At 50.9% G+C, this 121,896-nt stretch overlaps 1 protein-coding gene across 1 annotated transcript; it reads left to right on the plus strand.

The window, feature by feature from the left end:
* The first annotated feature begins 5,401 nt into the window (after positions 1–5,401).
* LOC144941963 (carbohydrate sulfotransferase 8-like) lies at positions 5,402–117,277 on the plus strand. Its single transcript, XM_078868524.1, has 5 exons — positions 5,402–5,564; positions 61,179–61,478; positions 95,758–95,795; positions 111,837–112,592; positions 114,415–117,277. The coding sequence occupies exons 2-5, from the start codon at positions 61,349–61,351 to the stop codon at positions 115,078–115,080; spliced, it is 1,590 nt and encodes a 529-aa protein (XP_078724650.1). The 5' UTR covers positions 5,402–5,564; positions 61,179–61,348; the 3' UTR covers positions 115,081–117,277.
* Positions 117,278–121,896: the final 4,619 nt, after the last annotated feature.

Raw genomic sequence — 121,896 nt, forward strand, 5'->3', positions numbered from 1 at the left:
CCCCCCCCCTCAACATCACCATCGGTCATGATCAATCCACTGCTCTCCAAGCACTCGTCATCTGCCACGACCTTGCGATGTAATGATTCACCTAGAATCGAGCCCACGTGCTGATTCCATCGCTCCATCTCCACGGCGGACGGAGTAGTCTGGAACGCGTTACATTGCTTGCCTCTATAATACAGGGTTTTGTTTTGTTTGGGTTAGATCGCGTAAATATAAATGTGTCGTTAAACCCGCCACCGCCCGACACAGCCAATTAGTAACCTCTGTAAATCCCGGCATCCTCTCGGCTCCGTGTACCGTACTAAGGTGCAGCCCCTGCAATGGCTCACCCTCGGCGCTGCTGGTGGAAGGGCGTTCGCTCGAGGTATCTCGAGACAGCCACGACACGGGGTGGTTCTTTCCCGCTTGTTGCGTGCCATGCTCATCCAGAGCTGGCCACAGATCTTGGACAAGGTGGGAGAGAACCCACAATTCATCCCCAACTTCGTCTGCACGCGACCTAAGCGTGTGGCTGGACCCAGTTACGCTGATGGGGTGCAGAGAGGCCAGTGGGGTGCGTGGTGGGGGTGGTGGTAAGTGAAGGAAACTCGCGCCTGGAGATCGAATCAAATCGAATCAGCGACTTCTGTGTGTACGTCGTTATGTGGGTGCTGGGTTGCATGGCCGGAGGGCATAGACAAATACACACTCTACAAAGACAAAGATCCCCCGTGCAGCAGTAACAGACTGTCGGGGCAAGCGCTTTTAGCGAGCACATATGAAGGCCGGCGCGGTGAACGAGGGGGTGATGTGGTCAGCACCACGCCCAGCCGTCTTTGTCTCTCCAGTGGCGATATTCACACACCGTACCAAGTACTCATTTGAGGCTGAGTCGAGCTAGGGGATTCCCAGAACCGGTTCAGCAAATTGACTCTGGTGTTGGTGGCCGTGAGCGGGAATCGAACTCGAGTCGCCGGGTTCGTAGTCCAGCGCGCTGAACCACCGCACTACCTACCAATGTACTGCACACATACAAACACACAACACACAACACATCGCACACGTAATTCTCAACACACACATATTATTTGAGTTTCACATCATGTTCGGGGCGCACATTATTAGCGAGCGCGCGATTGTGTGTCGCCTGTCCCCTTCCCGCTGCGCTTCCGTGCACAGGCGACGCTGGCCTTGCCCTGTTGCTGTAAAGAGCAGGGAGGGAGGGAGAGAGAGGAGAGAGGAGGGAGGAGGGGAGGGGATGGATGGAGGTAGCAGGAGCAGGGCGAGCAGGGCAGAGGCAAGGCAGCAACGCAGCGCTAATTGAGATTGATCGACTGCAGTGCCGCTGACGGGAGCCTCCTTGGCCCTGGTGGTTGTCTGAAGGGAACAGAGAGAGAGAGGGGAGAACGCAGGAACGCGCGCAACATTTGTCAATAACGCTGCTCCTAAAGGAACAGCCCCCACCATCACCACCACCATCCCCGCCGCCGCCGCCACCGCCAATCTATACACTGTATATATAAGGCGACGTTTCGCACGATGACCTTTTTTTTTACAGCGAATAATGTGTTTCGGGGTTGTTGGTTGCTGGTGGCGATTACGCGGGTGCACCTAGCCTGGTACAAGCGCCGTGGTGACGTCACCGCCACATAGTGGGGCACTCGGCTGTTAACCCGGCGACCCGGGTTCGATTCCCGCTCACGGCCAACACCAGCGACGATTATCTGAACTGATCCTGTGCCTCCCCGTAGGTCGGCTCGGCATCAAATGAATACCTGGCACGGTGTGTGGTAAACATGGCGACTAGGGGAGACAAAGGCGGCCGGGCGTGGTGCTGGCCACCAGCCCTCTCGTGTGCCGTGCCGGCTTTCATGGGTGCTCGCCAACAGCACTTGCCGCTCCAGTCCGTGCAGGCTACACGGACGTATACGAATGTGCACGTGCACAGCCCTTTTATCGATCCACTGCTGGATGGAGGGCCAGGCGCCTCCCGACTCGGTGTCGGTCATGGGGCTCGTCTGATCGTAGTTCATCATGCGCGTTGGCGCGGGCTGTTGGCGGTCGGGGAGGTTTAGACGTGTGGGGAGCATAGGAGTACAGTACAGCAACGGATGTCGCCCACCGCCAGCGTATTGTGCATGGCGGTCACCCATCCGAACACGGCGCAGGCTCAGGCCTGCTTAGCTTGGCGAGAGCTGACGAGATCGAGCGCGCCGCGAGATATTCGCTCACGCACCGACGCGCGGTCTGCAGATCGATGGATAGGGCGACATGAACACAGACGGCGTGCGTAAACAACCGGGCATTGCACATAAAGACAGATGGAGAAATGCAACCCCACACGCGGGATACATGCTTTACACCAGGTATGTCAAGGTCAAGGGGTCATCACGACCAGCGCTGGTGATGCCACGACTCATCACAGTCGCCTTTCTAACCCCTGCTGGGTCGCCAAGTGCCCACTCGTGTACGCATGGAGATCATGCGCACACGGTCATCGTCCTCTTTCACTTGTGCACACGTACGGCGCTCTGTTTCTCCACTGCTGGATGAGGGCCTCCCACGCCGTGCTAGATCGTGGGGGTTGGGGGGGAGTTATTTCATCATAGCTCACTCCACACTGCTTAGTGCGGGTGAATGGCGATGGGAAGCGAACGGACGTGGGAGCTTAGACGTACAGTACAACAATGGATTGCCCCTGCGTTTGCAATAGTTGTATCCTGCAAGCGCATTCAATGGCAAATCGGTTTACCAAACTGCGCACGGTAAGGACGGTTCATTGCGGAGAGACGCGCGCCAAGTCTCAATGCATTTTGCCCAGAGGGTCCAAGCGGCTACATTGGAATATTTGGCCGATTTTATTGATGAGTGCTGAGCTACACGTGGAGGTAAACCGGAGTGACGATCAGAACCGGAGTCTTTATTGATACTGCAGGAGGAATCCGATGAGCTATGAAGCTCTTTTATTCACGGCTGTCCAGTAGGCAGCAAAGTTACAACAGCAAACAATACAACAACAACGATAGAGAACGTGTAGGCAAATACACTAACCATAAATTAAATACAATAAAGTAATTACTGTACGTACATATTGTATGAGTACGTACATTCCCGCCGATGTTTTTATTTTTAAAACACCGACCACGTGCCTCTCAGCAGTGCCACCTGTTGACCACACCCCGAGGGCAGGCGCCTACAGCACCTGGCAAGCAGTGGCGACGGTCACCCGCCCCCCAGGTACTAACCAGGCTCAACCACCCTTACAGCCTCGGAGCTCTCACAATATCGGGCATATTGAGTGTGATATGGCCGTTGGCAATTGCTACAGCACTATCCTCAAAGGGTGCATACATGCATGGGTAACAAGTGCAGCGTATAAATCATTACTACTGTGAGCTGTCTTGGTAGATTATGGGTAATACATTGTGAATAAAGAGACGCAGTTATGTTTAACCACCAAATGTAACATTAAACAACGTTGAGGTCCATCTGGCGCGAACGTTTTCCAGTCGCATTTTGTTCAAGCAGTAAATCCTGGACGCGGTTTCGAGTTTTCTGGCCGAGTCATCATTTTTGAAAAATTCATTCACGTAATTATTCATAATAATGTTCAACCTGTCAATCCATTGCTGGATGAATGCCTCGACACTCCTTAATGATCATGGAGATATCGATTTTTTTTTGCCATTTTTTACCGCGCTGGTAAGCGAGGATTTGGTGAACCGTGTCAGAAACCACGAGCAATTGATTTTAGCCGTGGCCAGGAATCGAACTTCCAAACGCCCGGTTCGCAGCACAGTACACGGCTCTGGGAGAGCCATCGAATTAGAGACGGCCGCCACATCGCGCGCTTTCAGATGCACTGCTGCGGCCGTCTGGAACGCTCTTCCTTCCATTCTTAGGAAGCCACTGGCAGCTGTGCACTTTTAAATCTAGGCTTAAAACGCATTCCTTAAGAACTTATTATTGTGTTTAGTTTGATGTCCTTTCCCCGCGCCTCCCATTAGCAACGGTTGCCTATGAAAGCAATGCAACATACATATCACGACTTGGTATTCGCACGAATGAGCGTTAACGCAAACTGGTCACGGCTCAGTAAAATGCAAATGCAGGAAATTGCTTGCAAAAATCAACTGACGGAGGGAGTGTGAGAGCCTGAGAGAGAGAGAGAGAGCGTACGAGTTAGATTTACTGCAGAAAACAAATTGGATAAGGACTCATTATGTGCATGCGGTAGAGCATTCTGGGTAATTAAATGCATTAATAAATATACCTCCATTATTGTAAATCTACTCAGCAGCAGCGGTAGCATTCAATCGCGGATCCGGATTGGAAATTTTTTATTGTGTTCTATTTTTTTGTCATCTGGGCCCCGTCATTTAGAGGGAGTGCTCTCACCAACAATAACCGGTAACGAGCAACATGGAAGACGCCTTAACTGTTGATGAGACACGGGAGGTTAAAACTGACTTTAAAAAAAAACACGCAAATGATGGTTAACCTCAGTCCATCTGCTGAGATGTGGCGCAGTTATTAGCGCACTGGCGTGCTGATAGAACCCACCAGGGGGTTGGGAACCAACATAACAAGAACAGAGATTTTTTTTGGAATTTGTTAAATATATATATACATTTCCAGAGCCGCATTGCACGATAGTCCTCAATAAACACCGACACGAAGCAGTCCTTAATGTGCCGCAGGTTGCCAAGCCCTGGACTGGACCATCTGAGTTCGATTCTCAACATCAGCGGTGATTTCTGCCCAGGTCGTGTGCGATACCTTCACCAACTCGCCCAGCCCAGCGTGGTGATGCAGTGTGGTGAACCAGAACAAAAAGACGTTACCCACACGGCGTGGAGGAGACCATCATCCAGGAGTGAATTGACAAAAGGGCAACCAATCAATAGACCGATAGAGTGAAATTAGAATTTACATTTGGGTGTCGAGATAGGTAGCGGAAGCCAATTCATTTGTTGCCAGAAAACCAGATCCCAGAAACATGTAGCCAGGGCTGTTAGGCCGAGCTGATGAGACAATATCCACCTGGAGGTGCATCGCAGGACACGGCAGAGTGTAGGATAACGCGAGTGATGCGTGGGTTGTGCGAGGAGAGAGGGAGGGAGAGGGCGGGAGAGGGATAGGGAAGGGGATAGAACAGAGGGAGGGAGTAAGGGAGGGAGGGAGAGATATGGGGGAGGATGTGGGATGTAGGGAGGGAGAGAGGATGTGGGATGGAGGGAGGGAGGGAGCAGGCTGGCTGGGAGTGGATATAAAAGAGCAGAACGATTTCTCCGTGGGATATAGGACGGAGTAAGTGGAGCGGTAGGGAGGGAGTGTGTGTGCATGTGTCTGTGTGTTGTCTGTGTGTGTGCGCGCGCAAGGAGAGAGCGAGAGAGTGAGAGGAGAGAGAGAGAGAGAGAGAAAAAAGTGGAGGGGAGGGGAGAGAGATGAGAGAGGGAGGGAGGTGGGGGCGGTGAGGGTGGTTGTGGTGGTTAAGCTGCGAGCCACTCCGCTGCGCAGTGCCTCTTCCTCGCAGCCGTCGCAGCGTCGCGCACCGCTTCTCCTGCGCTCCGCCCAAGGTGAGCGCGCTCGAGGGAGAGCACGCCGGGCGTTCGCGTCGGATCCATCAGCTGCCGCGTCTGGGCAATAGCGGCGCAACCGCGGCCGTGGTTACCTCGTCTTGCAAAGTGATACGCGTTCAGTGTTGCAAACATCATAATCGTCATTATCACCACCACCACCACCACCCTCGCCGTCGACGCACCCGTCACCATCGCCACCATCATCATCATCATAACAACACAGCTGACTTGATCATATCGCCCACTGGGGTTTGGCAAGCGCGTGTTGTGATTTGTGGGGAGCGGTGGGCGCATCGGTTAGCGCGCTGCGCTGCGCCACCCGGTCACGCGAGTTCGATTCCAGCTCACGGACAACGCCAGCGACGATTGTCCGAACCGATCTCAGCCTCAAGTGAGTGGCTGCTGTGGGGTGTAAACATCCGTTGCGCCGTGCCGGGCTTCGTCGGTTCTCGCCAACAGCACTTGCCCTAGAAAGTGTGCCAAGGCTTTGCGGGGGATATTTGTCTGCGTATTAATTGTTGTACTCGCCGACACCCCGAGGGAGGGGGCTCGCAACGGTGACGCGAGCGTGAACTCCGCACGCGATATTTTTCATTCGCGAGCAACTCCGATTGAATTAGGATTTACCGTATTCCGATTAATGACATCGATCGAAATCGCTCCCCCGTCCCTCCCTCTCTCCCTCGCTGGCGCACGCATCTCCGTCGGGCGGGCACACGGGCGAAAAACCGAAGCCCTCGGAAACTCTCTCGATCCAAAGATCGCGCCTCTCCCTCGCCCGTCCCCTCTCGTGTCGATGTCAGTGCGAGAAAAAGAAGCCGAGAAAGCCGCCACGCATCAGCCCGCAATCACCAGGCGGGACCTTCCACGTGTTTGCTCCCAGAAGCGCTGTAGCTATTTCCTCGAGAAAGTCACACACCTCGAGAGAGAGAGCGCCGCCTGCAACTGCATAACCGTGCAATCTTTGCGCGCGTGGCCAATCCGATATAAATTAAATCAGCCCGCATTATTAATCTCACTGTATAATATAATTGGGATTTGTTTTTTTTTTAATCCTCGTTTGACACTCAGTTGGCCTAGCGGTCTTGTCGACTGATGTTACTCGGCGGAATTGGGCTCAGCAAGCGAACTCACTCCGGGGCGGTTTCGATCGGCCGAGTCTCATCGGCAGTGGCAGGCGTATTCAACAAACACTCGTAGGGTTACCGAGTGTTGGTGGTGAGGGCACTACCTCGAGTCTAGACGATGGGTACTGCCAGCGCAAACGCAATCCCGAATACACTGAAACAAGTGGGCCGGTCTGGGGCGTGGGTCGATTTATTATTACACAGAATGATCCTCAATAGCGCAACACGCATAGCCCGATCGTCAATTCGTTGCTGTATGCGGGTTTACCCCCTCGGCGTGTCGGTTATAAGATTCCGCTCACCATACTTTACCGCGCTGGTCAGTGCGGCTTGATTTTAAATTTCTTGATCGAAAATCGAACTGAGGTCGTCGAATTCGTGACAGCGATGTGCTAACCACTCCGCCACCGCTCCATCGCGCCGCATAATGAGCCTGATTTAATTCGGATAACCTGGCGCTAATGGTTATGTGTTAATCTTAATCACGAATGCCCAGGGGAGGTGGTGTGGGAGTCTGATTTGTTTCTGGGTACGTGATGTTATCTCCCTCGCCTGGTATACAGGAGGTCGTGGGTTCGATCCCGATCCTGACGCCTGTAAATTTGGAGTTTGCAAATTCTCCCCGCGGTCGCGTGGATTTTTATCCCGGTCATCCGGTTTTTACCTCCACATTTAGAATCGTGTCTTTAGAGTATTTGGCTGCTGCTTTGAATCCCCACGTAATACAAGCCACTTCGTTGAGCTATCATTTGTAATATCCAGGTCCGCTTCTGAAAAAGAGCTATATAGCTCAGTGGGCCTTACCTGGTAAAATAAAAAATAGTAAAATAAAAAAAACAATGCGATGGCAAATCGGTTCCTGTGAACCGCGATCATATCAACTCTCCGTCCAAACAAGGCCTAGCCGAGTCTCAATACTTTTTGTCGGCTAGGCTCCTGCATTGGGGAGGTGTTTGGCCAATTCCATTCGAGATGAGAGTTTTTGGTTTCACGGAGGAGAGGGGAGCCTGCGTAGCTCAACGGGGTTAGAACCTCAGAGGTTCCATGTGGTGGGCGTGGGTTTAAGGCCCTGTTTGTCTGTATAGATGCCTTCCGCGTGCTCAGGTTTCTTCCCATAGCTAATTTTTTTCGTCTACATATATAAACATTTACCTCATTGTAATTGGTATTGGTCAAATATCCCAATAAATTCGTGAATTGGGATTATACTTTTAGCTTCGCCTCCCGACTGCAAAAACTTAGTAGGAGTATTTGGCTGCTATAAATGTCCACGTGATAAGCCATTTCGTTGAGCTATCGTTAATGGCCAGGTCGCTTCTGAAAATTAGCTGCATAGCTCAGTGGACCTGACCTGGTAAAAAAAAAGTATAGTTTAGTTTAGAAATAAGAGTTTAGATTCAGTGAGGCTTTCCTGGGTGAAACAAGTGTAGTAGCAATAATACGGAGGTGGGGGAATCTAACCACGCAGTGTACGAGGGGATGACACCGCTATCTCCTCCTGACCACACCTCGACGCCCGACGTCTAAAACATCTGGCAAGACCTGGTGGCCAGCCATCCCGGAGGATCGAAAACTAATCAGGCGCAGAAATTGGTGGCACTGCTCTCTGAATCCGGTCACCCGAGTCTGAATCTTGGCCAATAATCTGACCGACGCGAAGAAATATGGTCCAGCATAGTCCAGCTGGGTCCAGTATGGTCCAGGATGGTCCAGTATGATCAAGCCATCACGAACACGGTGTACGGAGGTTTCGCTACCAATGTGTCGGTTAAAGGCTGTTGATTTACGTTTTATTAGAAAGGCGTTTGTCGTGTCTGTTCTGTAAAAGCACCATGCCTGATATAAATGTGCCTGCCTGCTTGCAATATCGTCGTCGTGGACATCAACATTGCCCGCATATCGTTCATTGATCGGGGCTTAATTTATGCCGGAGCTGCCCGTGGAACATTGCCCCCACTCCCACCCCGTTCAGTAATTTGGAAGTCAGTAGCTGGGGCGGGGGGTGGGGTCCTGAAAGTGTTCCATGGGAAATGAAACCCTGGTTGTGATTATATATTATTATGTTATATGTGCAGTTATCAAATAACCCACGTGTGCATTCGCCTCCCAACTATACCCAGCATCCACCCTTGCTATAAATCCAGATTTGATAAGGTCACGCGGTAACACGTGCACAGAGTTGAAGGAAGAAGAAGAATGGCCGTTTAATTTACGAATGCATGGCGCATAAATTGAAGTCTATTTTTTTTTATCACTTTGACTTCTAGGGATGAGGCGTCATTAATAGCGCATGATCAAAGGAATGCGGCGCTTTTGTGAAGTAAGAAAATAAACTATCCCGCAACAAACTTCACTTTAAATTGAGACTCGGACCGGCATTCTCCAGATTATACCTTCACTATCCCCCCCTACCCGATTTGTATAACTTTATTGACATTTAATGAGTACCATTTTGTGAGGATGTCAACAACACTATGGAAGATACTCTCCCCCGGCATGTGAATGTGGAATTTCCACTTCTGGCTTTTGGCCGTAAACAAGATATGAGCCACCAACTCAATGGTCCATCCGATCAAAATACCACTCTTTTCTTTTACGAATGTTGAACACCGGGCACAACACGTCCCGGGTGCCCCTTACTTATCCGGATGGGGCTTATAACACGGAGAATGCGGTAATCCCTCGTACGCGGCGCTTTAAAAATGTGATGAAGTGGGAGAGGACCCACGTGGAATGTTGGTGCAATTGATGTCACTTGAACGCCTCGCAACAGCAGGTATCATCGCTGCTGCTGCTACTGCTCGTGGCGAGAATTTCACCAACCAGAATATACACGGTGCATTAATATAAATGGAACAGTTGCTGCTTCAGCGATCTCCTACAATAAATAACAAGTGAAATAAAAAAAAGAGATATATTGTAGAATATATAATTATATATGTAAAAAAATAAAACGGGAATGTCTTTTGTATAAGAGAGCAAAGAGTATCGACGTTTCCAGCGGAACGTGGATTTATTTTTGGACCAAAATTGCCGCAAGGCACTTTGCTACTGGATATAAATAAGCATTGCCTTTATTTATAGCCGGTATGAAGGTAGAACAGAGGGTCCGAGAGGGACGAGCATCGCGTCAATTCGCAAGAGCGAGAAGACGGATTGGTAGCGGTCAGCGATGAACCGTGGGGATGGCGATGGCACGGGGAGGAGGCCGTCGTCTAGCAGTGAAGAGGCAATGGCTGCTGCTGCTGCTGCTGCTGATGATGATGATTGTTGTTTACCAGGTAGCGTACATTTACAGAAGCGGCCCGGCCACAAATGATGTATGTGCGTATGTTGAACTTGTTTCGCGCCGTACGTAGCCAACAGTGCTCATCGGATGTGCGGCGGACGGACAGCACACTAAACACGTGATCGCTCAACGAGGTGGCGAATCGTCGCGTGGAAATGTATCGCAGCCAGATGCTCTAAACGCCTCATTCTTAATGTGGAGGGAAGAACAGGAGGGGACCCCGAGAAAAATCCACGCGACCACGGGGAGAGAGAGAGAACCCGCAGACTCCACATAGTCAACAGGCGTCGGAGTCGGCATCGAACCCACGACCTCCTGCATACCAGGCGAGGCAGACAACGTCGCGCTGGTGATGATGCTGCGTTCACCTAGTCCAGGGGTCGGCAACCTACGGCTCCGGAGCCGCATGCGGCTCTTTACGGGCTGCTTCTTGACGATATGTACGTATGTACAGTATGTACTCAGATGCATTGCGGCTCTTGAAATACTGAATGTTGTACCGAATTGGAAAGAAATGGCTCTTCTTGTTATTTTGGTTGCCGACCCCTGACCTAGTCGACTTGTAACGCGTGCAAACAGCGGTGGGGCGGCATTCGGGGTGTATGATCAGGGCAGGAGACTTCATACGTTGTACGAACACGTCGTGGAGTTTGCATATAAAATATAATTCACGGAAATAAATGCCCCCTGTAGACTTGGTATGCTGTTGGGGGCAAGCGCTGTTAGCGAGCACCTATTATGGGTGCACGAAAGGTGCGGAGTGGCTGGGCATCGCGCTCGACGGCAGCTCTCCCCGGTGCTGACGTTAAGGTGCTCAGTTAAGGCTGAGTCGACGTAGGGGGGAGACAGGGACGCGGGGGCTCTTTCAGCGCTAAATCACTGTCTCCGAGCGCTCCCCCACAAATAGGTAACACTCATTCATACAGAACAGACACGCGTCACGTAATGGATCACTAACGACACACTCACACACATCCCGACGAGGTTATTACCAGAGGATTACAGTACTTTCAAGGGGCGCTAAATTCTTAATTTATCCGGGGCGCCAGCCAGCGATGTGCCGCCCCACGCCAGATCTGCCTGCATGGGGAGAGCGGGCGACTGTGGGGTTGGGTTGCTTCTTTGTCACAACAAAGACAAAGATCCACCGTATAGCACGAACAGACTGTTGGGGCAAGTGCTGTTAGCGAGCACCTATGAAGGCCGGAACGGTACACGAGGGGGTGGGTGGCCAGCAACACGCCCGACCGCCTTTGTCTCCCCAGTGGCGATGTTTACACATCGCACCAGGTACTCATTTGAGGCTGAGTCGACCTAGCGGAGGCCCAGTCCCGGTTCAGATAATCGTCACCGGTGTTGGCCGTGAGCGGGAACCGATCCCGGGTCGCCGGGTTCGTAGCGCAGAGTGGCGCTAACCGCTACGCCACCGCTCCCCTACAACGCGACTACTTCTATGTCACTCGCACACACGCACACAACAACAACAACCGCCATTCGCCACTATGTGTCGGTGACGTCACCACGACGCTTGTGCCAGGCTGTGTGCACATTGAAGCCACGCGAAGTGTCGAACGCCCGCTGGCAGGAGGTCACGGGGCAGACCCAGATGCCACAGGTCGACTGATTGAGACGAGTGGCTGATGAACCACCTGTGCCCCCTACTGTACCAACTTGCTGTGCTTTAGCCACCCGGCGCTTCGCTCGTTGTTGTGAGTGTCGCTCCTCCGCCATCCGTTGTTGTTGGAGGGCGACTGCCTCCAACTGCCCAGTAGCGTCCTTCACGAGCCTCCTCCACAGAGGCCGATCTTGACACCGCTGCTACCAGTCATCGGCAAGTCCACTCAGCTCCACGTCCTCTTGTACCACATCACTCCATCTCTTCTGTAGCCCGTGCCGCGCCCGTTTAGCCCCCTCGATCCGGCCGAACAAAAGCTGTTTAGGCATGCGGTGACTGGGCATGTGGGCTACATGACCCATCCAACGCAGCCTTGCACACGCACACACGCACACGCACACACGCACACACAGACACCTGTCCGCCCACACCGACGCCGCATCGCCTGTCGCTGCACGGCACGGTCGCGTTCATTGGAACGGTCGGACATTCGCTCGGCCGGAATAGCCCTGGGCGCGACAATTCGACGCGGTTGCAGCGCCGAGGATGCACCCACGGCTCTCATATGATGCGCGGCCGTGGTGCGGTGCGGGCGACGGACGCGTGATAATTAAACTAAATAAAAATAAAAAATTATTACATTTTACCAGGATGAGGCCCCACTGAGTTATGTAGCTTTTTTTCAGAAAGCGACCTGGCTGTGACATAACTCAACGAAGTGGCTTATCATAACGGGGACATTCACGGCAGTTGCCGAATGCTCTTAACGCGTGACGTCGATTCTAAATGTGGAGGGGAAAACCGGAGGACCGGAAGAAAAATCCACGCGACTACGGGAAGAGAGAGACAGAGAGAGAGAGAAACACGCAGACTCTAAATAGACAGCAGCAGGCTTCAGGGTCGGGATCGAACCTACGACTTCCTGCATACCAGGCGAGGGAGTTAACATCTCCTAGCCACGCCGGTGAGCGGTGGGAGGCGAGGGGAGGGGATTCCTGCGCCGGTTCGCTTCGCCTGTCACTCATCACGCCGATGTTAATCCATCGTCGGGGACTCAAACTCAGGTGGGCGGGTACCCAGATCAGCGTGTTCGCCACATAACAACAAGCGTCGAGTTCTGAGCCCCTTCCACGTTGTGCCTTCGAATTGCATCAGCGTCGCACGTGGTTTCCAGACTGTGCATTATTTATCAGACGAAGGAGGTTCTGCCTCCGAGAGCCAGAACAAAGCGTTCCTTGTGTTGTCATTGTTTCACTTTCGCCAACAACACCCCGTCCCCCACCCCATATTACTTTCATTATTTATTATTATTCTTAGATTTTTTTTCGGTAACGTCACCTAGGTAAAACATTTAAATTAATAAAAGTAAAATAAAAATAAAATAAAAATCACGACGTTTCGGAGGCAACACAAGCTTCCGTCTTCAGGTGGAACTGTCACAGCACGATAGCTACAGCTGTGACAGTTCCACCTGAAGACGGAAGCTTGTGTTGCCTCCGAAACGTCGTGATTTTTATTTTATTTTACTTTTATTAATTTAAATGTTTTACCTACGTGAATTTACCGAAACAAACCTAAGAATATGAATGCTTGCAGTCACGAAAGCTTCAAATCTAGAATTATTTATTATTGTTTACTGTCTAGGACACGTTCGCAACTTTTATTATCTGAGCCATTGCCGCGCGATTGTGCTGCGTGGCCACCACGGCGGGAGAGGCTTCAGCGTAGTTGCAAACACTACCTCGAGTGCAGCATGAGCACCTCCATATCATCGCGGTTGGCTACGTACGATGCGAAAGAAGTTCAACAGCATTGTGTACCCTTTTGAAATCCTTTATATTAAGTTCACTTGCGCGCTTGCTTGCTTGCTTACGACCGTGCAAATCTTTCGGTCGTTTTTTAACCCACTTCCCGTGATCCAATCGAGCTGACATTTTCCACACAGACTCGTTGTGCGTGACAATTACTTTTCGTGAAAATTTTTTCCTAAATTTTACACTTTTTAGGACAAAAATATTATATTTAATTACCAATTGCTTAATGGTTGCATGCAATCATCTGACCCATAGGTGGCAGCCATCTCTAGCCAGAGGACGAGAGGACTCTAGCCGCCACGCATATAAAGGATTTATAGTGAAAAACTTTGTTTTTACGGGTTAATTTTTTTTATTTTTCTCCAATGCACGCAACCGTGCACGGCATGGTCAGAAGCGGAATTAGGATTTGTACCGGTGGTATCCGGTGAGCTATAAATCCACTTTTTTTTCTGGTCACAGATGTCCGTGACAATCTGTTTAGCGCGCGACGATCGCCCATCTAAGCACGCGCGAGGCTCAAAACAATCCAGCTTTAGCTTCCGAGATCGGACGAGATCCAGGCTGCATTTCGCGTGGGGGGAGGATGGGGTGAGGAGAGATTCTCCCCGCGAGTTTCGATGTCTCGGCTGGTGGGTATTTGGATCGGTGATCGATCCCGGACGGGCACGTCAATTGCTGTGACCTGCTCCCCCGTCGGCTTCAAAACCTCAGCCAGCCCTCCCCGCATGGCGATTTTGTAAAAGCCAATTTCCGTGCGGGTTTTTTTTATTTCTTTGTTTTCAAACTCGGCGCAATTCAGTGCCAGGGGATGGCTGCTTGGGGGTTGGGGGCACAGTTCTACTTGAAGCAACCTGCCGAGGAGATAGCCAGAGAGTTTTCTCAGACCCACAACTCAGGCTTAAATAGACAGACTTCATCCAATGTCACGGAGCGGGGCACAGCCTCGTAGTGTGGTGGGGGGAGGGAGCGTGTGGGGGGGAGGGTGGCGAGGCGGGGGGGGGGTGAGCTCTCCACCTCCCCCATCTAAATTCCTCTGTTCCATTAAACAATGGGTGTTAGGGCCCATTCTCATAGCACGGTTGGCTACGTACGGTGTGAAAGAAGTTCACCATGGGCTCGTCCTGCTTTATCATCAAATAATATGTAAAACTTTGGCTGGCTGGCTGGACGGATGGTCGCATCCGAAAGACACGTGCGCGGTTGCTGGTGTTTGTTTAAAATTCGGTTAACATTGACTCTGACGTGCTCCCACCACCCTCTCGCCCCCTCCCCCCCCCCGATTCCTTACTTGTCCCTCTTTAAACAAGTCCTCGCTGCCGGGTTGCACCAGCAGCGGGCAAAGTGTGGGCAGGGGGAGGGGAGATCGTGCGCTGGCATACGTAGACACAACGCAGACGGCATGATGTATCGATAACAAATATATCACAAGCGCGGTGTCACTCCGCGAAATCCGCGAAGTGAGCGTTACGTATAAAATGCATTTTGAACAGCGCTGCGTAGTGTATAATGCATGTGACGTGCACCGTGTATATGATGTATATTAGACGCATTAGAATACCCTGTGAATGGATCTCACGAGTGATACTTATTCAAATGTATAATGCGCATTTCATCCTAGGATCGCAATGCCGCAAAATGCATGACAAGCAGGAAACCAAAACAGAACCGGGGGGGGGGGGGGGTGGGGAAGCGACCAAACTTGAGAGGGAAGGCCACTTTAAAGAGATGGGTTTTCAAAGCAGACTTAGATATATCTACCGACTCCGATCGCCTGATTCCAAGTGGCGAGGCGTTCCATAGCTTTTGGGTAGGCCACGCTAACCACGCTTGCCCGGTCACCAACAAAAAGCGGGGACCGCGCTGCACTGACAATGCTCGGAAAAAGATCGTCTCGAGACGTGACGCCGAGAGCACAATTCGGTTATACATTTGGGCAATATAATCAATAAAAATAAAATAATAATAAATGAAAAAAAAATCAATTTATTATTCTTTTATTTTTATTTTTTTACCTACGTGACTTTACCGAAAAAAACCTAAGAGTATGAATCCTTGCAGTCACGAAAGCTTCAAATCTAGAATCAATAAAATCAACCAAAAGTCCTAGAATGCAGTGCGTCTAGCAGCCCGTGTAATGTTTTCATTAAATGCGATAGAACATGGTGGTGACGCATATATAAATATTCATTTTCCCGTGCCATTTCGGGCACATTATTTCAAACGATTTTAAGCACCGAGTATCAGTAGCCCAGGGCAAATCTGCCATCGTCCAATTGGTCGAACGGGAGTGGAGATATGTCTGACGGAAACACACGCGGGTGAGTTTGTTGGCTGCTTTGAACGCAAACTTTCTGAGATCCTGAAAAAAAAATCACTGCACGATCGCTCGTTGCAAAGCGACAGGAAAAAAAAATTCGGAAACCCCCCAACTCCACGTGCTCTGGGCGTACTCGTGAGCTGGAGTTGCCGGCCGTGGGAGCCAAACCCGCGTGAGTTGACATCCAGTGATTCTCCCCGTGGTCTCACGATCCTCTGGTGTTTCTTTCCACATTGAGACTGAACATGCGTTTGGAGTAATTGGCTGCTATTCAGAATGAGAATGTTTACTTATACTGTGGGCGGGGGGGAATTCGATGAGCTGTAAAGCTCTTAGTCACAGATGATAAGCCACTTCGTTGAGCTATCATCTGTGGTCACGTCGATATTTATCTCAGTGGGACTCACCTGATTAAAGAAAACAGTTCATAGTTGAGTTTTGATAGTTTATAATGGCGAGTGAGATCTGCACCGGTCTTGGGGCCTCTCATCCCACTTCAGCCAGGCAAGCCCTACCGGTTCGCACGGATTGCTACGGACGGTGCGAAAAAAGTTGAACATACATACAATCTTACGTGCGTACCAACCCGCAATGCGTGACCTGCTGAGGCATGGACGAACAACCTCCCGGGCAAGACGGATAGGTGATGGGGCGGACCTCGTCCACCAGTGGGGACGTGGGATGGTGGGGGGAGGGGCGGGGTGGGGAGAGGTTGAGGTGGTGGGAGGGTGTCTTTGCTGCTGACCCTGATCTAATCATTGCTTGACGATGCGTAGCACTTAATCGTTGCCACTATGTTGGCAATGGCTCCAAATTGGTCGACATGGAACGCTTGGCCAGTGGAGCAAGTCATTGCAGCGATCTATTTTTGATTGACTTTATCAGATAGCTCACGCGGCACAATTCACACCGGGTATAGGTTTAGATGCTACGCATTAAACGTACAGAAATATAAATGACAAATACTGTATATGGCCCTTTGTCTATCCGCTGCTGGACGACGGCCTCTCCATGCCGTGTTAGTAGTGGAGGTTGTTTGACCATACTTCACCACGCTGGTCCGTACGGTTTATTGAAGGAAGAGCAGCCGAGGGCTGGTACATATATCACTCTGGCGATGTAAGGCTGTGGTCACGAATACAACTCATTAGAGATTACGATTAATCTTTTTTACGCGAGTTCCACGGTTTATTATGTCTATAATACGGTTCGCCAGTTCTGTGAAATATATATATGTGTCCAGGCCTCTGAGACTCTTTAATAGATTTTGAGAAGTTGATATATATGATAATTAGATTAGAGAATGGTTTGATGGAACTTTGAGAATTGCAAACTAGTCATTTATAATTTATCGCAGCTGTTTGTTCCTCCACTTCTGTAGTGTAAATTATACCCTATAAACGATGTGAATAAAAACAAACTAATTGCACTGAAAACTCTTTCATTGTGGTATATTGTATTGACACGAGCACACTTGAAAGCCCTCTTTAAAGTGAGACTAGGTCCTAATTGAGATTGCATTAATATTGAACAATAATTTAGAGTTTTTGTTGTCAATCCACTACTGGGGATTTTTTTTACCATACTTCACCACGCCAGTTCAGTGCAGCTTTGTGTACGGAAAGGGCCCATCGGACTGTATCAGCGACATCGCTCGCCCACTGATGTCACGGCCCTGGCTGGGAGTCGAGTCCGCACGGCGAAGTGCGCTAACCGCTGCACCACCACTCCACCACCTTCGAGAGAGGCCGAGTGCAGAGTTCCACCTGTGCACGATTGTCATCTACCCCGTCACCTGTGCGAGTGGCAGGTGAAGGGAGGCGAAATTGTACGAAGCTTCTTTCGTCTCACGGTGGCTGGGTACATGATTCGATGATTGATGATAGTTTTGTTCGGTGTTGCTTGGCCGCTTCGGTTTGTCTGCTGGGTGAATGGTTTATTAGCTCATGGAGGTGTAACAATTCCGCCCTCTACCCCCGGCAATCCAATGCATTGTCACGATTCACGGTCGCGATTCTATCCAATATTTAGGCGAGAAGGGCGGGGGGGGGGGTTAGTTAAATCACTGCGATGATCGTAGCTGCCTCGAGAGGATTGAAAGGTTACCGAGACCCCGTGTCTTATACCATGCAGCCAACCTCTCGATTACACACACATCACGGATACTTCACAACACATGCAAGTAATTCCAAACGTTGTTGCTTCCGCAAGTAATCACTGCACTTTGGCGACGTTTTCTGCGGCCACTTGACCACCGAGTCACCAATCCGTCGACGAGTGGAGAACGACTCAAAATGAAACCAGCCCCCATATTTATAACACACACACACACACGATATAATACTATATACCAGAGGTGGGACAAAGTCATTGTTATGCAAGTCCAAGTCGAGTCGCAAGTCATCAAATTCATGACTCGAGTCTGACTCGAGTCCAAGTCACATGACTCGAGTCCACATCTCATAGGTGGGACAAAGTCATTGTTATGCAAGTCCAAGTCGAGTCGCAAGTCATCAAATTCATGACTCGAGTCTGACTCGAGTCCAAGTCACATGACTCGAGTCCACACCTCTGCTATATACACATATTGTCGCAAGCACGGTTTGTCTCGGATGATCCGCCCACGGAAAATGAGCCGTTTATACGACTCGAAAGATATTGAGTTTCATTCCACGGGTTGGATCCAGAAGCGACGCAAATTGCTAAATCGTTATGCATCTATAGCAGCCCCGCTAGCACAGCCGACGCCTGCTGCCATGGTGGCTGCTGCTCCCTGCCACACGCTCCCTGCCACACGTGGCTCCACTACGCGAGCTGCAGATGTCACGCCAAGCCGACGGCGCAACGTTTCGCGTTGGGGTTTGTTCTCTCTCTCTCTGTCTCCCTCTGAGCTTCTTACCGATGGCAATGCAACTCTCGTATCCGTCACGTTACATCGCGAGAGCTGTGGTCTTGTTAAAAGTTCAAGTCAATTTACTGCCCGCCTTTCGTCGCTCGTACTGCACTCGGTCAATTGCCTTTTTTATGAAGGGCCACTTCCTCTCATTAACCTCTCATCGCCCCCTCCCCCCCGCCCCGGCCATAAATGCGGCATTCTCGACCGCTCCAGACCACTTCGTTTAAAAAGGGCGATTGCTATTCTCGCGTCCGCTGCACTGAAGAGGTGGCCATGGTGCTCAGGCGGGTGGGGCACATCTTGGGCTGGCACAGCGAGATCCAGACGAAGCAGTCGGCAACGTGGCGAGTTCCACGGGTCAGTTGTCCGTGATTAAGCCGAGCGCTCAGGTTGCGAGATCATCGGTGTGTTGTCCTTCCCCCGCACCTCCGATTAGCAAAGTTTGCTACGTACGGTGCAAAAGAAGTTCAACGTACGTACGTACATGGCCACAGAGCCGGCCAGCAATGGCTTAAATCGGAGATCCACACGCTCACACAGAGAGAGGGCCATCGATATAGATAGACCAATACAGACACTCATAGATTTACGTGGAGATGCATAAACTCGCGCAGAGACCCATAGATGTATACCGCGTGAGTTGTGATTAAACTGGCTTCGCAGGTGTCGTGAGATGATGGGGCGAACACAGCCGCCAATGACTGCGTACAAAGAAACCCCATCACGTTCCATTTGAGTTTTCAGTGAAATTGGCTTATTCCAGCTCTTAGAATGAAAACATGCTGGGTTTGATTGGCATATGATGATTTTTTTTAGCGTGTATATACAAATACAGTTGGGCCCACCTGATATGGATAAAGACGTCTGCCGATTTGATGTCAGAATTAGTTCTATGGGATCATATTCTAGAAGCATTCTTTGCCACAGGGTGATGCACCGCAGTCGTCGGATTCTGAATGAGAATTTCTTCATCTTACGACCCTGTAATACAATTGGGGGAAAAGGGGAAAAAAGACTTGTCATATGTAACTGTCCACCAAATGCAGGCGGTCAGGATCTGTGTAGTGACTTATGATACAGATTTGTCCGTATGTACCTATGACATTTGAGCCAATGCTAACGTTTAAAAATATATATTGGGATTTACACAGCGGCTAAACGTACGGTGCGAAAGAAGTTCAACATACATACGTCTCTGTTACTGGTAGGAACCACCTGGTTCCACCAGCCCACAGGGGATTATTTTGTCCGTCCGTCGTGCATCAAAAAATAGGAGGAGTGGGGCTGGGTGAAGAGGGGAGGGTGGGGAGAGGCTGGGTGGGGAGGGTAGGGAGGGGCTGGGTGGGGAGGGTGGAGCTGGGTGGGAGGTGGGAGGGGTGGGGCTGGGTGGGGAGGGGCTGGTCACCCCGTGGTGCCCTTATAAAACTCAACGTTTAACCTACTCACGCCGGCTTGTGCCCACCCTCACAGTCGGGCATATTTGCGGAATACACCACGCCGCCGTTGACCCTGGCCATTGACCGAGCAAGCCAACGTTACTACCAGCTCCCTCCGCAGGAATGTGTTTAACAATCACTGGGCGCGTGCAGCGTGGAGCGATTTAATTTGCATTTGAATGGGGGAGGAGTAAATTGGTGAACGCGGAAAGACGGAGCGTGCTGGTGTTGGTGGGGCGGTGGTTACGAGGACCGGGGTGGTTGGGGGATCCTGGGCGAAGTGCTGTTGTTTTATTTCCAAAGAGAATTCCTCCACGCACAATAACGTTCATTCCACCTGGCAGAACGCGGCCGTGTGCCTGTGTTCCAGCATTGCAGATTAGTATTATTATGAGTTTATATAAAAAAAAATATCACGGTGGCTGAACACATGGCCCAAGCGCCTAAAATCTCCGAGCGGCCAACAACAAACGGCGCTTTTTATAAAAGTTACAATTGATGAAGAGGTAAATACGTTTCTCGAATTGCGCTAAGGTCATTTATGATAAGAACAAGGCGATAAAGAAATGATGATGATAGTGCTCGGAGATGAAACTTATAAAGTGGAGCCGTGCGAGGGAACAAGCAGAGTGAGAAGTGTTGTGACCAGCGGTGCGGTGAGTGAGCGAGCGAGCTGGTGAGCGGGTGAGTGAGCTGGTGAGCGGGTGAGTGAGCTGGTGAGCGTGTGGGTGAGTGGTTGGAATGATAAGTGTTGTGACCTGCGGTGCGGTGTGGTGAGTGAGCGGGTGAGTGAGCGGGTGAGTGAGTTGGTGAGCGTGTGGGTGAGTGGTTAGAATGATAAGTGTTGTAGCTTGCAGTGCGGTGAGCTGGCAAGCGGATGAGTGTGTGGATGTGTGGGTGAGTCGGTGAGTGTGTGCGTGAGTTGGTGAGCGTGTGGGTGAGTTGGTGAGTGAGTTGGTGAGTGTGTACGTGAGTTGGTGAGTGTGTGGGTGAGTTGGCGAGTGTGCGTGAGTGGTGGGGTTAGTGGGTGTTTTGCGTCCTTGCGACCTGCAGCGTGGTGGTTTGAACGAAGTGTGGATGAGACGAAGCAGTCGGTGTAGTAGAGTCCGAGTCAGCAACGTGGGAGATGAATCGACGTGTCAAGTTCACGGTCACAGTGACCATGGTAGTAGCGATAGCGGAGTGATACGAAGGCGACTGACCAGGTGCCTGTCCACAACGTAGGCCGATGGGATATTGCCAACCGCAATCAGACTGCTCTGTGTTCAAGTTTGAGTCGTAAACTCGGATGCGTTAGCTCGGTAGTAATACTGCTACTAATAATCATGAGCCGTGATCGATCCACTGCTGGATAAAGGTCTGCCCAAGGTCACCGCTCACGATACTGCAACGAAAACAATCCATCTCGCTCCTACACGTGAGCTCATTTCGTTACTCCGTCTCCACGCCGTGACTAACTCTCGTGCGTGTTCATCCCCTCCCCCACCCCCCACTTTATTACCAAACCCTCCCCGAGACCTGAGATTCAAATTCAGGAGTCCGCTGAAAAATTGGGACGTTGGGCCAATTCCATTCACGAGCGTTTGGATTCGTGTGGGAATGAAACCGGAGGCGCCCAGAGAAATCGCACACGCAAGAGGGGGGGGGGGGTCAAAGCGAGAGCACCGCCCACACACGGATTCAGTCTTTTTTTTAGTTTCCCTGCCTGCCCCCCGTCTCTTATCAGCGTCGCAGTCCAAGCACGCAGCACTTGGCGTGTGTGCTGTGTATGCAGGAGGTCGTGGTTTCGATCCCGACCCTGACGCCTGCTGCTGTATATTTGGAGTTTGTGCGTCTCTCTCTCTCTCCCCGTGGTCGCGTGGATTTTTCTCCGGGTCCGGTTTTCCCCCCTCCACGTTTAGAAGCAACGTCGTTCGTTTACAGTGTTCGGCTGATATGAATGTCCACGCAATGAGCCATTTCGTGGCCAGGTGGCTTCTGAAACACATTCCTGCGGAGGGAGCTGGTAGGAACGTTGGGTTGCTCGGTCAATGGCCAGGGTCACCGGCGGCGTGGTGTATTCCGCAAATATGGCCGACTGTGAGGGCGGGCACAAACCGGCGTGAGTAGGTTAAACGTTGAGTTTTATAAGGGCACCACGGGGTGATCAGCCCCTCCCCACCCAGCCCCACCCCTCCCACCCCCCACCCAGCCCCTCCCTACCCTCCCCACCCAGCCCCTCCCCACCCTCCCCTCTCCACCCAGCCCGACCCCTCCCATTTTTGGATGCACGACGGACGGACACAATAATCCCATGTGGGCTGGTGGAACCAGGTGGTTCCTACCAGTAAAAGTGCTATGTAGCTCAACGTGTTTCGTGGTTGGTATCAGCGGATGAGTTGACTACCGAACCTGGATTCACTCGACCCGCCGTGCTTCGGGAGAGGCGACACAATGAGGGCTGCGCCAAATCAACGTCGATTGTCCAATGTTGAACAGGTCCTCGGCACAGGAATGTGGAATTTTAATCACTGACTTAAGAAGCCTAGTCCACACATCAATCTGGCGCATGCCGCGGTACTGGACGTGAGAAAGATGATTATTCGATGGATGAACGAACGAACGAGCGCGTCCTGTCCGTGGTCGTGCGTACAGAGCGAGGCACGGAGTTAAAACGCACCACGTGTAGCCTGCAGTGCACGAGCCACTGTTTAATTATTTAGCTTAGCCAGATTGGAAATTGACCAGGAGTCGCTGTGACACACCCACATGGGAGGGGTGGGTGTATGTGAGGGGGGGATGGAGGGATAGGGGGGTGGATGGATGGGAGAGAGGGTTGGTGGATGGATGGGAGGGAGGGAGGGTTGGTGGATGGATGTGTGGGTGGGTAAGAGAGAGAGTGAGAGGGTGGAGGAGGCGGCGAGGAGGAGGGGGCGAGGGGGTGGCGGCGAGTGGAAGGGGGGGGAGGCGAGGAGGAGGGGGCGAGGGGTGGCGGCGAGGGGAAGGGGGGGGCGAGGGGGGGCGAAGGGGAGGGGGGGCGAGGGGGTGGCGGCGAGTGGAAGGGGGGGCGAGGGGGAGGGGGAGGCGAGGAGGAGGGGGCGAGGGGGTGGCGGCGAGGGGAAGGGGGGGGGCGAGGGGGGGCGAGGGGGAGGGCGGGCGAGGGGGGGGAGGCCGCATGTTCTCGTTCTTGCTGCTGTTATTCATTGAGCACTTTCTGGTACATCACGGGACCTTCTTTGCCAAATACGAGAATAGGGTTTTCCCATTTTTTATGGCAACAAAACAGGTGCTAAGATGTTAAAATACCAAACTGAACCCTTTTACGAGGAATCGTGTCTGCATTAACCAGCCTAAAAATACGAGGCTCAAGAGAAAGGTGTCTCTGGTGTGGACCAATCAGTTTCAAAGCCAATGCATATATCATCAGAGTATGTGTTTTGCTTGCATTCTGACCACAAGCATGGGGGTTAATGCCATAGGTGGGACAAAGTCATTGTTATGCAAGTCCAAGTCGAGTCGCAAGTCATCAAATTCATGACTCGAGTCTGACTCGAGTCCAAGTCACATGACTCGAGTCCACATCTCATAGGTGGGACAAAGTCATTGTTATGCAAGTCCAAGTCGAGTCGCAAGTCATCAAATTCATGACTCGAGTCTGACTCGAGTCCAAGTCACATGACTCGAGTCCACATCTCATAGGTGGGACAAAGTCATTGTTATGCAAGTCCAAGTCGATTCGCAAGTCATCAAATTCATGACTCGAGTCTGACTCGAGTCCAAGTCACATGACTCGAGTCCACACCTCTGGTTAATGCACACATGATTTCTTGTACAAGGTTTCAGTTTGGTGTTCTAACATCTTAACACATGTTTTGCTGCCAGAAAAAAAAGGGGAAAACTTATTCTCACACTTTCTGTTGTCTTTAATTTAAACTTTTTCGTAAGCCTGCACCTGCTGACAATTGTACATGCAAAGGTGAAATGAAAGCGGTCTCGTGCAAGTATAAGCTCAGTGACTAAGCAGCCCTTTTTCTGATGTCAAAAAAAGTCAACGCATGCGTCGATAACGCTGTGGCCCAAAAAGGAAAAATATAGCAGGCGACGTTTCGGGCAATGGCTCTTTCTCAGCCGGATAACTTCCATTTCAATGCGGTTTCACTTGTGATTGAACAACCACCCCGCACGAGCCACGTCAATACAAGTCGCAGATGCACACCACAAGCGAGAATTCAGCTGCCAATAATAATACATTTCATAAGAAGAAGAACCAGGAGGGCATCGAACAAATCCCGGCGCTAATGGGTGTTTTTGTAAAGTCTCAGCGAGGGAAAAGTTTCCGCCGTCTGCTCCGTAAATGTATTCGCATGAACCCAGCTGGACGTTTCATTCTTACCAGATCGCTCTCTCTATTGCAGCAGCAGCAGCAGCTGCGTGCTCCGGTCGAGTTGTGGTGGCATCACTGGCTTCGGCCGTGATGACGGCACCATGATCGTGATCTCGAAGGTTAGAAATTCTGCCGAGGTGGCAGGTGACGAGCAGCCAATAGCCACAGCGAGAGGTGTCCCGGGCGGTGGGAATACCTCGCGGGTCGTCCACCCAGACAGGACCCGGCTAAAATGAAAGCCTCGTTGTAATGTGATGTGACGTCCCTGCCATAACTGCATGGGGAGGGGGGGGGTAAGAGACAGAATAACATCATATATAGAAAGTCGCTAAGTACATAGGCAGCGATGTTGATTAAGGGGCTACTTTGTCTTGCCGTTAAATGAGGTGCGCCGATTGATTTGGCATTACGCCGGCACCAGGATCGTTCACGAGTCCCGACCCCGGTGACCCCCCCCACCCGCAGCACGCGGGGGGGGGGGGGGGCTCTGCGGTTACATCCGGGGTCATCCGCGCCGACTTTTCAATTTCCCGCAAAGCGAGAGAGGTCCCGGGCACGAATCTGTAATGACACGGGCGGCACGTGTGTGTGTGTGCACACGTGTGTATGTGTGTGTGGGGAGCGGTAGTGTAGCGGTTAGCGCGCTGCGCTATGAACCTGGCGACACGAGTTCGATTCCCGCTCACGGCCAACACCAGTGACGATTAGCTGAACCGGTCCCGGCCTCCCCTAGGTCGACTCAGCCTCAAATGAGTACCTGGTGCGGTGTGTAAACATTGCTATTAGGGAGACAAAGGCGGTCGGGCGTGGTGCTGGCCACCCACCCCTTCGTGTACCGTTCCGGCCTTCATAGGTGCTCGCTAACAGCACTTGCCCCTACAGTCTGTTAAGGCTATACGGGGGATCTTTATCTTGGTATTTGTATGTGTGTGTGCACGCGCGTGTTTGTGTTTGTGTGTGTGTGCGCAAGTGTGTGAGCGTGCACGCGTGTGTGTGCGCAAGCATTGGGTCGCCCGGACTGTGCGTGCGTGTGTGTGCGTGTGTGTGTGTGTGCGCGCGTGTGTGTGCGCGTGTGTGTGCGCGTGTGTGTGCGCGTGTGTGTGCGCGTGTGTGTGCGCGTGTGTGTGCGCGTGTGTGTGCGCGTGTGTGTGCGCGTGTGTGTGCGCGTGTGTGTGCGCGTGTGTGTGCGCGTGTGTGTGCGCGCGTGTGTGCGCGCGTGTGTGCGCGCGTGTGTGTGTGCGTGTGTGTGTGCGTGTGTGTGTGCGTGTGTGTGTGCGTGTGTGTGTGCGTGTGCGTGTGCGTGTGCGTGTGCGTGTGTGCGTGCGTGTGTGCGTGCGTGCGTGCGTGCGTGTGTGTGTGCGTGTGTGTGTGCGTGTGTGTGTGCGTGTGTGTGTGCGTGTGTGTGTGCGTGTGTGTGTGTGTGTGTGTGGGCGCTACAAACCCGGCGAGCCGAGTTCGATTCCCGCTCACGGCCAACACCAGTGACGATTATCTGCATCGGTTCTGGGCCTCCCCTAGGTTGGCTCGGTCATAAATGAGTATCTGGTGTGGTGTGTCAACATCGGCACAGGAGAGACACCCAGATAGGTCAGCGTGGTGCTCGCCATACCACCTCCCCGTACACCGTTCCGACTTGCGAACAGGACTGGTTCAACAGTCTGTCAAGGGATCATTGTCATTGTGCACTTTGCATATGTGCGTACACGTGTGTGTGACGTGTCTGTACACATCACTCTGTGTGTGCTCGTTGCTGACGATGTGGGTGGGTGCATATGGAGCCTATTCAAACTCACGAGATTTTAGTCTGCGCTACTTGTTGGGAATGTCATCATCGCTCGTAGCTAGTCGGTGGTTGGCAATTCCCCTCCCCTCTCCTGCTGATGCCGAGTGGGACACGGGCGAGGTTCGGGACTGTGGCTCACGCAGCTGCGATGGCTGTGGGCGAGGGCTTTTGTCCCAGTCCAGACCTCCAAAAATAAAACCCAACTTCACCGAGGAGGAGGTGTTCCAGTCAGCCCGAGAGAAAGCGTTGCGGCCCATTCTCTCCGTCCGCTAAGTATCCCACGCCTGAGGATGGGGAGGCTGACTTGCAGCCTGCGCTCGGAGTTTCTCGGGCAGCCCTTTGTCGCTCAGAGGACGAGTGGTGGTCGCAAATTATTTGAGGACCTCAGCGTTTCTGGCAATCGCAAATCACTCCTTAATTCCAATTCCATCAAAAATGTAATTTGCCGCGTGACTCCTATTACCGTCCTTACAGGGAAGAATGGAGGTCCGATCTCTGATCCCCCCCCCCTCTCAAGATCAGCTTCTGTAGAATTGCTGAGAAATTCCGTGAGGAGGTGGATGTGGCGGTGGGTAGGCGAGGGTGGTAACCCCAAACAACATCACAGAGTTGAGCCTACGAGGGTTGCAGAGCCTCCAAAGGATTTGAAGAAGTAGCCCCGCCTCCTGCGAGTGGCTGGCTGAGGTGCCCTTCTGTTAACGAGATGGATGCGGATCATATGGGTGGCTTCACCCACCCCCCGCCCCCCCCCCCCCCCCCGTTAGTGTTCATTTAAAAAAGTGATGTCAGAAGTAGTTATGTAATATCTGGCTAAGAGGGCCGTTCCTCTAATTCTCAAACGCACGCGGTGATGCATCGTTCCGCACGGACACGTTATACTTCGTCTAACAACAATGACACCTGTAGCGCAACTGGCATGAAGTGGTTGTAAAACAAAACTAAATGTGTAAAACAACGGGACACGAATAGCCCAGCGGAAGCGTGATGCGAGTATTGTTTGATAATAGGGTTTTTACCCTTTTTTCTGGCAACAAAACAGGTGTTAAGATGTTAAAACAGCAAACTGAAACCTTTTACAAGGAATCGTGTCTGCATTAACCACAATGCTTGTGGTCAGAATTCAAACCAAAAACATAGTCTGATAAATTTCGATTTAAAGCTTTCGTGACTGCAGGGATTCATCTTCTTGGTTCTTTCGGTAAAGTCACGTAGAATGGAAACAATAAAAATAATAAAATAAATCGTCGTGAGCATTATTTTTATTTTATTATTTTTATTGTTTCCATTCTACGTGACTTTACCGAAAGAACCAAGAAGATAGTCTGATAATATATGCATTGTCCTTGAAACTGATTGGTCCGCACCAGAGACAGCTTTCTTTTGAGCCTCGTCTCAAACGGTGTTAGACCAGACAGAGGTCACAACGCGTCTGTCGCGGCGTGTGGAGGTGAGCGGGGCAGGCGCTGATCACGTGGTGGGGTCGGAGGGGGTCACTCGCGACTTGGGCCGCTTCGGCGACAATCATCACCCCCGTGACGGAAACCTGCCACCCGGGGGAGGGGGGCGGGGTTCACGTTGTTCACAAACATGCATTGAGATCGTTTAGATCGTTATCATTGCTAAGATTAAAAGTATTACAATTATTTAGATCATTTAGATTATTTTGCTGCTATGAATGTCCACGTGGACGATGAGCCACCTCGTTGAGCTGTCATTTGTGGCCAGGTCGCTTCTGAAAAACAGCTGGATAGCTCAGTGGGCCTTACCCGGTAAAATGAACATTCTGTAGTTTTATTTGTATATTTTATTAGTCGTTTGTTTATTTGTTTGTACTTTGAACTCCTATCGTGTTTGTTTTGTATTGCTTGTCGCTGCAACGTTCTGACCCCGTGCCCTTACTGGACATCTGTTATTAAAGAGCTTCACAGCTCATCGGATTCCTCCTCCAGCACAAATAAATATTTTGACGCTGGTGGCCAGCATCCGTCACCAAGCCCAGGCCTCCAGTCTCTCCGTCCTGCCCGCCCTCCCTCGACAGAAGGACGCCACCACGCCTCGGATCCGTCGCTTGCCCTCCCACTAACGAGCCTTTGCCCCCACCCCCCCAAACACCCCCCCCCCCCACGTTGTAATCGTGTGACGCTGTAAATAAAGGAAAGCAATCTGCGATGAGAATCTTCATCAGCTCCTCGTAAACAGCGCGAGCCCGCGACGAGCAACGCGTCGTCGTCACGCACGCGGCATCTGGGACTGTCGGTATCTTGTTCCCCGTTTTTATTGGGAGCAAAACTACAAAAAAATATGCATCTATATATAATTCATGAGAACCTCCCCGAGCGGCGAGGAAAAAAAAATAATCGGTCAACGCCAGAAAGGAATGGAATTTTCGAATTTACTGTATAATAGTGGAGCGAGCGGGCGGGCGGGGGGGCAGAGGCTTAATAATGGTATGCAAATCCTCATGAATGTACATCATGCTGTTGCTTAGGGACACGGTTGTCGGCTAAATCCATCGCTGCGTACTCTCTAATGAGGCCACGCGGTGCAGGGGTCAGGGCCGCTGGTTAGACGGTAACAATTGAATTCCCCTCTCTCGCTCCCTATAGCCACCTTATTGTACTTAACTGTTAAATGATATACAATTACGCCGGCCTCTGAAATCAAGCTTTTGCCCAGGTGCACCTGCAAACGGTCAGCCATTCCAAGCCGTGCTATGTAAGGCGTATGCGAGATGCGATCTTTGGCGGAGAGAGCTGCCCGGTGGTTGTCGTTGTGGTCCTGTGGTGTCTCTCTGCTGACGTGTTGGAGTGGTGAGTCGCACAGGGCTACGGACCCGGCGAGGCTGAGTTCGATTCCCGGGCCACGGCTGGCATCAGTGGCAAGCGAGAGCTGAACCGGTCTTGACCCCCACCCCTCCCGACCCCAAGCACCTCACCAAAACCCCCACCGCTCCGCGTGGTGTTCGGTATGACCGTGACCAAGTCCGTCCGTAGCGGGGTGGTGGTTGTGGGGCCCCCACCGTGCCCCTCCCCCCGATGCCTTCTTCACACTTAACCAGAAGTCTTACACCTGACGAGCTGATAAAGACCCCCGGGCATGGCGTGGGCTTGTTGCAAGCGTGCTGTGACGGTTCAACCTGAAGACGGAAGCTTGTGTTGCCTCCGAAACGTCGTGATTTTATTTTATTTTTTGTTTACTTTTATTAATTTTAATTTTAATGTTTTACCTACGTGACTTTACCGAAAAAACCTAAGAAGAGGAGTGAGTGAGTTACATTTGACGCGCCGTGGTGTCGAAGCGATGGGGCCCCGGGCGGTCGGCCCGCTTCGCCCCGTTTGCCTCGAGGGGACGTCTCTGCTCGCGACCGACACGCCACGAGGAGGCCCTTCGTCCGGAAGCGGCTTGACGACGAGCGATCTGCGGCATTCGTGTTGTGACGTGAACGTAATCGCTCGTACGGACCGCGTGCCGCTTTGAAGAGGGAGCTCGCAAGTCGGCCCGTGACAACGTTAACGCGATGAACGGCGCCGTTATGAGTGCCGTTTGTTTGTATTTCACGAAATTCACATCGTTTGTGGGCTATCATTACACTCCAGAGAATGCAATAATAACAAAACGAGAAAATATGAACGGTTGCCCTTTGGCCGATGCTGAGAGCTGTTGGCGTCTTTCTCTCTCTCTCTCTCTGCGCGTTCTCCCGGCCTCTGTCTCTCTGTCTCTCCCACTTTCTCTTGCTATAATTTACACCCATCTTGCTTCGCTCTTCGTTTTCATTTCTCTCTCTCTGTTGTATGTCTTCTCATGCACCATCCTTCCCCCCGCATGTATCCATGCCCCCCCCCAAGCACTCCAACCCATTTCCCCCTAGCCCCCCCCCCTCCCCTTCATCCCATGTAGCCCAACGAGCAACCAAACCCCCGCCTCTCCCCCCTCTCTCTCTCTCGTTCGCCATTTCCATCGTGACGCTGTGATGAATGGTACAGCTGCGGAGCGAGATGTGATTGATATTCAGTCGGCCCCCCACCCTCCACCCTCCACCATCGCCCCCCGCCCTCCCCCCACCGCGATTCTTTCTCAAGGATGCGCAGTTGATTTAGTGAAGGCTCTCTGAAATGGTAGAAATATCGCCGTGTAGGCATCAATAAAAATTGTGCTGGAGGGTTGGGGGGTTGGCGTTACGATGGGGGAGGTACGGATGTAATAAAAAAAAAGCGAACCAAGAAAATTATTGCCCAAATTAATACCGGGGTCTCCATGTGAATGGCTAATAATAATGATGATGATTTAAATAACGTACTTATTTTATTGTGACATCATTTGCTTAGTCCAGGGGTCGACAACCTGCGGCTCTTTAAGGGCCACCGTAGCGCATTCACGCTGCATTGCGGCTCTTGGAATATTGTGATTTAATATTTACCGAATTTAAAAATAATGGCTTTTCATGTTATTTTCGGTTGCCAATCTCTGCCTTAGTCAATGCACTCTTGGACGAAGGTCACCCCGTATCGTGTCGGTGATCTCGTGGTTAGTTTGACCATACTTCCATCAACCATTTGAGACCCGACCGAGAATCAGACTCAGAACCCCCCACCCCACTCCGCCTCTCCCCACCGCACTTAGTAAGAGTATTAGTATTACTGTTGCTACTCCCGTCACACTTACTCAAGTGTCGACTAATGTCGAGTGTTAGGGATTTTTTGCAAATAATGAATTCAACTCGCCGCTGCTCAGACGCTTGGCCTCAAGGACGCCCGAAGGCTCGAGGCGAGACCCACAGCGGACTGCGGGCGCGCGCGGTGGGGCGGTGCCGTTGTGCGGGAGGAGGGGGAGCGGTGGTGCAGCGGTTAGCGCTACGCTCCGCTATGAACATGGCGACCCTGGTTCGATTCCCGTTCACGGCCAACGGCAAGTGACGATGATCTGAATCGATCCTGGGCCTCCCCTAGGTGGACTCAGCCGCGAATGAGTACCTGGTGCGATGTGTAAACATCGCCACCGGGGAGACAAAGGCGGTCGGGCGTGATGCTGGCCACCCACCCCCTCGTGTGCCTTGACCTTCGTAGGTGCTCGCTACCAGCACTTGTCCCTACAGTCTGTGAAGGCTATACGGGGGATCTTTGTCCCCCGTATCTCAGCAAATCCCAACGCCATCCCCTTTGTTACCCCCACCCACTCCCCTGCCACCACCCCTCATCCTCACCCCCCACTCCCAACCAGTGACAACAGGTTGCACAGCCAGTTAGCGACAGACACGACGATCATCAACCTATGATGCGTGTCGACAGCGTCTTTACGGCTCAAAATTACCCCTTCAACGTATTCATTCATTTGCAAATTTATTTATTTTGGTGGCCACACGGTTCAGGCTAACGCAAGATGATTCCCTATATTGCTCCCATTCATCTTGCGCGCCGTGTCTCCGATGTGGGCTTATGATGTGAACAAAACTGCCGCTCTCTTCTCTGTGCGATGTGCTTAATTTGTGGTTCGATGATTTACCTTTAAACAGAAATCTGGCCATGTCTCGCAACCCCAGAGAGGGCATCTCACACCCCCAGGGGGTGCGTGCACCCCAGGTTAAGAACCACTGCTCCAGTAGCCGCTGCGTTCGCCAAAAATGTTAAAGAATAGAATCGATGCTTGAATCCAATTGCAACATCGAATATCAGAAATGCATTCAATTGCTGTGGGCGTTTGAGTCTTTCCAACTACTGCTCAACTATCTTTCTCACGAGGGCCCAAGTAGGGAATTATATGGCCCATCGCACATTTTGCTGCCTCGGTTGAATTTATTTTGTGTTATATCGTCTGGGTTATAAACGTGTTCTCTGTCTTAATTTGTCTTTGTGTCGTACGCTCGTCTTTCCGAGCCAGGCGATTGTCCGGTCGTTTCATTGGCAGCGTGGAGAGAGAGGGCCCAGAGCTCACCATGGAGTTCGTCCAGGCGGCAGATGCTGATACCTGATGCACAAGTGGAAAAATTAAAATAAACTCTCCAGGGGCAGTGTGCGGCTGTGGGTCATCCAGAAACAGACACCGTACAACGTGTGACGACGCAATGCCCGATTCCACAAATACGAATGAGACATCACAGCGATGCGCTCCGCTATTCCTGACGCAGTTACCTGGCTTGACAACCTGATCGCGTAATTTTATCGGTCGTTCTGCGTCTACGTCAGCCGCACGAAAGAAAACGAACGGGGGCACTCGTCGGCAACGTTCGATGATTCGCTACGTCACTGAGCACATCCACAGAGTTGGTTTCGGCCACGTTGCCTCCAGGTGTAGAGGAAGCTCAGCTCCACGGAGACTCTGGCAGGTACGGATGCCTGTCAAGCACTCTCCCCCATGATTAAAACTGCCGTGGCAGCTCGAACCCAAGGTGTCTTGATGATGAGAGCCCTTTAAAAATTATGTTGCCATAACGACCATGCCGCATTGCCTGCCAATAGGTGAACAAAACAACGTGGAGTGTTTGCTTCCATATTTTGTGGCTCATTCAGGCGTTCTCAGGAGAGATGCACGGGTTGATTGAGAAGAGGAGAGGGGGGGGGGGCAGGCACGGGTGATGGGGGGGTGAAGAAGGGAGTGTGTCGTGCTGTTGTGAGGTTGAACAGCCCCATTCCTGAGCATCTCAGAGCCGCGGCAACAGCGAGGCACGTGGTGTGCCCTTTAATTAACGTTCGCGAAAGAAAAAAAGGAACAACCGAAGACATGGTGACGCATTATTAACCGCTGGTAATGGACTTGCTTAGGGTCAGCGCGAGCTCCGCTTTATATATATATAAACTTTTCTTCCCAATTTGAAATGCACATCGACCGACCAGCGCAATTGTAAACTGCGGGCTCGCCGCGGCTGCGGCTGAGCGATCCGTGCGCCGCTGCCGCCGCTGAGCGTTAATGAGGAGCCGCGCTCTTCCCATTACGACCAAAGCGGTCATTGATGATAGCGTTGAAGGAACAAAAAATAAATCGTAACAATAGTCTTGCAGCGAAGGAGCGTTCACAAAACAAAATCGTCTGCTTCTCCGTCAGTCCTCCACCGCTTCCCGAAGAGTCGATGCGTTGTCGGCATTCACGATTGCCAATTGATTATTTAAACGTAAAAAAAACTAAATCTGTTGTCGATGTAGCGGCCTCTAGTGCGCTGCAGGGAGGTTCGTGTGAACCCGTTAGATACATCGTGCACGAGTCGAGAACGCGTTGATTGCCAGGCGCGCAATTGGTTCGCGATTAATTCGATGCATCAACGCCGCGTCGATTACAAGATCGAATTCGCTGCCTTCGTGGTCCTTGCTTCACTCGCAGCTGCTGTGTCTCTCTCCTCGCTTCTCGCTCTACGCCCCTCTACGCACTCCCCGCTCCAGCAATCGAGGCCTTCTTTCGAACATCTCAGTCAACCCTCGCACAATGGGCAGGTCTCCTTTGCTGTCACCATAGCCTCAAACTAACTCCCCCCTCCCCGCACTCCCCAGCCGTCCGTGCTGTCGACTCCCGTGCCATTGTGTCAGTCACGGCTCAAGCCTGCCCGGTTTCTTTCTTCCTCTGTACGTGACTGGCTGTCTCCCTCCCTCTCTCTCAAATAAATTTGCCCACCGCTTCTCCCGCAGCATGTTCAGATTCTGTCACATTTTAGATGCTGTATAAATACGCCGCGCTGCTTGTTACAGCCCCGATTCGGCAAACCCTGCTTGTACCACCCGCACTGGGCATGCATTTGACAGCTGGGATATATGCAGCTGGCAGGAGGAGGAGAAGGGAGAAGTGGGTACCGACTGTAATGTGCTCTGGCATTCACCAGTTGGTGGCGAGGGGGGCGGGAGGGGAAGAGTTGGGGGGGGGGGGGCAGGTGGTGGTGGAGGGCTGGGGGTGGGGGAAGTTTCCCGGTACTGTCAGTGCGGAGAATGATTTTTCTGCAATGTTGATGCCAATGATGATGTCACTAAAAGCCACTGGATGTGCATACTGGCCACATACGCACGGCAGCTGAATGGAAGCTCGAGGAGCAGGTGGTATCCTTCGTCACGGTCAATGTGGGGACTCCCCGTGGAATAGCGAGGGGAGGGGGGGTCATTTATCCCTGATCTGAACCTCAGCGCCAGCAACTCCCCATCCACCACTGCCATCGTGCTGTCAGCTGTGTTGGTCACGCGCAGCGCCGTCTGTGTGTGTGTGGGAGTCGGGTCGTTACGAGAGTGGGAGTCGGTGCGTGACTAGCAGCCACAGCCATCGCGAGGGATGTACTGGATGTGGGAATATTTTGCTGGTTGTTGACTCAGACAGACCGCGGATGAAATAAAATGCACGTGTTGTTGTTGTTGTTATTGTTTTTTTTGCCGTTTTCCTCCCGTCTCCAATTTTACTCCAAGTAAAAATCGACGTCGCTTCGTGAGATGGAGAATCCGTTCGGAAAGCTCACGGAGCATCAAGGAATAAGTCAGGAGACGCGAATATCGCAGAACAACTTGTGGGTTTTCTTCAAGTAACCTCTTACATACGCCAGGGGCAGTACATTTTTCCTACCTACCCATTCATCACACGCCAGTCAAACTGATATTTAAAATCGTCACAGCTGTTATTTAGCCAAGTTAATTGAACGCTCAAACACGAAGGGATGGTGTCAGTGTGCAGCTTTGCTGGCAATTAAAATCGGCAGCGTGTCATTAATTGAAGACATTTCGATTTGAAATTCTGCAGCCAGCAGTGCCAGAACACATCTCCAGAGGATGACACGAAACAAATAAATACACTTCGTGAATTCACTCTGATAGACCACTTCATCCACAAGAGGCGCAGCACAAAGCCGGATTAACCCATTAACTAATGCAGTTCATTGCGGTGTTCCGACTTACGAACCCTTCGACTTACGAATGGACCACAGGGACGATTTATTTACGTAAGTCGAGGACTGCACGCACATTTTTAGGCCCTCATATTTTGTAGGTCCTCCTTTAAGGCCCTCCCCAGATAAAGCTAGGGATTTTTAAAAAAACATTATTTTAGTGACTGATTTGTGTTTGATCAATATACCTTGTGCCGAATAAATTTGTTGATTTTACATCGGTAAATGCATATGGCTGATGACTGTATTGCATTTCTTTGCAATAGCTAATACAGTAACCTACTTTGCCCGTTCCCTCCTATTAGCCTTCGGTCTCTCATAACCTGAATACGGTCCCGAGGGCACATCTGTTAAATGTCCCTGCAAAGACTGATCATCACATATTAATTAAACAAACAAATACAACGTTTTGCTTTGAAGCTTTCGTGACTGCAGGAATCCATACTCTTTGGTTCTTTCAGGTAAAGTCACGTAGGTAGAAAATAATAATATATCGGGATATCATATTTTTTTCTACCTACGTGACTTTACCGAAACCAAAGAGTATAAATACAATGTTTATTTCTCAGAGCTGTAAAACGCCAATTTAAGTAAAAAACATAACAAATTGAATGTGCTGTGTTTGCAGTCAATGGTGAACGCGCTGGGTCCATCAACTCGCTTTTCGCGAACAATACGACGATTCATAAAAAACAAAATTGGCTCGGATCTCGTGAGTACAATGGCCCAATGTTCGTCGTGCACCCTAGCTCCACCCGACTCAGCCAGATAGACAAAGTTGTCACGTGATGAACGCACGTGCCAGGGCACGATTGCTTTGGCGCAGCAGTTTTGCCGAACAGCTGATCCACGGTTAGCAAATTGGGTGTCGCCGTTTCGCTGGCAGTTTTACGACGGGCATCGATTATTCGTTGCGGCCGCTTGACATTTACCTTTCTCAGTCGGCGTTAGCCGCTGAGGTCGTGACGGGTTTCTTTTCTCATTCCTTTTGCTTCCCCCCCACCCCTGCCTTGTACCTTTCCCGTTCCGTTGTAATGTGCACTGATTCAATATTTTATTGAGGGCGAAATTATTGTCGCATACAGCAGAGATTGGTTGATTCACTCAATACATGGGAATGTTTGTTTACGTGACAACTCCTTTTTTAATTCAACTAAACTAAAATTGTATTTTACCGGGTAAGGCCCACTGAGCTATAAATGTATTTTTCAGAAGCGACCTGGCCACAAATTATAGATCAACCAAAGTGGCTTCTCATCACATGGGAATTTATAGCAGCCTAACACTCGAAGTGCATGTTTCTAAACTTAGAGGGAAGAAACTGGAGGACCCGGAGAAAAACAACGCGACCACGGGGAGAGCATGCAAACTCCAAATATACAGCAAGCGTCAGGGTCTGGATCGAACCCATGACCTCCTGCATACCAGTGTCCCGTGTCTCGTAGATGAGGGTGTACGACACACATCGGCGTTTAACTCACACGGCGATTTGAACAAATATCAATACAGAATCTCTAACAAAACCTGGTTTCATCATACGGGTCTCGGTGGTCCGTAACAAAAAAGGACCCTGGCTGCTGATCCAGCTAACAGCTGATTTAAATCTGAACGTTGTCTCTGAAAGTTTGGAGATTAACCGTGGCTCATGAGCCACTCAACATCCTGATTTAATTTAAATCTGAACATTGTCTCTGGAAGTGTAGAGGTTCACTGTGTTCTTTCACTGACTGCTAGCGAGCACGGAGAGGAGACGTTATTCATGTTGTGCGAAAACAACCTCGCAATCTCAAAGCGACAAAAGGTTCCGCAATGTCAGAGAGTGTGCAGCCTAATTAAGTTCCCATTGATTTTGTTTAAAAATAATAATTTAAAAAGTGCAGAAACGCAAACTAGATCAATCAGTCGTATAAATATTGGCCGGGTGTGTTGGCGCACACCAGTTATCGAGCAGAGTTTATGGGGGGGGGGATTGGTGGATCATGGAGTGATGGAGACGTGAAGTGTTTAATACATACATCCCCTTCAAAACAGTGCAGTAAGATGTATCACTATCTAAATACTCTGCGTGTATACAAATACAAAGATCCACCATGCACCTAGGTTCAGGCAAACAGAACTCGCTCCAACAGTCTATGAAGGCCATATAGGGGATCGGCGTCACTGGTGGTCCTATAGCGAGCTGTGGTGGTATTAGTGGTGGTGATATGGGGACGCATTGGTGGTGGTATTGCTCTGCAGCGGTGGTGGTAGTGGTGTTGCGATGGGGACACGGTGGTGATGGTGACATGAGCGGTGGTGCTATGGGGACACGGTGGTGGTGGTAGTGGTGGTGACAGGAGTGGTGGTGCTATGGGCACGTGGTGGTGCTATGGGGACACGGTGGTGGTGGTAGTGGTGGTAGTGGTGGTGACAGGAGTGGTAGTGCTATGGGGACACGGTGGTGGTGGTGGTTGTGGTGGTGACAGGAGTGGTGGTGCTATGGGGACACGGTGGTGGTGGTGGTTGTGGTGGTGACAGGAGTGGTGGTGCTATGGGCACGTGGTGGTGCTATGGGGACACGGTGGTGGTGGTGGTAGTGGTGGTAGTGGTGGTGACAGGAGTGGTAGTGCTATGGGGACACGGTGGTGGTGGTGGTAGTGGCGGTGACAGGAGTGGTGGTGCTATGGGGACACGGTGGTGGTGGCGGTAGTGGTGGGGCTATGGGGACGCGGTGTTGGTGCTTTGGGGACATGGCAGTGGTTTTGGTGGTGATAGTAGTCATGGTGCTATGGGAATGTGGTGTGATGGTGGTGGTAGTAGTCATGGTGCTATGGGAATGTGGTGTGGTGGTGGTGGTCAGTGGAGGAAAAGTGAAGCTCGCGTTTTATCCTCACAATGAGTGAGTGTCGCTCACGGAAAATCCTGGGATTTACCAGATAAATGAGGTTCAAGCACGTGGTGGGGGTTGGGGGGTGGGTGGAGGGGGCGACTGTGTGGGGGAATCTGGTGGTGGTGGTGATGGGGTGTATGGGACCACATTGTGCTGAGCTGGCCCGGCCGTGGGGGCCAGGTGATGCTTGATTGTGGCCGGGCTGCCTGCCTAATGGAAGCTAGGAGAGGTCTCTGGAGCATTCATTAAAATTCTCCGTTTTTATTCTAACTCCCATCTCAGTCTGCTGCCCACACTCACTCACCCCCCGCCGCCCCCACCACCTCCTCCTCGAACACTGCTCGCTCTCCACCGCTTGTCTTCTCATTTTATCGTTTTTCTTTCCCTGCCCCCCAGCTGCAACCCCCCACCCCAGCTGCCCCCCCCCCCATTTCGTCTCCGGCTTGCTGATGTTCCGCAGTGCCAATTGGACCAATAGCGAAGTTGAGGCAGAGAGGTTTAATTGTCTCGTGGAATATTTTAGAAGGGCTCGAAAATCTTTTTAACGCCCCTAAAAAAAATAGATATTCTAGACAGCTCTGGCTGAGACGAAGCACTGCGTACAGACGCTACTTATATATATATATTTATATACTTGCGTTTAAAAAGAGCACACCTCTTTACATGATTAATTCCACGACACGTGATACGCAATCCAGGCAAGATCTTGGTGGATCGTACCGCGATGGGGAAAGACGTCATCAGCACCACCACCACCGCCACCACCACCACCACCACCCCCATCACCACCACCACCACCCCCATCACCACCACCACCACCCCCATCACCATCACCACCACCCCCATCACCACCCCCACCACCACCCCCATCACCACCCCCATCACCACCACCACCACCCCCATCACCATCACCACCACCCCCATCACCACCCCCATCACCACCACCACCACTCCCCATCACCGTGCGGGATATGGCCATGAGATGGTTCCGGTCAGTGGCGGTACAGCAAGTAGGCTGTACACCTACCCGCGTGGAGTTTGGCTGCCTCACCCCCCCCCCCCCCCCCCCCCGTTGCGTAGGGGTTTTCTCGGGGCACTCCGGATTTGCCACCGCGGGCTAAACAAGTGGGGAGGATAGCAATGACTAGCACGTGACGCGTGCTAGCCGTGCTACCGCTCGCGAGCAGCAGGTTGTCAGGATGGGTTATTCTCGCCCCCTTACAGATTTGAGCACCGAGGGTGGCAACGCCACGACTCCCAACATCGGAGCCTTGCACGCGCGTGATGTGACCGGAGAATTGCATTTGCAATGCTCTCAGCCTTGTCTAAGATCTCTCAGGTCACAAGAGCTGAACGTATGACTGCACGTACTCTTAGTTCTTTCGGTAAAGTCACGTAGGTAAAAAATGAAATTAAAATTTATAAAAAATAAAAATCACGACGTTTCGGAGGCAACACAAGTCTCCGTCATCAAGTGATGCTGCCTCACTTGATGCAGCAAATCTGGCTGTGACGGTCCCACCTGATGACGGAGACTTGTGTTGCCTCCGAAACGTCGTGATTTTTATTTTTTTTATTTTTTATAAATTTTAATTTCATTTTTTACCTACGTGACCTTACCGAAAGAACTAAGAGTATGAATCCTTGCAGTCACGAAAGCTTCAAATCTAGAATTATGACTGCACGGTATTCTTGTTTAGTTGAGCAAGCACCTCAACTCGATACAGTCACATTTGCGAGTGTGATTTGTAACTTTGATCATTGCCCATGTATCGATAGTTCAATGTCAATGTGCGATTTTATTGAGGGACTGTGCTCTCTCGGTGTCGTCTGGGACTATTCTGCCGTTGTTTTTGTTGCCTTGCCCCAAATCTTTAATTCATGATCTAATTAGTTATCGTGACTTGCTTACCGTTTCCTTTTATTTTGCACTCCTATCGTTTTTTTTCAAACTCATAATACATTTATTGATTGCCGTTGTAAATTACGGACCCGCCCACACTGGATATCTGTGGGGAAAAAAATAAATGAACAGCTCCTAGCAGTAGTCTAAATAAAGATCATGATTCTGAACTGGCGGAAGAGACTGTGACACGTGTGCCCGTGCATCGTGAGCTGCACCCCGATCCGCTCGTTGCGATTGGTAATTGCTGCTTCCTGACGGCATGCGTGTTCACTCTTTCTCGGGATGTTCCTCATCATTAACATAATATCTCTCTTTTTGGAGGGGGGGGGGACACTCAAGGATACGCATCAAGACCGCACGCGTGAGCCTTGCCAGTCAGCGAGGCCGTGCCGGGTAAATAATAAAAATGAGATTTAATGTATATTGCATCATCAATATTTAAGCAGCAGTTATATGGCCTCTGTCTTCACTCAGAAAGGGAGAGAGGAGGAGATAGCATCCAGCCTTGTAAAGCGCTTTATTTATTTAAGTTATCAGCGCTTATTTATTTATCTGCTTCCGGGTACGTACCATAAAAAAATAAAAATGCCAATTATAGACTCAGGAAAGCCTCGCTGAATGTCAAGCAATTTTTTGTTGTTTCAGGAGGCACCTGCATTTGCGACGATTGGCCAATTGCACCAACGAGCCTTTGGCATTTTGTTTGAAGCTGGAGTACCCGGAGAAACGCCACCAAACATACGAGGGCATGATCAAAAATCATTATCATCGTGATGATAATCGCTCCAGTCAGATGGATTCAATCCACAGGTAGACCCGACAAGTCTAATGTATTTGTCGACTGGAGCCATCGCTGTACGGACACGTTCTGGCAACCTTTGTGGCCTCATCCCTTACCACACCCAACGCCCTCGTGGCTGTCCAGCCAAGCGCTGGCCAAGGCCCTTCCCCGCTTAGCTTCTGGGATCGTGGCGGGGGGGGGGGGTCGTGGTTTGATAGGTGAATTAGATTCACTGCACCCCGATGCACATCAACGGACGAGTGACGACATTTATTGAGTTCATGCACGGGGGGGAGGGGAGGGGCTTGTGGCTGTGTCCGTGGCGGTGCCCGCACTGCCCCATCAACCTGAGTTCGACTCCCCTGGTCACGGCTCAAACTCAGCGGTGGTACGACATCTCGTTCCATCTTCGTCGCCCGTCTTCGTCCAACAGTGGCTTGACGAAGGGCGGTCAATTATTTTCGCTGAATGGGAGCATCCACTGCAAAGTAAAACAAGGAAATAACAACAACAGCAGCAGCAACAACAACAACAACTGTCGAGATATTCATCATGCGTTGTTTTTGTTGTTGTTGGAACCACCACATTTGGTGGAAGCTGCAAATCCGATGCCAGAGTCGGTCCAGAGCGAGGAGTTTCAGAGGAGCCTCATTCGCCCCCCCCCAGGGCTATCGCGCACCCTTTCTTTTGTGTAAAACGCGCAACAGAGGCGTCACTCCACCGCACGTCTATCGCCTCGTGGGAGAGAGCGAGCGCGCCCGCGGTTGCGTGGACTAACAACCCCGCGCGAGTAGGGACGCACTTTGCGCTGGCGTCAGACACAGCGGTCGAGTGTGCAGCATTGAGCCATTTTGCCGGGGAATGCAACGTGGCAGGCACGTGATCCGCCTCGCCACGAGACTGGGATCGCGCGCGCCCCTCCGCTCGCTGTCTCTCTCTCTCTCCTTTTTTACGATCAGTGGAAACAAGAAGATGCTCGGTGTATTCGGCACTTTGCTTCGTTCATCATTTCGTATTTTTTTTTTATAACTTTGCTTTATGTAAACCCCCACCTCTCGCTCACTCTCTCGCTCGCTCTCTCTCTCCCTCTCTCTATTTTTTTTTAAGTTTTATTTTTTCAACTACAGAAAAGGAGTTTCCATTTAAAATGAACAAAAACATATTGGTCAGTGTTTAGGAGAAATGCCTCAATTCGGAAAAGAATGTAAGCAAAACCACGGATAAGGCACAGAGTATACATATTTATCTCCGCTCTCTCTCTTTTTATTATGTTTTACGATCAGAGGAAACAAGACGATGCTCGGTATAGTAGGCACTTTGCTTCGTTCATCATTTCGTTTCATTGTTTTTTTTTCAATGCTTTGCTTTATGTGCCCCCCCCCTTTTTCAAATGAAAGATTTCACAAAAGATTTCACGCTCTGCTCTCCTCCTTCTAACCCATTCCCTCTCCCTCCTCTTTCTACCCCCCCCCCTCTCTACTCTATGTCTATGTCCCCCCTGTTTTCTATGTAATGTTTGTAATAGTTTTTTTTACTTCGACAAGTGCTGCATCTACACCCAGCCTCTCTCTCTCACTCGTGCGCGACTGTCGTGGTGGGCGTCGCTGTGTCGGGCGGCTGATTTTTAACACTTCTCTGATCCTTTTGAAACACCCCACGAGAAATATTCGGGGATACAAATGACACCTCGCAATCCGAAGAGGAGGTTGCAGCAAGCAGTTCAGGGCAGTATCCCACATTCTCTCTGTGTGTGTGTGCAAGCGTGCTGTTCTGCACTGGTTGATGGAGCACCATTAATTATGGAGCACCACTGCACTATAAAACCATCGTATTCATATTTTTTCCAACTTATTCCAGCTCTGATCAACAACGGTGTGAAGTGTCTGTGAGTAGTGGGAGTGCAGTGGTTAGCAGGCTGCGCTAGGAACCCGGCGACGCGGGTTCAAATCCCGCTCGCGTCTAACAACAGTGGCGAATGTTTGAAACCGGTCCTGGGCCTCCCCTAGATCGGCTCAGCCTTAAACGAGTGCGGACAAACGTGACTGGGCGTGGTGTTGGCCAGCCACCACGTCTTCATGTGCCGTTCCGGCCTTCACAAGTGATAGCGGCACTTGCCCTAGCAGTCTCTTGAAGGCTACACGGGGAATTTTTTTAATTTGTCTTTGTATTGAATCAGGGGGTCACAGCACGGAATTGACACCGGTCAGATCCTGGGTTTGAATTCTCAACAGTCGCTCGAAAATTGAACGGTGTTCTCAAGTGCAGTGGCGTTGACTGCACACGATCTGATCAACAACGACTGCGCGATAGAACCATCCTATCAGTACCCCCCCCCCTCCCCCAACTTATTCCAGCTCTAATCAACAAACACTGCACAATAGCCGCTCTGGCGTATGGCAAGTCTGTGCAAATCACGCGTCCGAGTTTAAGCCTGCGAGCCGTGCGATAGCTTAGAGAGTTAGCCGCGACGAAGACCGCTCAGTCCGCCGTAGAGCGGGCGTTCGGTGCAGCTATTCGCGAAAGGGTTCCATTGTCTGTTCTAGATTTGAAGCTTTCGTGACTGCAAGGATTCATATTCTTAGGTGTTTTCGGTAAAGTCACGTAGATACAAAATAAAAATGTAAACTTAATAAAAGTTAAATAAAAATAAAATAAAAATCACGACGTTTCGGAGGCAACGCAAGCTTCCGTCTTCAGGTGGAACCGCCACAGCACGATTTCTGTATCAAGTGAGAGAAATTCCAAGAAAACAGTCCTTGTATATATACTGGTTGAGGGTGGGAGGAGCCAAGGTGGGCCCTGAATATTATTTTTGTGAGGTTCGGTGCGGCTGAAGCACGCTGCCAGGAATGAGCCTTTGTTGTGTAGACTATGTGCGGATGATGTAAAGGTGCGTGTAAATGGAACTTGTCTGGTTCGCGTGGCCGTAGTCACCCTTTAACCATCCACTTGTGGAGGAGCTGTTGCCCGGCGACCAGTTGCTGTTCTGCAGTGGTTGATGGAGCACCACTGCAAAATAGAACCATCGTATTCACATTTTTCCCAATTTATTCCATCTCTTATCAACAACCAATGAGCAATAGAACCCAATAGAATCATCGTGTTAATATTTTTCCCAATTTATTCCATCTCTGATCAGCAACCACTGCACAATAGAACCATCGTATTAATATTCCCCCCCCCCCCAACTTATTCCATCTCACTCTCTGTAGGCCACGACACGGTGACAGCGCCCCCACCGTGAAGTTCTCTGACACAAAGGGACGACTGCACTTACCAGCCGTGAAAGTCCCGAATATTAAAAAGAAAAAAAATATCATATCGTGACGCGATGCCTATAGTACAATCGGGTAGGTAATGGTGGAAATTAAATAAATAAGGCTAAAGATTATGCAAATGATGTACATTTGACCCATGCCTCCCTTAAGAAAGAGTATTGTACCATCATTATCATTATCCCCCTCTTCTTGGTTCTTTCGGTAAAGTCACGTAGAAGGGAAATAATAAAATAATAAAAATAAAACTTTATAAAATTCAATTTTCACGACATTTCGGCCACAACGCAAGCAGCCATCCTCAGGTGAAGAACAGGTCTGCGTTGTGGCCGAAACGTCGTGAGAATTGTATTTTATTTATGTTTTATTTGTATTATTTTATTATTTCCCTTCTACGTGACTTTACCGAAAGAACCAAGAAGATTAATCCCTGCAGTCACGAAAGCTTTAAATCGATATTGATATCCCCTTGTCAGCAAATTGGTGGAGATAGCCTCCCCCATCCTGTGTCAGTCACGGGGTTTTTTTCTGACCATACTTCACCACGCTGGTCAGTGCAGGTTGCCTAAGGTTGTCCGCCCGGGATCGACCAGTTCAGATAAAATTCTCCACCGATTTTACGATAAAACGATAATTATTTACCAGGTAAGGCTCACTGAGCTATATCGCTCTTTTACTGGTAGGAACCTCCTGGTTACACCAGCCCACAGGGGATTATTCTGTCCGTCCGTCGTGCAGGGAGGGGCCGGGTGGGGAGGGAGGGGCTGGGTGGGGAGGGGAGGGTGGGGAGGGAGGGGCTGGGTGGGGAGGGGAGGGTGGGGAGGGGCTGGGTGGGGAGGGTGGGGAGGGGCTGGGTGGGGAGGGGCTGGGTGTGGAGGGTGGGGCTACTCACACAGGCTTGTGCCCGCCCTCACAGTCGGGCATATTTGCGGAATACACCACGCCGCCGTTGACCTTGGCCATTAACCGAGCAACCCAACGTTACTACCAGCTCCCTCAGCAGGACAATGTATTAATAAGCCACCTGGCGATCACACATGATAGCTCAACGAAGTGGCTTATCACGTGGAAATTTAGAACAGCCAACTACTCTAGGTTTGAAGGAAAAATCGGAGGACCCGGAGAAAAATCCACGCAACCACGTGAAGAACATTCAAACTCCAGATATGCAGGCGTCAGGATTGGGATCAATCCCACGACCTCCTGCATGCCAGGCGAGTTAGATAACTTCTCGCCACCGTGGCACCATCTAGCCGTGGCCGGGAATCAAACTCAGCTCGTGAGGTTCATAGTGGAGCACGAGAACCACTGCGCCACCCCACCTGTGTCACCCCTCTTGTGTCACCCCTCCTGTGTCACCCCTCCTGTGTCACCCCACCTGTGTCACCGCTGTCGCCGCTCCCCCCACTACTTCCTTCCGAATGAGTCGCTGTTAATGAGCTTGCATTAACCCGTTCGCTTGTGGTAAAAACAAAAACAAAATCTTTGTACTGAGCCACTCCCCAACCTGCCACCAAACAGTTGCTCGCGAATGCCAGCGGTCTATTGGTACCCACACAGCGAAATGCTTTGTTGATCTCTGTGCGCGTTGCGCCCCCCCCCCGCCGCAAGCTGTCACCGCTCACAGCTGGGATGCAGTAGCCGCCGCGGGGATGGAGCTGTGAACGCAAAACTGCAAGACGGCTGAAATAACAATAATAATAACCTTCCCTCATTTGCAAAACAAAAATTAATGAATTTGAAGCTGGCATGGCAGGGGCGACGAGAACACACTGCACCCAACGGACGCAAAAAAAAAATTTTCAGAAGAGTCTCCAAAGCCCCCCATCCCACCACCGCGTGGTCCGTCTCCGAGAGGGGTGACAGACGCCTGCGGCACGGGCCAAATGCCACCGCGTTCAGAAGGGACCGTGGTCGCAGGTCAAAGCGTTCCAAAGTGAAACAGCCGCGCTAATGTCTCGTTGTGCATTGGAGAAGTTGCCACGCAAACTGCAGGGGGGGGGGGGTGTCCAAGCATCGAAGCAGCGCGGCAGGGAAGCTTCGGTTGAATCGCTTGGGCTCGCACGCTGGAGATGAAACCAGGTGAACCAGGAATGAATGCCCGATGCTCTCGGCCAGGTGAGCCACGATCAGCTGAGCTTAGGTTGCTCCTCTTGCGTTCCCTGTGGAGCGTAAGCCCATGTCATGTTGCAAACATGATTGCAACAACAACATTTTGCAAATAAATCAAATTAATCGTCAAGCTGCTGTGGTTTTATGGATGGCATACTGCATTCGCAAGCGAGACGTCTCCGGTTCGATTATATTTACGCGATCTCACCCAAAAAAACCTGTATTATGGATAAGATGCTCTTGTTCATGGGCTGGCAGACAACATCAAAGCATTCCACAATTACAGATTTAACTAAAATAAATAAACCAAATGACAGCAATAATGTTGTTCAACATTTAAATTCCATTACAAGGATTAAATGAGGACAGAGAGATGGCGGAATGGAGATGCCAAGAGACGAGATTGGGTGGTTCCAAACACTTTGGGGCAGCAGCTAAATGAAACGCTTTTGATCCGAATTGCGTGCGAAATGTGGAATGTTCGGAATTACCGCACCTATCGGCACGCGCGTGCGACTGTGATTGGCCAGTGGCAGCTGTCTCCCCCAGCGGCAAGGCCCGGGAGTAAAGATGCACAGGCGCAGCCCTGCAATTGCTTGCTCACGCCACTGCTCGCGGAAGGGGGCGTCCACTGATCTACGCTGAGCGAACGGGTCGACAGGGGTGGGGCTTAGCCAGGCGTTATCCCACCACACGCGACCCGCTGATCCATGATAATAGTATCCATGATAATGCGAGCGAGCGGACAGTTGCAGGGTCATTTGATAAACTTGCTCCATTCATTCAACTCCCTCGCTGGGAGACTGAACTGAGACTCAAGCGTGCTGCTAAACATCACAACACGCGTAAGATGACAAACAAGACAACATACAAAAGTCCCCCGTATAGCCTTGGCAGGCTCATGGAGAAAGTGCTGTGAGCGAGCTGCCTATGAAGGCCGGCACGGCACTCGAGGTGGGGGAGGGGGGTTCGTGAGCACTACGCCCGGTTGCTTCCGTCTCATTAGCGAGGATGTTTTTGCGCATCGCACCAGCTACTCATTTGAGTATTTGCCCTAACAGCCTATTAAAGCTCGGATGGGGGATATTTGTCTTTGAGTGGGGAACAGCACCCGGCTACCCGAGTTCAATTCCTTCATCACCGTCAACACCAGCGACGATTGTCTGAGCCGGTCCCGGGCCTCCCCTAGGTCGACTCAACCTGGAGTGTGGTAAACGTCGCAACTGGGGAAACAAAGGCGGTTGGGCGTGGTGCTGGCCACCTACCACCTCCTGGTGTTCCGCGCCGGTCTTCATCCGTGCTCGCTAACAGCACCTGCCCCAAAAGTCTGTTACAACTATATGGGGGATCTTTGTCTTTTTGGGGAGAAGTGCGCGCAGTGGTTCGCGTCCTGCACTCGAGTTCAATTCCCGCTCGGGATAAAATAATCGGCAAGTGGTATTTGAAGTTGTCCTGGGCTACCCCCAGGGTTGACTCAGCCTTAAATGAGCATCTGATGTAATGGGGCAGACGTTAGCATTGACGGGACAAAAGCCGAGCTGGGCCCTGGTAGCCCCAAGCGCATCATCTCCATGCCTCTAGCAAACGGCCTTAATAATACATATTTATAAACAAGTGCAGCTTGACAATATTATCTCTGTGCACACACACACTCACAATGCTTGCAGCTCGGGCATTTGTATATTTTCAGTCGAATTCCCCCCCCCCCCATTCATCGCTGTCCAAATAGAATCTCTGCCACCTAATAAAGGGACGCGCAAAGGGAGACGCTGGAAGACGTTTACTCAAACCAATAATTTGCGTGGACCATGAAACACTGGAATCCCACGACGTTGCTTTCGCAAATGTGGGGCCATTGCTTCGCCTGGTTAACGGCGGTCGTGCGAGAAGTATGAGCCAATTACGGAATCGGTTCATGTCCCATTCCCGAAATGTCCTGCCAAACTCTACCTTTGACTGAGAGAGACGAAGTGACGTCGCTGGGCCAATCGCCTCCACGAAGCGACGCTTCGTTCTCTTTGGCAGATCGCAATGAGAATATTTATCTTATTGCTGGAGAAATGCGATGAGCTACAAAGCTTAAAATCACGAATGTCCAGTCGGATGAGGTTGAGAAAGTTACAGTAAAAAATAATGCAAAGCAAAAGATCGGAGTGCAAATTATAGCCAAGATAAACAAATCAATCCTGATTTGAAGCTTTCGTGACTGCAGGAATCCATACTCTTTGGTTCTTTCGGTAAAGTCACGTTGGTAGAAAAAATAAAACAAAATTAAAGTAGTTATTTAATAATTATTTAATAAATTTATATTTTTTTTCGTTTAATTTTTCTATCTACGTGACTTTACCGAAAGATCCAAAGAGTATGCACACAAATCACTGAAAAATATATGCAAATAAACTAAGCTATTACTTTTTTCTTACTTGGCAAGGCCCACTAATATGAGAACCGTCGCTATTGTGTGTGTACAGACAACAATAACTCCCCCCCCCTGCCACCACTAGTGATTCAATGATTTGTTTTTCTTCTGGATCGTGATGAGATATTTTTTTTAAAACACTTTTGTTGTACGCCGCGGCCTCTCGCGGCTGCAGGGCCTCGCGCCAACCCATGTGCTGCACTGTAAAGCAGACGCGGAAGATTCTTGCAAACGTGCGTCGCATCGCGAGCTCGAAGAATCGGCACTGGTCGACACATCTGTCCACCCGCAGTTTGTTAACAGGCAGAGTGCTCGCCACAAATGAACCACAACGTAGAACTTCACGCCACCTCCACTGATCCCGTCAAGAACGTCACGCCAACTCCGCTCATGGTCGCAGCGGCGGATTTTGTGGCTCGCTCATCGCAAACAAAGACGGCGGTCACCGCATCGGATGCGCTTATGAGGCCGTCTGGAACGCTCTCCCCCTTCCGATGTTCGGAAGCCGCTGAGGTTATGCACTTTTAAATCATCCGGATTGAAAGCTCATTTCTTTAAAACCGCACTTTGTGTTTAGCTCGTTGTACTTCCCCCCGCACCTCCGATTGGCACGGTTGGCGAGGTACGGTGCGAAAGAAGTCCAGCACATAACCACACCGTGCATACATACAAACACACAATGACAAATTAGTTGAGCATGGTCGCAAGAACCTTGCGTTGCGATGTCGCACATGTCGCGTCTCGTTGCGTGCCATGCAACGCGACGCGTGTCGGAGCACGATCCGTTTGTCAATCCTATGCGGAATTCCTCCACGCCGTGTCAGTCACGTAGGGGGGGGGGGGGTGTTTGACCATACTTCACCGCGCTGGTCAAGGTGGGTTGGTGAGTGGGGGGGGGGGCGAATACCGGTACAGATATTACTCGCTACTGATGTTAGCCGTGGCCGGTAATCAAAGTCATCGTGCTAAGAATTGCACCGTTCACACAACAACGCACTTAATATACCTACTATTATTATTACTACATGTTTTAATCATCGGATGCGGGTATCGCGAGATGAAGAATCGATATCACTTGATGCATCGATGCACGGTTACCGCTCGCTCACTCCTTTATCGCGACGCGACGTGATACGCACGGACGTGTGTGTGTGCACGTGTGTGTGTGCGTGTTTGTGTGCACGTGTGTGTGTGTGTGCACGTGTGTGTGTATGTGCACGTGTGTGTGTGTGTGCACGTGTGTGTGTGCGTGTTTGTGTGCACGTGTGTGTGTGTGTGTTTGTGTGCACGTGTGTGTGTGTGTGCACGTGTGTGTGTGTGCGTGTTTGTGTGCACGTGTGTGTGTTTGTGTGCACGTGTGTGTGTGTGCGCGTGTGTGTGTGCACGTGTGTGTGTGCGCGTGTGTGTGTGCACGTGTGTGTGTGCACGTGTGTGTGTGTGCACGTGTGTGTGTGTGCGCGCACATGCGCAGCCGCGTGCCCACAAAAGCCGGCCACGTGCATGTAGGGACATGCAGAAAGGTCCCCCTCTGGGCGATGACTCGCATCTCAATTAAGGCAAGCAGCGTAACATCTCATCGTCTCAGAGGCATTCGCGTGCGGGTATGAACCGTGCAGGAACGTGAGCAGTAGCAGCAGCAGCGTCAGCCAGCCCACGTGTCTGCTCTGTCTCCACACCGCCGCCACCACCACCGCCATTGCCTCCTTAACATCACTACCGCCACAAAATAAGACAAAGATCCCCTAGTTGCCTTAACAGACTGTTGGGGCAAGTGCTGTTAGCGAGCACCGATGAAGGCCGGCACGGCACACGGGGGGAGGGGGAGGAGGAGGTGGTGGGTGGGGTGGGTGGTCAACACCTCGCCCGGCCGCCTTTGTCTCCCCAGTGGCGATGCTTACACACATTGCACCAGATGCTCATTTGAGGCTAAGTAGACCTACACACACACACGAGCACGCAGGGGTGAAGTGGGATTTTCAGCTCCAGGTGCGGTGCGGAATACATCACTCTCTGTCGACGGGTGTTTAAACATTCACGTGGTGCTGGGAGGGAGGCGCATATTGACGTTATGCAATTTACATTAAAGGCATCTGTTGATTGACAAGTGTGGCAAGATGGACTGCACGTATCCCCAGAGAAATATGAGCGCAATATAAAATACACACGGATGCATATGTATGTGTGTGTATACATACGTATACATATTAAACATACAGCGATCCCCTGTATAGCCTTAACATAATGTTTGGACAGTTTGCGAGCAGGTATTTATGCCGAAACGGCATCGGAGGGGGAGGTGGTGACAGGATCACGCCCGGCCGCCGTTGTATTCCTAGTGGCGATGTTTTACACATAACGCCAAGCACTCATTTGAGGCTGAGTCGACCTTGAGGACGCCCAGGCCTGGTTCAGATGATGGTCACTGGTGTTGGCGGTGAGCGGGAATCGAACTCGTGTCCCCGGGGTCGTAACGCAACGCGCTAACCGCTACACTACCGCTCCCCACTTTGAGCAAATGCAAAGATCCCCCGTGTAGCCTTAACAGACTGTTGGGACAAGTGCTGTGAGGGAGCACCTACACACACCCTGAAACTAATGTATGCGTGCATGAGCATAGCTACACACACGCATGCTCATATACACAGACACGCACACACACGGATGTAGCACACAAGCGTTCAGCCTTGTACAGTCCACTAGCTTAAAAGAACTGTGTTGTCATATTATCATTTAGGCCACCATCTCAAATATGTAATAAAATGTGGCCGTCCCAGCAGACACCAGCGAAACAAAGACACACAACTGTCGACCAGATTCATCCTCATTAGGGCTCATCAGCATAGTACAATCATCAATGATCCTTGCTGTCATATGCCTCTGGGAGCTTCGTATATGGATAGGGCTTGTATCCTCGACACTGTGGGGACACGTTAGCTTTCCATTAGCTTGCCAACAATAATCCAAATCTCTAAATACCCTAAGAGGTTTCTCACCATTTACAGATTTGAATTAAACATGCACTCATATACAAAGACAAAGACCCCCCGTATAGTCTTTACAAACTGTTGGGGCAAGTGCTGTTAGCGAGCATCTATGAAGGCCGGAACGGCACAGGAGGGGGTGGTTGGCCAGCACCACGCCCGACCGCCTTTGTCTCTCCAGTGGAAATGTTTGCACACCGCATCAGGTACTCATTTGAGGCTGAGTCGACCTAGAGGAGGCCCAGGAATGGTTCAGATAATCGTCACTGGTGTTGGTCGTGAGCGAGAATTGAATTCGCGTCGCTGGGTTCGTAGCGCAGCGTAGCGCGAACCGCTACACGCACAGACGCACACTCATGCTCACACACACTCACCTACACGTGCATAAGCACACACGTTTGTGCTGCACAGACATCGGCGAGCTCTTACAAGCTTTGGAAATATTGTTGGTGAGATTTAAATCGTAAATCATTTCATTCCTCACTCATGGCTCCCCACGTCTCACGAAGTCACATGACCCAGCAGCAAGGAGCGGGCGACTCGGTGGAGGGGGGAGGGGCACATCACCATGCACCACAGAAATCACCCTGGACGGCTCATGGGATCTCGAAGGCTAAGCAGGCGTGCGTCTGGCTAGTGTTTGAATGGGCCACCACCGGGGTGTTGGAGGCGATCGGGCGACGGGAGTGGTGGGCAGCAGATGGCAGCGCTGATTGTTTTCTCGCTCGTTCGCCACGCGTGGTGATGTTTTCTCCAGGTTCTCCGGTTTCCTCCAACGAAGCCACGGTGGCTAGGAGATGTTACCGCCCTCGCCTGGTATGCAGGAGGTCGTGGGATCGATCCCGATCTTGACGCCTGCTGTGTATGTGGAGTTTGCGTGTCTCTCTCCCCGTTGTCGCGTAGATTTTTCTCGGGTCGTCCGGGTTTTCCCTCCACATTTATAAAAGTGCATTTAGCATATTTGGTTGCTAGAGACTTCCACGTAATAAGCCACTTCGTTGAGATATCATTTTGTGGCCAGCTCGCTTCTAAAAAAATGAGCTATATAGCTCAGCGGGCTTTTGCCTTGAAGGTAAAGTTAAGAAGCAAAACTCTCACGTATGGCTTTTTCGTCAAACAACCCAACGTTGGACGCTTGCAACAGAGCCATGCGATTTAACGAGAGGCTCTGCTGTATAATTGTCGTCGTCGGTAATTAATTCAAGGTGGGGAGAAACAACGTCGTGGTTCGCCGCCTTGTGCGGTGGTGACGCACGCCCTGCGATCCAGCACTGTGGAGGCAGCGAGAGTTGGTGAATCTCACAGACGTTGCCAAACTCACTTGCCCGCGGGCGTTGTATGGGTCGCTTCTACCCCTCGCTCGCCAGCAGAAGGCGGTACGGCAACAGATGCGGACTGCCCACCTGCTCCGTCTGTGTGGGGGATGGAGTGGTCGCCCCCTCCCCCCCCCCACACACGCGTGGGGGTTTTCTCTGGGTGCTTCCGTTTCCTCCCGCACGTAAACGCTCGTTAATTGGCCGATAACACCTCTCTATATATATAGAGAGAGGATCGCAGATCTCGGGCAATTCTTGTTGCCTTCCTGATTATCTGTGGTTCCCCCTCGCGCCTAGTTGAGGTGTTCTTTCTTCGCTAATCACCTCTGTTGTGCGTGTTACAAGTTGACATGTAAAATAATCACTATTATTATTACTATGACCCTACACTGAGGTCAGTTGGAATCCCAGCCAGAGGTAACATCAGTGGGGAAGTGACAGATTAACCGATCCTGCGATGGCCAGTGTTATCGATTACACTATGTAACACGATTTTTGATCCTGGGTAGTAAGTGTTATTTTCTAATTGCTTATGCCTCGAACGTATAGAAAAATGGCTATTATTCCCCACAAACTTTGCTTTTGTGACCAGGACTTTACGTGAAAGAATGACACAAATTGCACACGTTTTCTCATTGAAAATTGGTACATTTCAAAATATCACTATCCTGGTCACAAAAGCACAATTTGTTGGAAATAATAGCCATTTTCTGTACTTTTGAGGCATAAGCAATTCGTAAATAACACTTACTACCCAGGACCAAAAAAAAAAAAAAATTTCTTACACAGTGTTATTAATGGGGTGGATTATTAACTTTTCTTTTGTGTCCTGGTCACAAAAGCAAAGTTTGTGGGGAGTAATAATAGCCATGCTCTATACTTTTGAGGCATGAGCAATTGCAAAATAACACTTACTGCCCAGGAACAAAAAATATATATTTTTGTTACACAGTGTTATTACATTTCATAACGTAAGTCTGATTATTCTTTGGGTCTTTCGGTAAAATCACGTAGATAGAAAGAATGATAACAATAAAATGACACGAAAAATTTCAATTATTTCTATCTACGTGACTTTACGGAAAGACCCAAAGAATTAGAATTCCTGCAGTCACGAAAGCTTTAAGTCAAGATGTAGGTATGATTATTGTATTTTATCAGTTGAGAAACGAAATTTGACACTATACAAAGACAAAGATCCCCCGTGTAGGCGATACAGGCTGCTGGGGCATGTGCCGTGAGTGAGCACACAGGACGGCCAGCAGAACACACCATTCCCGGCCGCCTTTGTCTCCCGAGCGCTGATCTTGATGCATCACATCATCGACTCGCTGAAGGCGACATTGACCACAGAGAGACCCAGGACCGGTTCGCCGGGTTTGCAGCGCAGGGCGCCAACCATCACCACCCCCGCTGCCCACAGCAGACAAAGATCCCCTGTATAGCCTGAACAGACTGTTTGGGCAAGCGCTGTTCGTGAGTAGTATCCTTTGAAGTTCAGCACGGCACACAAAGAGACGCACAAAGACAGACACACACAAACAGACACAATATATTCCCATTAGCCGGCAGTGAGGCTGGTAAGACGCAAATGTTCTTCAAGCCCTTCGTGGCCAGTGCTCCACGTGTATGAGAACGGAGGGTTGGATGGAGATGGTGGTGGTTGGGGCAGCAGACAAGCGTGAACGCACCCTCACATGCCCTGTGAAACGCGGTGTGTGTATAATACATTGTCGCAGAGCGGTGTTTTTCCAACGGTAAGATGAAACAAATTATACGGCTGAGATAAATTCGAGATGGCGGCGTAGATTTGCAGACCCCCCCCCCCCAACCATCAGCGCCCCCCCCTCCCTCGAACAAAAACCCATCTAGCCCGATAGGGCGAGCAGGCTGCCTCTGATACCGGGCTGATAATTGCGTGGGGAGAAGACATTTCCAAGCCCGGTGGAGGAATGGTCCCTAGTGGCGTCCTGGCAGGGGGCAGGGTGAGAGAGAAGCGAGAGAGAGAGAGGGGGAGAGAGAAAGAGAGGGGGGGGCGGTATATGGGGGGGGGTGGAATGTTCCGGATTCCTGGTATGGAGGGAACGATGCGAGTTTAAAATCTCCAAGCCCTACCCGGCCCCGACCCGGCCTCAACCCGGCCCCGTTGCGCAGGCCCCTGTCGGAGCGAGCGATGTCCGACGTTTTGCTCCACGTGCTGAGGAAGAAGAAAAAGAAGAAGAGGAAGCTGAAGACGAGGAAGCTCCCGGTCATCTGAATGTATCTCAAGACGGACGGACACCGAGAGAAGAACAGGGAGACAGATGAGTCGACGACCAGACAGGCAGGCAGACGGAGAGAGATGGACAGATGCCCGGCTGGAAGGAATGCAACACACGTGTGGAATCTACACGGCACCGATATGGAATTACATTTCCAGACGGAAGGACGTACAGACAGCCGGACAGACAGACACGTGGGCAATGACGCGCGACGTTTCACTTCGCGTGCTTAACAAGAAGCTCCAGGCACACGGGCCGAAACGTCGGACGTCGGAGAGCGAGGAGCGCTGTTGCGACCGCCGCTAACCGCACTGTGAATTCCACGAATACGCTGAACATCGATCGATCCTCGCGGGCTCCCGAGAGAAAGTGGGGGGGGGGGGGGTGGGCCCATCATTTTCTTAAACAAAGTAAATAAATGTTGAGTTCGAGAGATTAAGGTAGATCAGCAATGGATTTAAATTCAGGTGGAGTTGCAAATGGAATGAAAATTGAAAAATGAAAAACGCCATGCCCACCTCTAAGCTCCGCTTAAAGGTGGAGGTTGCTGAATGGGATTTGTGCTGCTTACCGAGGTGTGATTACAGACTGGGCGAGTCAAACTCTTAAAATCACATTTGGTAATTTTCCCTGCTGCTTTATACAGATAAGACGCACAAATCAACAAGACAGCGATACAGACTGACCGACTCAGGGGGGGGGGGGGGGGGTAGGCCGGGAGATAGACAGGGAAAGGCGAGGTGGCGGACGTTCACATGGACAGAGGTGCAGATGGACAGTTAGTTAGAATGAGAAGACAAGTACATCTTCTTGGTTCTTTCGGTAAAGCCACGTAGCTCTGGCTTCACCTGAGGACGGCTGCTTGTGTTGTGGCCGAAACGTCGTGAGATTTTTATTTTATGTTTTATTTTTATTATTTTATTATTTCCCTTCTACGTGCCTTTACCGAAAGAACCAAGAAGATGAATCCCTGCAGTCACGAAAGCTTTAAATCGAAATTTACAATTGGGATGTTCTATAGCATCCAAATGCAACTGCGCACTGCCAGATGGACAGATGCCTGGTTGGAATGAATTGCAATACATGTTGGATTCATGCAGCGGATCAATACAAGTGCGTCTCTGCACGCAAGGGCGGACTTGAGAGATACAGTAGTTGGACGGCTCAACGGACAGGCAGACAAAAGGGACACCCGACTGGAAAGAACACACCGCAAATACAATCTCGAGTCACCCAGCTTCCAACGCAACCGCAACTTAAGGCGAAGGGACGTACGCGCAGACAAACGCACACAGATGGATGTATGACAGGTTGGCAGATTGGTACATTGCTTTGTGTGTGTGTGTATGAAATGCTGCAGGTGATAAACAATGTGGAATTAAAGTGAAGGCACCAGAAGCTGTTTTCAGCAGCCACACGGAGCGTGCGCGGCAATGCGATGTCTTGGCATCCTCAATACCCCAGCCTCCGAATCCATCTGTTGCCTCCCAAGACAACTCTGAACCACACACTAAGCTGCACACGCTGAACATTGCTTGCCGATTTCACCAGGGTACTGCTGCCGTTGTTCAAGGCACTCGAACGGCGTAATCGTGGTAATAGTCCCTTTCATTTTCAGCCGGAACGGTCCCGAACGCCGTCTCGGGAACGATTTTTGTCACGTAAAAAAATCCATCCCACCATATTGTCATCATTGATCACGAGGACATGTCCTCATTGTGACTCCGCATTACTGTAAACCCGCTCATATGATTGTGTGAATACAGAGCGCAATGATATAGGATTGTTACTATGAGGCGTACCGTGTATGGGTAGTGCCTTACGCCGTCAATCCCTACTCCGAGGCTGACTAACAGCGTTCCCCAAAAATATCGGGTGAGAGATGAAGCCTCGATAATGACGGCCCTTTGTTAATCTAGTCCGTGTCGGTCACTGGATGCTGCTGACCCACTTGACCACGCTGGTCAGTGCGAGTTGGTGAAACAAGGGGGTGGGGGGGGGGGGTGAGTGGAATAGCCCAGGATTGGTTCAGATACCACTGATCTTGTTAGCCGACGGCTGGGGATCAAACCTAGGTGGCTCGGTCTCGCAGCGCGGTAACCGCTGCACCAACACGGGCATCGTAAGAGGACACTAACCTAAACCGCATGACCTCAACTACTGTCCTCGTTGTCGTCGGCCATGACCAATCCACTGCTGGATGAAGGCCTCACCAAGCTCTCGCGACGCTGTGCGGTGGTGCGATGTGGCAATCCGTGCAGCTGCTGCACGTGGGTTGCTACCCACTGCAACTCGATTGCTGCTGCAACTAACCCGTGCAATGCAGAGCACACGAGATACAGACATGAATAATTTTCTCTCGTGCTATAGACTGCGATGGCAAGTGTCATTAGCGAGTGCCTATTAAGGCCAGTCTGGCACTTAACTTCAGCGGACACTCACGCACAGCACAGGAATAGACGTTTTCCTTCTTCTCGTGCACAATGTTAATGCAGTGTTAATACCAATTCCTTACTTGTGAAAAGAAGCATTGGTGGTTTCTCGTTGTTTAATCAATTTATTTTATTTACCTGTACGCGTACAGTATTTAAAAGCTTGCTTCGAATTACACTAAGAAACTAAGAATAGCGCGCACTGATGGAGAGTCACGATCGTGGATCGTGTTCGACACGGAGCACTTCTCGCCGGGGCATCTCAAGAGCGCTTTTGCGTCGCATTTCGTCTCAACGCGATTTGATGGGGGGAACCCCCAGCAGCAGCTGTCCCTGTGAGCACGCGGTGACTCGCGCAAAATCGGGCATTAGTCTGGCATAGAGGGGACGATGATTGCGATCGCAGTGCAGTGTCCACATTGAGTTGGATTCGGATCAGGAAACACGAAAGCAAGCGGAGTTGTGCGATCACGTGACCGTTCCTGGGGGGGGGGTGTGGTCGCGCGTGGACGAGATCGGTGACAGAATGGCAGCCAGAAAAGATCATCTCGCCCCCCCCCCCCCCGAGAGTATTCCCACCGTGGAGATGGAGCGATAAGATGGAGTTCACGCGCGAGGCAGAGATGGGTCGTGGCATCGCGCGATCGCAAGGAAATGCCAACGGGTGTCCCCCACCCCCATCCCCGGGGGGGGGGGGGGCAGTGGTGTGGGGGAGATTTATTTTATCCAGCAGTGGATATAACACGGGCCCGTGACGCTCGTGCGCTTGGAGGAACACGCAAAAACATTTTAAAAGGTCACGCATTACGAGCGCACGGAACGAACGTAAAGGATTGACATCGGTCCGCTCACGTAAAAACCGCGCGCGGCGCGTCACCCAATATGCCGCTGGCTAAAAGGGAGCCGGCTGCCCTGCCAACGACGATCAGCGTCAAAATGTCGTAACCCGGATCACAGGTGCGGCTCACGTGCCCAGGTGAACGGCGACAGCGCCAGTGGCCCGTTCGATAGCGGGCCAACGTATCGGGGTGTTTTTGTTTGTGTTAAACCAATTGCGGCGGAAGGCATTGGCGCTCTTCCCGAGCTGATTCAGCTTCAACGCTTCGCAAATCTGTTCACATCCTCCTCCACCCCCCCCACCACACCAAACGCGTCGCCATTGCCCAGCGGCGGAACAGACGGCGCAGGTGCGACCACGCGGCGCCGGGGGCGTGCCTCTGTTCCGCTGTCATCGTTACGGCCAAAGCGGCCGTCCGTTGTTGCTGGTCCCGCAGGAAGAGAGAGACAGAGATAGGCAGGGAGTGGGAGGGAGAGGGATGGAGGGAGATAGAGGGAGGGAATGAGGGAGGGAGGGAGAGGGAGGGAGAGGGATGGAGAGAGATGGAGGGAGGGAATGAGGGAGGGAGAGGGAGGGAGAAAGACACACAGAGAGAAAGGGAAGGAGAGATACAGAGAGAGGTAGGGAGAGGGAGGGAGAGGGATGGAGGGAGATGGAGGGAGGGAATGGGAGAGAGAGGGAGGGAAAAAGACACAGAGAGAGAGAGGGGAGGAGAGATACAGAAAGAGGGAGGGAGTGGAGAGGACAGGACGAGTGAGTCAAGGTGAGCGTGGCAGGTCAAGGCTGCCTTCCCCGGGTCCACAGACGCCTGGGGCGTGGGCGGGCGAGCGAGGTGTGGGCAGACGCCCTCGGCGAGGCGACGGGGGGGAGCGTGCGGGGCCAGGAGGTGAGGCCAGACGAGAGAACCGTCTGCGGGACAACGTCACCGTTGTTTTGGTAGCCCGCGGTCGGTTTGCTCTGTGGCAGGCAACGGTGAGTGAGAGGCATCTGTGGCCCTGTGCGTGTGGTTCTCGGTAAATGCTGTGCTCCACGTCTGATGGGGACGGGCGGAGTATTATAGCAGGGGGGGGGGGGGGTTCACCCTGTTAGCGAATGTCCCTGTTTCGTGTGAGCTTCGCCGTTGATAATTGCAGCTTTACTTTGCGAGAGTTTACATTGGTTCCTCCACGAGTCAGTCACAGCTCTCAGTTTAGTCGTTTTCACGTAAGGGCTCCTTCAAGCCAGAAATAAAACCACAAAGACCTATGACATCGATGAAGAGTTATGTAAAGGCGATGCCCTGTGAGTTAGGTTAACAAACAACAAAAAGCTTCCGAAGAATGTAACCGCGTTATTTTAGACATTTGAAAACTCTATTCCCATTCCTGGAGTTTTTTTTTTTAGTTGAGACTTGGGAATAGTTTTGAATCGTGGGTGAAAAAAAAGCAATCATTGTAACGATGTGGGAGTAAAATGTATTTGAGGCACGGTCAAATTTCAATGTGAATTTAATATTCTTTTTGTAAGTACGTTAACACCGGATTCATTAGTATTATTGTTTTTGGGTTGGATCGAAAAAGTTCACTGTGTGTCGTAAAGCCCCCTCCATCCGACACAGCCATTCAACGAAAAGTTATCACGTGAACAAATGTGCCCCTTGATTACCAAGGGCACCACACCTAAGAACCAGGGGCACCACACCTGAGAACCAGGGGCACCACACCTGAGAACCAGGGGGACCACACCTGAGAACCAGGGATAAAACTTAACTTGTCATCATTTTGGGTACTGGCAAAAAAAAGTTGCCATCGATAACAAAAAAAAACCCATTCCGTTGCACGTCCCCCGCGTGCAAAATGCAGTCGCGAGAAAGTCTGTGACGTCCACCGCTTGAGAGACGACCCTGGACCCCACTCCAGCACCGCAGCCACAGCCCTCCCGACGGAAACACCACCCCACACCACCCCACGTCACGCCACCCCACACCACAGCACGTCACACCACACCACCCCACACCACCCCACACCACCCCACAACCACGCCACCCCACATTACACCACGTCACACCACGCCACCCCACACCACACCACCCCACAACCACGCCACACCACCCCACGCCACACCACCCCACACCACACCACGCCACACCACCCCACACCACCCCACACCACAACAACGCCAAACCACCTCACACCATCCCACAACCACGCCACACCACCCTACGCCACACCACCCCACGCCACACCACCCCACACCACCCCACACCACCCCACACCACAACAACGCCACACCACCCCACACCACCCCACACCACCCCACTCGACACCACACCGTGCCGGCAGTTGGAGACAGCCGCACCGAAATAAAGTGGGGGTGGGGGTGGGGGAGGGGGGGTAACATAGACAAATATTCCCCGTATAGCCTTCAACAGACTATTGGGGCAAGTGCCGTTAGCGAGTAGCACCTATGAAGGCCGGCACGGCACACGAGGGGGTGGGTGGCCAACACCACGGCCGGCCGCCTTTGTCTCCCGAGTGGCGATGTTTACACACCGCACCAGGTACTAGTTTGTGGCTGAGTCGACCAAGTGGAGGTCCAGGACCGGTCTTCATAAGCGTCCTCATCGTCACCAGCCACGATCTGTTCGCTGCCAAACGAAGGCTTCCGCACCCTGTCCCCATCGCGCACGGCTCTGTGATGTTACCACCCACGTGAGCAAATCTCATTTCTCCATCTCCGCGGTGACCCTTGATTATATAATACAACACATTTTCCCAGCCATTGTTTGTTAAGTATTACTGTTATTATTATTATTATTACCACTACGTGTAATTACCCCCACACGTCATTGTGTTTGTTCACCCCAATCGTCGTGCTCACGGGCACCATTGCATTTTGCCTTACAGGTCACTGACGCGAGCAGTAAAACATGTGCCGCTGTCAATTTCTCTCCGCAGCGTCGGGGAGAATCGCTGTCATTCTCGCCAGCTCGCGGGCCGGCCTCGGAGCGAGTGAACGAGCGATCGAACGAGCGGGCGGGCGATCGAGCCAGACGAGACGAAGGCGAGCGAGGAGGCTCCGAGTGAGAGCGGCGTGCGTCGAGGGGGCGGTGGGGGAGGTGGCCGCCATGGGGCGCGTGTCTCGAGGGATGCCCGCTCGCCGCGCCTTCCTGTGGCTCGTGGCGGCCGGGGCAGCCGCCCTTCTACTCGCCGTCTACAGGCAGAGGCGGCACGGCCCCACGGAGCACCATCCAGGAAGTGAGCGGACCCGCACTCATTCAGCCAGCGGCAACTGCGCGGTGGCTCTCCGTTATTGAACGGTCCGACGGCGTTTATAATTATTCTTCTTTTTTATATCCTTTATATTAAGTTCACTTGCTTGCTTGCTTGCGCGCTTACGACCGTGCAAATCTTTTGGTCGTTTTTTAACCCACTTCATGTGATCCAATCGAGCTGACATTTTGCACACAGACTCGTTGTGCGTGACAATTTATTTTCGTGAAAATTTTTTGTCCAAAATTTTACACTTTTTAGGAAAAAATAAATTATATTTAATTACCAATTGTTTAATGGTGGCAGGCAATCATCTGACGCATAGGTGGCAGCTATCTCAAGCCAGAGGACGAGAGGACTCTAGCCGCCACGCATATAAAGGATTTATAGTGAAAAACTTTGTTTTTACGGGTTAATTTTTTGTTGTTGAAACCACCGTCGTCGTCGTCACAATCCAGCGGCAGCCGCAGCTCCATTCGCAAACACTCATTTATTTATTCGTTCGCCGTTTAAATAATGTTTTCCCAGAATTGCTATCGGCATCTTGGCATGGGATGAAGAATGCATTCAGATCTCTCAGGGCGGGGCAAACTATCGCGGAAGGGGATATCACTGAGCTACCTCTGAGATGAATTTCAAGTGACCTCTGGTGCGCCCGTCAAAGGGCAGCTCTGGTGTAAGAGCAGACATCCGTCATCACGTGATTCTCGCGAGCGATTGCGACCAACGAATCACTCAATTCAACGTTTTGGTCCGACCTCCAGGTCAGGTCACGCACTCTCAAAAATCAAACTTGAAATTTTTGAAACGGGATTTTGTTTTCGCCGAATGTTTTTGTAGCAATGCTCATCCTCGCCCAGCTCCGATGTATCAACTATATTTCAACATTTGTTTTGTTTTACCAGCTAAAGCCGACTGAGCAGTGTAGCTCTTTGTCAAAAGCGACCTGGCCACAAATGATAGCTCAAGGAAGTGGCTTATCGGGTGTAAATGTACAGCAACCAAAACTCTAAACGCGTGACGTTGATTCCAAACGTGGTGGGAAAACCGGAGAAACCGGAGATAAATCCACGCGCGACCACGTGGAGAGAGACACGCAAACTCAAAATATACAGGCGTCAGAGTCGGAATCGAACCCACCACCTCCTGCATGGCAGGATGTTCCGTTCACGTTCTGTCGTAATGTGCACCGATGCCAACTTTATTGAGGGCGATTTTGGGAACGTAAAATAGAGATTTATTGATTGATTGAGGCGAGGGAGATAAGATCTCGCCACCGTGGCACCCTGGTTAATAAGTGGAATGACAAACATCGTTCAATAAATCACAAACACATTCACAAGAGATGTCACCGTGCTCGCAGATGCATCGCGTGCTGTGCTCAGCGTGTTGTTTCCGCGCGATGTCTGACGTTTCGCTCCACGTCCTGGGAGCTTCTGGAGGAACCGAATATCAAAAAAACTTGAAAATCGTCCCGGGGCGTGTGGGAGTGAAACGTCGGACAACACGCGATATAACCCAAAGGCACAACGGATAGCTATAGAGCACAACCGCGAAAACCCAGGCAGCTGGTACATTTGGACAGTGGCCACTGATTGCATGCGACGCCAGAGAGCCATGGAGCTGCTTTTTGTCTTCAGTTTGCCGTCCTTCCCCTGCACTTCCAAATTAGCGCGGTTGGCAACGTACGGTGCGAAAGAAGTCCAACGTACGTATGCACATACTCAGTCGCCAATGAACGTGAACCACCGCGCTAGCTGCAGTCATCACCGCAGCGACTTTGTGTCTCGTCATCGAACAAAGGCGACGGTCGCCGCTTCATCGCGCAGCTCTTTCAGGTGGCGCTTCTGCGGCCGTCTGGAACGCTCTCCCCCTTCCGATCTTGGGACGCCGGCGGAGCTGTGTGCACTTTTACATCATCATCGAGATTGACAAACTCATTCGTTTGAAACTGCTTTGTGTGCGTTAGTTTGCTGTCCTTCCCCGGGACATCCGATTAGCGCGGTGGGCCACGTGCGGTGCGTAAGGAGTTCAACGTGCACACGAGACTGCTGTTCACTTCACAATAATAGACGTGTCCGTTGATGGCTCACCGTAGAAACTGTGGCAACAGCGATGGGAATTGAACCTCCCTCTCCCCCCCAACAGACTCTGTGCAAATCGGCCCAGTGGCGAGCGAACGGTCGGCACACCACACACACCACACATACCACATACACCGCACACACCACACACACCACACACACACCACACACACCACACACACCACACACACCACAAACACACCACACACCGTACACACCACACACACCACACACACACACCACACACACCACACACACCACACACACCACACACACCACAAACACACCACACACCGTACACACCACACACACCGCACACACCGCACACACACCACACACCACACACACCGCACACACACCACACACACCGCACACACACCACACACACACCACACACACACCACATACACCGCACACACCGCACACACCGCACACACACCACACACACACCACACACACACCACATACACCACACACACACCACATACACACACCACATACACCACACACACCGCACACACACCACACACACACCACACACACACCACACACACACCACACACACCACACAGGCACTGCACTCTCCCGCTCGCACACACGCTTGGGAATTCAGCGCTCACGCTCGTGCGTGCCGCAGAGTGGGGGGTTGAGAAGGGGGCAGCAGAGTGGGGGGTTGAGAAGGGGCAGCAGAGTGGGGGGTTGAGAAGGGGCAGCAGAGCGGGGTCGAGAAGGGGGCAGCAGAGTGGGGGGTTGAGAAGGGGCAGCAGAGTGGGGGGTTGAGAAGGGGGCAGCAGAGTGGGGGGTTGAGAAGGGGGCAGCAGAGTGGGGGGTTGAGAAGGGGGCAGCAGAGTGGGGGGTTGAGAAGGGGGCAGCAGAGTGGGGGGTTGAGAAGGGGGCAGCAGAGTGGGGGGTTGAGAAGGGGCAGCAGAGTGGGGGGTTGAGAAGGGGGCAGCAGAGTGGGGGGTTGAGAAGGGGCAGCAGAGTGGGGGGTTGAGAAGGGGGCAGCAGAGTGGGGGGTTGAGAAGGGGGCAGCAGAGTGGGGGGTTGAGAAAGGGCAGCAGAGTGGGGGGTTGAGAAGGGGGCAGCAGAGTGGGGGGTTGAGAAGGGGGCAGCAGAGTGGGGGGTTGAGAAGGGGCAGCAGAGCGGGGTCGAGAAGGGGGCGGCAGAGTGGGGGGTTGAGAAGGGGGCAGCAGAGTGGGGGGTTGAGAAGGGGGCAGCAGAGTGGGGGTTGAGGAGGGGGCAGCAGAGTGGGGGGTTGAGGAGGGGGCAGCAGAGTGGGGGTTGAGGAGGGGGCAGCAGAGTGGGGGGTTGAGAAGGGGGCAGCAGAGTGGGGGGTTGAGAAGGGGGCAGCAGAGTGGGGGGTTGAGGAGGGGGCAGCAGAGTGGGGGGTAGAGAAGGGGGCAGCAGAGTGGGGGGTTGAGAAGGGGCAGCAGAGTGGGGTCGAGAAGGGGGCAGCAGGCAAGCCGTGGGGGGGGGGGAGGGGCTGGAATACCTCTCAACGTTCACTTTAACAAAGCACTCGATGTATTTCTGACGTTAACCGGCGAATATTCCCACGTGTCCGGCCACTGGACGGCAGGGAAGCGATCGGCCTCCTTGCGACGGTGGCCCCAGGGGTAACGGGGCGCTTGAGCCGGCGTCGCTGAGACCCTTGGGTTCCAATCTGGGTGGAGTGAGTTGACGGTTTCAGCCCCGTAACCAAAATGACTGTTCACGAATTCGCTTAAAATGTGGCTTCTGCCAGCTCTGAGATTTTTGAATGATAAATTAAAGGTGCTTTGCTTGATGTGACAGACAATTCGCATGGCACGGAGACGCCGTGCCCCCTGGCGTAGATATACAGCGGCTGATTGAGGTGACTGCAGAAGTACTTCTGAGACATCAACTTCCCGAGCCAACACCGGATCCTGTACCGGTTGCTGCAGAATTCCGAACGTAAATGTGCAGCAAAATTGAATAATAACCGGTGGGGTGGGAGGCGGGCGGGCGGGCGGGCGGGCGGGGGGGATGTGTGGTGTGGCCAATGAAAGAGACAAGATGCGTCTTGCATTGTTGACATTCATCTGCTTCACGTCGAGACCGAGTTGACTCGTCGCGGTTGGCCCTGCAGCTCACGTCCATGCCACGCAGCGTGGTGGTCCGGCATTGCCATCGAGCGTGCGGCTGCTGCCACTGCGCCTCCGATAAGCACGGTTGTGGCTACCCACGGTGCGAATGAAGTTCAACATACAGCACCTGCAACTGCACCAGGGCCCGTGGGCCGGAGGGTCCCCACAGGCCCCGGGCCACACAGGGAGGGGGGTAAATAGGACCCGGGGAGGGGTGCTCTGGGCGTTCCTCGTCACCGCTACGCCACTCAGACCACCAGTCGACTGACACGGTGACTCTGTAGATGCACGCGGAGACCCGCGGAGACTTTACACAGCACGTGGCAAGGCTGGCACAGGACTCATGAACCTAGGTCGGACCCAGTGGTGCAATTATTGTTTGTGTAGTCGGTGCCTCTGCACTGTGGGAGGGGGGGGGGTGGGCGCAGTGGGGGGCAGGCAGGCGCTTGACTATGAAGATTGAGGGGGGGAGACGGACAGAGGGTCCAAATGAATGCCCTGCACCAGGGCACGTGGTTAGCCTCACCTTGTCGCCCGCCGCCGCTGTGGTGGTTGTGGTGGTGCGGTATTGCTTAACATTTCACGAGGCGGACGCGTGTGATGCGAAGACAAATACGACGATAACAGCCGATAGGTTTGTGTCGCGGTGGATTTGCCCTGAGCCCCATTCCTCTGGGGATTGAAGATGTTTGAATAGCAGTGCATTTCATATGCAGGGGAAAGCTAAAGCTGGCCTTGAGCAAAAAAAAAATACCCGCTCGCCTCCCGATAATAATCAACTTGGTAAACAAAACCAAAAGCTGAGCTAACCCTCTCCGGATACGACACTCATTTATATTTTAGGTGTTTTTTTTCTCCCCTACTTTCATATATTTATGATAAGCTTATTAAATGCTAACAAGGGCTAAAATGTTGGTTTATCTGTGCATTGTTAAGCAGAGCTGTCATGGAGATGTTTTGAAATGACCTCATGCAGCGGATCTTTTGAATTTGCTTGGTGCATTATGAACAGACGCAACCATTAAGATGCAAGACATGTAGAGACAAAGACCCCCCGTGTAGCCTTCAACAGACGGTTGGGGCAAGGGCTGCTAGCGAGCAACAATTAATGCCGGCATGACACAGGATGGAGCGAGTGGCCATCATCATGCCCAGCCGCCTTTGTCTCCCGAGTAGCGATGTTTACACACCGCACCAGGTACTCATCGGAGAGCTGAGCCGACCTAGGGGAGGCCCAGGACAAGTTCAGATAATCGTCACTGCTGTTAGCCGTGAAAGCTAATCGATCTTGAATGATAAGACGCTTCACCACCACTCCCCATATACAAGCGTACACGCGTACACAACATATGTGCGTACATATAATCTGGTTTCAACGAGAAACGATCTACATGTTGACGTGGCTGGCGTGTTACTTTGACAGCAATCTTCTCACACGTGCCTTTTTTTGTTTTAATTAACGTGCCAATCACATCATGCAAATATAATTTATCCCCCGCGAGCAACAATTTGCAAGAGAAAGGCAATCTAATCCCAAAGAAACATTATCACCGTGATTACAAAATGAAATTACTTAAGAAACGATTAACACATCTCAAAGCATTGTACTTTTTTTTGTTCGAATCGTACTTTTTCTCATATCAAGTATTATATATCAATCTTGATTTGAAGCTTTCGTGACTGCAGGAATCCATACTCTTTGGTTATTTCGGGAAAGTCACGTAGGTAGAAAAATAAAATTTAAAATAATATATCACGACATTTCGATCGCAACACAAGCGGTCGTCCTCAGGCGGAAAATATACATCGTCATCCTACGTTGTCATCCTACGTCGTCATCCTACGTCATCATCCTACGTCGTCCCACGTTCCCCCACATTCCCGTTCGGCCCCACAGTGACGACCGCGGCGCCCCTTACGAGATAACAAGCAGTGGGGGGCGGGGAGGTGGGGGGAGTGTGACCCGCTGCCCGGCTAAGACTTGACACAGCTCCGCCCGCCACCGGGGCGATATTGCGTCATTTGTCACCATTACACTCTGCCTGCTGCCCCCCCCCACGCGACTCTCTCACCTCGCGACGCCTTAGCGCGCTGCCCCCCCCCTCCCGCGCCGTTCAACCTCTGATCGGACCGCGCCGCCACCGCCGTCGTTACCACGCCGAGGCCAGCCCCTTGCACTCTGAGCAAATGTGGGGGGGGGTGGAGCAAGGGGTGCCTTGCTTCCCCTCCCCACCGCCCCCCGTTAGCTAAAGCTACGAGCTGGGGGAGGGGGGGCCTTGACATGCACCATGAGATATGTTTTCAACCAGGGCGTAGAAGAACGACGGCTATTATGTAACGACGTGATTAGGCGCGAGCAGCCGCGATACGCTGTGTGTAGCCAAGGTGCGACCGTGCCAGGCAAACCAAATATTGGAGCACCACCTGATCGATTTCCGCACCCGCTGGGGCTGATAAAGTCGTCACCAGGCCACCTGAGCCTTTTTTTTTGCTCGAGCGGGTGCAGTTTACGGAGCTCGCAGGCCGGTGCAACTGCACGGGTCGGAAAGATCCTGGGGAATTGGGCTGAGCACCCTCCACTGCCACCCATTGAACTTCTCGTTTAAGGTCCCATGCCGGCCGAGCGCTGGCCAGTGAAAGATTGGCTGTCCGAGTCGGCCTGTGTTCAGCGAAGAGCCTGTGTCAGTCAAGAAGCTGTGTTAGCGAGGAGAGTGGGTCACTAACAAAAAAAAACCTGTGACAGTGATGAACCTCTGTCAGTGATGAGGCCGTGTAAGTGAACTCCGTCCGTGCCGGAATGCGCATGAATCTAGCTCCACGCACACCCACGGATGTCTTTTATTTTCTCTTTTTATGCAAAACCCTTCAACCAATGCCCCCTTTAAAATGTAGCACATTCACGTGACCAATCACGTCTCGCTCTCCTTCTGCCAAGCGCGAACTGGGAGAGAGAAAACATTTCTGCAGTTTCCAAGTCATATTATTAACACGTGGCAGTCCGGCTTAGGTTTCCCCCAAGTCAGATTTACCAAATAGATATATATATACCAGAGCCAACAAATGTGATGGGTTCTTTTTTCTTCCCCCTTTTTATTCTTCTTATTTGTCACTGCTTGTTTGTTCCCTCGCCCACAGGAATCCCCACGCACCTGGCGCGGTGTCCGCTCACCGCGCCGTGATTAATGGGTCTGATTACGCACCGCGGATTCGGCACCCCAACCCCCTTCCCGCCCACGGGTCCCCTTATCTCTGGCACGGAGAATTTGTCCCGAGACATAAATTGAAGTTGTAACCGGGCCGTGCCTTAAACCTCGACCGTGCCAGGCAGCACTCAAACGCGGCGATAATAATAATAATAATAATGCCTGCCTCGTAATTTTTCTTTTTTGCGAGCGACTAAAAAATTGATTAATGAAGGCAGGGGCTGACGCTGATGCAGCCCATTTAAAGGAGGGTCATTAATTATCCATGAGTGACGCTTTATCATGCGCTGCCGTGCGCGGCGCCCTCTTCCCCGTAATTGTTTTATTTCTTGCGGACCGGGATGTCTTTTTTTTTGTTGCTATTCCAAAAGCGCCCCCTCAAGGATTCTGCGTCCCCTCGCTCGTGTGCATTGTCTGAGATCTCCGACTCGTTCGTGCGCCACCATTCCTGGAGCCATCGGGCAATTGCACCCCCCCCCGTCCCCATCAACATCCGAATAGTAAACGGGTGTGTTTTTTTTTTACTGAACACTTTCTCGACGCCAAATTGTTCGCAAAATGTTTTATTGACTTGCGTGCTATTGCTAACTTTGAAGTCACATGTCCGGTTGTTGTTTATTTTCTTCAAGCTCGCCGTCTGCTGGCTACAACCAAGCGGTCTCCTGGCCATGCAGCGTTCCTTCCAACCGACGTGGTTATCCCTGACAATCACAGATTCATTTCAGCCACGGCTGTCCGAGGCTGAGTTTTGGAAAAGGGGTCGCCGTTGTTAGGGGGGAAGGGGGGGGGGTCATGGTTTTGCGAGCCCCTGAAATTATTCCAGGATGAATGTAGCCCCCCCCCCCCCTGCTCGCTGTGTCCAGGGACAGAACTCCCGTTGCTGGGCTCATAGCTCAGTGCAATAACCACCACCACCACGCCACCACCTCACCCCCTTGTTATCTCTGCATGTACCCATATTACTCACTCACGCGCTCGCGCGCACACAAGCCCCAGGCATGTGTAAGTGGGACGAACGCAGGCACGTTGCATTACTCTCTTTTTTTTTCTTCTTCTTCTTGCCCAGTTAAATGCAAATGCGTTCACAACACGAACGTGAGACGGGTGGACTCTCTTCCATTATGAGCTGTCAAGGCCGTCCTTTCGCGGAGATCGGCGCGCTCGCCGAATGAAGACACTTGTGGGCGTTCGAGAAGGGGGATACGTTTGGCATGAAGGTTACAAACAGGGCGTGCACACACAGCGCGCGGCAGCAGCAGCAGCGGAGGCAACAGCATCCCCGTTACGGGTTATAGATTCTGCGCGTGCAAAATTAACAGCTCGGAGCAGCGAGATGGGGTAGGGCTTTAGATCAATGTCAAAACTATTATTTATACGCGGGATGTGCACGCGCGCAAAAAAAAAAAACAGGGACGCGGGAGACAAAACGAGGGAAGGGCGACTGCGGTTTATTTTTATTTTTACGAGCGGGATTTGTTTCGCGGACTCGAGCGGCGAGCCTCGCAGCGGCAACCTGCCACGTGTTTGTGCTTTCGGTACCGCGAGAGCACGGAGATTTCTCCCATTTTTCACGAGGAATAAATTTGACACTGATAACATTCCACACGGAGCATTGGTGGAGAGGGGGGGGCTAATTGTATAGGGTGAAGGGCGCGGAACCGGTATGAATTCAGAACAGGAGGTCAGAGTGATATCTGTGCGCGTATTTATTTATTTCCCCTCGTTTGGTTTGGGGTCGTCGGGGAGAAATAATTCTGGGTAAAAGCTATTTCTGTACGGTGAGTACCCTTGGTGTTTGTGCCATGTCCTGCGTACGCATTGATGTGAATGCATGCGCTAGCTGTAAAGTACGCGTGGGTCTTTAAGAATTATTCCGATGAGTCCTTGTGAGATGCTGGTGAGTGCTTTTGGCCAGGATTTGGCTCATTTCTGTCCGAGGTGGCTGTCACTATATTATCCTTTGGAATGCGTCTGTTTAAAATCCTCCCGGGTATCGCTGCTTAAATCCGAAACAACCGGCGCCAGGCTATAATTTTAATAAGCAATGTTTCTAAGCTCGCATTTGGAAGCCTCGATGTGATATCGCTCAGGCACCAATTACATTCGACACGCAATGACAAATCGGATTCGCCGATTAAAAAAATTGATCCGAGCGCTCACGATCAAATCACAAATGCAAGGATCGACTCCCGATCTTAATAATTTATGAGCAACGGTACTGTGTCACAATGCGTAGCGGCGATGGATAAATCCCAACGCTCTGGGTTTGCATCCCAGCCACGGCGAATATTCGTGTGCGGGTGATATGTGAACTGCAACACCCCATCCAACCCTTAGCCAAACCGGCGTGAGACCAGCGTGGTGAAGTATGGTCAAACCACCGCCCCATGACTGACGCGGAAGTGGACTTACCAAGGAAATCGCGGCACATTAGAATTATCCCCACCTTGCCATCCTTCCAAAAACTGGTGTCACGTCGCATCGGATTAAATACATTTTGTTGATTTCACATCTAGGCTGCCAAATGAGGATGACACGTTAAATTATTACATCGTTTAAAAATGGTCCGGAGAACATTTATGCCAAATTGTCCTGAACAACTAAAACATCTGCATTGTTGCCTGTATCATACGTGATGTACATACATCGAGATAATCCCTGTATATATGTAGTCATTGTTCACACGCACGTTGGAATATACACGTACGAATGTCGATACTATGGTGCGCGTGTATCTCTGGTCTCCACCTCGAGTGCTCCAATGCTTCGCTTTGCAAAATAATTTTAAAGGTCAGCCGCGCCCATTCTGGCTGTTCCGAAAAATTGAAGTGGCCAGCACCCATCGTTATTCATAAACTCAGATGTCCACGGTGGCTTTTCGTGCGAGCGAACCGGAGGGCCTCAACAAAGCCCCACGCTTTACGAGGGGAAAACATTTAAAATCTCCGCACAGACAGATTCCGGAATCCTTTGCCATTCTGCCATCTCCTGACCACTCCATAGCCTAATCCCACAACCGCCTGGCATTCCCAGCCATGTACAAACCAAAGCTTTAAACATTTTTTCAAAAATCCCTGCTTAGCTTCCAAAATCTGACGAAATCGTGACGCATTCGGCATGGGGATTTGGCCACGGGCAAAGAGGGTGGGTTGGTCGCGGTTCAGCAACCGCGGATTTGCGCTAAAGTTTTCATCTCTGCGGGCACACAAAACCATCGTCGGGTCCGGAGCAGCTAAGCTGGATTGGGGCACACAGATGAATAGATGAATATATATATTATATACACTCGCGCAAGAAAATAAACCCGGATGGTCCCGAGGGCATGCCTCTCGTGTGTGTACGCGTGTGACTGTGCGCATGAATAATTTACTGCCGTATTGATATTATTGACTTAAGGAGATTGAGTCCCCGGAAATCAAGAGCGTTGGATTATGTTGGTCGCCATCGTCGTCACGTGTTGCGGCCCGCGATGTTGTGAATTTATTTTTCCCATTATGAGTAAGTGTAATTATTATTAATAGGCATGTAATGATTCACCTTCCCCCACCCCCTCAACACCACTCAGCTATTCCAGCGAAGATATGACTCGTATCTAAGCTGCGCGTGTTTCGCGTGTTGTACTGCACGGTTCTCCGACGTAGTTTCGGATCGCGCCCGCGTGTTGCTCTTGGGAATGCAGTCCGACGTTTCGCTCCGCGTGCTGGGAGCTTCTTCGGGGAACTAAATTGAGCAGATTTCGATTTAAAGCTTTCGTGACTGCAGGGATTCATCTTCTTGGTTCTTTCGGTAAAGTCACGTAGAAGGGAAATAATAAAATAATAAAAATAAAACATAATAAAATTTCGATTTAAAGCTTTCGTGACTGCAGGGATGCATCTTCTTGGTTCTTTCGGTAAAGTCACGTAGAAGGGAAGTAATAAAATAATTAAAATAAAACATAAAATAATTCTCACGACGTTTCGGCCACAACGCAAGCAGCCGTCCTCAGGTGAAAACCAGGTCTGTCGAGGCGACAGCGTCTGAATGGTTTTCACCTGAGGACGGCTGCTTGCGTTGTGGCCGAAACGTCGTGAGAATTATTTTATTATGTTTTATTTTTATTATTTTATTACTTCCCTTCTACGTGACTTTACCGAAAGAACCAAGAAGATCAATTGAGCAGCTCACGCTCTCCCTGGATTGGAGAGGAGTGCCAACTGTTGCTGGTGAGGCCGGTTTTTTTGTCCATCTGGCAACAGCACCAGCAGGAGGAATCCGATGAGCTCCCAAGCTTTTTTTTCCCACAGATGTCCAGTAGTGGCGGGTCAGCAAAGCTACAGGAGCAAATAATAATAAAAAACAACGATAGGAGTGCAACGATAGTGAACACGGTAAGCAAGTCACGAAATATAAATACGTAATAAACGCACTTATTATGTAAGTTCGAATCGTCGAGATTGGACAAGGCAGCAAATACAACGACAAAGCAGTCCCAGACCACACCAATAAAACACCACACAGCAATAGTCCCTGAATAAAATGGCACATTGAACTATCGACACGACACTGGCAAGGATCAAAGTTACAAATCTAATTTTCCAAAACGTGGCCGCTGTATCCAGCACTCATCTCCTGCGTGAGAAAGGGCTGTCAAGACCGACAAGCGATTTGCTGGCCAGACACCCAAAAGGGGAAATGAGGTTTAGACGTCCTCGCCTTAGAGGAGACGCACAATGGTGATGGCACGGGGATGGAGAGCTACAGAATAAACGATCCTACTCTCGTTGCTGCCGTCTATTCGACTTCAACTTAAAACATTTTGTTTTATTTTAGCAGCTAAGAAGGGCTCACTGAGATATATACACTGTAGCTCTTTTACAGAAGCGACCAGGCCCACGAATAACAGCTTAACGAGGACCCGGAGAAAAATCCACGCGACCATTGTGGAGAGAGACACCGCAAACTCTAAATATACAGCAGCAAGCGGTAGGGTCGAGATCGAATCCACGACCTCTTGTATACCAGGCGAGGTAGTCAACATCCCCTATCCACCGTGATGATGATGATGATGATGAGAGGGATACACGCAAACTCCAAATATACAGCAGCAAGCGGCAGGGTCAAGATCGAATCCACTACCTTCTGTATACCAGGCGAGGTAGTTAACATCCTCTAGCCACCGTGATGATGATGATGATGAGAGGGATACACGCAAACTCTAAATATACGGCAGCAAGCGGCAGGGTCGAGATCGAACCCACGACCTCTTGTATACCAGGCGAGGTAGTCAACATCCCCTATCCACCGTGATGATGATGATGATGAGAGGGATACACGCAAACTCCAAATATACAGCAGCAAGCGGCAGGGTCAAGATCGAATGCACTACCTTCTGTATACCAGGCGAGGTAGTTAACATCCCCTAGCCACCGTGATGATGATGATGAGAGGGATACACGCAAACTCTAAATATACGGCAGCAAGCGGCAGGGTCGAGATCGAATCCACGACCTCTTGTATACCAGGCGAGGTAGTCAACATCCCCTATCCACCGTGATGATGATGATGATGATGAGAGGGATACACGCAAACTCCAAATATACAGCAGCAAGCGGCAGGGTCAAGATCGAATGCACTACCTTCTGTATACCAGGCGAGGTAGTTAACATCCCCTAGCCACCGTGATGATGATGATGATGATGAGAGAGAGAGACACGCAAACTCCAAAAATACAGCAGCAGTCGGCAGGGTCGAGATCGAATCCACGACCTCCTGTACCCCAGGCGAGGTGGTTAACATCTCTTAGCCACCGCGGCGTCTACCACCCTAAACACGGCCTCCTCGCCACCTTCACCGGGCAAGACCTAAAGGCGCACGCTCTCAGGACCACCACCAACACGATAGACATCGACGACAGCCGTCACAGCTGGTCACGTGGCAGTCGTCACCACCTGTGCCAGCAGCCGCTGTAGACGCGGGTGATTTCAGCAGCCGCCATGGCACTCACACCGGGGCTTCTCGGAAAATTGACAAAGCCAGACACGTCCCCGATGTACGAGCCTAAACAGCTGGGCACATTCCACTCAGGCCGATGGAAAAAAAGGAATAGAACCCATACTCATGCTTGGTCTCAGAGGACAAGGAAGGACAGCCGCTAATTGTTTCTCGAACAATTGTAAGTAATTGCCCAAAGAGCCAACACGGACCGGCAGTCACGCAAATCAGTTTACTGGTACCGGCCGTAACCTCAACACCACGGCCACCGCGTTGGAACTATCAGGCGACCAGGCGGCTGGAAAAGAAAACCGAAGCCGGATTGAAGAACCCGAAGCCAGAGTCGAACGAGTTCTATTAAAATAAAAAGTAAAAATTAAAGTCCCTGAACTCTGCACGGAGAGAGCAAAGCTCCTCCAGAACCGAGGGTGCCTCAAATCCAAACAGCATGCAGACCGCCGCAATAAACATAAACCCCCGCAGTGAATGCGGTAAGCTTGCCACGCGCTTTCCTGTTCAAAGGACCATGCGCACGTCTCATGGACGAAGGGGAAATTAAAGACACGAGCCACAGTAGTGCGACTGGAGGCAATGCAAGCCGAGCTATGGACCGTATCGTAAACCACTGAATTCTGCGCTCGTTTGACACAGCAATAGCAATAAACAGCACAAACTTTCTCCCGAAGTCCTCTCCGCTGGATAGCAGCCCTCGCCACTGGCATTTAGCCAGTGGACGGATTGCCATACGGGCCTATTTTAGCCTCGCAGCAACGCAGAAAATATTCAGTGGCAGATTAAACCTTGGTAAGCAGCCACCAGCGAATGCATTATCGCGATGCGTGTTGAATGGACCTACTTATAGATTCGCAAGCCTTGTGTATCAGCCAGCTTGTGTCAAAACTCTGTCAGCCTTTTAGTAACAATACAATAATAATATGCAGGAATAAATAATAGATTAATTCTTCATGGGTGTGAGAATATCACGTGCGCGCATGGAATAGAGAGAGAGAGAGCGCGCGAGAGAGATGGAAATGTCTCATTATAGCTGGCTACACGCCAAGCCTATAAGCACTTTGTTTGGAAATCCAGATTCGACAAAGCAGGTGTGTGAAAAATGTATTCTTTTCATTTTCACCGGAGCGAAACGGTACGAGAGGAGAAACAGACGTGAATATATTAAATAGCGTTAGAGTGGAGATAGCCAGCGAAGGTTTGATTACGTCACCCGTCTAAAAGCCCCCTCGCTCGCCCTGACACAGTATCCACGCGTGATCACTATTGCACGGTGGGGGTGGTGGCGGTGGGGGTGGTGGTGGCGGTGGGGGTGGTGGCGGTGGGGGTGGTGGCGGTGGGGGTGGTGGCGGTGGTGGTGGCGGTGGGGGTGGCGGCGGTGGTGGTGGCGGTGGGGGTGGTGGCGGTGGTGGTGGCGGTGGTGGTGGTGGCGGTGGTGGTGGCGGTGGGGGTGGTGGCGGTGGTGGTGGCGGTGGGGGTGGTGGCGGTGGTGGTGGCGGTGGTGGTGGCGGTGGAGGTGGTGGCGGTGGTGGTGGCGGTGGTGGTGGCGGTGGGGGTGGTGGCGGTGGTGGTGGCGGTGGGGGTGGTGGCGGTGGTGGTGGCGGTGGAGGTGGTGGCGGTGGTGGTGGCGGTGGTGGTGGCGGTGGTGGTGGTGGCGGTGGGGGTGGTGGCGGTGGTGGTGGCGGTGGGGGTGGTGGCGGTGGTGGTGGCGGTGGAGGTGGTGGCGGTGGTGGTGGCGGTGGTGGTGGCGGTGGTGGTGGCGGTGGGGGTGGTGGCGGTGGTGGTGGCGGTGGTGGTGGTGGCGGTGGCGGTGGTGGTGGCGGTGGGGGTGGTGGCGGTGGTGGTGGCGGTGGGGGTGGTGGCGGTGGTGGTGGCGGTGGGTTTTTTTTTCTTAGCCACAGCGCGAAACATGAATATTTACACAAGCCCTCTCTCTCTGCATGCATGATTCAGCCAGCCAGGACTCGTTTGTGTATGAACTTCTTTGACACCGTACGTAGCCAACCGTGCTAATCGGAGGTTCGGGGAAAGGACAACAAACTTTTGAAAGACATTCATTTTCAATCTAGATATAGAATTGCATAGCTCCAGTGAGTAGCGTCCTAATAGCGAATGGAAGAGCATTCCAGACGGCTACAGAAGCGCATCTGAAAGCGCGCGATGCGGTGACCGTCTTTGTTCGATGGCTAGCAGCCAAAATCCGCTGCTGCGAGGATGACCGGAGTTTGCGTGATGGTTTAGGGTAGCACTTTGGACTTGGAATCATCCGTCTAAGCCACTCGCTCACCCTGAGACCGTTTCCACGCACGCTCACGGCGGTGTTGTTATTGTTGTTGTTATCTTTTTTCAACGTAACCACGGCGCGCAACATGAACATTTACACAAGGCCCGTGCGTGCATGATTCAGCCAGCCAGGATTCCGTGCGTTCCAACACGTGCATCCCTTTCTCTGCCACAGACACGCGCGCCAGACACCGGGGCTTGTGGAGACGCCAATTTAATGTTTAAACGCACTATTAATAACATGGAGCTCTTACCCCCGCCCCCCCATCCTTTCTGTGGCCCCGCGATGACGGAATCGTCTGAAATGCGCCTCACCATAAATAATAAATGAGTTGTTGCAAGATACATTTCTATCCTTCCATTAATATTAATGCGCGCCAAATTTTTCCTAGAGTGTCTCCGGCACATATTTCACGCTCCGCATTAAATCACTTATTTATTTATGAACTTATTTACAGTATTTAAACTAAAAAAAAAATGTGCGTTCCATCGTTCGTCCAAACTCGCTCCGCTGCATCATGAGCGCGCCTAAGCGAAGCTGACACTTCTCTCTTGATTTGAAGCGTTCGTGACTGCAGGAAGCCATACCTCTTTAGTTCTTTCGGTAAAGTCACGTAGGTAGAAAACAAAAATACTGGTAGAAACCTCCTGGTTCCACCAGCCCACAGGGGATTATTGTGTCCGTCCGTCGTGCAGGGAGGGGCTGGGTGGGGAAGGAGGGGCTGGGTGGGGAGGGGAAGGTGGGGAGGGGAGGGTGGGGAGGGGCTGGGTGTGGAGGGTGGGGAGGGACTGGGTGGGGTGGGGTTGGGTGGGGAGGGTGGGGCTGGGTGGGGGGTGGGAGGGGTGGGGCTGGGTGGGGAGGGGCTGGTCACCCCGTGGTGCCCTTATAAAACTCAACGTTTAACCTACTCACGCCGGCTTGTGCCCGCCCTCACAGTCGGGCATATTTGCGGAATACACCTACGCCGCCGTTGACCCTGGCCATTGACCGAGCAACCCAACGTACCTACCAGCTCCCTCCGCAGGACAATGTGTTAAAAGAAAACACGACGTCGCAACACAAGCGTCCTGAAGACGGACGCTTGTGTTGCGCCCGAAACGTCGTGTTTTTTGTTATTATTTTTTCTTCTATCTACGTGACTTTACCGAAAGAACCAGAAAATACTGACAGTTCTTGTCTTTCTCGCGCTTCCTCGAAGGAACAGCCCGGATGAGTGCATGTCTCACCAGACGATGGAGCCACCAAGTCAGATTTCTCCTCGCCTCGTCTCGCCGTTGCGTCGAGACCGCGCTTGGCTTTCCGAGATGTGACGAGGTCGACGCATATCCAAGAAGCTCTTTTGGTCACAGCGTCTCAAGTCAGTATAAAGAGCTTGCCACATATCAACACCCAACACCTTTGCTGAACTAAAGAAACATTAACCATCACGCAGACTCCGGTGATACTCGCAGCACCAGCTTTTGGCTGGCCGTCGAAGAAAGGCGGTCACCAGATGCACTTCTGTGGCCGTCTGGAACGTTCCTCCTTCTGACATTAGGACGCCGCTGGAGCTATGCATTGTGAAATCTCCTCTATTGAAAACTCATTTCTTTAGAACTGCTTTTTGTGTTTATTTTGACGTCCTTTCACCGCACGATCCGATTATCACGGTTGGCTATACACGGTGCGAAAGAAGTTCAACATACACACATTACATACCAAGCCGTGACCATTTCCCTTCGCCGATATCTCCTTGCCAGCGTCTCACCTACTTCCACTCTGTCCGTCGCTGCCTGCGTCTTTCAACCGAGTCGCCTTCCATCGCGTTCACAGGTTGGCATTTGATGTTTGGGAAAGACCCGAGGTCTTTGTCTTCCACCGAGCACCATCGTGAGTTCCCTCCATCGCCGTCCGTTTGCGAACTGGTCACCATCCATCCGTCGTGTAGTCTCCTTCACCTGACCTCACCTGACCTCACCTGGCCTCACCTGGCCTCACCTGACCTCACCTGACCTCACCTGACCTCAGCTGGCCTCACCTGGCCTCACCTGACCTCACCTGACCTCACCTGGCCTCACCTGACCTCACCTGACTTGAGGTAGTTGTCTAGGTTTTTTCCGCGAGAAAACCGCGGCGAGTGTTTTAGGATTATTTCCAGAAAGGGTAAAACCTGTTTATTATTTTTTTCATACTTTGATACCTGGCGAAAAGGTCCCATTTTTTTTGCTGCTCACCCCGAGCTTCAAATGAACACTGAGAGTGCATTGTCCTTGTACTGTTCGCCTTTTGGTGTTCTCTGCTCTGACACTGGTGGTGGTGAGACTGGGCCCTGAAGAAGGCTGCCGTCTCTAGTGTAGGCCAATCGGTTTCAAAGACAATGCCATTTATTGTCAGAGCATGTTGGTTTGCATGTTCGCCACAAGTAGGCGTGGTCAATGCAGACATGATTCCTTGCAAAAGGTTTCTATTTGGTGTTTGAACATCTTAACACCACCTTTTATTGCCAGAAATGGTTAAAACCTATTTCTTATTTTGTTTTTATTTTTGGGGATATGTTGAGTGTTCGTTCGACTCTGGTGCTTCTCATCGTTTCATCCACTTCGGTGGCGAGATTTACGCGGCACGGCGCAAGGCTTGCGCTTAACTGTACCCTTAGCATCCTTAATTAAGCATAACATAAAATCTGTAAAGCAAGCGGCCAAACATAGGCACGCATGATACCACAGTTATAATTGCATGCATATTAAATTTAAAGTTAAGGTCATGATCAATTTGTTTAATTGATTTTTTTTCGCTTCCCCTTTACCGAATCCTCCAAATTAATGAAACAACGCGTGCGCTTGGATTATAGATTAAGCGAGATTAAGGATTTGCTTCCACCGGCGAGCAATTCGCTTTGTGGAGCAGAGCATCTGTAGGTTGTGGGTCCCTCCCCTTGACCTCCCCCCCAACCCTTGCCCCTGCCCTACCCCCCTGCCCCCCTCCCCCACCTTAGTAGAATAACAATGACAAAGATCCCCCGTAGAAACTTGACAAACTGTTGGGGCAAGTGTTGTTGGCGAGTCGAATAAGAGCCATCCACCCACACACATCACCGCTCCGTGAATCGTGCAAACACAACAGCAGCAGCAGCAGCAATAGCCGACATTGGCCACTAAGTGGCATTGACGGCACCACCACGACGCTTGTGCCAGGCTCGGTGTCCTTAAGCAACGCGTGTGTACGTACAACAAAGACAAAATTCCCCCCTAGTATAGCCTTCACAGACTTTTTGGGCAAGTGCTGTGAGCGAGTGGCGTCTATGAAGGCCGGCACGGCACACCAGGGGGTGGGTGGCCAACACCACGCCCGGCCGCGTTTGTCTCCCCAGTGGCGATGTTTACACATCACACCAGGTACTCATTTGAGGCTGAGTCGACCTAGGGAAGGGGATCTTTGTCTTTGTCTCGTGTGTGTGTCTGTGTGGGGAGCGGTAGTGTAGCGGTTAGCGCTACGCTGTGCTACGAACCTGGCTAACCGGGTTCGATTCCCGTCTCACGGCCAACACCGGTGACGATTGTCTGAACCGGTCCAGGGCCTCCCCTAGGTCGACTCAACCTCAAATGATTACCTGGTGCGATGTGTAAACATCGCCACTGGGGAGACAAAGGCGGCCGGGTGTGGTGCTGGCCACCCACTGTCTCGTGCGCAGCGTCGGCCTTTATAGGTGCTCGCTAACAGCACTTGCCCCTACAATCTGTTAAGGCTACACGGGGTATCTTTGCCTTTGTACGTGGCACAGTGGGGGAGGGGGGGGGGCCGGAGTGTAGCGGTGAGCGCGTGCACGCGTGCCACCCCCCGTGTTGCTCTCCGTGGTGGGGGAGCAGCGCAGGCGCGCGCGGGGCACATTCACCGCGGAGCGGGGTGCCCCTCGTCGGCCCCCAACGGGCGGCAGCGATTCGGTGCGTGAAGGTCGCCAGCGGATGATTTTGATGGATGTCGGTGCAATGATCCTCGGCTACACGTCGATGCTGCGAGCAAACTAGTGGACGTCTGTTGAGAGAGAGAGAGAGACAACAGAGAGATTCGTAGCTCATCGGATTCCTCCCGTGTACATCGATATAACGATTCTGAAACGCGTGCGTGGGTGCGCGCGTGCACCTAGCGTGGCACGCGCGTCGTGGTGACGTCACCGCCCACTTCGTGGTGAGCGGCGGTTGTTGTTGTTGTTGTCGTTGCTGCTGCTGCGTGTGTGTGTGCACGTGCGTATGTGTGTGTGTGTATGCGTGTGTGTGTGTGCACGTGTCTGCGTGTGTGTGTACGCGTGTGTGCGCGTGTGTGCGTGTGTGTGTGTGTGTATGCGTGTGTGTGTGTGCGCGTGTGCGTGTGTGTGCGTGTGCGTGTGTGTGCGTGTGCGTGTGTGTGTGTGCGTGTGTATGTGCGTGTGTGTGTGTGCGTGTGTGTGTGCGTGTGTGCACGTGTGTGTGTGTGTGTGCGTGTGTGTGTGCGTGTGTGTGTGGGCGTGTGTGCGTGTGTGTGCGTGTGTGTGTGTGTGCGTGCGTGTGTGTGCGTGTGTGTGTGTGCGTGTGTGTGTGTGTGCGTGTGTGTGTGTACGTGTGTGTGTGTGGCGTCGTGCAGTGGTGAGCGCGCTGCGCTACGAACCCGGCGACCTCACTTCGTTTCCAGGACACGACTGACATCGCTGTGGCGGATATTTGGAACTTGTCCTGGGGCCTCCCCTAGGTCGACTCGGCATCAAATGAGCACGTAAATGACTTTGGAGCCGTGTGTAAAACGCCAGCACTGCGGAGACAATAGGTAGAGGAAGCAATGGTGTCTCGCCACACCGCCCCTGTCTGTGACGTGCCGGCCTTGATAGGAGCTCGCTAACAGAACTCTTGCCCCTACAATTGAAAAACGAAATCGACACTGAGACCCATGCGTGCATGCGCGGAGCTTGCTTCGCTTGTCTCCCCCCTTTCGTTTTGTTTTACTTTGGTCTGCCGGTCACCTCCGTCCACCTGGGTCCGCCCCGTGCTCTCCTGCCAGTGCGCTTTGGACACACCTCAAGCAGAGGTCGCAAACGGGTTTTGATTCCTTACCTGTACCCGGCCGCACCAGGGTCGCAAATGGGTACCCGTACCCTACCCGTATCCTACCCGAAATGAGTGACAAACGTCTTCTTGGTTCTTTTGGTAAAGTCACGTAGAAGGAAAATAATAAAATAATAAAAATAAAACATAATAAAATAATTCTCACGACGTTTCGGCTACAACGCAAGCAGCCGAAACGTCGTGAGAATTATTTTATTATGTTTTATTTTTATTATTTTATTATTTTCCTTCTACGTGACTTTACCGAAAGAACCAAGAAGATGAATCTCTGCAGTCACGAAAGCTTTAAATCGAAAGAGTGACAAACGGTTACTCACCAGTGACTCACGGCCTACCCGTACCCGTACCCGGCCGCACCAGGGTATCGGGTACCCGGTTGCGACCTCTGACCTCAAGTGGCCTCGGAGTGCACCTCGCCTGTCACAACGGCTGCCGTGACATCGCCGCCACTTCGCGGTGAATGGAGCGGTGGCGCAATCAGTCGTGGGCTTTGAAGCCGCGCTCTCATCTCGAACCCTTTGAGTTCGATTCCCGAACCTGGGCAACGTCAGAGGCGAGGTGGTATATGAAGCCTGCCTTGAGCCTCCCCTAGGTCGACTCGGCCTCAAATGACTACCCGGTGCGGTGTGTAAACATCGCCACTGGGGAGACAAACGCGGTCGGGCGTGGTGCTGGCCACCCACCCCTTCGTGTACCGTTCCGGCCTTCATGGGTGCTCGCTAACAGCACTTGCCCCTACAGTCTGTTAAGTCTATACGGGGGATATTTGTCTTTGTGAACGTGACCGCGAATGTTGGTTGGGTGTGGCGCTGGCCAAACCACCCCCTCCCCCACCCCCGTGGTGTGACAAGCCGATCTGAATGTTTGCTCACTCACAGCAAACGGGCCTGGCGATCTGGCCGAGTGGCTCGGTGGTCGAATGAGCGGTTCGCGATCGCGAGTTTGGGAGCTCAATTACCTGGTTGGGATGGTAGGTGGGAGGCGGGGGATAGGGTGGGGGGGCTGGTTGACTCAGCCCATCATCCCTCCCATGGTGGGTTAAATGAGTACCACTTTGTCGAGAGGTCAACGGTGGTTTTGGTCTTACGGGTAAACTCGCCCCCGTCATAGGAATGCGGAATGTCCACCGCTGGCTCGGGACTGCCAGCGGGAAAGGAGCGCTGTCACAATCGCTCAATTGAGCAGCAAATCGCCGTGGCTTGAAGAGCGCGTGTGCTCAGGGTGTGTGGATGGCGAAACAGGCGGATCGTTGTGAGTCTCTGTGATGTGCGTGTGTGTGTGTGTGCGTGACCTCCTGCCAGCGGGCGTTCGACACTTCACGTGGCCTCAAGGTGTACATGGCCTGGCACAAGCGTCGTGGTGACGTCACCGCCACTTAGTGGCGAATGTTGTGTTTGTGCGCGTGTGTACATGTGCATTGTTGTGTGTGTGTGTGCAAGTGTGGTGAGCGGTAGCGCAGCGGTTAGCGCGCTGTGCTCTGAACCCGGAGGAACCGAGTTCGATTCCTGCTCACGACCAGTATCAGTGGCCGATATCTGAGCCGGTCCTGGGCCTCCTCTGTGTCGACTCAGTCCTCAAATCGGCAACTGGTGCGGTGTGTTAGCGTCGTCACTAGACGGTCGGGCGTGGTGCTGGCCACCCACTCCTTCGTTGTGCCCTGCCGGAGTTTATAGGTGCTCGCTAACAACACTTGCCCCAAAAGTCTGTTGAGGCTATACGGGTGATCTTTGTCTTTGTGCGTGCGCGTTTGCACGTGGAGAGGTGCAGGTGCGCGTGTCAGCGGCGTCTCAGTGCTTTGCGCAATGAACCCGGTGACCTGAGCTCGATTCCCGGACAGAGCTGTTAGCGAGCGATATCTGAACTGGTGCTGGGCCTCATCTTACCTTGGGTAGATTTGGTTAGCAACCGGGGATACAAAAGTGGGCAGGACTTTGTCTTTGTACAGTTTTGTTTTTTTAACAGATGGCATTGTGCAACGTGAATAATTGTTCGCGTTGAGCTTACCAACGAAGGAAATTGCATCACCATCGGTGCATGTCTGTCGTGTTTAATAGTGCACCCGATTATGAAACGTCCGTTGCTACATTTTCCTCTCCGGGATTGAATCGGGTGCAACCGCAAGAAACAAAAACATGAATAAGAAAACATTTTAAAGTTACTATGCGAGAGAGAGAGACTGTGGAAAGCGTTCGATTTCGTAACATTTCGGAAGCGACGTTTGGCCTGAAGCCTCGAAAGTGCCTGGATGGATGCCCACCACACACCACCCTCTGCTGAGACACGGGGACAAATGGCTTTAGTTCTTTCACCGTTTCTAAATGCGCGCGCACGCTCTGAAATGGCATTGTTCCTGTAATTCTATTAGCCGCACAATTGCTCAATATATACAAAGACAAAGCTCCCCCGCGTATAGTATAGTCTTTAACAGTCTGTTGGGGCAAGTGCTGTTCGCCAGCAGCTATGGGTGGCCAGCGCCACGTTCGGGCCGCCTTTGTCTCCCGAGTGCCAATGTTTACACGCCGCACAAGGTACTCATTTGCTGCTGAGTCAACCTAGGGGAGGACCGGTTCAGATTATAATCGTCACCGGTGGTGACCGTGGGAATCGAATTCGGGTCGCCGGGTTCGTAGCGCAGCGCGCTAACCGCAACACTACAGCTCCCCATAATAAATATATTCACACACACACGCACACGTGCATAATTACACAGTGTACGTTCCTCTTGAGCAGGCTGACGGTCGAGACGGAATAAGCCATCAGCGGATGAGCAAGGTCGGCTGCAGAGAATTAGCGAGGCGGCTCAGCGGGAGGACAGGCTGGCCGAGAAGGGGGAGGGGAAGGCGAGTGGGTTGGGGGAAGACGTCGAAATGAGAGCCGAGAGACGCGGGGTTTTCAGCAGGTCGGGCCGGGTGACGTTTGATGAGAAAGCTCACGTCAAGAATTAAAACCCAAAAATAAACGGGTAGAAAAATAATAAAAATCGTTAACGGAGGGTTGTTACGTGGTATGGGAAAGAGGATGGGCTAGGTACGGTGAAATGAATCGGAGCAGATCGTGCATCCGTAAAAGTAAAATGTTGAAATGTATTTAAATTAAAACGGCGATATTGAGTGACGCTCATCCCATTCAATGTGGATTCAGCAATTTGTTTTGCAGTTAGATATAAAAGGAAAATCTGCACGCATTCGTGTGCCAAGTCTCAATAAATAAATAAATAGCCATCTGTTGGTGATTATAATAAAGGTGGTGGAGATGTGTGGGGAATGGCAACGGATCTACCGTGGGATTTTAATGGGTCTCGGTTATCTCATGGATCACACGTCTAGTTCACGTCCCTGTTAGCAGAAAATATATATTAGCCGATGGCGCCGTGTACACGTTCTCACGGTGGCTTTTCGTCTTTAAACATTCGCGTTAATTTGTTTTTGTTCACGATTTTTTTTTATTGATGCCTCATTATCTTGTATATCAGGAGGGAGCATTATAACGGCATTCTTAACCTCAGAGATACGTCGCGGAACAGGAACACGCTGGCCTTATTTATGTTAGCCGACATAATTGTTAGGTTTTTTTTTCACTCGTATTTTCGTGTAACGACCCATCAATTCTGGCCGGTTGAAAGTTATTAACTCGGCCGATGGGTCCTGGTCCCCGATAAATCAATGCGAAGGGGTTGGGGGTGGGTGGGTGGGTAGCGAGCTTGACAACATTTAACACGTGCCCGAGCAGTGTGCAATGCTGTAAAATTAGTAATTTGCTCAATTTAACTATAATTGAACCTCGCAGTTTCCGTGTGTCCGTGCGCACAGTTAATTGCATCTCTGCAACATCTTGTGTAATTGAGCCATTGATTTCTCTATTATTTTTCACCGCTCGGGTTTGGACCTGCATTAAGTTTTATATTTATGAGCGCGTGCGTGTGTATGTATGTATGTATGTGCGGGCAGCGATAGCAAAGTGGTTAGTGTGCACTCACGCTATTAACCTGACAGCCCATATTTAATTCCTTGCCACAGCTAAACAACCATCAGTGTCAATGAACTGAACCAATCCTGGGCCTCCCACCCCCCAGGATTCAATATAAAATAAACAGCCATGAGGAGTCCTACTACGATTTTTTTTTATTTTTTTTAACCGGGTAAGGCCCACTGAGCTCCACAGCTCTTTTTCAGAAGCGACCTGGTCACAAATAACCTCTCAACGAAGTGGCTTAACATGGTGGGAACAAAAAACGGAGGACCCAGAGAAAAACCCACGCGACCACCGGGAGAACACGCAAACTCCATCCTGTACACCAGGCGAGGCAATTAACATTTCGCCATCGCGGCGCCCAAAACATCGGCTCTGGGAGACAAGTTCGGCCGGGTGTGGTCTCAGCCACAACAGCTATCGGTTGTGCCGACGCTTGACTTTTGAAGGCACTCGCTAACAGCGCCAGCCCCAGCGGTCTGTCCGGGCTACGCGGGGAGGAGGGGGGGAGAGATCTCAGTCGTCGTTCTCTCCCTGTACACATAAAACATTCACTTTTAATTATTTATTTCTGACACGCCATCTCCAAATCCACGTTAAAAAAATCCATATTTGTTACGCGGACAAGCTTATCCACTTTGCGCGAGACAAATTTATTTGACTCGCGCCGTATTTACGAGGTCACGAAAGCACCGCGGATCAAAGCACAAAAACGGCGAAGGGCAAAGAGCGACGCGCAGAGAAACGCGCGCACGCCTTCAAACCGCCGAGCCGCTCCGAGGCTGGCCGATCGATGCGTCTAATAAGTTCCAAGGCGACAACAGCATTGAGCGACAAAAGAAAAAAACGAGAAAACTTCTGTGCGCGTGGCGTAATCATTTGGAAACGATGTGCGGGGGAACGCGCGCGAGACGATAAGTGGGCGCGATGATGAGAAGTGATCTATGATGATGATGATGATAAGTGAGATGATGGTAAGTGGGACGAGGTTGGTGGCTTGGGAGAGAAAGTTGTGTTTTGTTTTGGCGCCCCGAGTCTTTGTCAAAGCCTCCTAATAAGTGCTAATTATTATTGCGTGTGTCTTTGTCGTTGTCACACAATTTATATTATTCTGTCACGTACAACACATGCAAAAAAAAATTACTTTACACCCGTAACTTTTCTAAATACACTTTAGTAACTCTGAACACCAGCGGACATTTGGTGGTGTTAATGCATAAAATAGTTTTAAGTTAACGCTAATATTTGCTTTGGTTTTCTTTGACATTACCCTCCTGATCTGCATTTTTCTTATCATCGGGTTGTGTTCCCTCCGTGCTATCGGCGTCTTTTCACGAGCAGTCGCGTTTCACTCCCGTGTTAGGGAACGACGGGCCGTGCACTCGTATGTGTGTATGTACGTTGAACTTCTTTCGCACCGTACGTAGCCAACCGTGATAATCCGTTGGCTACCACAGTGATTCTCGTATTTCCTTCAGGTGACTTGTTTCATCCGCACACGAGCAGGGCACACACATTCCCACACTTTACAGACAAATAGATTTGTTTTTTGTTGTTGTTGTTGTTGTTGTTTCATGACCTAAACCAGCATTTATTTTGGAATCCTCAGGAGCTGGGGTTTATCCAAATTCGGGTGAAAAAAATCTCTACATTATGGGGTTTGATAATTGGTTTTTTACCCTTCTATCTGGCAACAAAACTGACACCTTTTTTTTACAAGGAGTCATGTTTGCATAGACCACAATACCTGCAGTCATAATGCAAACATTCATAATGCAAACATTATGACTGCAGGTATTGTGGTCTATGCAAACATGACTCCTTGTAAAAAAGGTGTCAGTTTTGTTGCCAGATAGAAGGGTAAAAAACCAATTATCATATTTTTTACTGGCAAATAAGGTTCCAATGATGATGGGGTTTGTTGTACGAAGCATGGAAATTTAGGACACTTGAGTACGCAGTTTAATCACGGGTGACTGAGACCTGGATTTGAACCATGCCTCTAAGTGGTGCCAGATCACCGCTTTGAGTAACCGAGGCAATTCATCTTTGTTTTTAGTACTTTTTTTTTGGCCCGCTTCTCATACTTAACCTAAAAGGACATTTCATTTACCCTGAAATGTAAAGATACAGTTACGGCACCAATGGGGAGATATTCATCCAGCCGCGGATTAATGATTCTCCACTTCCCGGGTTATTTCGATCGTGGCGGTTGTTTGGGCATACTTCACCCCGCTGGTCAGTGCGAGTCTGTGAAGGCAGAGAGACGCCGCAGCGTAGTACAGTACAACAATGCGTATTGCTGCACTGACTTATGCTGACAAAATAGCCCCCACAGAGGCCGTGGGTCCAGATCAGATATTAAATTTGTCTATTAACACGTGAGGTGGCGTCAATTCAGTGGTTCCGATTTCTTTACGTGACCTATAGTGGTGAATCGTGCGATGAACACTTTTAAAACGAGTGGACTATCAAATAATTCACTCCCATTAGCCATATAAATGCATCGTTTCTACTCCAGTTTGCCACGTTAAGTGTTACCGATGACTGCTCTGGTCCATGAACTAACGGTAGCCTCCGGCACATTCGGCCAATTCCATTCATGAGTGGACAGTGGACGGAATCCAGAGTAGCCAAGAGAACGCCCAAACATACAAGAGGATAATGCGCACAGCTTTACACACACACAGATTTACACACAGCTTTACACACACACAGCTTTACACACACACACAGCTTTACACACACACAGCTTTACACACACACACAGCTTTACACACACACAGCTTTACACACACACAGATTTACACACACACAGATTTACACACACACACAGCTTTACACACACACAGCTTTACACACACACAGATTTACACACACACAGCTTTACACACACACAGATTTACACACACACAGCTTTACACACACACACAGCTTTACACACACACACAGCTTTACACACACACAGCTTTACACACACACAGATTCAGGAATTCATCGCTGCATCGCCATTTCCTGGCCGCTTTGCAGCAGCACAATCCACTCGTCGCAATTGACTGTCACAAATTTCGCTTTCGCCGAATTGACGCATCATCACAGATTGCTTCCTCTCATCTGTTTCATTCACACGCACCTCCACCATTACATTCACACACGGGCGCGTTGCTGTGCCGTTGCTAATTCCGTATAAAGCGCCTTGGTTAAGGTGCTATATCGTTCCTGTGAAAATAAGATAAGACGCCGCGGTATTCCCCGTTAGTTTCCCATCCAAGCGCTACACAGGTCCAAAGCCTGCTTAGCTTAGTGGTCTGACGTGCCTCGGGCACAACCGAGGAGACGCGTCCTCAGGCTAAGGGGACATGACAATGTCGCACCTTCAATTAGCACGGTGGGCGACGCACGGTGCGAAAGAAGTTCAACGCAAATTTTGATTTAAAGCTTTCGTGACTGCAGGGATTCATATTCTTGGTTCTTTCGGTAAAGTCACGTAGAAGGGAAATAATAAAATAATATTAATATTTTATATTTAAATATTTAATATATTTAACGTAGAAGGGAAATAATAAATAATATGAATATTTTATATTTAAATACTTAATATCAACATTATTTTATTATTTCCCTTCTACGTGACTTTACCGAAAGAACCAAGAATATAAGTTCACACATAGCACAATTTCAATAATCCGTGAGAAACACTCTCACGAGATCGATGTCTGTTTTCTTGCGGGTGTCAGCCAACTAACCCCCCCCCCAGCCCACTGATGATAGTGTGAGGGGTCAGCGGCGTGTGACGTGCGTCTGTTGCTCTGACTGACAAGCCCGAGTCATCCGAGGCGAGGTTACCACAGGCGTGCCCAGGATGCCGGCCAAGGCTGGATATAAAAGTGGAGGAAAAAAAACCTCTCGCTAATGATACGGCTAAAAATAAGCGCTGGAATAAACAAGGAATACTGATAAATGTCAACGCAATGCACCCTCTCCTCCCCCCCCCCCCGAGCGTTGTGGGAACGGCGCACTTGCTCCGAATCACTCAGGAGACGGTTGTTGTGACGGCTCTGAAAAATGCATGGGGGGTGGGGGGGTTGGTTAGTGGGGAGGGTGGGGGGAGGGGGTGGTGGGTGGGTGGGGGGGGTTCGTCGGGGGCAAGGGGGCAGTGCTCGACTGACCCGTGGCCTTGCGGGGTCCCTGATTCACGCAATCGCTGCTCGCTTGGCGGCCGCGTTTACTTCATCAAATCCGTTCCAATTCAGCGGAGCAATCACTTTTGGCGCAAATCACTGCGTCGCGCAATCAGCTGCGCAAGAAATCACTCTACCGCCGCCGCAGACTTACTTAAAGCCCAGCTCTGACGAGACGATTAGGTAGCACAAGTTGAGTTCATTATGCGAGTGGCGTCGGCCGCACGCGTTGGCAAACTGGCCACACTGACGAGATTGAAAATGAGAATGGCGAATGAAGCTAATTATGGGTCTCCGTTGTCTGCGCGCTTTTGCCTCCCCATTAAGAGAGAGGCAAGCGCGTGGGCGCCAGAGGCTGGGTGTAGTGCATCTGAACGAGCCATTCGGACCCTGGACGTGCAGTTGAGATGCCACCGCGTCCAGGAAGACCGTGCCCGGGGCAGTGCGCTCGGCGTCCAGGGAGACGGAGGAGATCACGCGCGTCTCCGCGCGTGATCACGAAGCGCCAAGGGTAGTCACGTTGAACTTATTTCGCACCGTGCGTAGCCAACCGTGCCGAAGGGTGGTGCGGTGGAAGGACAACACAACTAAACACGCACGAAAAAGCAGTTCTGGGGAAATTCATTTTCAATCTAGAGGATTTAAAAATGTATGGCTCCTGTGGCTTCCTAATATGAAAAGAGCGTTCCAGACCGCCGCAGAAGCGAATTTTTGAAAGCGCGCGATGCGGTGGCCACCGTCTTTGTTTCGATGGGCTCGTCAAAAACTGCCGCTGTGCGGATGATCGGAGTTCGCGTGATGGTCTATGGTCCTTGACGAGACCAGCGAAGCATGCACCCTGTAGCGTCATATCTCCTAAACTTTAGCGCAAAATAAATCAGTGGTGTCTCCCTTACGTGATGTACATCCGTCTCGCCCCGTTTTACGTCTCCTCCCCTTTACGTAGTTTCGTAAATACGTTGTCACGTATTAATCCCACCACCCGATTTGCGTCGGCTCAACCCCCCACGCTTACGTCGCTGTCAGCATCGTCCGTCATTTCTCGATATCCGTTGCCTCAGCCTTCGCCTCCACCACCTACTGCCCTGTACATCGCTTTGATTTACGTCGTTTCGATATCTGTCGCACCTTTTAGGAAGGCATCGACGGGGGTATTGGTAAGCCGCTGCAACTATGCACTTCTACATCTAGATTGAAAACGAATTTTTTTCGAACTGATTTATTTATGCTTAGTTTGGCGTCCTTACCCCGCATCTACGATGAGCAAGGTTGGCTACGAACGGTGCGAAACAAGTTCAACATACATACTCTTTGGTTCTTTCGGAAAGTCACGTAGGTAGAAAGAAAAAAAAAATCACAACGTTTCGATAACAACACAAGCCATCGTCTAGCAACACAAGCCATCGTCTTCAAATCTTTGTGACGTCATGTTTGAGAGGGGGGTCTGACTTTTTGTGACGCCGTGTGACGATGGGGGGGGGGGGTCAAAAATCGTCCAAAATCACGTGACGTCATTTATGGACGGCCCATTATCGCGTGCTTATTTATTTTTTGATATCAAATGAGCTCTGGCTGTGCCCACGAAAAAAAAATCCTGTTCCACAACAGTCGACGGCCAAGTGTGTGAATCAAGATCACGTGCCACCACCCCCATTGTTCTGGCTGAACAAGGTGAGACATCAAAAATGTGCACGCTTCGGCGACGGATCTGTGGGGATGTTTTATTGTTTGAAGCTCGCAGAGCGAAGCCACCTTCTTGCTCACGGCTCCCCACGCTCGCACAAAGTTTATACTTCGTGTTGCCCGCGCCTTCCTAATGCGCGTTTGGCCACGGGGGTTTTTTGTTGTTGTTGTTTGAGCTGAAGTTTTTGAACCCCCACCTTGTTCCAAATGTAATGGTCGCGTTCAATGGGCGCGGTTTATTCCAAGGGTTGTAGCCTCATTAGAAGTAAAGCCGTTGGCCCTGACATTTGATCGCCCGGCTTGACCCTCCGAAACCCACCACGCCCACTTTAACGAGAGATTATCCAAGAGAAGGCATCCTTTTCTTGTTTTAAACGAGACGCTTTTTGTGTTAGCGGCAATGCAGTCGCTTTAGTGAGAGAAGCTCCTCGCAGGCAACATGTTGGGGCTGTGAAATATCAGGCCAGAATGTTGTCCTCTTGTATGAACAGGAAACGGCACACGACCGAGTCGCCCTCAATGCAGACAATGCCGTCAGGGGCAAAGAAGGCTAAGCCGGTGTGAGCCTGGTCGGTTTTGCAGGCGTGGGTTGTGAGGTGGCCAGGAGATGGCACTGGGTCCTTGAATCTGATCGTGGGACACGTTCAGCGTGGGTTTGGTTCCTTCCAGGAGCTCCGCTTTCCTCCCACATGAAGCCAAACACTCACGAATGGAATTGGCCAAACAAACCGATCAACGAAGAACCCTCCTTGAGAATAATCCTGGGAATCAGTTGGATTGATAAAGGTCGTGCCTTTGATTAGAAAGTCCTTCCGTCCTACAAAACAAACCATTAACTCTCACCGTGACATCTCCACTGCCTTGGAGAACACACGTTTATATATATATATTTTTTTGGAAATATCTTTTTACACGAACTTTTTCCTTCTCAATCTGCCCTGCTGCCCTCTTCATCTCTGATTGTCACAACAAAGCCTCGCTTGAGCTTGCGTCTCGGATAAAGCCCAGCAACTGCGAAGCGAGGGGGACACACCATCGATTGCTCGTGTCCGATGCGAGCGCCGCTTTGTGTCTCAGAGACACGAAAGGGAGCGGGCATCTCCTGCATTCATCCATTGCGGCGGTCGCAGCAGCAGCAGCAGCAGCGGTCATGCTCAATCCACTGGCGGATGAAGGCCTCCTCAATGGCGCTGTCACCTCTCACGAGCCCTGCGATGCAGCAATCCGCAGGCCCAGATTGGCCAAAGGGGCAGCAGTCCATAGGGCTAATGCCCGGTGAGGTCGGTCCATTCCGAGGGCCGGTGGGTCGGTCGGTGTGGGGAAATTGCAAGTGTGATCAGACTAAAAAAAAAATCTATATTAAAACATGTTTTGATTAAAATATTTTATTACCTCTAATGTGTACTCCTCATTGCTTATTTACGCTTTCAGTTGCCATTAAGTTTCCACCATATTCGGCAGCTCCCAAGATTCTTCCTCACAGGTCCCATCTGTGTTCTTTTTTTGGACTCATTCCCAAATGGTACCAATGATGATCGCGCGGCAATTTGGGCCCGGTTTGTCTACAAAATGCCTGCGGTGATTTTGTTGTTCTTTACTCCCAGTCTGTCACTGCGCTCCATCTCCTTGGCTGACGCCCTCTCGAGGTTGTCTCGAGGTGGCCACGCCAGTGTGGGGGGGGGGGGTGCTTTGTGCAGAGGAAAGTGGGAACGTACAGTACTTATGCATTCGTCAAACGACGATAGAACGCTCTCTCCCTCTCTCTCTCGAAAAAAAGGGACTGTTAGCAACGAGATATTTATTGCAGATATTTTTTCTACGCTCGAGAAACGTAACCTAAAACGTGGAGAGCGATACGAGATATATTATTCAATTTACGACCGAGGATTTCTCAGAGAAAGCCGTTGTTCCATTATATATCCATTCCTCTTTCTATTAATGCGTTTCATCGCGGGCGTAGCCTTGCCCTCGAGGAGAGTGAAATCAGAGCTGGATAAACCAGATTCTTTTTTTTAGTTTTCGTTTATTCTCCGAGCCATTAACAGCCACACCTGCATACGTTACGTGTCCTGCAGAACGTGCAGACGATAATGGGATCTCACCCTGCATCGTGACATACCGGTGTGTGGTGTTTTATATATTATTATTATTACTTTTTACTGTATGTCAGGTAAGGCACAGAGACCCTGAGAAAGATTTTTTTTATTTTATCAGAGGAGCTTTGGGCTACAACAAAGCAATGCGGGAAACTTACGAGTGTGCAGTCGAATAATAATATCGTTAACGCAACATTGATGGAACTCGAGCTGGAGACAAATTAACTGTGAACAGCAAACAAACGGTACCGCAGTGATAAAACATTTTTTTTTACTTAAATTAACAATGCAATGATTGTATCTATTACTTTATTTATATTTTACTTGTATTATTATATTATTAATGTAGCATTTATTTTACTTCATTAACTTCATTTCCAGCAAGACAACTATTTTTAGCCGTGCGATGTACTGTATAGCTCGAGAGAATTGACATTCATAAATGTACGCGCGTGTATAAACACTCATTTCATTTGGCTGAAAACATCTTCATAGACAGATGACTGCAGAACTTGGGCAATTGTAGCACAGGCTCGATGCCTGGCCGGCTGCCTTCGAGCTCCTCCATAATTTCTCAGCGAGGTGTGAGAGATGCAATCTGCATGAACGATGATGCAATTACATAAAACCAAACTAAACATTATAAATGACCACGCAACATTCACGTTTTTTTGTGTGAACAGTTCACCGGGAAGGAATGCATTTTAAACGTGATGGTTTTAACGCTCTTTTGAACGAGGACAGCGAATGGCGTCACGGCCCAAAACACGCGACCCTAAACTTTGTTAAGAGTACCCAAGTCGCTGAGCCACTGTTCGCATTCCCCAACAAAGCGTACAATGTGTCTCGGTCACCGTGTTTCCAGCCTAGAAGTGGGAGAAATAGCTCGGTTCATACGAATCCAAATTACATCCGTACATGTATATTACAGGAACAGCCCCCCTCCTTGTCAATCCACTGCTGGATGAGGGGCCTCCCCGCGGGGGTCATGTGACCGCACTTGACAACGCTGGCTGGTCACTGCGTGTTGGTCAAGGCACTCCTCAGCATAGACATCGGGAGCATAGAAGTCCGGTACAATAATGGGATGCTATGCATGGCGGTCACCCATCCCAGCACGATTCGGGCTCGTAGCCTGCTTCAGCTTCCAAGGTCTGACGAGCCGCGATGCATTCTGGGTGACGAGGTCACAGGCGCATATTGCGCGTTTCAATCTGGATTTCAATCTGGAATTATTGCACCGCGCAGACTGGGTGGCAATGCCTCGGGCCGGCTGGCACGATGTTGGTCTATTACAGTCGAGGCTCCGAGCCGTATTGTTTTGAAATAACGCGCATTACCCGGCGCCAATTAAAGAGCATCAATAGCCACGTTGAGGCTGTTTCAACAGCGCGAACGTGCGCCGGATTGGAAGGATTGGACACAGGTCACTGATGATTTTTTTTCGCTCTCAAAATATTGAATGCCGAGACGGCGGGCAATTACAGAATCTAATTGCATGGGAACAGGGGTTTGCCGTGTGTGTTTTTGCGCGTGTAATTTCTGTTGTTTATTTATCGCTCTTCTCTTTCTCTCTGCCCTCCCCCCCCCAACCGCCAGGGCTGATGTTGAACAACTCTCCATACCTCGGCCAACAGGTGAGCATGGTACAATGCAATGACACACTTCGTCGTCACCGATGCACCGATGCATCGTGGATAACACATTGCGTGGCAGGAAAGGGGGGAGGAAGAGAAATAACCCCCCCCCCCCCACAACCCACAAGGAGGGCTCTCCGATGCGCTTTTCTTGTCAGTACGCACGTCCGTTGAACGTCTCTCGCGTCGTACGTGGTCAACCTTTGCTACTCGGCGTATTGGTTGACACGATGTCCGACGTTTCCGCTCCGCGCACTTCACCAAAGAGACGCCGGAGCGTGCAAGCCAATCGTCGGGACACCGCAGGCCGAGAGGGATGCGCGGCACAGCGCCGACGACGATTCGCCGGGCTGACGCTGCCTAGCGGTGAACCCCCGAGGGTGGATCGACGCGGGGGGCCGTGTTCGCCAATCCCGATCCGATCACGTCCTACGGGATTGAACCTCGCTCGCTCGCTCGCTCGCTCGCTCGCAGCTCGCGATGACTGGAACACGTTGTGTGCGGGGTGGAAGGTGATGGGAAAAGCAACTTTCGAATTTGGGAAATGGAAGGCGGAAGAGAAGTGTTGTAAGACAGGCAGTAAGACGAGCTTGTGGCGGGTGTTAACACTGTTATAGGATGGAGGAGGATTAGGGTCAGCAACTTGGGGTTTGGGAAGCTCAACATTGCGGGAGAGCGTCGCACAGTATTTGTAATCAGGGAGCGGAGGTTGCGATTGGTGGGACGTGTGTGTGCGGGGCGGAGGAGGTTTAGATTTTTTACCGAGGCGACATTGGAGTGGCACCCAAGTGTTGTTCACGGTGGCGGTAATGAGAATGTGGGAGCGAACCCTGAAGGGCAGGGCTCTCGACTTTGCAACAACTTTGGGAAGCAGCAGACGAAAGAAAGATCGATGGCGTTGGTGTGGTGTAATCGACAGCATTGGCCATGATGACCTCGTGACCTCGACTCGCCGGTTTGAGGGTTTCCACCGTTGAAGGGATGTCGCGCTTTGTTGAATTCTCTCGCGCGCGTGGATAAATTGTGATGGAGAGTTCCACATTTCCTCCACCCAACCGCCTGCCTCCCACCTCCTTCAAAAAACAATCTCACATTTTCACTTGTTTTTTTTTTCTCAACATGACATTCTAGATTTGCCACTCAAGACACTTTTGCACAAATACTGGTTATTTGGATCTTGAGTGCTTGTCCCGTGTCATTATCCACTTGCCAATCACGGCTGGGCAGAGCCGAAGGAAGAGCATCCACTCACAATCAGTGGGGACGAAGACAGATTTCCACGTGTTTTTGTTTTCAAGCTGTGTGACACACAGCAAGGACACAATGCCTGTCAACACGGCTCGATCGCATGGCCGGCTACGTACGTGCGATATGAAGTTCAACATACATACGGAGGTGCACCCAGCACACCACTCACTTGGCTTTTCTGACACCGTGAGAGGTTGCGTGTTTACACCGTTTACACTGTTGGAGCGGTGGCGCATTGGTTAGAGCACTTCGCTATGAAACCGGCGACCCGGGCTCGATTCCCCGCTCACGGCCAATAAGTGGAAAATAGTCGAACCGGTTCTGGGCTTCGACTCGGTCGACTCGTCCTTAAATGAGTACCTGGTGCGGTGTGTAAACATCGCCACTGGGGAGACAAAGGCGGCCGGGCGTGGTGCTGGCCACCCACTCCCTCGTTGTGCCGTGCCGGCCTTCATAGGTGCTCGCAAACAGCACTTGCCCCAACAGTCTGTTACAGGCTGCACAGCGGAATCTTTGGTATTTGCCTTGACAGACTGTACACACCTCCTCGTTGGATTGGAACCGCATGAGCGGGCACAAGATTATAATTGCTGTGGTGTACGGATCAGAAACGTGGGCGTGAATGAAGAAAATGAACAGAAAACTTCAGTGTGCGCAAAGAAGCATGGACAGACGCATGCCTTTGGATTACGTTGACAGACAAATGATGGCCAATGGTTGAGAATAATTGTAGAATGACAGCGACTGCTCAGAACACCACTGAGAGTACGTCCTCAGCAGAGACGGAGCAATGAACGCAGCTCGTTTGAAGGGAGCTTCGGTGGATTGGTGTTTTCTAAGTTATATTAAAGCTGTGCTATGGGCATCGTGCCAAGAGATAAAGGCATTTACACGCAGAACTCTCACAGATCGCGGTGCAGATATCGCCGTGGAAGTTGACCGTACAGAACTACTTCTGAAGTCGCTTCAACAGGCTTCCTTATCGACACGTAGATCACACTTTTCACAAATCACAACGAGAGTGTCGGTCACGTGTTAAACCGCAACTTCTCATTCTCAGAGCTGTAACAAGCCAACATTTATATTAAACTGGCAGCCCACACGTCCTTTGGATGAGGCATGAGACCGTCCATCCCTCACACCCTCCAGCCAGCAAAACTTGTTTTGTTTTGTTATCACACAGAGTACGGTAGCGGCGATTAGTGCGATCCTTTTATTGTGCGGTCCCAAGTGGCTGGGCTGAGACCATCGACTCGCTGCGCTGGAGAATACGACTCAAGCACAGGTGGCTCAGACCTGACTCCCTGCCACTTACCATGGACCCCCCCACCCAACACTCCTCCCACCACCTTTCTCAAGACAGCAAAGCTGCGTTCGGCGAGACGCAGGAGAGTGACGCGCCACTCATCTGGGACGTCTCCACATCCGCGGCGACATCGCCGATGGTGGCTCGGAGCGGGCGTGGCACGGGCACGCGAAACGGGGGGTCGATAGCGAGCATCCCGTGAAACAAACAAACACATTTTTTTTATTTCACCAATTTGCTTCGCCGCCATTGGCTGTGCGCGCGCGAGTCGCGCACCACCTGTGTGTGTGTGCGTGCGTGTGTGTGCGTGCGTGTGTGCGCGTGTGTGTGTGTGTGTGCGTGTGCGTGCGTGTGTGTGCGTGTGTGTGTGTGTGTGCGTGTGTGTGTGTGCGTGCGTGTGTGCGTGCGTGTGTGTGCGTGTGTGCGTGTTTGTGTGTGCGTGTGTGTGTGTGCGTGTGTGTGTGTGCGTGTGTGTGCGTGTGTGTGTGTGTGCGTGTGTGTGTGTGTGCGTGCGTGTGTGCGTGCGTGTGTGTGCGTGTGTGTGTGCGTGTGCGTGCGTGTGTGTGCGTGTGTGTGTGTGTGTGCGTGCGTGCGTGTGTGTGCGTGTGTGCGTGTGTGCGTGTGTGTGTGTGTGCGTGTGTGCGTGCGTGTGTGTGCGTGTGTGCGTGCGTGTGTGTGCGTGTGTGTGTGTGCGTGTCCGTGCGTGTGTGTGCGTGCGTGTGTGTGTGTGTGTGCGTGTGTGTGTGCGTGTGTGCGTGTGTGTGTGTGTGTGCGTGCGTGTGTGCGTGCGTGTGTGTGCGTGTGTGCGTGCGTGTGTGTGCGTTTGTGTGTGCGTGTGTGTGTGTGCGTGTCCGTGCGAGTTTGATTGCCGCTCAAGGCCAACGCCCAGCGAGACAATTGTCGGAATCGGCCGTCGGCCTCCCCTAGGTCGACTCGGCCCCAAATGAGTACCTGGGTGCGGTGTGTAAAATCATCGCCAGTAGGGAGACAAAGGCGGTAGGGCGCGGTGTTGGCCACCCAGCCCCTTCGTGTGCTGTTCCGGCCTTCATAGGTGCTGCTCGCTCTCAACAGTCAGGCTACACGGGGGGTCTTTGTACGCATCATCATCATCATCACCGTCATCATAATCAACAGCAACAGATTGTTATCAGCAGCAATACCAGGAGCACCATCATTATCATTATGATGATGATGATGGTCATCATCATCTGCAAAAGGCATAGAAGCATCATCATCAGTAGCAGGAATAGCATGAACACCATAAACATCATTGATAGCAGCATCATAATATTATAATCAACAGCAGCGTCATCAGCAGCAGCAACAGCACAGCAGCAGTGCGTCGGCTATTGCCTGCGGTGGTTTAACCTCGAATTCTTCCTCCCACCTCCGACCCAGTTCCTCCCAGGGAGTCCCTGACCTCAGCGGCAGTGCTGCCCAGAGAGCGAGCGGACGACGTGCACGTGACCCATTACGCGTGTGTGCAGTGGCAGCACGGGAAGACAGAATGATGTCAGAACGAAAAGCAGATGTGCTCCCGACTACCAGCTCATCCACTTGCTGCTTAGTCGCCTTGTATGAGGAGTAGGGTATAACATTTCAGATGGAGACATTCTTGAACAGTGTAGCACACGCTTGGGGGCCCAGTGGCTCGGAGGTCGGCGAGTTGAGCTGGTCCAGCCGAGATCCCGGGTTCGGATCCATACAGTCACCTGTGATTAATCCGGGATCTCAAATGGAGCGAGTCGATGGCCGTAGCCCGGCCACCAATGATTGCACACACATAAGCCATCACATTAAAACGTGGTTCCGCGCTACAGGTGAATTCAAGCTTGTGAGAGTTTTCAAAAATGTCGGTTTAATTGTCACGTGGCAAACCATACGCGCAGTGGCAGAGCCGGCGAGAACGCGATGTCCCCCTGGTCTGTGGAACAGAGGTCCCTTGAAAGCGTTCCCAGAGGTAGCTCTGCAACATACACTTCCTTCGGGCCGTTCTCTTAACGCGGAGGGTTGCAAATCATCTGTGAAAGATCCGAACGGGGACTTTGTCTAACGATGTGGCACGATTGGGGAAATAACGAGAGCGCAAGTGGGCGGGTGGGGGGTGGTGGGGGGTAGAAACAGTTTTGTTCGTTTAGCCGCGCGAGTCGCGGGAAACATTGCACCGTCCAAGAGGTTTGCGTGCTAAAAGTTGCGACTGGAACAAGACGCTTTGTGTGGGCTGCTCATTAAAACGGTACATATGTCGGCAAAATGAAGCGCCTTTAAAAATACAGCTCGTTTGATATCCCTCGGATCGTTTCGCCAGTATGTGCACTATTAGCATCCTTCATCAAGCAGGCCAGCTGTTAGCAGTAAGTTAAGATCATTATTCCACCCCCCCCCCCCCCGCGTTTCTCCTGCATCGCTGGCTGATGCGTTCCGTGCCGAGCGCAATTGCCCGGGGGTGGCTATCGTAATGAGACCTTCTAATTGACAGCCCCATCCCCACCGATGTATGTAGCGGCTGCGCTGGCGTTCGTCTGCGTGCCCTTCAGCTCTATGGCACCGGGCACCGATGCCGCTCTGTCCGTAGCGGGAGGGTGGGCCGCTAAGCGAGATGTTGGGGAGGGTACGAGACGGGTTGACAGAACGGGAAGCGATGAGCGACCTTGATGAAACTATCGGCTCCCACCCAAACCACGACCGCACCGCGAGCGGTCACCTTGAAGTCAAACTCACACTCGGTCCATTGATGTTCCAAGGTTTCAATCCCAGCCCAGAAGAACTCTTTGTCCCACTCCTCAAACAACTTGTTCAGGGCCGGCACGCCACTCTTCATTGTCACTAGAAAATTGCTTTTCTCCCGGGGCGATGATTTAGCTGTGGATACACGCGGAAAGCGCCGGGAGCTTTGTTGGTGTGCTGAGTACCTTCTTAGTTTCGCTCCAGATTTCGCTGAATTCCCCCGAAACATTCCTCAAGCGATTTAAGTTCATAATATCTGCGGGTGTTATTTTTTGTTCAGTTCAACGATTCCAAGATTATATCAAACACACAAATTGTAATCGCTATGAAATCTTTCTAACAAATGCTTCTCCCCCCCCCCCCACAACTATCTTGCGAATCGTGTTGTCCGTTGCGACGAGTGACAAATTAGCTTTCAGAACTCTCGCAGTGAGCAGTGCACCATCCTGTCTCAGATAACGTCCTGGGGAGGATGCAGTCACCAATTTACTTCTGAAGTCACTTCGATATTCTCACCAGGGCCACACCTTTTATACGTCACGTAGCAATCAAGTCAAACGTTTAATTATCACCACTTGCGTAATCCCAATGAATTTAAAAAAATCGATTGTTTAATATAATCGGTATTTTTGCTGGCACTCATTGAAACAGTTGACACGATGGTGCAAGCTTCATGACCCCTTCCCCCCCAAGCCTCTTGTCCACCCATCAGTACTCAATGTGTATGGTGGGGTAAAGTGTGGGTAACACAACCTTATCCAAGACGTCTGACCAGCGTGGAGGAGCAGGCCAAATGTCACGTGAGACAAACTATCCTTAGGGCGCCCCCTAGCTGAGGCCCTTCCACCAGCAGTGACGTGACCAAGTAATTGCGGGGCTGCCCCTTTAAAATTGCAGCCCAGGGTCCCAGCGCGCCAGCTCAGCGCTCTGACGTGGCATCAGATCTCCGAGTCACTGCGGCCACCACCAAATGTCACTTCAGACCGCACCGTTCACCCCGCGTCGCCGGGCCACTTCTATACCTTCGTCAGGCGCAGGGGTTTTCGATCAGCCCCTCCCCAGCGCGTGCGAGCGCGCGCGAGTTCTCTGGATGCAGCCGCTATTCTCAGCCTCCCGTGATGAAGCGGTGTGTGGTGGTTATGTAACACGGCAACCGCTATCAGATCTTAATTCTTTCAGCACTCTGTGGCCTGTGGATTCGAACCCTGCCCCCCCCCCCTTGCTCAACCCCAGTACACATGCAAACGTTGGGGCGACGTTGGGGCAACGTCAGATGCCGTCGGCCGAAAGTTGGTCCAATGTTGCCCTACGTTTGAATGTTTATTGGGTTCGGGCGGGGCACGGGCACGCGAAACGGGGGATCGATAACGAGCATCCCGTGAAACAAACTAATTTTTTTTTAAATCGCAGCAATTTGCTTCGTCGCCATTGGCTGAATGTGTGGCATTGCCGGGTGCGGTAGCGTAGCGGTTAGCGCGCTGCTCTGCGAACCTGGAGAGTTCGATTCCCGCTCACGGCTAACACCAGATTATCTGAACCGGTCCTGGTGTGGTGTGTAGACCAATAGGGAGGCACTTGCCCCAACAATGTATCTGACTATATGGGGGAGCTTGATCTTTGTGTGTCATCATCGTCGTCGTCGTCAGCCATAATCTATCATCTGCTGGATGAAAAAGGCCTCTCCAAGCCAAGAGATCAATTATCCCATTTTTGTCTTTAAGTGTTGTCAGCGAGCACCTATTCAGTGATGCACAACACATCATACTTTAACTAGTGGTATATTTAACGAATTGTGGGTTTAATTGTGTTCATAGTACGCAATGGATGGTGATAATTATTCAAGCAGAATAAAGGTTTGGCGAAAAATGATTCTAGTAATAAACAATATTCACCATTGAAAACCGCCCTTAAGATGAAGATTCAAACATCCTACATAAGTTCAATGTATTTGCATTAAGCACGGCTGCTGAGCAAGGGCCTGAAGGCCCAACATGCTAAACGGTCAGCAACAAACAGCACCGTTGACGTTGTAATGGATACGTTCTTTGAATTACGCAACGGTTGTAGTGACTTTGAGCGGTGGGGCAGTGGGAGGGCATTCTGAAGCCCAGCGGAGTCAGGGAAGTGGGAGAACGAGAAGTGTGGTGACCTGCAGTGCGGTGAGTGGGTGAGTGAGTGGGTGAGTGAGTGAGTGGGTGGGTGAGTGAGTGGGTGGGTGAGTGAGTGAGTGGGTGAATGAGTGGGTGGGTGAGTGAGTGAGTGGGTGAATGAGTGGGTGAGTGAGTGGGTGAGTGAGTGGGTGGTGGGTGAGTGGGTGGGTGAGTGGGTGAGGGAGTGAGTGGATGGGTGGGTGAGTGAGTGAGTGAGTGGGTGAGTGAGTGGGTGAATGAGTGAGTGAGTGGGTGAATGAGTGAGTGAGTGAGTGGGTGAGTGAGAGAATGAGTGAGTGAGTGAGTGGGTGAGTGAGTGGGTGGTGGGTGAGTGGGTGGGTGAGTGAGTGGGTGAGTGAGTGATTGAGTGGGTGAGTGAGTGAGTGAGTGGGTGGGTGAGTGAGTGAGTGAGTGAGTGGGTGAGTGAGTGGGTGTGTGAGTGAATGAGTGAGTTGTCGTGACCTGCAGTGCGGTGAGTGGGTGAATGAGTGAATGAGTGTGCTGTTGTGATCAGAAGTGCGGTGAGTGTGTAGATGAGTGAGTTAGTGATTGAGTGAGTGTGTTGTTGTCACCTGCAGTGAGGTGACTGCGTGGGTGAGTGAATGAGTGAGCGAGTGTGCTGTTGTGATCTGGAGTGTGGATGGGACGAATCAGTCTGACAGAGTCCTCGACAGAGGTGGACGTTTCAACGAGCAAAGTTCACGGGTACAGTAACCATAGCGATAGTAGAGCGAAAAGGAGGCGACTGACGGTTGAATAATTACGAATAGCATTTTGTATCCGTACAAAGTTGACCAATTTCCCCCAACTCTCACTCGACACACTTTGTATCCGACCGTATCTTTCTATCTATCCGTGCTGCTCTTTCAAGGAAGCGCTCATCCTCGTAAGCAAACAAAAAATACGTCTCCGTTTATGTTGCAGACCTTTAACAATTTTGTCCTTTTAGCGTCTCGTGGGTCAGCCACCACGCCCCGCCCCACAAGAAAGTCTGGTTCCAGCCGGGCCGCGCTGCCCTTTGTTTGACGGCGTCATGCTGCGTGGTGGCGGAAGGGGGTGGGAGGGGCTTGAGAGTCAGGTCAAACTTGTTCCAACGCCACAACTCCGCATCGCATCATCACCACCAACTCACTAATCTCACAATTGACGTGTTTTTTTTATTTAACCAGGTAAGGCCCATTGAGCTATACGGTATAGCTGTTTTCCAGAAGCTACCTGACCACAAATGATAGCGCAACGAAGAGGCTTATCACGTGACACATCTATAGCAGCCAATTATTCTAAGCACATGTTGACTCTTTATGTGGAAGGAAAAAAACCGGAGTACCCAGAGAAAAATCCACGCGACCACGAGGAGAGCGACACGCAAACTCCACATACACAGCAGGCGCCAGGGTCGTGACCGAACCCACGACCTCCTGCATACCGGGCGAGGTAGTTAACATGTCACCATAGCGAGAAAGAGACACGCAAACTCCACATACACAGCAGGCGTCAGGGTCAGGATCGAACCCACGACCTCCTGCATACCTGGCGAGGGAACTAACATCTCACCACAGCGAGAGAGAGAGACACGCAAACTCCAAATATACAACAGGCGTCAGGGTCAGGATCGAACCCACGACCTCCTGCATACCTGGCGAGGGAGCTAACATCTCACCACAGCGAGAGAGAGGGAAACGCAAACTCCAAATATACAACAGGCGTCAGGGTCAGGATCGAACCCACGACCTCCTGCATACCGGGCGAGGGAATTAACATCTCACCATAGCGAGAGAGAGAGACACGCAAACTCCAAATACACAGCAGGCGTCAGGGTCAGGATCGAACCCACGACCTCCTGCATACCGGGCGAGGGAATTAACAACATCGTCACCACCGTGGCGACAGGCGGAGGCGTCACGGCCCCAATGATGACGCGTCCCGGACGGAGCGCGTATTCGCGTGATGTCACCGCGACCCTCAAACTTTGTGAAAAGTCAGAGGCGTCGGGCGACATTTGCATAGCAGACGAATCGGACGGCTTGTCTCGGTCACTGGATTTCCAGTCTATAAGTGGAGAACATTTCTATTTGCATCCCTACGTGGCCGTTACAGCCACAGTCCCCCTTGTCCATCCGCTGCGGGGCCAGGGGCGCGGGCACCATTTGACCATACTTCACCACGCTGGTCAGTGCGTGTTAGTGAAGGCACGCCTCGGCACAGGGGAAGTCCATAAATGACGTCACGCACCTAGGGGGGGAGGGGGGGTCAGACATTTGTGACGATGTGTGACGAGGGGGGGGGGGGTTGAGAATGTGACGTCACATCAAAATGCGCAACTTTAAATAAATCTAGACAACACGTTCTACTTAATGAAATAGACTTTTTAATAAATGTTTTCTCCTACGATATCAGAGTGCAACGCCACATTAAATACGCACGACAGTGACAATAGTTTAAAGCGATTTGAACCATGTTTTATTTTCAAAATGGAAATATTGTTTGGGGGGGGGGCAGAGCTTTGTGACGTCATATTTGAGGGGGGGGTCTGACTTTTTGTGACGCGTATGACGAGGGGGGTGGGGGGGGTCAAACATCGTCCAAAATCGCGTGACGTCATTTATGGACGGCCCCACAGACATTGGGAGTGTAGATGTGTCTCGGGAAACAATGACGTCAGCTCCTATGGTAGGGACCCGCATATTACGAGTGATAACAATTCAATCCCACTCCTAATAATGCGATCAATTCATAAGACAGCCGATTAGTAAGCGTTGTCATGCAAATAGAACATGCCGATTCGTTTACGTGACAAGCCTTACAAGTTGGCTGTGTCGGGTGGTGGCGGGTTTAACGACACGTTTATATTTGCCCCTAACGTGTTAATTCGATCAATTGTTGCAATTCATGGTCGCGACTTCTATTTAAGTACAGTCGTCAACTCTTTTGTTTGATGATTTGAGTTAATGACAGCGCCTGAAGTGTCTGCGGGGGTGACATGAACCAAATCCACACAACGTACATGAATGGAAACACAATGAACATTCACCGATTATCTTCTTGGTTCTTTTGGTAAAGTCACGTAGAAGGGAAATAATAAAATAAGAAAAAATTAAACATGACAAAATAAAATTCTCACGACGTTTCGGCCACAACACAAGCAGCCGTCCTCAGGTGAAGACACAGAGCTGTCGGAAAGACAGCGCTCCAATGAACACTGCTAAGCTTGGCAGCGTATTTTAATCTGGGTGGGAGGAGAAGAGCGCCTTGACAAAGGAGTTTACATATCAACATAAGAATTTAGCATTGAATAAGCTGTGTTAATGTGAGAGAAAATTTCACCATATCAACAGAAGAATTTAGCATTGAATAAGCTGTGTTAATGTGAGAGAAAAATTCACCATATCAACAGAAGAATTTAGCATTGAATAAGCTGTGTTAATGTGAGAGAAAATTTCACCATATCAACAGAAGAATTTAGCATTGAATAAGCTGTGTTAATGTGAGAGAAAATTTCACCATATCAACAGAAGAATTTAGCATTGAATAAGCTGTGTTAATGTGAGAGAAAATTTCACCATATCAACAGAAGAATTTAGCATTGAATAAGCTGTGTTAATGTGAGAGAAAATTTCACCATATCAACAGAAGAATTTAGCATTGAATAAGCTGTGTTAATGTGAGAGAAAATTTCACCATATCAACAGAAGAATTTAGCATTGAATAAGCTGTGTTAATGTGAGAGAAAATTTCACCATATCAACAGAAGAATTTAGCATTGAATAAGCTGTGTTAATGTGAGAGAAAATTTCACCATATCAACAGAAGAATTTAGCATTGAATAAGCTGTGTTAATGTGAGAGAAAATTTCACCATATCAACAGAAGAATTTAGCATTGAATAAGCTGTGTTAATGTGAGAGAAAATTTCACCATATCAACAGAAGAATTTAGCATTGAATAAGCTGTGTTAATGTGAGAGAAAATTTCACCATATCAACAGAAGAATTTAGCATTGAATAAGCTGTGTTAATGTGAGAGAAAATTTCACCATATCAACAGATGAATTTAGCATTGAATAAGCTGTGTTAATGTTAGATAAAACTCCACCATATCAACAGAAGAATTTAGCATTGAATAAGCTGTGTTAATGTTAGATAAAACTCCACCATATCAACAGAAGAATTTAGCATTGAATAAGCTGTGTTAATGTTAGATAAAAATTCACCATATCAACAGATGAATTTAGCATTCAATAAGCTGTGTTAATGTTAGATAAAACTCCACCATATCAACAGAAGAATTTAGCATTAAATAAGCCGTGTTAATGTGAGATAAAAATCCACCGATTAATCAACGCGTCCCGGACGTTCGAGTGGACGACGACTGCATCGTAAGCCACGGAGTCAGAATCCAGGGCGCGAATGCAGGCCCCAAAAAAGACGAAAACAACAAAACGATGGCTGTCTGCGCCACCCGTCTGGCTGACGGCCACTGATGTTGGCCGAGATTATTATTATCATCATCATCCACGCTCCTGTTGGGCGAAGTGAAGTCACCCGTTCCTCGGTTTCTCAATCATCGCCACCCGCGCCTCGCACTGCAACGATCGGCAATAGTGAGGTCGCCTCTCTTGCGCAATGGGAAATTATTGCGCAATCTTTGGCGGAGACGACTTTTAAACAACTTTTATTGCCGCCAGCAGCAACGGCACTGGATGCGATTCCGATATGAAATACACAAAGTCACCAGAAAACAAACAGACGCTATAAATCCACGCGCCGTGGCGCTAAATGCAGCGCGCACAACACGAAAGAGAAGTCACGTGGTGAGAGAGAGCCCAGCGAAATTCATTTTTTTTAAAAACCCGGACGACTTTGCCGCAGCGTCTCGAGAAGAATCTCCTTCATAATTATTGTAGCCCGCGAGGTGGGCAGACGGCGGTGCGAAGAAATGGATTCTTGAATCCATCTGTGGTGGAGATTTGCGTGTAAACCCGCTCGTGCACGTGCGTTGGATCGGTGGAGACATCCCGACGCAGGGGACACACCACCAGAGGGATACGAATCTTACGACTCGGTTTAGAATTTTGCACGTGCAAATAAATGCACAGGCGTTATTAAGCGAAGAGCCTCTCGTAATTTAAATGTTGAATTACCCCGTTCAATGTTTGTCTACTTGAGATTGAATGCACGCATTAAAAAGCACAGCTTTTATGGGTACACATAAGCGCGTTCAACCGACAACTCTCTTGTGTAAATAACTAGCACGACTCTATTATTAGCACCAAAAAAGTGTTGTCAGCCGCACTGAAGCAAACGCAGCGCGGTTCGCACTGCGTTACGACACGCTGAACTTCATTCGAACCGTGCGTAGCCCACCGTGCTCATCGGAGGTGCGAAAGTTTCGGGCCGTCTTCTCGGACCTCACCACCCCCCCCCCCCGGTCCCTTTGCCCTGACGCGACACCCTCCTAGACGCACACATTTGCTGTCCTGGCCAAAAAAAAAAATCTGTTGCATTGCTCGTGGAGTTGACCTTCACGTCTTGTCTGTTGCAGCCTTGCAGACATCAACGGAACCCGTTGCCGCAGGGCAAAAGCCGTCGTCTTGTTCTCTACTTGTGGCTGCCATTCCGCAGTTAGTCAGTCTCACCCCAACAGCCGCTGGTGTTTTTTTAGAGAAGGCGCAATGTGGATTTTTTTTTGACAATTCAATTTTAGAAATGGGGGGTGGGGGGGGGAGCGGTGGCGCAGTGGTTAACGCACTGCACCGTGCACCCGAGTTCAATTCGCGGCCAATATCAACGGCGTGTGATATCCGACCTGGCCCTCTGGCTGGCTCATCCGCTGAACGGTGCCTGGATGGGTGAGCACCGTGCATAACAGGTGTTATAGGCTGTCGCTGGGGCTACAGCGCGGTCAACAATGGGCAATGCTTCTATGCCGCCAGCATCTACTCTCGCTCTCTCTCCTTCACCCCCCCCAGCCCCCTATTGACCGGTGTCGTGAAGCAGTCAAACAAATCCATCCCCGCCACTGATGCAGCGTGGAGGAGGGGCACTCATCCAGCAGTGGATTGACAAAGTGTCCGTAAACGATTACCATTCTTTCGAAATTAACGTTAGCCTAGTTAAAAATAATGGTGGGGTCGTTTGGGGGGGGATGTGGGGGGGGGCTTGGCAGAGTTATTTTTTGCTCTGGACCCGCGAATTCCCTTCGCGAAAGAAAGAAAACACACACAAACACACATGGGGGCAGCGTGCGCACTTAAGATGTTGCCCTTTAAACTGCGAACGTCTGCGGCTGCTGCTGCCCTCGCTGCAGACGTCGACGGGAGCCCCGTGACGACGCGACACCCCGTGACACCGCCGCACATTCACGACGAACCACCCCCCCCCCCCCCCCCGTTAAAGTTCACCAGCGTGAATTCACGGCCGATTGAGCAATTGACGCAATGAGTCTCGTCGCGTGTTTACTTTAAAGGGGGGGAAGAGAGAGAGAGAGAGGCGAGAGAGAGCGGCATGGGGGGGGGGGGGGGATAAATAAATAGCAGCCGGCTGGATTGCTCTCCCGAGGCGAAGAATGTCGATAAACAACAGCGGCTGCTCGAAATGTTGATGGGTAAATTGAGGTGGCGGTAAGCGCGAGAAGCGGCGCTTGCAGAGACGTGCGGCCCTGTGGTCACAAATGAAGCCAGCAAACCTGAGTTCAATTCCCTGCCACGGCTGCAACCGATTCCATCACATTTCCACCCCCCCCCTCCGCAACTTCCCACTCTGCCCCCACCGCTTCATCAACTCAACCCGACCAGCGTGGTGAAGTATGGTCGAGCAAGTGCCCCGTGCTTGATGCAGCGTGGGTAGGAATTTTCGCCAAGCAGCTGGTGAACAATTAGCCCGTGGGCCGGAGCTGAAATCGGTGCCGCTTAGTGTGGCACAACGTTAACTGTGACCATTCATTTCACACGGCGAATTCGAGTTCATCCTTTTACAACTCCACACATCTTCTTGGTTCTTTCGGTAAAGTCACGTAGAAGCGAAATAATAAAATAATAAAAATAAAACATAATAAAATAATTCTCACGACGTTTCGGCCACAACGCAAGCAGCCGTCCTCAGGTGAAGAACAGGTCTGTCGGAAAGACAGCGTCTTCACCTGAGGACGGCTGCTTGCGTTGTGGCCGAAACGTCGTGAGAATTATTTTATTATGTTTCATTTTTATTATTTTATTATTTCCCTTCTACGTGACTTTACCGAAAAAACCAAGAAGATAATCCCTGCAGTCACGAAAGCTTTAAATCGAAACTCCATACATGTCAAGCGGTAATCAAATAATTAACCGTTATTGGCCAAGTATTGAAATTGTAACGGGGTGTTTTATTTCTCTCTGTGCCCTCCTTTGGCTGCTGCTCCATAGTTAGTCTCACCCCAGAAGCAGTGGCGGTTTTGTATGGGAATGAGTAATTAATGGGAATGTGCCATTAATGGGAATGTGTAATGTATGGGAATATTCATTATTTGGGAATGAGTAATGGATGGGATGTGTAGTGAATGCAACTGCACGGAGGATTCACAATGCAAGGACAATTTAGGAGGACCTTGTAACGTTGGTAAGTTGGTTCACCTTACCAACATGACACTATGAACCGGCCGCCTGAGCTATATTCCTGGCTGTGGTGACATCAGTGGTGGGTGACCGCTGCCATGCCTACATCACCAACCTACACTGACCAGCGTACAGCGAAGTGTGGTCAAACAATCCCCACGACTGACATGGCGTGGGTAAGCCCACATTCAGCAGCGATTGAATGTATTTTTTCACGCACATGTATATGCAATGTTGAATTACGTGCGTATTGTTCTGCAGTTGAACGATTACATCCAGTCTCCCCGTCAAGATTCATTGGGCACAGCGTGTGCTGGCTCTCATGACTTTGCGCATTCCCTTCCCAATTTAGAATTGTGAGAGGGTTATTGGTTGTTCACGCGCGCAGTCTATTTTCACATCCGTGATTTCGTCAAAAGCCTCGTGTCGTCTCATATCGGTGGGCGGCACAGATTTACGTGCAACAAGGCGCTGTGAAGGTTTCTATTGCATCACGATGCGATGTATGTATGCCTGTACTGTATGTTGAACTTCTTTCGCACCGTGCGTGGCCAACCGTGCCAATCGGAGGTGCGGGGGAAAGACAACGAATTAAACACCAAAAGCCTTTCTAAAGAAATTGGTTTAAATCTTGATGATTTAAAAGTGTGATTAGCTCCAATGGCTTTCTAATATCGGCAGGAAGAGCGTTTCAGATGGCCACAGGAGCGCATCTGAAAGTGCGCGATGCGGTCACCGTCTTCTGTGACGACGACGATGATGATGAAGTTGAATGACTGAAAGCTGATGTTTGGGTGACTATGAACGATTGTGATCGAACAACTTTGATCATAAATGATTGAATGATGACGACGGCAGCGATGATGGGACCGAATGATGATGATGACTATGGTGATCACTGACCATACTGAAAGTGAATAATTATTATGATTTGATGATGATGATGATGATGATGACATTGATGAGGACGACGAGGACCACGACGACGATGACGAATGTCCGCCGCCTCTCTCACGTCCGCAGGATTCGCAGGAGGGCGATCGCCTCCCCGCTCGCTCCTCGGCCGCCCTCTCTCCCCCCGAGGCCCGAGTGGCCGTGAACGCGGCGGCACAGAAGCGGCAGCTCCTCAACCGAGAACTTGGAACCTTCAACTCATCCTCCTCCTCCTCGGTCTTCTCGTCGGCAGCCCATCCATCGCACCTCTTCGACAACGAAGCAGTGGCGGCGGCGGCTGCAATGTCACGCAACCACGCAACCTCCTCGACCACCACCACAACAACCACCACCACCGCCTCCGTTCTCAACCACGCGGCGTTCAGACCTCACGGCTCTCCGCGGTCATCATCGTCGTCGTCGTCGTCACCGCCTCCACCGTCACCGCCGTCGCACCGGGTCGGCCCCGACTTCCCGCGGGACCCTCGCCTCGACCTCTCCGCCCTGCCGGAGGCGGCGGCTCAGGCGCAGGCGGCGCGCAGGGCGCAGATCGCTCAGCTGTGCGCGCGCTACGGCGTCGGCGGCAGCGCGGGTAGCGGCACGGTGGCCCCCGTGTCTCCGCGCCAGGTGTCGCGCCTCTACGTGGAGGACCGCTACCGCCTGCTCTACTGCGAGGTGCCCAAGGTGGGCTGCACCAACTGGAAGCGGTTGCTCATGGTGCTGAGCGGAGCGGCGCGCAGGGCCGGGGAGGTGGCGCACGACGCGGCGCACTACGCCAACGGGCTGCGGAGGCTCGACAGCTTCGGGCGCGCCGAGGTGGAGCGGCGGCTCGCAACTTACACCAAGGTGGGTGGGGGGCGGCGCTCGTGGGGGGGAGGAGGGCAGGAGAAGCGGACGTCGGTCGCGACGAGGCTGTCCGTCTCTCGTGCTGAGATTCTGGAAAGTGACGATTTAATGTTTTCTAATTGGGTTTTACCCGTTTTTCTGGCAACAAAACTGACACCTTTTGCAAGGAATCATGCTTACATTAACCACAATACTTGCAGTCAAATGCAAACAAAAAACAATACTCCGATAATTTATGCATTGTCTTTGAAACTCATTTCAAACTGATTTCAAAGACAATGCATAAATTATCAGAGTATTGTTTTTTGTTTGCATTTGACTGCAAGTATTGTGGTTAATGTGAGCATGGTTCCTTGCAAAAGGTGTCAGTTTTGTTGCCAGAAAAAAGGGGAAACCCCTATTAGTATATTTTGGTACTGGCAAAGGAGGTCCCATGATCAATGTTTTCTGTTTATTTGACCAGGTAAGGCCCACTTAGCTGTGTGGCTCTTTTTCAGGAGCGACCTGGCTCTCACAAATAATAGCTCAACGAAGTGGCTCATCGCCTGGACATTTTTTGGCAGCCGAATAATCTAAACGCGTGATGTTGATTCTAAATGTTGAGGAGAGAAACTGGAGGACCAGGAGAAGAAAATCCACGTGACCACGGGGAGAGAGACACGCAAACTCCAAAAATGCAGTTTAACACGTAGGCTTTCGCGACCAATATGACCCAAAAAAAACCTCTATTATGGTCCAGATGTGCAGGCGTCAGGGTCGGGATCGAACCCACGACCTCCTGCATACCAGGTGAGGGAGCTAACATTTCCTAGCCACCGCGGCGCATTTCATTGAGAACGGAACGCAAAAATCTGACAGATTGTATGCGGGGGCCAGTAACTCACTATTTCAAGAGCCGCAAACGCACTGCGTGGCGAACACGAGAAAGGCGGCCCTTACTAAACGACGTCACTTAGCGGTCCTTAAAGAGCCGCACGGCGGGTTCGGAGCCGGGGGTTTGCCGACCCCTGGTCTGGACCTTAGCAACATCCCACACCGGCCAACGAATTGTTTGTTGAGTTACTCACTTCCACGGATACGAACTTATGGTGATGCTGATGATGCTGCAGCTGCGTTGGCAGCGGTGTGTGCACAAGCACCATTCACATTAAACAACAAAAAAGCTCAAGACGTCCGTCAATAAGACTGTGTGGCCTTAACGTTATAAATATATTATAGGCAATGACCCTTCTTCGAAGCATGTAGAGAGGCCAGATAGAATGGATAATAAGAGTTGGATAACCACATATGAAGTAAATGTGATTGTTGTCGAAGGTGTAATGGCGATTATCTTATTGATCAGCGTTATCGTTGTTGATGCCCTGAATTGTCAATTCATCTCTTGCTGCCGCCGCTGCTGATGTTGCATCTGCTGCTTCTGGCTCTGCTACTGCTCCTTCTATTTGCCTCTCCTACTGCCGCTTCCACTCCTCCTGGCTCTCCTGCTGCTGCTGATGTTGCATCTGCTGCTTCTGGCTCTGCTACTGCTCCTTCTATTTGCCTCTCCTACTGCCGCTTCCACTCCTCCTGGCTCTCCTGCTGCTGCTGATGTTGCATCTGCTGCTTCTGGCTCTGCTACTGCTCCTTCTATTGGCGTCTCCTACTGCCGCTTCCACTCCTCCTGGCTCTCCTGCTGCTGCTGATGTTGCATCTGCTGCTTCTGGCTCTGCTACTGCTCCTTCTATTTGCATATCCTACTTCTGCTTCCACTCCTCCTGGCTCTCTTGCTGCTGATGTCGCTTCCGCCGCTTCTGGCTCCGCCGCCGCCGCTTCTCCGCGGCAGGTCCTCTTCGTGCGCGAGCCGCTGGAGCGCCTCGTCTCCGCCTTCCGCGACAAACTCGAGCGCCCCAACCCTTACTACCAGCCGCTGTTCGGCCGCGCCATCCTCGCCCGCTACCGCGCCAACGCGAGCCGCGAGGCCCTGCGCTCGGGCGAGGGCGTGACCTTCCGCGAGTTCCTGCGCTACCTGCTGGACCCGCGGCGCCCCCTCGGCATGGACATCCACTGGGAGGCGGCGACGCGCCTCTGCCACCCGTGCGCCATCTCCTACGACTTCGTGGGCAAGTTCGAGGAGCTGGAGGGGGACGCCAACGACCTCCTCCGGGCCGTCGGCGTGCCGGACGACGTCACGTTCCCCGGGGAAGGCGAGGCGCGGGCGGCGCAGGTGCCGGCCGAAGCCGAAGAGGCCGCGGCGTTTCCCCAGACGCCTCCGTCGGGGGAACGCGCGGGCACGGGCGAGCGTGCCGACCGGGACGAGGAACCCGGGAGGGGTTCGACCGCCGGAGACGGAAACGGGACGGCGACGGTGGCCGCGGGCGAGGACGGCCGGGCGACGGGACGCAGATACCTGTCGGCGCTGTCGAGGCGGGAGAGGCAACGCGCCTACGACTTTTACTACCTGGATTACATCATGTTCAACTACTCCAAGCCGTTCGGCGACATTTACTAGCCCGCGTGGCCTCGCAAGCCGTGCGGCAGGCATTTACGCGTCGGGGAAGCAGCGACGAGCGCACAGCGGTGGCGGTGACAATTGCGGTTCGGATTTAAGGAGCATTATTGTGGATCTGTATTTAACCGGGATTTCCAAAACACAACAACAACAACTCTCGAGATTCACGTCTTCTTACCAAGAAGGCGGCAGTGGGACATCAGTTCCGCATGAACGCAACCGCATGTCAAGAGGCTGTACAAAAATATTATATATACTGTGTATATATATATGAGAACGGGTAGTGAGTCACAGGCAGAAGAGCCAAGCAAGGACTTGAGCCTGGACTTGGAACAGAGGCAGGGGTCGACAGCATGGATTGCTGGGAGGAAGTTTTCGGGCAGGGGGGGGGTCCGTGAGGGGGGGGGGTGCAGCACAGGAGAAGAAGCGACCGCCCCGCTGACGTTGACTACAGCCGCCAGTGGATGTACACGTGGCTTGTACGACGAAGGTTGACTGGGAGTAGGCGTCAAAATGTGAATCGTTCAACTACGCACTCAGTGTACGTGCGACGCATTCGATTGCACATTATTTACGAATCTAAAAAGATATCAGGTGTGCTTTAACCCCAACCGGACCGCCTACTGCGGTAAATCTGGTTCGGGGGTTGGGTATCGTCGTCAAAATATAGGCCACCGATGCAAATAGTGCACACCGAGAGAGGAGATATCCCACCACTCAGAAGGTTTAACGATAGACCTCATGCACGGTTCATTTACACACACACACACACGTGTCACACAGACACACACACACACATATACACACTGTGTACAGAGTCTGTGCTTGCGGTGGATTACAAGACTAGCGTCATTGAGTTTTATTGGTTCGAGTCGTTTCTTTATTTCCAGTGTTCCATATAAGTGCCATTTAAATTAACGTGCGCTAGGGAGATGACGATTGATGCTCCCGATGAAGATGATGATGACAAATGATGATGATCATGATCATCATGACGATGACCTCTGTTTGTCGCGATGATGACCTTTGCTGTTCTCGATGATGATGATGATGATGATGGTGATCATGAGTCTGGATATTGACATTTGCTTTTCATTGTGATGATGACCATCATCATGGTAACAAAGATTATATTTGCCACTCATGATGATCATGATGACAGTGATGAACTTGATGATGATGATGATGATGATTAATGGTCTTAATGATCGTTATTATGAGGCTCTCGGCTGCTCATGGTGATAATGATCATCATGTTATCACGATTCTCCTATTCACGATGTTGGGTTTTTTTTCTGAGTGATGATTACACCTGTGATACTGCAGTTGCATTCATTAAAGCGCTTATACCTGACAGCCACACACACATCTCTTGTTGACTTAACAGGCAATTGTTAACAGTGTAACGTGGCTCGTGTGTAGCCTATAGAAGCAATCCCATGATCAAACAGGGCCGCCCAGATAATCTCACACAATACGGCCTGGGAGACATCTCCAATCGCACGACACAACACCGCCGGGCACCTCCATCACCCCCATCACCCCCATCACCCGAAAATAACTCGTGCGCAAGAATGGACAGCTGTTTTTAACTGGTGTCACTCTTCAAGGTCATATGCATATGTAGAGGTGTCTGTCTTCTTGGGTTCAAAGTACATTTACCGGGCATTATGATTGCAGTAAAATCATAAGACAACCGAGCCATGCTTGCAGTGGTTAGCGCTCACCGCAATGCACCTGGAAACCCGAGTTTGAATCCAGGCCACGGTTCCGTAAGCGAATTACACACGAACCGGTTTACTCGTGTGGTTCATCAGCAGGGTCAGGCGTGTTAAACGCATACTGATGGTTACCCACAATTGGTGACATCACTCCATCTCCACAATGGAAATCATGGTAAATCGACCTCGTAGATTTTCCAGATTTTCCACCGTGAGGTGGTCAGTGGCGTGGACAGGGGAGGGGGGGTTCGAAAATATTTTCCATAGCTCAGCCCCAGACATCTCCGGCTGAAATAAATAAGGCCCTGGTTTCGCCCCATATGAATTGTATTGGGAGTGCACAATTAAAAAAACTATATATACGGCACCAGCTCTTAACGGATCACAGACACACACACTGGTGGAGTGTGTGTGTGACAAGACCTGGTTTGCAAACGTTGCGTTCAGCCCGCCCGTCTTGTTTAATATACATAAGTTACGACAATACCATACATCATTTAAATAAAGAGATGTTACGTACGCACGGTGTGCTGATCAGTATTGTTCATGTGGGTCCGTATGTGCATGTGCTCGAGTGGAAAAACAGAGAGTTTCAAGATCATCACTCATCTCAGGTATGATCAGGTGTTTATTTAATAACGTCGGTTATTTATTACCGGTATGCCCAAATAAACCCCAAACTGTACAATACTGTACTGTAATGCCACACACGATATCATTCCATGATGCCGGTGTATGGGTATTGTTTGGTGGGTTAAAGTGGGGGTTAACATCGCTTTGATAGCTATTAGTCACATGACAATTTTTTTCTGGAGGGTCCTGCTACGTTGGCCTATTCCATTGATGAGTGCCTGGCTTCGAGTGGGAGGAAACCTGAGAGAAATCCACACAATACCAGGCGGTATTATAAAACGCTTGTGTTGCGCCCGAAACGTCGTGATTTATTTTATTTTCTACCTACGTGACTTTACCGAAAGAACCAAAGAGTATGGATTCCTGCAGTCACGAAAGCTTCAAATCAAGATAGATTGAATAATTTAATTGCTGTACTGGTCACCGTGCAGTTCAGAATATTCACTTATATGAGAATCAGAATATGTATTTATACTGGAGGAATCCGATAAGCTATGAAGCTCTTTTCACAGATGTCCAGTCGAGGCGGGTTAAAACGTTACAACAAACAATACAAAAACATGATAAAAGTGCAAAGTACAAGAAAGGTGAACAAATCACCCCAAAACACACAAATCAAACGAAATCATCCCCATCCTACCAGACAAATCCCACTGAAATATTAACTTATTTTAAAAAAAGCGACATGGCCACAAATGACAGCTCAAAAAAGTGGTTTATCATTTGGACATTAACAACAGAAAAATTATCTAAATAGTTCAAGCGTAAATACAACGCCTGATATTTTCAGGCAGTCTTACATGCAATTAAAAACCAGGCTCAAAATCTGCTTATCTCCTGAGGTCCGTTCAGATCGAACAAATCCGGGGTGACTTGGTCGTGTGCTGTTTCCATTTCGTAATAGTCTCGAGGTCCCACATTCTTGTCACGTGAGCACTACATTCTGTTTGTGAGGGCTCCTCAATAAAACGACTTGCATTGCCACTAAAACGTCTCTTGTTGGAAAAGTACAGGATGCCTTCTCTTGGCTAATCTCTCGTTGTAGTTTCTGGAGGGTCAAGGACAGCTAACGAATGTCAGGGCCGACGGCTTTACCTCTAATGGAATAAATTGCGCCCATTGACTCCGACCATTCATTTGGAACAAGGTGAGATTAAAAACTTCAGCTCAAAAAAATACAACCCTGTGGCCAAACGCACATTAGGACGGCGCGGGCAACACGACACGGCGGTGGAAGTTTTGTGCGAGAGTGGGAGCCGTGATCGGAAGGTGGCTTTGCTCTGCGAGCTTTAAACTAAAAAATTTCCACAGCTCTGCCGTCTCTGAAGCGTGCGAAGTTACGATTTCTCGGGTCCGTTCCAACGTGTTATCCCCTTCTGATACGAATTTACAGATAAGTCACATTGCACGCGGTTACCGATGCGATCGGCGACTACCGCGTATTGAGCACGGATAATGTTGTTCAGTCCAGAGTGAGAGAGAGAGAGAGAAAACCCCAGGGGCAGTGCCGCAGCAGTTAGCGAATTGCGCAAATAAACCCAGCCACGTTGAGTTTGATTCCCAGCTGCCTCGGCCAATTTAGAATTACAAGTAGGGTGGACATGGATGTTTGGTGTTCGTGCTTTGTTATGACGCAGAGGCTCTCACGACGGCTTCATAATTATGCTTTGTAAACTTTAATAATAATAAATCAAATGTATAATGCGCATTCCACCATTATGATGCCAATGCGCAATGCATAAAAAGCAGGAAACAACAGAACCAGGGAAACCGACCAAAGTCAAGGGGGAAGGCTCCGTTTAAAGAAATGGGGTTTTCAAAGCTGACTTGAATCTATCTACCGACTCCGATTGCCCGATTTCAAGTGGCAAGGCGTTCCATAGTTGGATGCTTCGCTAATTAAAGCCTGATCACCAAAAGAGCGCAAACTAAACCCGGGAGTGCTGAGAATTTCCGTCGTGAGCCAAAACCAGGAGGCAAGCGATATTGGAACCTGCTCGGACCCAATTACACGGGGAGGGACTTAATACAGCAGCGGATTGACAAAGAGCTTTGAAGCATATCTTGAAAAATGTACGATTAAATATGTATATATCCACAAATGGCTTAATTGTATTCTCAATCTAAATCCAGTGTTTGTTTGAAATCCAGCCCGGCATTTTTGTTGGTGCGTGGGCTTTTGCGATTCCCACGGTTAGGTGAGAATAAGGAGTCACTTTAGCTCCAGCACACAGATTTATGCCAAGCGATGCCATTTACAATTACTCGTGTTTGAATGCTCCCACCCACGAGGCTCTGGCTTTAACGCCCCATCGGGCAACGCATACACGCAAATTGTGATGCACGTAACATTACCAAGAAGCCTTCCTTGGCTGGTTCGGCTTGAAAAAAAGAACACACCCTATCGACCTGGCCAAAAGGCGTGGCAGGCCATTCTCTACAAACACGGGTTATGCAACTCCTGTTAAGGCGTTCCAACGCAATCAATGCCATTACATGTTCCCTTAATTATACAGCCAGTGTTTGTTGGATGACTTTCCTCCTAATGCCTGTGCGGGTCGTAAGGCTTATTTAATAATACCAATAAGTACCAATTGATCCAAGATCAATATGTACTTATAATTATTATTGTATTACACTACCTGTGGGAGGAAATAGGAGCACCTGGAGAAAACCCTCGCGTGCGAAAAGGGGCAACGCTCTATCCCCGTATAGATGGACGCAGGTGGAGATTATTCCACGTGCTGAACCGGAATTCACCTGGCTCAGCCAGCAGGTTATGGCACCTCGTCAATGCCCCCACGTGAATGGGGGCTTCGCGAGATGTGTGCGCTCCACCACGCTTGGCCATGGCAGGTCGTTGAAGGTGGAGGGAAAGCGGTAGATGTGGAAGCATGGCTCCTTTATTAAAGACCACGGTGAAGTCACGTAATTGCTGTGAGGGCTACCGCAATGTATGCGTGTATAGTTGTACGTAGGTCGACTCAGCCTCAAATGAGTACCTGATTCGGTGTGTAGGAAATATCAACACTGGGGAGACAAAGGCGGCCCGGCGTGGTGCTGGCCACCCACCCCCTCGTGTGGCGTTCTGGCCTTCATAGGTGCTCGCTAACATCACTTGCCACTAGTTTGTTAAGGCTATACGGGGGATCTTTGTCGTATATGAACCAAAGGGATTTTTTTAATAAAAAGGCATATAAGAGTTCGATGCAATGCTTTCGTAAAACTGAATTTCATCACGAGAAGCAGCATGCAACTGTTGCTGAAGCGGAAAGTTTTCAATCGGTGCGCATTTTCTGAGTGAATAGCCAGTTATGGACTTGCGGATCAGAGATGTGGATACTGGCAAAGGGAATATAAGAAAATATGAAATGTGCCAAACAGAAGAGTAGAGAGATGATATATTCTTGGTTCTTTCGGTAAAGTGACTTTACCGAAAGAACCAAGAATATGAATCCCTGCAGTCACGAAAGCTTTAAATCAAAATTTAAAGATGATATATTCTTGGGTCTTTCGCTAAAGTCATGTAGATAGGTTCAAAGAAAATAATAAAAAAAAACTACGACGTTTCGATCGCAACACAAGCAATCGTCATCAGGAGAAAAAAACGATTGCTTGTGTTGCGATCGAAACGTCGCAGTCTTTTGTTATTTTCTTTGAACCTATCTACGTGACTTTACCGAAAGACCCAGGAATATGGATTCCTGCAGTCACGAAAGCTTTAAGTCGAGATTTCATAGAGAGATGCACGGTTGGAATTAAACCGAGACAGCGGAATAGCGCCAACAGCGTTCATTTATGAAAGTGCTACATTTATAAAAGGAAACATCTCAAAGTGACCAAATGACATATCGGATCAGGAAGCAAATGCAAGTACCGAGATGTCTAGCCGACTCTCACGAGGAAAAAAGATTGTGAGATGGGGCAGAAGACGTCGCGCAAGAAGGTATGATGGCCCACGGATGGAGACCGTTCACCGAACGGCAGCCAACAGAGAAATGAAATCTAGATTTGAAGTTTTCGTGACTGCAGGGATCGATACTCTTTGTTTTTTTCGGTAAAGTAATCATGATTTAATTTGTTTTCTAATTAAATCATGATTTAATTTATTTTATACCTACGTGACTTTACCGAAAGAACCAAAGAGTAACGGATAAATTGCTCCCCGAAATGACCAACCCCCCGCGGAGTAGCGGTGATGATAACGGCTCACACGCCGAAGCAAGATCGACTGCGGAGTTCAAGACCGACGAGTCGGCAGGCGATTGGATTGGACGACGATGAAAATTCCGCTGCAACAAAATTTCCCCCCTTCTTGCAAGGGAGACCTAGGATTTATTTTGATTGCTCCAAAATCTGTGCGGCTTGTTTGTTACGTAGATTTTTTTTCTGTTAATTGCATTAATCTCTCTCCCCCTCCCCCGCCCCAGCTTGGCTGGCTACCTATGGTAATGCATGCCTA

Source organism: Lampetra fluviatilis, chromosome 26, assembly GCF_964198595.1.
Source record: "Lampetra fluviatilis chromosome 26, kcLamFluv1.1, whole genome shotgun sequence".
In the NCBI taxonomy this organism is placed as follows: Eukaryota; Metazoa; Chordata; class Hyperoartia; order Petromyzontiformes; family Petromyzontidae; genus Lampetra; species Lampetra fluviatilis.

What these genes read in the sequence shown, in the direction of transcription:
- LOC144941963 (XM_078868524.1), top strand. Translation starts at nt 61,349, where the DNA reads ATGGGGCGCGTGTCTCGAGGGATGCCCGCTCGCCGCGCCTTCCTGTGG. An exon ending in CACGGAGCACCATCCAGGAA is followed by an intron (nt 61,479 to 95,757) that starts GTGAGCGGACCC and finishes CCCAACCGCCAG; the next exon opens with GGCTGATGTTGAACAACTCT. An exon ending in CTCCATACCTCGGCCAACAG is followed by an intron (nt 95,796 to 111,836) that starts GTGAGCATGGTA and finishes TCACGTCCGCAG; the next exon opens with GATTCGCAGGAGGGCGATCG.